The sequence below is a fragment of the Dasypus novemcinctus genome, chromosome 18 (assembly GCF_030445035.2).
Source record: "Dasypus novemcinctus isolate mDasNov1 chromosome 18, mDasNov1.1.hap2, whole genome shotgun sequence".
In the NCBI taxonomy this organism is placed as follows: domain Eukaryota; kingdom Metazoa; phylum Chordata; class Mammalia; order Cingulata; family Dasypodidae; genus Dasypus; species Dasypus novemcinctus.
Window position 1 is genome coordinate 66744202 of NC_080690.1, and position 136505 is coordinate 66880706.

Here is a 136505-nt window from a genome sequence, read left to right on the forward strand (position 1 = left end):
TTCAAACGGGCCTCCTCTTTGACTTCTTTAACATGGGCCCCTGAACTACTCTCATGGCGTGTGCGCGTGTGTTTCCTCGACGGTACCGGGAAAAATGGCTGCATTGCCAGTCTGGCGCACAGTAGGCCCTCATCATATTTGCGCTGAAGGGACAAGGTGGAAGTGGGACAGCCAATGGCCAGTAGGTAGGCTCGGAGGTCTTTACTTCCTCCTGGCAGTTGGGGAGACCCCGCCTCCCGCTTTGGATCCAAGGGTCCCGGGACCGAGGAGGTCGCCAGGGGGCGTGGCAAGACGGGGCGTGACCGAGGGAAAGGGCGGCCAGCTGGGCGAGCGCTGATTGGCCGGCACTTTGGCGCGCGCCGGGAGAGGCAGCCGAGTAGGCGCGAGGCCTGCACACTCTGCGAGAAGACCGCCCAGGCCCCGCCGCGCGTGCGCACCGCCCACTTGCACCCTGCCGTTTCGCCTTTCAGGCTCGCGCCCCTCACTTCTTGGCGGGAACTGCGGGGCGTGGCCTGGGCTTTAGGCGCGCGCCCATTCTCTCCTCAGGCCTCGCGCGCAAAGCGCCTCGCGCCGAAGGGCCTCGCGCAACCCCACGCCGGGGCGGGAACGTGGCGGGCGAGGCGGCCCGGGGCTCACGCGCTCGGCCCTTCCTAGGACCAGCGCGAGACCCTGTCCATCGGGCTCCTGAGTGTGGGACTGGCGAAACCTGAAGGGGGGGCGTTTCGCCATTTGGCATATCCTGAGGCGGGTGCTGGGGGCTGCGGGGCGTGGGGCAGTGGGGGGTAATTTCCAGGCCAAGGCCCCCTCAAGGCCCCGTCAAGGGGAACCTGGGGTTCCCTTGGAACCCCCTCTGGAGGTTTTGGGAGGACAAGAAGGCGGGTGTGACCCGGGTGCAGGGCCCTGTGCGAGGCAGGGCCCTGGCAAGAGACCTGGAATTTGGGTTTGAGGCTGGGCCTGGATTTTGGATCCAGGCTAAAAGTTTGTGATAGTGAAGGCTTTGCTTGGGATCTGGGGTTTCAGGATTTGTGTTTGAAGATAGCTCGTTTTGGAGTGTGAAGGTCTTGGTTTTAGTGACTGGAAGCTTGAGTGTAGGTATCTGGAGTTACTTATTTTGGCATTTGGAAATCTTTGTTTTGAGTTCTGGAATATCGTTTTGGAGATCCGGGATCTGCTTTTGGAATATTGAGGCCTCAGTACAGATTTAGAGTCTAGAATCTCAACATAGAGTGTGGGATATGAGATTTAGGATCTGAGGTCATAGTTTGGGACTTTGAGAGGCTGAAGTCCCCACATTGAGAATGGGGTTTCAGTTTTAGGGCCCAGGGTCTCAATGTGTTGCTCACATGTGCTATCTAAGTTTTAGGGTCAGGATCACAAATGGAGGGTCTGAGAGTTTGGGCATCTAGAGATCTTTATTTTAGGATCTGAGGTCTATTTTGGGACTGAAGTTTGCTTTTGGGGGGCTGGATGTCTGACTAAGGTTTGGATTCTCAATGTAAAGGTTTGTGCTCTGATCTTGAACATGAGATTGGGGTTGTATCTGGAGGTCAGAAGTTGATATTTGGGGGTCTAGGGTGTCTCAGTATTAGAGTTTAGGGTTTTCAGGTTTGGGAAGTCTCCTTTTTCAGTCTTAGCTCCTCACTTTGAGAGTTAAAAGTCATGGAGTTAGTGTCTTACTGTCAGAATTTAGAGATCTAAAGTCACAGTTTTGGGTCTGGTAGCCTCCATTTTGTGGTTTGGCCTCTCACTATTAAGAACTAAGTTCTAAGTTGAAATTTGGTAATGTATTGAATTTAGTTTTAGGTCTGGAACATTATTTGGGGGACCTCATTTACAATTTGGGATTGTGGACTTCAGTTTAGCGTTTTAGGTTTTAATTTGGGTCTCTGAGCCCTATTTGTGGGAGCTGGGTACTCAGGATATCTGAGTGCTCAAATGAGTAACATGGGTAAAATGATGGGTGTCTGCTTTGCTACCCATTCCTCCTGGAATCACAGAGGTCACTGATAATTTTCCCTTTTTCCCTCTTTGCAGATGTGGGGTCCCAGCAGGTGCTTGTGTTCTCCTGAACAGCCCAGAATCAGTTCTTTGGGTCCCAGTAATAGGTAAGTGCTCCCCCATCTACCTTGCAGCTCCACCACTTTGGTGAAAAGATAACAACATTGTTTACTGAGCCTTTACTCCTTGCCTGATTATTTACTAAGCCCTCGTTTGTATAATATCCTTTAATCCTTATAACAACCCCTTGAGGAAGTAAAGCGAACTCTGAGGTATTTGGCAAAGATCATTTATAAGGCCCTGTGGGATTTGATGTTCTGAGTTCCTTAATGCCCTTCCTTTCCTTTCTTTTATTCACTCATTCCTTTATCCATCAAGTACCTATTAAGTGTAGGAGTCTTACAGAGGGGATTCTCAAAGCAATTGAGGATTGGATCTGACCTCCCTCCCTCCAAAATCTGGATAAAAGAAAAATAGCCAGAGTTCATTTTAAGTCCTACCATTTCCCCCCCATAACTTTTTTTTTTGAGATTTATTTTTTATTTATTTCTCTCCCCTTCCCTCCTCACCGCCCCAGTTGTCTGCTCTCTGTGTCTGTTCTCTGCGTGTTCTTCCGTGTCCATTTCCACTGTTGTATTGTTGTCAGTGGCACCAGGAATCTGTGTCTATTCTTTTTTTTTTTTTAGGATTTATTTATTTATTTCCCCCCCATCCCAGTTGTCGGTTCTCTGTGTCTATTTGCTGTGTCTTCTTTGTCTGCTTCTGTTGTTGTCAGCAGCACGGGAATCTGCGTTCCTTTTTGTTGCGTCATCTTGTTGTGTCAGCTCTCAGTATGGGCCGCACCATTCTTAGGCAGGCTGCACTTTCTTTCGTGCTGGGCGGCTCTCCTTACGGGGCGCACTCCTTGCACGTGGTGCTACCCTACACGGGGACACCCCTGCGTGGCGGGGCACTCCTTGCACAACATCAGCACTGTGCGTGGGCCAGCTCCACAGGGGTCGAGGAGGCCGGGGTTTGAACTACGGACCTCCCATGTGGTAGATAGACGCCCTAACCACTGGCCCAAGTCCACCGCCCCTGTGTCTATTCTTGTGTCATCTTGCTACGTCAGCTCTCTGTGTGTGTGGCGCCACTCCTGGGCAGGCTGAACTTTCTTTCACCCTGGGCTCTCCTTACAGGGCACACTCCTTGCGCGTGGCACTCCCCTATGTGGGGGACACCCCTGTGTGGCAGGGCACTCCTTGCACAACATCAGCACTGCGCGTGGGCCAGCTCCACACAGGACGAGGAGGCCCGGGGTTTGAACTGCGGACCTCCCATGTGGTAGGCAGACGCCCTATCCATTGGGCCAAGTCCACTCCCCCCCTCAATAACTTTTCATCTTGTCATTTATTAACTCAAAAAATTAAGCATCTAATTTGTTCAGGTTCTCTTCTTAGGTACTGTGCTCACAAGGAGCATGATGGGGAAACTTGCTGCCCATTCCTCCTGGAATCCCAGAGGTCACCAACAATTCATTCTTTCCTACCCTTCTAGATATGGGACTGTTGTATTCATGAAGAGTCTTCAATGCAATTAACAGAAACCCAGCATAAGCATAAAGGGGAACCTATTTCAGGAGTATCAGGCTTGCCTGTTTCCAGGGTGGGGGGTTACAATGATATAGCCAATAGTCTGTCTTTCCTGGCTCTTCTTTTGTCAGTGTTGCCTTCTGTCTCAAGCAGGCTTTCCTTTTGTGTGGACAAGACATCTCCCAGCAGCTCCAGGTCCATATCCTGTCAGCAAAGAGAGCCCGTTTTGGGGATTGTCTCTGATTGGCCAAACCTGGATTATGACCCACAACCCTGAAGTGATCACTATAACTCTTTCTGGTTGGACCTTGGCTCTCTGTCCTATAGTGGAAGGAAAAGATGGGGGGAGTGTCTCTGAGCCACATGGACTGAGGAGGTGAGGTGGCTCCCCAAAGGAAAATCGAGGTACTATTACCGGAAAAAGGGGAATTCATCCAATATAGTACCTCCACTCTATTCTCTTACCCCTAAATCTCCTACCCCTAAATCATGCTGACAAAAGATGGTCCACACTCTGTCTTCAACTGTCATTTAATGAGCACTCTTTATGTCCCATGTACGATGCTAATGCCTTTCAGACAAGATCAAACTTTCCTGGATACCCGCACAAGTTGCACAGCATGTGGCAGAGCTGGGGTTCAAACCCAGGTCTATCGGCTTCAAAGACTGGAACTTAGAACCATCATGCTGCCTCTTGGGGCTGTTCCCTTCTTCGTCACACTTCAGGATCGTTCTTATTCTTAAATTCTAGTGAATGTTGAAGCACATTTGGGTCAGGGCCTTGGTTTTCCTATCTCTAATGTAAGAAGTTTGAACTACTTCTTGGTTAAGTCTCCTTCCAGCCCCAGTAGAATAAAGGAACTTGGTGGTGGTGGTGGGCGGGGGTGGTGTTGGACTGATTAGCTCAGGGAAGAAGAAACTCAGGAATTAAAGCCATTTGCTGTTTTCAGAGGCTGAGGAGCAGGAGTATCATTAATTCAACAGTTTTGTTTTGATTTTATTGAGCGCCTACTCAATACCAGGCATTATTTTAGAAGGTAGGGATATAGCCAAGGCTGCATTATGACTCGTGGGCCCTGAACATTTTCATCTTCCTCGTCACTACCTTCCTTCATTTAAAAAAAAAACATTAAAGATTATAGTTTATGACTGTGTTGGTATAAAGACAAATATAATCCACGTTGGATTATATTCATTTTTTTCTTCTGATTTAAAAGAAATGAAAACATTTTCAGGAGCCCCTAAAAGTATTGTGGGCCCTAGGCACAGTACCTACTATGCCTAATGATTAGTCAGCCTGGAACATAGCAGTAAATAGAAAAGATAAAAACCCTTGTCCTCATGAAGTTTATATTTATATTAAATAAATGAACAAAGAAATTCATTAGATTTAAATGAATAAATAAATTAGATTTCAGATGCTAATACATAGAATGGAGATGTGACAGAATGATGGTAAGGAATGGTTGGTCAAGAAAGACTTCTCTGAGGAGGTTAATTAGCTAAGAGCTGAATAACATGAAGAAACGGGCGATGTAAAAAATCAAGGTGAAAGAACATTCCTGGCTGAGAATAATAAAGAGCCTGAGGCAGAAAGAAATTTGGCGTTTTAGAGGAACAGGAAAAGGGCCCCTGTGGCTGGAGCTGACTTGTTCCCTGCAAACCTAGAGGGCAGAGCTGGGATTAACAATATTAGAGAATGTAAGGAAAGACCTTTGTTAAAACCAGAGCCGTCCGGCAAGGAAAGGGGCAGCAGCTTTGCCAGGGAGTTCCTGGCTCCTAGAGGCCTCTGAGCAGAGCCTAGGTTGCACCCATACAGGGCTGCTACCTAGGGGGTACAAAGATTTTGTAATTCTTCACCACCTTTTTTGCTCCTTCCAGGTAGGTTTTTCCCCTGGAATGTCTGTGTTTACGTAGAAGGCTTTCTTGTCCTTTGCAAAACCCAGTGTAAAAGCACAGCCACTATAATTGATACTAAATCCTCTATACCTCACACAGGGTCACAAAACATCTTGAACTTAGATAGATCTGGAACTTTTTTATCCTTGTTTTCTATGTTGCTTGCTGGGGGCTTCCAGGCTCCCCTGCCCTACCCTTGGAAGGAAAGTAGTATGCTAAAGATAAATATCAGGGCTGGCTAGGACTTTAGAGGTCAGCCTATCCAACTTTTTCTTTAAGTATAGAACCGTAACACCTCTGCCTCTCAAAATTATGGTTTCTTCCAGGAGGACATTGGAACATTGGAGATGAATGCTGGTTTTTGTTTTTGTTTTTGTTTTTGAGGTACTGGGGGTCTGGAATTGAACCCAGGACCTTGTATGTGGGTAGCTGGTACTTACCCCCTGATCCACATCAGCTTCCCTGAGTTGGTTTTATCATTTGTTTTGCTTGTTGTTTGTTTTTCTGTTTTTAGGAGGCACTGGGAACTGACCCTAGGACCTCCCATGTGGTAGCCGGGCATTCATCTGTTTGAGCCATATCCGCTTCCTGATTTGTTTTTCATTACTTCATTCAATTAACTAATATGTATCCTCTCCTGTGTTTGTAGCTTTTTGAAGAGCTGAGCTAAATATGTCATCCTCTGCCTAAAACCCTTTAATGGCTTCCTGCTAGTCTCAGAATCAAGGCAAAACTCCATACTATGGGCCTACCAGGCCCTGCCTCATTTGACCCCTATCCACTTCTCCAGCCTCCTCTCACCCCATGGGACTCCTTGTTTTCTGTGCTCCAGACACTCTAGTTTGATTTCCTTCCTTTCAGTTCTCCATGTTCCCTCCTGCCACAGGACCTTTGCACATGCTCCTTCTATTTGGAGTATACTGTTTTTCCCTCTTCACATATTCCTTTCCACTCATCCTTCAGATCAGATTCTGACCAGGTTTATTTCTTTAAGGAAGAACCCACTAATAAGGTCAAAGCTCCCTATTATAAGTTTCATAGCACTAAGTATCACCTTGTCTTTGAGTCCTTATCAGGGCCAGCTTCATGGGTTGTCACACAGGGCCCAGTGCTTAGAAGGGCTGTGTGCACGGGTTAATGCTCTCCTGTCGCCACCTTGAAATTCTTAATTTCACATGCATTTTCATTTGCACTGACTCCACAAATTATGTGTTTGGTTCTGTCCTGGGCACAATTTTATATTTGGGTGACAGTCTGAATAATCACTTTATTCCTTACTGTATTGTAGACTCCAGAATAAGGTGCTGGGTTTTTGTGGTAGTTGTTGTCATTGTTTTTATTTTATTTTATTTTTATTGTGGAAACATATATATGACATAACATTTCCTATTTGCTCTGTTTGTTTTTTTTGTTTTTTTTTTTTTTAAGATTTATTTATTTATTTAATTTCCACCCCTCCCCTGGTTGTCTGTTCTTGGTGTCTATTTGTTGCGTCTTGTTTCTTTGTCTGCTTTTGTTTCTTTGTCCGCTTCTGTTGTCAGCGGCACGGGAAGTGTGGGCGGCGCCATTCCTCGGCAGGCTGCTCTTTCCTTTCACGCTGGGCGGCTTTCCTCACGGGCGCACTCCTTGCGCGTGGGGGCTCCCCCACGCGGGGGACACCCTTGCGTGGCAAGGCACTCCTTGCGCGCATCAGCACTGCGGATGGCCAGCTCCACACGGGTCGAGGAGGCCCGGGGCTTGAACCGCGGACCTCCCATATGGTAGACGGACGCCCTAACCACTGGGCCAAAGTCCGTTTCCCTGCTCTGTTTGTTTTTGATCCTTTTATCTCAGCGACCTATCACAGTTCCAAGCACATAGCAGGTGCTTAGTAAGTTACTGCTGAATGAATAGGTGAGAAAGATTGTTTTAGGAGTTTAGAGTTTAGTCAGGGAGATGAGTGTTTACCATACTGCACCTGCATTTCAAGGGTACCACCTGAGTCTTATTCCTTTCTCTTTCTGTGGTATCCAGCATAGGAGCTGGAAGATAAGAAGTGTTAGTTCATGTGTGGAAGCCAGAAGTAAACATAAATCTGTAATCAAGGCAGTACTTTTGGCTTGGCCATGCTGATGGTGACACAAAGTGTTGTGGCAGTTCAGAGTGGGGGAGGAAGGCAAGGAGAGTTGGGGAAGGATTCCTGGAGCAGGTGGCTATTGCCCCTGGGTTGTGAAGGAAGATGAAGTGGAGATTGGTAGAGATGGAGGTGTTTGGGCACTTCCCATTGACTAACATGAGCAGTGGCAGTGCTAATGTGATTTGGGAGTGTCTTTTTTTTTTTTAAAGATTTATTTGTTTATTTCTCTCCCCTTTCCCCCACCCCAGTTTTCTGTTCTCTGTGTCTATTTGCTGCATCTTCTTTGTCCGCTTCTGTTGTCGTCAGCGGCACAGGAATCTGTTTCTTTTTGCTGCATCATCTTGTTGTGTCATTTCTCCGTGTGGGCAGCACCATTCTTGGGCAGGCTGCACTTTCTTTTGTGCTGGGCAGCTCTCCTTGTGTGTGGGGCTCCCCTACACGGTGACAACCCTGCGCGGTGACACCCCTGTGTGGCAGGGCACTCCTTGCGCGCATCAGCACTGCGCATGGGCCAGCTCCACACAGGTCAAGGAGGTCCGGGGTTTGAACCACGGACCTCCCATGTGGTGGACAGGCGCCCTAACCACTGGGCTAAGTCCATTTGGGAGTGTCTTTTGTCTCTCCATCTGTCAGAAGAGAGGGGTGGAGGTGTGTGTGCATGGGTTTATTATAAATTATGAATCCTGGGATTAGGCCCCAGAAGTTCAACTTCTTTCATGCATTTTTTTTTTCTTTTTTTTCATTTAGCAAATATGCAGTGAGCTCCGGCAATGTGCCAGACCCTGCACTAGATGTTAGTGATAGTGTGTCCCTCACTCAGCTGACAGCCCAGTGCAGGGTTCAGACAAGAATGTGAGCCCAGGGGCTGGGGGACCTCAGCAGAGGTACTATATGCATCCTGGGAGTTAAGGTCAATTGATGAGAGACAACCAAAGGAAGTAAGAGATGAGACCAGAAGAGCAGCAGGGCCCGACCATGAAGGTTTTATAAGCCATGTTCAAAGTGTTTTTTTTTTTTTGAGTGTTTTTTTTTTTAATTATTTATTTTTTTTAAAATTACATTATGAAAAATATGAGGTCCCATTCAACCCCACCGCCCCCGCCCCCCATTTCCCCCACAGCAACACTCTCTCCCATCATCATGACACATCCATTGCACCTGGTAAGTTCATCTCTGAGCATCACTGCCCCCCATAGTCAATGGTCCACATCATAGCCCAGACTCTCTCACGTTCCATCCAGTGGGTCCTGGGGGGATCTATAATGTCCCTTAATTGTCCATGAAGCACTATCCAGGACAACTCCACGTCCCGAAAGCGCCTCCACATCTCATCTCTTCCTCCCGTTCCCCACACCCAGCAGCCACCATGGCTACCGTTCCCACACCCATTCCACATTTTCTCTGTGGACATTGGATTGGTTGTGTCCATTCAAAGTGTTTTAAACTTGATCCTTAACAATGGGGTGGCACTGAGAGATTTGAAACACGGAAGTGACATGGTCAGTTTTGTGTTTTGGTGAGATCACCAGACTCTAGTACAAAGAACAGGTTGAAGGAGGCCAGATGGGAGACTGGGAGAACTCTGAGGAGGTCAATACACAGACTAGGGCCAGAGGCTGTGGGAATGGACAAGATTTGGTGACTGATTGGACAGGGGGGTGATGGAAAGTCCAAATGAGGCCTGGGGATTCTGCCTTGGGTGCCTGGAAGACTGTCATTCATGGGGAACACTGAGGCGGTTTGGAGGTCAGATAGCAAATTCCATTTTGGACATCCTAACGAAAACCAGTTCTTGTCCCAAAACAGGAAGCAGAGGAAAAACCATACCAGCAAACTGCAAGAGCTGTCACTGCTGCTACCTGTGGCTCTGAAGACCGGTATTAAAAAGCTCACCAAGGTATGGGGACTAAAGGAGAGCAGGTAGATGTGGGGGCACAGATCTTACATGTCAATGAGCAGGTTAAACTCTCTGACCTGGGAAAATTAGACCCTTTCAATGACAACACTGGAGTAGGTATGTTCCTGCCCTGAATGGGGATTACTGGGAGTCTGGGCTCCCATGACTAGATGCCTAGGAGATTCTTCTTTGCAAAGGAGGCAGGAAAGCTGGGAGAGGGAAATGGGAAGGTGCCTGGTAAGATCACCCAGCCTGGGTACTCTCTCCAGTTCCACAACCACAGAGCTTTGGGCAAGTTGTTCAGCCTTGTGAGCCTCAGGGTTCTCAACTATAGAATGAGGAAAATAACTCCTGCTACCCAGAAATATTATGAAACAGAAATGACATAACTGCTGTGACCAGCCCAGCACATAGCATGTCCTGAAAAAAATGCCAGTTCCTTCTCTGTATACCTTGTTTTGTAATCTGTGGCTACCATCTCCATGATATAGGAATAGATAAGATTTCTCTGTGTGTTCCCAGTGACTGCTCGATAAATGTATATAGTGCTGAGCTAAAACCTTGCTCCCACTGGGAATAACTTAATATGAGACTCAGATTGCCTTAAGGCTTTGTGTCTGCTCAGCCACAGATGTTTTCTTGATATGTTTTCTCTCATTCATTCACTCTTCAGCCATTTATAGAAAGATTGCTAGATGCCAGAAGCTGTTCTGGTTGCAACAAAGGGAAGCAAATTCTCTGAATTTGGTCAGGAAGATAAAGATTTGCATACAGAGATAATGGGTCACAGCCAGAATGTGTTACTTGCCCTTAGAAAGGTTCAGAGGGGTGGGCATTTTGCAGAGATTTCCCTGACCCTAAACTTTACCTTTTCCCTGGCCTCCCACATTCTGTCAATCACCAGGTCATGCTGATTCCCCTTCCTAAATATTTCTCAATAGTAGGTGATTGAATTAGTTTCCTGTGGCTGCTGTAACAAAATACCACAAACTTAGTGGCTTAAAACAGCACAAGTCTATTATCTTACAGTCTGGAGGTCAAGTCCAGATTCATTCTCAAAGTATCATCAGGGTTGGTTCCTCTTGGAGGCTCTAGAGGGGAATCCATTTCCTTGCCTTTGTGAACTTCTAGAGGCCATCCTGCATTGCTTGGTTTGTGACTCCTTCCACCATCTTCAAAGCCAGCAGCATATCCTCTTCAGATCTCTCTCCTCTCCCACTGACAGATCACCTTCTCTGCCTTTGGCGTTCTTGCCTCTTATAAGAACCCCTGTGATGACATTGGGCCTACCCTTATGACCCAGGATGATCTCCCCATCTCAAGAGCCTTAACCCCATCACATCTGCAAGGTCCTCTGTGCCATCTAAGGCAAATATTCACAGGCTCAGGGACTAGGACATAGTCATCTTGCGGGGAGGTGGGGCATTATTCATCCTACAAAAATATCTAAGGAGCTTTTTTCCTCCGACCTGAAACTGAGAATTTGATGTGTATTGGTGATGCGATGGGCTCCTGGGAGAGGCAGAGATGAGTAGGACCCAGTCCTGGCCCTTGACAATGACAGTCTAGTCAGGTGATATGCAACATTTCATGACTAACCAGGTGACCACATCTCTTTTGGAATCCTCCCAGGTCCCAGCACATTTCCTTACCATTTATTCTCTGCTGTCTTGATCCCTCATTCTCCCTTAAGTTGAGTCATCTGCTCTACATGCACCCTGCATCCTGGTTTTCACACTCCCACCTGACCAGTCTCTTCCTGAAGTGTATCATTACCACCCATCCCAGGGTCATGTGACATGCTGACTCCAGTGCTTAATAAGCCACTGGGACCTATAGTTTGTTGTGTCCCCCATATTGAGACCTAGGGTTCAGTTTAGATTTATGGCATCCTTCCTTACCCTGTCAGTTATGTGTCCCCTCTCCCATATGATCCTGGAGCATCTTCTCCCACTGATCTCTTGATTCTGGTGCATGGGATATAGAAATCAATTAGTTACAGTCTTTACCCTCAAGTAGTTCAAGGTCAGTGGAAAAGAATGACACATAAACAGATAAATAAAAAACAGTGTGGCAAGTGCCTTCATGGAAATAGGTACAAGGTGTTACAAGATTACTAGGAGGGACATCTAATCTTGCTGGGCTCAAGAGGCCAGGTAGGTAGGAGAGATTCTGGAAGAGGAGACCACTGTGCTGAGGCTTCAAGCAGGAGAAGCTAGGTGAGGGGTTTTGTGGGAAGAAGAGGTAGACTTTGCAGATTGAGAATGTAGCATGTGCAAAGGACCGGGGGCAAAGCTGAACAGTGCATGCAGGAAAACTGGACCAGGAGGCAAGTAGATCTGGGTTCAGATCCTAGCTCTGCCACTTCCTCTCTGAAGCCTTAGTAAATCCCCTTTGTACTCTCAACCTCAGTGTCCTTAACCGTAACCCTCTCTCACTGAGCCATGGTAAAGATTAAACAGCAAATAGGAAGTGGTTGCGGCTCAAGTGATAGAGCTTCCACCTACCATATTGGAGGACCTGGGTTTGAGGCCTCCTGGTGAAAAAAAAGAAGAGAAAGCTTGCCCATGTGGTGAGCCAGTGCCCACTCAGTGAGCCAGGGCCCGCACAAGTACCTGCGCGAGGGCCTGCGTGGTGAGCCAGTGCCCCGTGCAAGTGAGTCATGCAGCAAGGTGATGGCTCATCAAAAGAGAGACCAGGGAAGAGTCAAAGTGAAGCACAGCAGAAACCAGAAACTGAGGTGGTGCAATTGACAGGGAACCTCTCTCCACATCAGAGATCTCCAGGATTGAATCCCAGTGAATCCTAGGAGAGAAAATGAGAAGAGAAGGCAACACAGACAGGAAAAACAGCAGGGCTGGAGGAGGGGAAGGGGGGAAATACATAATACATAAATCAATCAGTCAATCTTTTTTTAAAAAAAAGATTAAACAGCAAAAACAGAACATCCCTGCCAACTGAGAAATGGTTGGAGGTGATAGGGGGTAGTCCCCAGCAGCCTCATGTTCTCTTGAGCCCTGGCTCTTTTGTTTAATCCTGTCTTTTCTTTTGGCAGAAGGAGATTCTGCTGCATGTTCTGCACTACATTCAATACCTCCAGAGAAGCATTGATGTGGCTAAGGCCTTACTCAAATTCCACATCACTGATGGGGAAGATGGACTTGGGGGTAAGTCCAGCCAACACTTTCTGGTACCTCCTACATGCCTAAGTGTTGTCCTGGCTGTCAGGGTCACTGAGTGACTTAGATGAGTCCAGACCCTCCTGGATCTAAGTCTCAAGGGGGAAACAGAGCCAGAGAGATGGGTGAATTGCTATGGGAACCAGGAGGGCATCTGAGATGACTATGACGGGGAGGGACCTTGGCTGGGCCTTCAAGGACAGTAGGAGAAGAAGGAAACCCTGAAAAGCAGAAGAAGCAATCTTAACAGAAGTGTGCAGACATGAGAAGACGTGTGGAATGTTTGGGGAAAGGCAAGTGGTTCGGGGAAAGGCAAGTGGGAAAGTGAGTGATTGGGGAGACCAAGTAGCATTGGAGCAGGGAGTACAGGCTCTGGAGCCAGGTCCTGACTCCGTGCACAACTCTGTGACCTTAACCTCTCTGTGCTTCGTTTCATCGTCTGCAAAATGGGAATAATAGCAGTACTTCCCTTCTTTGTTTGTTGTGTTAATATACATAGAGAGCATAACCCATAACTCTATATATAGGGTGCTGTTGCTGTTACTGGAGTATAAAATACAGAGGCAGAGTGGAGGAGACATTCAACAGGGACAGAGATGGCAAGGGTGGGATCTAAAGGGCTTTGGGCACCCAGCAAAGGAGCCTGGTTTTTCATGAGGAAGATGAGGACTACTGAGGATTTTAAGCCGGAGAAGGGTCATGGCCAGATTTGTTTTTTCAAAAAGCAGTCCCTGACATCTAGTGTGGAGGATGGGTTATTAAGTGAGAAACTGGAATCAGGAAGATCAGCAAGATGCTTTAGAGACAGTGAGGCCCAATCTAGCACTGAGGCTGAGGATGTGGACAGCACTGGGTAAATTTGGAAGATGGTAATGAGAAAGAATAGAAAAGACCTAGTGAGAGGCTTGAGGAAGGTGGAGAGGAATTGGTATGAGGGGAGGAAGATGGGGAAGCCTTTGGGAAGCATTGGGTCTGTTTTCTCCTGCCCCAGAGTACAGAATAGTACTGAGTTTTAGCCCTATACTCCTGCCACCTGGCTGCACAACCTCAGACAAGTCCTATCTCCTCCCAGGACCACAGTTGCCTTGTTTATAAAGTCAGCCTGGAGATGGTGGCTGGCCTCCAGGACTGGGAAGAATCGTCTGGAAGGCAGGATATATGATAGATGAGGGGATCTGACCTGTCTCCTTCTCCATCTTGTGAAGGGCTGGGTCGGAGCCCAGTTGTGGGCCCGGCAAAGGAGAGACACACCACGCCATCCAGCTCCCCACAGTCTCGGAAGTCACGTCTTCCAGAAGCGTGTTGGAAACCTCAGAAGAAGCAGCAGATCCGGATGTCAGGTACACTCTGTCAGGAGAGGCAGAACAGGAAGCAGGTTGAATCAGAGCTGGGCTCCTTCTCCAGTGATGCCACCCCTGTGGGGAGTCCTGGTCAGCAATCCTGAGCCCCTTTCTAAGCTTTAGAGTCAGGCAGGCCTGCCTTCAACTCCTGACTCCTCAGCTTCCTTGCTTGGAGGCTGTGGTAGGTCACTCTCCTGCTCTGAGCCTCAGCTGCCTTGTGTGGAAATTGTAGCACATACCATAGGGTTGTCTTAAGGATTATATAAAAGCATATATGCTTATGCCAGTTCAACAGTGCTTGGCACATGGTCAGTGCTCAACAAATGGAAGCTGCTATTGTTATTACTTGTTGTCTTTATAGCTGCTTAAGTCTTCTACCCATGGCCTAGGCATCAGGGAGCATGCAGTGGTGGAAAGACCCCAGGGTGGGAATCAGGAGTCCTAGGTCTGGTCCCAGCACTGCTCCCAACTTCCCATATAGCCCTTTACCCTTTATGGGCCTCAGTTTCGAGGTCATTAAAAAGGGGAGTTGGATGTAATCAATGTGTTTTCAGCCCTGGCTGCACATTTGAATCCTCTGGGGAGTTAATATGCCTATGTGGCTAATATATGTATAAGCCTATACCTCACTTTTGGAAATTCTGATCTAATTAGTTTGGGGTAAAATTTGAGCAAGAACTTTTTTATTTTTTTTCAATTTTTAAAAATTTTGTATTGTGTTAACATATATACAATATAAAATTTCCCCTTTAAACCACTTTAAAGTATATAATTCAGTGGTATTAATTACATTCACAAGATTGCGATATCATCACTGACATCTGTTACCAAAACTTTTCCATCAGTATTTTTTAAAAGTATTTTTTAAAAGTAGATGCCAGTTTGCAGAGTCTGAAAGAGAACCTGTCACATTGATCGAGTCTACTGCTACAAAATTCTTCAGAAAGCTGAGTTAAAGAAGTGGGTTTAGACTTGCAGAACTACCTGGCATCAGTAGTTTTTAAAAGCTCTCAAGGTAATTCTCACATGTGATCAGGGGCTGGAAGCATTTGACAAGGTGATCTCTAATTGAGGATTGGGACTTACTGAGTGACCAGGCCAGGCAGAGCATTGAAACAGGTGTTGGGCCCGGAGAAAAGAAGCCCCCAACCTGAGCAGGCATATTCTGGTGACAGTCCCCAGGCTCCTCTGACATCTGTCTCTGCTCTCACAGAACGCCAGACTCGGGCCCAGAAGCCTCGCCGCTCTCTGGTCCTGGACAGGCCTGAGAAGCAGGAGACCCCATCCCCTGACCAGAGAGGAGGAACCATGGGGAGAACCATCACTTCTCCAAGACGCCCTGACTCCTGCAGACACCTCCAGGCCGTGTTGCCCTTGTTTCAAAAAGGAAGAAAAGGAGGAAGATCCAGGCTGACATTGCTGGAAATGGCTGAGAAGAGCATCCACTGTGGCTCCTCAAGTGGGTTTCTATCTTCACCACTGACTTGGTCATTCTTTTCTTTAAATTTTTTTTTTTTAATTTTTAAAGAAGTTTAGATTACATAAATGTTACATCGAAAATATAGGGGATACCCACATACCCGTCCCCCTCCCACCCTTTCCCCTATTAATAACATTTTACACGCGTGTGGTACATTTGTTAAAATTGCTGAACACATATTGAAGCACTGCTACTAACCATGGACTATAGTTTACTTTCCTTTACGCTGTGTACTGCACAATTTTATAGGTTTTGACAAAATGTATAATGACCTGTATCCATCATTGCCATATCATGCAGAACAATTCCAGTGTCCCCAAAATACCCCATGTTACACCTATTCTTCCCTCTCCCTTCCTTCAGAACCTTTGGTGACCACTGTCTTTGTATCAGTCTTACATGTTCTTCCCTTACTAGAATAGTAATGTCTTTTTTAGTCCATAGTTGCATTCCCTCCTTACGTTTGTTCATTCCTCAATCTTGAGGATTTGGGGATGTTGATGCCCACTCTGCTTCCGATTGAGAGGGGCTTAGATCCCATGGGGCAGATGGATGGAACTGTTTTGCTTGCAGCTATTGATACCGTTTTTTGAGATGGGAGTTGTCCTTCATCATCCTTTTGTTAGTTGTCCCTGGGTGTATCAAATGAACTGTGGAGTAGATGTTGGTTGCAACTTTGCTGAGATTCAGGGTTCAAGACTTGGTCATTCTTTTTACATTTTTTATCGGGCATCTGCTGTGTCCCAGGCCCAGTACCAGGGCTGGGGATACAGTACTGAGCAGGAGAGACACTGTTTCTTACTTGTCACATCTTATGGTCTCTCTCCCAACTTACTTTTTCATTTTAGGCTCTTTTGAGGGTGTGAGGATGGGATGAGATCATTGTCAACCTTGTGTGGGCTTCAGGCCACAGAACCGGGGATAAGGTCAGGACCCTTCCCAAGGCTTCACTTAAAACAGACAATCTCTCTCATGACTCCCCTATTATTGGTAAAGGTGTGATGAGGCACCCAGCAGAGAGCTGCCGAGAAAGAGGCCTATTTGAATTCCAGGTCCAGACTGGCCTCAGACCAACGGTGAGGCCTCAAATCATGTAATTCCTCTATTCGGTCATTGAGCAACAACACCCTGAGCATCTCCTCCGTGCCAAGCCACGCATGGGGTGCTGGTGACACAGCAGTGGCCATACTTGCAGTCCAGTACAGGACTGATGTGGTAGTACAGTGTGATCCAGGCTTGCCAGGGGCCTCAAAGGAGGCATCTGACCCAGGCTTGGGGGGCAGGGAGGGCTTCCTAGCTCTTCTGTTAGCAGAATGACCTTGGGCAAGTTACTCAGTATCTCATGCCTCAGTTTACTTATCTGTAAAATTCAGCAAAACGTGACCGAATAATATGTGAAATGCTTAAAACAGTGCTGGCACAATGTAAGCACAAAATAACTTTTTTGTTATCATCCTCATCATCCTTGCTTTTCCATTAAAGGGTATTATCTTCATTACAGCTTCTGACAGTGATGTATGATTCAGGAAACCTGAATCCCTTAGCCTCACACAGAGGCCCTGCAGCCTGAGGTTTAGACTAGGATGGGGGAGTGAGAGACTGTGGCAGAGCCTGGTACCTCTCTGCTCCCTGTATCTGTGAATCCTGGAATTTGGCCCAATCCACAGAAGTGATTATCCTGCTTTGCCCCCTAGGTTGCTGTTGCAGAAACAGCCCCCAGGATGATGGACCTTACCCTGCCATTGGGGTCCAGAAGGGTACTGAGAGGATCCATTTTCTCAGCTTGGCACAGCCCTTTCACAGGTAAGGGAACTCTGAGGTCAGACGGTGGGTGGGACTGAGGTATTGGTCTGGTATGGTTGAGGGGTGGTGAGAAATGAGGTTGATTTACAAGTGGCTTTGTGCCCGGTGTTTGAATTCACAATAAAGCCTCACTTTCTATCTTGTACTGTGGCAGCTACCTCCTCACTGGTCCCACTGCCTCCCATCCCCTGCTCCAGCCTGTCCTCACTAACACATAGACCTTGACCATGTCAGTCCTTTGCTTGGTCCTACAGGACAGAACCCAAATATCTTAACTGGCATTTGAGACCCTTCTCTGACCCCAGCTCATTTCACCAACCCTCTTCCTGCCCTCCACCCATGAATCTGACACTTAACAAAACCAAAGTATTTGCCATTCTCCAAGTAAGTCATGCCCTTGCCCCTTCTGGTCTTTCACACTCTAGTCCTTCCAGGAGTACCTGCTCCCTGCATCCACCTGGAAAGCGCAACAGTTCTTCAGGCCTGAGCTCAGCTATGTCTTCTCTTCTGCCCTGCTCACCCTCATCCTTTTCCTTGAGTTCACATCACTGCACTGCCTCCTGGGCTGTCAGTGTCTGTTTACCTGCTGCCTGTCCTTGTAAGAACTGTTGCTCTGTGATGGCAGGGGCCCCAGCTGATTAAGCATCCGGCCCCCAGTGCTCCACACAGGGGCCAGCACAAAGAGGGTCTATGTCTGACTTAGCTAGCAACACTGAGACTCCACAGGGAAAACTGCTTGCCCGGGTAACATAGCAAGCCTGTGCAGGGCTCTGTCTCTGCCTCTTAAATTCTTTCTCTTGCAGGCAGAAGCTGGTGCACTACGATTCCAGCGAGGAGGTGGATGAGGGTTTTCCAGATGCTGACCCTTGGCTTCCTGCCTGGACCCCAGAGAGCAGCCCACATGGTGAATGAAACGCTGTCTCTCCTCCATGTAGTTTTGTGTGGGGCCTTCTTGGTACCTTCCTTTTAAGGATTTCAGTGGAAGGGGAAGAAGCAGGCTGCTAACAAATGCCTGCTGTCATTTCTCCCACTGGTTCCCATGACAGACATTACTAATCAGTTGCCACACTGTTAAGTCCAGATGTGGCTCAGAATCTTTCTTAACACAGAGCTCCAGGTAGCTACAATCAGTCTGTTGGATCTGGCACGGTATGATATTGATTTTTTTCTTGCCATCCCTGACATCCTGCCAGGTATCATGCCTCTGCATTTCCTTTACTAAGCACTCAAATGACGAATTGACAGTCACCCTTCTCCTGTGTCTGGCACTATCTCTGCAAACAAGCTGCTCTGGTGGGGAGAAGGGAATTTCTGGCCACACCTCTGAGCCAGGTGTTTCCTTTTCAGGGAGCCCACTGGCCTTGGGGCCTCCTCAGATTGGAAACTGGAGTGCAGTAGGCCACCCGAGTGAGATCCTGGAACTCAGCCCTTCCCTCTTCAGCTCCCCAGGGAAACTGCTGCCCGAGCAGATCTTGGAGGATGGCACAGAATATCTGACCCAAAGTGAGCACCAGGGCTGGACCTAACACTGAGTTCATCAGGATAACCCCAGACGAAGCTGACCCAGGCCCTGCCTCAAGTAGCTCACATGCCTAGTGGGGAACAATCCCATCTGGTGTAGTGAGTGTGATGATAAAGGGATAGAAAGAAGGCTCTGGGCACCTGGGGCAGGAAGCCCCTCTCTCTGCCCCAGATGTCGGATAGGTCCAGAGAGACTGGATTTGGATGTTGGGTGGGAGATGCCAAAGCACAGAATCAGAGAAGGGGCATTCCACATTGTGGGGATTGTGGAGATAGAGGCACTTCCGTTCCAGCATCCCCTCTGGTCTCCCTCACAGCTCTCTTTGAAGAAGTGTACTTAGGGCCTGACTCTTCACCTCCTGCCTGCACGTCTGAGGCTCCACAGAAGCAGGTAGGCATCTGTCCACCTGCTTACCACCCAGCCGACCGTGGAGAAGGCCATCCTTATTTCCACACATTACTCACTGCCTGGTTTCAACTCATTCATCCCTTCAACCTCTTCCTACCCCCTCAACCCCCCACCCTCCATCCACTCACATTTTTGCTCACCCTTCCATCCACTTGACTGCCCAGTCTTTGAACATTCATTGCTGGCTACAAGGAACCAGGCTTTGTGCTGGGCACTTGGACTGAAGGAGACAAAAATATGATAAAAGCTAAAAACTGTCCAGTGCCCATAAGAGATTTTACAGCTACTCTATGAAGTAGGCTCTCTTGGGACCCTCATTTTACAGATGAGGAAACTGAAAACTGAAACAAAAGTGATCCCAGGAAATATTATTTGGATTAGGGACCAAACCTAGGACTCCCTCCCAGGCCCCTGACCTAACCCTGTGTACACTGTCTACCCCCAGGAACTCACCCTGATGGAGAGACAGCCCCATCAGAGACTCTAATCCCCAAGTAATTCTTCCAGGGTCAGAATTACCCCTGCTTCAGTGGGTAACTGATTGGCAGTGGAAATAAAAATAGATACCATCAGCAGAGCTCTTACAAAGTGCCAGGCACTACACTAGATGCTTATCAACTCTACAAGGTATATATTGTTATCACTATTTTATAGATTAAAGTGATGCTCAGGAAAGTTAAGTGACCTACCCAAAGGCATAAACCAGCAAATGATATGGTACAATGATGGTTTTAAGAGACATTGCCCCAGAGTAGGGGGCAGAACACCTGAACCCAATTCAGGCCCAATCTGCTTCCCTATGGGGCCTTTAGAACATTTGCTTGAATGTCCAAGGGGGCATTTGCATGAGATTATCTTTCATCAGAGCTGTTTCTGATACTAATATTATGTCTCCAATCGGCTGTGACTGGAGGGTGAAGATCACCTTCTGTGTCTACTCACATCCCTCCCCATCTTTCTCCTATGTCCCAGGACATCCTGCCTGAGGTCCCCAGCACCCCTCCCGACTCCCACAGCCTGCTCCAGTCCTCGGTCTCACTAGACCACTGCTACCTGTCGCTGAGTGAGAACAGCAGGGCACCATCCAGCCCGAGTTCTGGGGAGACCGACACAGAGTTCGTGTGGAAACAGCAAGAGGTGAGAGGAGACAGCCGTCCACGAGGTCAGTCCCGCATCTCCTGCCCTCTCTCATCTCTCTTCCCCCCACCCAGGCTGACCCTGCAGGCTTGCAGTCCTCCAGTGACGAGGATGGAGACTGCACATGGACGCCCACCCGGCGGGCCTCAACTCTGCCCCCAGCTGGGAGAAAGGCCAGGAGGAGCCGGGCAGGCAGGGTCCCTGTGAAGCCCAAGGAGGCCAAGAAAGTCCCCTGTACGACACAGATAAAGAAAAAATGTGTCAACGGCTTCATCATGTTCTGCAGGATGAACCGGAAGCAGTACATTAGGTAGGCAGGGAGCACTCTCTGCCCACAAGTAGGGCCGTCTTGATCATCTGCCTCTCTACCAACTGCCCCCACCCCTTTTGCATCCCTTTGCAGTCTGATACTACACATGTCCAGGAACAACCCACCGATTCTTCTCAGCCTCAGCTCTCCCCCAGAATTTAACCTGGCCCCATTATATCGTCAGGACCTTTCAGTTGTAAGCAATAAAACTCAACTCAGTCTTTAAGGAGAAAAGGAACGGAAATTAGTTTGCTTATAGAACCTTAAAAAAGAAGAAAAGGGGGTATAGATTGCCTTCGGGTATCTCTAGAGGATTGAACAGTGCTGTTTGGAATCTCTGTCCTCCTCTCAACTCCCTTCTCTTCTGGGCTGGCTTCGTTCCCAAGCTCTGCCATGTGGGGGCAGGACTGCCCCAGTAGGTGCAGGCTCAAGTGCTGTCTCCCATCTGAGCAACCCCGGGGGAAAAAGAGCTCTTCATTTCTACTTCTTCAAGCCAGAGTTCTTGGGGCTGACTTGGATTAGATCAGATGCCCAGTCCTGAGCCCATCACTGCCAGACCTGGAGCTGGGGGATGGGGAGCCTCTCAAGCCCCAGGGACCAATATCAAAGAGCTAGTTCCCTTACAGGAAAATCCAGATGCTGGTGCCAGGAGGGTGCAGGCAGGTCCCCTACACTCTCCTGGGACACTGGGTCCCCCACTGAAAACCATTTAATCCACCCTGTTCTTTGATTCCTCACCTTCAAGGAGTACCTAATGGAGACCTTTTGTGCCAATCAGAATAGGAAAGATCTTGTTCTCAGATGGGAAAACAGGCTTCAGGTGGTCAGGGGACCCTCATATGCCTCAGTTCAAGCCAGGGTGCTCTGTAGGCCTTTCCTTACCTCCTCACCTTCCTTCCTGTCCCAGAGCCTGTCCTGGGACTGCGTCCACGGCTGCCACGAAGGAGCTGGCCCAACTCTGGCGGGTGATGACCCAGCAGGAAAGGAAACCCTATTGGTGAGAAGCCCCCTTGCCCAGTAAGGCTTGGATGGTAAAGTGGAGGGGGCTGCCTGAATCTAATCATGCTGGATTTTCAGAGCCTTCATCTTCATGGTAGTAGAAACAGGTTGAAGGTATACTGAGGTGGAGGATTCGTATGTAGCAGACTTATGAAATATTTGGTGACAGAAGTGGAGGGACTTCACGTGTAACTAAGAAGGGCTGATAGCTTGGTCCAGGATTTGGACCTTGCTGCCTTAAATTTCTTTTGCCATCTTTGCCACAGGGAGTTTATAGGAACGTGGTCCTACTTCCTGTCATTTGGCTTCTTCCTTCCCTCCTCCTTTTAGACCCCCCTCAACCCTCTCCTTTTTACCAACTGCCTGGGGCTGCCCTCTGCTCATTGCCAAATGGGTCCCCTGAAACCCAAAACCCAAGTGGATGTGCACTTTTTTTTTTTTTTAGATCCATGGACTTCATAGTTCTTTTTCTTTTTTCTTTTTAAGATTTTTATTTATTTCTCCCGCCACCCCGTTCCCTGCATTGTCTGCTCTCTGTGTCCATTCGCTGTGTGTTCTTCTGTGTCTGCTTGTATTCTTATTAGGCGGCTCCTGGAACCAATCCTGGGACCTTCCAGAGTGGGAGAGAGGCGATTATTCTCTCACGTCACCTCAAGTCCCTGTTCTGCCACATCTTATTTTGTCTTCTCTGTGTCTCTTGTTGTGTCATCTTGCTGCACCAGCTCCCCACAGCATCCGGCACTCCTGCACGGGGCAGCTTTCCTGCACTGAGCGGCATTCCCACACAGGGCAGCACACCTGCGCAGGGTGGCACTTGCGCGTGGGCCAGCTTCCCCTCACCAGGAGGCAACCCTGGGCATCAAACCCTGGACCTCCTGTATGGTAGACGGGAGCCCATTTGGTTGAGCCACATCCGTTTCCCGTACATGCGTACTTTTTAACAGATCCTCAGAGGAGCATGGGAGTCTGGCAAAGTGTCCTTGGCCGAGTCCCACTTTCCAGGCCAGGACCTGGAAGCCAAGGCTCGCTCAACAGGGCCTCGCTAGCAGTGACCTCGCCCGGCCCTCCTCACTGCTGGGGCCAGAGGGTGAGGGTGGAACAGAGATGCCTGGGAGGTGAGTGAGGAACAGCCCTGTCCGTCCTGCCACGTCTCCCTTCAGCATCAAGGCACGCAGGTTCAGCCGCCAGCACAACCGGATCGTGAAGCAGGACAGCTCCAGCAGCGAGAACGAGGACTGGGAGACCCCCAAGCCCTTCTACCAGCTGCTGGCCGAGAAGGCCCGCTGCTCCCCACACCCGGCCTCTCCCCTGCCTCCGCCTCGTTAGTGAGAGCTGGGGGCCCCACCTCTCTTCCCTTGCCTCCTAGCAGTTACTCCAGCTATTGTTTGGAACCTGGAGCAGGTGATGGGGAGATGGGCCCCTTCACTAGTACCTGCAGGGCAGGAGAGGGGGGCATACTTACTGACCCTGGTGCTGTGTGTGTTGTGAGGCTGCCATGGGCAGCCTGACCTCTGCCCACGTGGGACTGCTGTCCTTCTCGCAGCCCCCTTCCTACCCTACAGCTTATCAGAGGAACTTTAGGCTGGAAGGATGAAAACCCTAAATGAATTGCAGGGAAGTGAAATTAATGAGAAAGAGTTCACCTCTGCCTTTCCTTTCCCCACCTCAGAATCAAATAGTTTCAACCTTGTTCATTCTCACCTCACCCTACCCCACCTCCACTGTTTTATTTATAACTATTTATTGTTTTAAACAAAATAAAGCAAAGCAAACGGAACCCTTGATTCCAGCAAGGGAGACAATCCCAAGCTCTCCTGCCTCGCCCTGCTCCCTCAGCACTAGGCTGGTCCTGATATCCGAGAGCTGGAGGCCCCACTGCCCCAGGGTTTGGGGCTTTAAAGAAACCCTACAGCCCACACCTGCCCAAGCCATGGATCTGAACTCATAGCCCTCTTCTCCCTCAGGAAATAGAGATCAGAAAGCCAGAACCCCAGGTTGAACTTTCTGTAGTTCAGTTTTACTTAGGGCAGGTCATTTGGCAGGTAACCCACACCCCTATGGTTCTAGTTGTCTGTTCCTTTATTTTTTATTGATATGGAGGCATAACATGTCCTAGAAAAATAAAGATTTGGGATACAAACTAGACACAGGGAGGCGGGGATCGGGGTGCCTCCAGGGATGAGGGTGTCTTTGGTCTGGGGTTGGACATGAGGAGGGTGTTAGCCCAGGGAGGGTTGAGAGAGAAGGAAGACAGGCACCCCCTGCTCCACTGCCCTCCCCGCACCTGCATCCCTCTTCAGCAGGAAGTGCCAGAGCTGGGGGAGGGTCTATCTGTCCTCCACTGTGGAATTCCAAGCAGTTCTGAGAACACTGGATAACAGTGGCGCTATTAATAGTGTTTTAAGGAGTGACAGGGTGGGGTTCAGGGGAGGCTAGAAATCTAGCCTTTTGGCAGGGTTTTCAGCTCACAGCTAGTACCAGGTCAAGGGGGACAGGCCCTGAGTCAGGACCCCCAAGTCCTCCCATATGTGTGGGGAGACAGGGCAAGGAGAGGGCTGTAACAGAGATGGCCTCCCCATCCAGAGTGAGGTGGCGCTCCTGGACAGGGAGTGGATTGAGTAGTGATTCCCGGGGTCAGAGAGGCTGGCCCAGCTGGAGGGGTGTAGTGTAGAATCTTCGGGCTGTAGCTGTCTCGTTTTTAAGAAGTTCCCTGCTCCTGGGTCTATGAGCACCATTGTCAGAAGGGACGAGGCAGGGCTAAGTCACAGTTCCATGGGCTCTTCCACAGGCACCGACTGTAGCTGCGTTAAGACCTTGGCCTCAACTTCCAGCCCCTCATCAACCTCGCCCTCCGCTGTGGCCCCTAGGAGCAGCCCCTCAGGGTCGGGGTCTGGCAACCTCATCACGGTGGGGGGAGCCTGCGTCCCCAGCCCCTTCTCCACTTCAAGCAGCCCCTCTGTTCCTGTGCTCAGTTCTAGACCCACTGGCCAGATGGGCACAGCTGAGGATGACAGCATCAGCCCCTCGGGCAGGGGTGCTGGGAAACCAGGCAGGAGGCTGGAGGGGTCTGAGGAGAAGGGTAGACCGGTGGCAGTGGTGGTGGCAGCAGTGGGCGGTGGCAGTGGTGGCTGCTGCCCAGGAAGAGTGCCAAGGGCATGGGCCTCTGGGACAGTGGGGCTGGGGGCCACCGGGAGGGCTCCTTCGGGCACTGAGATGGCCGTCTCAGGCTTCAGGGGCAGGGCCAGGCTGGGGGCTGGTGGCAGGACCTGGGAGACCAGCATGCTGGTGGGGAAGGTGGCGGTGAGGATGATCTTGCCCTGCTGCACAGCCACACCCGTCACAATGGGGCTGCCAGACACGGGGTTCGCCAGGAGGAAGTTTCCTGTGGAGAGAGAAGATGGGCCAAGCGTAGAGTTAGAGAAAAGGCAGCTGGCCAGGGACAGACTGGGCTGCTGGCAGGCTGTCATCATGGAGACTGGCCAGAGGCAAAACGGAGCCTCTTGAGGGTGGGACCAAGTCTGCTTGGTGTGAGCCTCAGGGCCATGCACTAGGCCTGGCATGGAAAGGCTCCAGGCTGTGCCAGCAATGAGCCGCCCCCTCCCCCCTCCAGAAGGCACTGACTGAGCCAGGCCAGGGATGAGATACCTCCCTCCGGAAAGCCACTGACACCCCCTCCCTGAGATTACTGTGCTCCCCACCCAGCACTGGCCCAGGCCTGAGGGAGGCCCAAGAGAGTACCTGGGGCAGTGGCCGAAGGCAGCTGCAGGGCAGTCACGCCCACCCCGGAGTTTATCAGGTGCACGTTGGCAGGGCCTGCTGTGGCTGCCACTTTCACGGGGCTGCCTGGCCCAGCTGCCAACAGCTGCAGTGGCCCCACTGCCTGGGGCAGAGTCACCACCTGTGAGGTGGGCACCACCTGGGTCAGGTTCAGCAGTGGGGAGGTAGGGCCCAGTCCTGTAGGATACCCGGACGGTGGGGAAAGTGGCACCACTTGTGGAGCAGCCACAGTAGGTACAGGTCCTGGGGGCAGAGGAAAGGTGGCCGCTGGTGGGGGGCCAGGCACCACTTGGGGCAGGGGCCCTGGGGCCTCCTCTCCGGCTGGCCCTGATGCAGCTGCCTCATTCCCCTTGGCCTCAGGGGCCTCAGGCTGAGCCTCCTCCAGCCGAACCTCCCCCGTCTGGGGGTCCAGGACCAGGGAGGTCTTGGCCTCAGTGGCTCCTTGGAGGCTGGGCTGTGGTGGAAGGGCACCCCCACCAGCTGTGAGCAGCAGGGGGCCCAGGCTGGAGGCTTCTCCCAGGGCCAGGCTGTTGATGATGACCGGGCTCCCGTTGAGCAGCACTGCTGGGGAGCTGCTGGCAGCCAGAAAGCTCCCGTTCACCAGGATGGAGGAGGAGGCAGGGCATGGTGCAGGAGGGGCGGCCCCTGCCAAGAATATGGAGCCCTGGTCAGGGGCCTCTGCAGCCCCTGGGGCCATGCCCCTCTCCAGGTCCTCAGGACTTCCGCTGGACTCATCCTCAGTGGTGGGGTTGCCATCAGACTCGCTGGACAGAGATAGAAGATTATAAATGTGGCTCTGAAGGCTGTTGCCCCCCCATGCCATTCTGACTCTTGCACAGAGACAGCTGCCAGCCTACCCTACCCACAGGAGAATGGCCTGGCCGTGGCCTCCCAGCGTTTCCTGGCCCCATCTTTCTGGTACAGTTCCAGGGAGGTTCTGAAACCTCCCCAAGACACAGCCAGGCCCCAGGGACCCCAGGGCCTCTGCCATTGTTTTACTGATAGGGTTGCCCAATAGCTAAAGGTTGACAAGTGTGGGAGGGAAGAGGAGCTTTTTCCCCACCCCTGGGGCCTCAAGGCTCCAAAGAACCGCCCGGGCTGCTCCTGCGCCTCTCCAGCCAGGCTGAAAGCTGGCCAGTGGCCTAGGAGAGTGAGGAGGCGGCGGCCTGCTCAGTTCCCGGTGCCCTCCCCCGGGGAGGCAGAGAAGGCTGCGAGAGGCCGGCAGAACTGGGTGGGAGGGGAAGGGCTTGGGTTACAGGGAAACCGGAGCTGGGGAAGGTTCACGTTTCACAACAAAGACAGACGACGGGCCACGCTGTTTGGACCCTGAGGTGGGGTGGGGGGAGAGTAGCGGTCAGGGAAGAGCTGGGCTGCCCAGGGGGCCTGAACGAAGTCCGCACTGCGGTGGGGTGGACAAAGCATGCTCCCTCTGTTCCGCAGCCCTCTGGAGCCCTCTGTTTTCTCTATCTCCCCCTACTCTAGCCTGGAATCTGATGGGTTTGGAGCTGGAGCCCAGCGTGGAGTAGAGGAAAAGGTCTCCTCACCTCCGTGTAAGCAGCAGTGATATCAGGGGAGAGGGCGCGGGGCGTGCCCTTGTTGGAGCCTCGCTCACCCCCTGTGCCCCGTGGGCACGCGAGGATAGGAGCCTGAGGGATCCGCAGAGTTCAGCACTGCGAGGAGCTTGGGGGTGGGAAGGTGGGGTGGCTGGTGGATAGGAGACAGGTCTGCCCCGGGAAAGCGGGACTTGCACCTCCCGGGTGCCCTCACCTCTTGCAGGGCGCGCCGCCGCCGCCCCCGGTCCGGTCGCGCTGCCGCCGGTTCTTGAACCAGTTGCTGACCTGCGTGAGCGAGAGGCCGGTGAGCGAGGCCAGGCGGCGCTTCTCGTCGGGCGTGGGGTAGCGGTTGCCGCGGTAGCAGGCCTTGAGCGCCGCGCGGGAGCGCTCCTTGAAGCAGTACACTGTCTCCTCGCCGTCCCAGATGGTCTTGGGCAGCGGGAACTTCTTGCGCAGCCGGTACTTGTCCACCGCGCCCAGCGCGCGGCCGCGGGCCCGCTCGGCCTCGTGGTAGCGCGCGCGCAGGTAGAGGTCCTGCAGGAAGGCGTGGTGGGCGGCGGGGAAGGGGCGGCTCTCGAGGAGCCGGTAGAGCTCGGCGTACTCGCCCCGCTGGAAGGCCACCAGGGCCCGTGCGCGCAGCACCGGGTCGCTGCCACGTAGGCGCTCGGCCGGGGGCAGTGCGCCCAGGAAGCGGCTCAAGCGGCCGGCGTGGCCCGCCTGGAGCAGCGCCTCGCAGACGCACGCCACCTGCTCGGGCGAGAAGCGGAGGCCCGTGGGCGGCTCGGCAGCGGCCTCGGGGGGCGACCCAGGGCCGCCCGGGGCTCCCGGGCCCTCCGCTCCCGCCGCCGCCTCGCCCGCCCCGGCCCCGGCCGCCGCCGCCGCCTCACCCTCGGCCGCCTGCAAAGTCTGCAGGAGCTGGCGCGCTTCCTCCTCCTCCTCTTCGGTCGCCGCCACTGCCACCGCCTCCCCCCCGGCCGCTGGCCCCGCGCTCGGCTCCGCAGGCAAGGTAGCCATGTTTTGCAACTTTGGGAAGTTCCTCCCTCCTTCTCCTCCTCCCTCGGGCTTTCCCCAGCCCCCACCCCGCCAGGCCCCCCTCTCTGCCCCCCGCCCTGCGTGCTTCCCGAGCTTCTCGCCCAGGCGTCCCCGCGCGGCTCCCCCGACCAGGGCCTGGCCCCGCGCTCCCACTCGGGTCTCCGTCCCCGGGTCTGTGTGTGTCCGCCCCCTCCCCGTCTGCCCGTGATTCTCTTTGTTTTCCCTCCGCTTCTGGCCGCGCTTTCTGCCTCCCCCCCGCTTGTGTCTCTGGCTCAGGGCCTCAGTTTCCCCATCGGGACAACGGAGAGGGTAGCGGGCCGTCCGGGAGGGTTAAAGGCGCGAAGCCACCTCCTTCCCGAGACTTGAGCTCCTGCACGCATCGTCTCCAGAGCCCTGGGGAGACCCCCCCACTCCCCTCGCAGCCCTCGCTCCGCCCCTCGGAATTCCCGGCTCCGCGGAGAGGGGGGCGGGCCTGGCTGGGAGGAGGGGTGGGGGAAACGCGAGAGAAAGTTTGCGGCAACTTTGCTCCAGTCTACGTTCTGAGAGCGGATGCGCGTGGCCCGCGCAGGCGCAGTGGCGGGAGACAGCCGCGCGCTGGGCCCAGCCCCCTTCTTCCCCGTGACCGCCGCGGGGGTAGCACAGCTGGGCCACAGCTGGGCGGGGGCGGGGGCCCGGCGCGGCCCACTCGCCCTCCCCTATTGGCGGGAGGCCGGGGCCCCGCCCCTCGGCGTTGCCTACCCGCGGCCCTGATTCGCTAGTTTCTGGTCCGGCCAGCTTCTCACCAGGCCATTGGCCGCTGCCACGGCCCTCCCGACTGGCCCGCGGAGCAGCCTCCCGCCCGCACGCGGGGGACGCCGGAGCCTTGCGCAGATGAGAGGGCCTTTTATTTGCGAGGGTCGGGGGTGGGGCTCTAGGTGGGGAGAGACAATAAATACTGAGGAATGTCGGGGTCTCAGTGCATCCAAAACGTGGATGGGGTGCCGGGGTCCTGGAGCCTGTCAGCGAGTCGCAGGACAAGGTCAATAAATACCCAAACCGCGAGGCGGGCGGAGCCGGCCGTGGCTCCCGAGAGCAGCGCGCGTGAGGAGCGGGCGCGGAAGCCCCGGAAAGGCAAGGTGGGCGCGGCAGAAGGCCCCTGAGGGCGGCGGGGCTTGCGCCGAGCGCTGGACGTGTGCCGCGGGCACAGGACGTCCCGGGAACACAGGGGTTCGGGCACCAGGGGCATCTGCGGGCTGGGGGCGCAAGGAGCGGGGAGAGCGGCCGGGGGGCGCCCGTGGCCCGCCCCTCCCCACCGCGGCAGCTGCACGCCCGGCTCCCGGCCGCCCACGAGCCCTGGCTGCGGCCGCGGCCCCGGCTCCTCCCTCCCCAGCCGCCAGGAGGCGGGCCCGGATCCCAGGGAGGGCGCGCTCGGCGGCCGCGGATGGAGGCGGTGGGAGTGGACTCGGGGCCGGGTCCGCATCACCCGCGCCTCCCGCAGGGCCCGAGAGGAGGACAAGCTGTGGTTCTAGGGTTCAGGGGGCGAAGGTGGCTGCGGTGCGACGCCAGGCTGGAGAGGGATGGCCGGCGCGGGCCACCAGCCCAGGGCCGCCCAAGGGGGTGGCAGGAGCCAGAGCAGCGGCGAACAGGAGCAGGGAACGCGCCTCCGATAGGTCAGACCTAGGGACCTGCGGGCGAGAGGGAGGGATCAGGAATCGGGCGGTGCGCGCTTCTGATTGGCTCCTGGGGCTCGCCCCGCCTACATCCGTAGGTGGGTCCACAATCCTCCCCGCCGCGGCCCCGCCCCCGACAGCGAGGGCAGCTGTGGTTGGCCTGCTCGCAAGCCGCAAGCCCCTTCAGAACTCCTAATTGGCTGCTTAGCGGCCTGTGTTGATTGGCTGCCCGAGTATCCACCCTCCGTGCAGCAGGCTGAGCCGGACCCAGGCGAAGCCAAAGCTAAGACCCTGTGGGGGTGCGGGAGCGAGGCGCGGGCTGCGCGGCGGGCGTGCGTGGGCAGCCGGACGTACCCTGGCAGGGAGCAGCAGGTGGCGGCGGTGCATGGGGCCTGGCCCCACCAGCGGGCACTGGCCCAGAGCCACGGCCGGGGGGCCATCTAGCTGGAGAGAGAAGGGACAGGTGACCCGATCGGAGCCCAGGCCAGCCCGGCCGCCCTCGGCGGGGGCGAGAGACAGCAAGGAAAATGGAGGATCGAGGATCGAGGTTGCGGGGTGGGGGGGGGGGGGAGATCCAGGGAATTGGGTAAGCGGTGTGGACCGAAGTTGGTCCGGTACGTGGGGAACTGAATGGAGGGCGTCCCTCGTTTGGAGCCCCTCAGCGGTGGGCTGGGCCCTACATGTGGACGGGGAGAGGGATCTGTACAGGGAGGCAGTAGGCTTGAGGCAGGGAAAAGAGAGGGGTCTTACATGGGAAGGTGGATCCGTGGCCCGGGGACTGGGGACCCCCGTGACGGCTGGAAGGAGAAGAGAGAGGCGTAGGGCGAGTGGAAGGGCGGCGGAGGGCGGTGGCGCGGCGTGCCCCAGCCTGGGCCCTGCGCCCGCCCCCGGGTACCCACGCACGACCCCGTCGGGCCGCGGGCCCACCTCCCCCCTGGCGCCCTCAGGGAAGGGAGCCTCGCCTGCAGCTCCGTCTGCCTGCAGCTCCTCCATCCGCTCCTGCAGTTGCCGGACGTGCGCCTCCAGGTCTCGGTTCCTGGCCTCGGCCTCACGGAGTTGACTGCGGGGAGGTAAGGAGCGTGAGCCCGTTGGGCCCCGGCGACAGGGGCTGCCCGGGGTTGCGCTGGCCTCCGTGCCCTGGCCCTGACCTGGCAAAGTTCTTGTTGTCCGTGCGGATCGCCTCCAGCTCCCGGCCCAGGCTCTGCCGAGTCAGCACCTCCTCCTCCAGCGCCTCCTGGAGCTCCCGCAGCGTCACCTCGGCCTCGGCGGGAACTGCCGCTTCCGCCTGCAGATGGGGATCGGCTTTAGGGCTGCGGGAGGCACCCAGGACCCCCACTCTTCCTTCACTCCTCTGCTCCCCTAGTATCTCTGTGGGATGCCCACAGTCACTGCAAAAGCCTGAGCCTCTCTTGGTCTCCAGCCTTTGGTCTGGTCTCCCACCATGCACCTTCCACACAGCAACCAAAAGATTGTTCCTAAAACTCCAGCTTAAGTTGACCATGTCCCTCCCTTGCTCATAAAATCTCCAGCTCCCTCGTGTTCTCAGGAGCAGGCCTGGGTACCAAAAAGCCCTGCTTGGGGGTTCCCAGTGGACCCTCCAACCTCTGTTGGCCCTCAGCCATACTTCCCTCTTCTCAGGGTCAAGAACAGATTTGTTGATTCTCAGTTCAGGCCCTTTGCCCTCCGGGTTCTCTCTGGCAACCACTTGGCCCTTTTCTTCTTGGGCCTGCTAAAGCCTGCTGCACCCCCATTAACACCTTCCTGTGCCAACATTAGTTTTTTCTGAGGGATCATCTCAGGCTGCTTGTCTCCTTATTTTGTTTTCTGCCTTCCTTTGTCCCTGACCGACCCTCTCCTCCCGCTTACCGTTTTCTCTGGTGGCGGCACAGTGGGCTCCAGGCTGGAAGCTTGCACGTGTGGCTCAGGCATCGGCTCAGCCTCCAGTTCCATGGGTGTGGGGCCTGGGACCTCCTCGTCCCTGGCACGAGAGAGGAGGAGAGGGCAGGGAGAGCCAGCCCCACCCATCCCCTGGGTTTAGGACCAGGGCTCCCCAGCATGTGGCAGTTGGGGTCTGGAGCTCAAAGCAGCCAAACCCCAAAACCCCATGGTTTGAGGTTGATTTGCCAGGTCTTCCTGGTTGGAAAAGGCCTGTGCCTCGCCTGACCTTGAGCCCCTGGGAGCTGCCATTGAGGGTCTGTCCATTTCATCACTGAGTGACCTTTGCCAGCCCCTCTCAGAGCCTCAGGACTGTGGGGGTAGAGGGGGTGGTCCAGTGATTCCTGCCAGTCCCCCAGCTCTGGCCACCTCCCAGGGTCTGGTCTAAGAGTGGGTTAAGTTCCAAGACAGTGGTTCTCAACATCAGCACTCCCCCCGCATACTCTGGGAGGGGTACAGTCCCGCCCTGAGAATAGAAAGTCACACTAAAAGTGGATGTCCCCTCCAACCCAGCAACCCCACTTGTAGAAATATGTCCCAAGAACCTACTTATCCTGGACACACACCAAGACTGACCTGCTGGCTGCTCACCCCAGGGAGGATGGGCTAAATAAATAGGATGCTACCTAGCAGCTCACTAATGATAAACAGTGGGGTTTGCAATACATTATCCAGTATTAAAAGCCAGTTAGAAACAACACATTCACAGGGGGGTTAAGTGTGTGGGGCCAGGGTCCTCCCTGGAGAGTGGGCTTCATTTTGCTTAGCATGTTTCCTCATTTATCTGCAAAAAGCAATCAATATATTTGTGTGATATTTCTTAAAGGTCTTATGCTTATGTCAGTGACTCAATGGGTTTGTGACTTTTAAGGTTGATATAAGATTCTAAAATTCTCATTTTCTACGAGTCTAAGGTTCCATGACTCCAAACTGGAAAACGAGGTGAAGATTAAAAGAATTGGGACAGGCCTGAGGTTTTACAACTGAATGTAGAATTGTAAAGGACGCAGCACTGGTTCTGCACTCCTGTGGGCCGGCGAACGCCAAGGTGATCCCAGAACCCCCAGCGTCGTCCGGGCACCCCCTCCTCACGGGGCAGGGAGGGCTAGTGCTCACCTGAGGGCCGTGCAGGAGTAGGAATAGCCCACGAATGGCAGGTGGACGCCGAGCGGCACGCCCTCCCGCATGTCTGACAGGGTCTCCTGCGCAAGGGAAGCACACACGTGGCCCTGGTGGTCAGGGCCCGTCCCTCACCCCCGTCTGGTTTGGGCTTAAATGCTCCCCTCAAGCCACCCCAACTAAAGTGGCCCCTCCCACCATTTCCTTTTCTTGCAGCCTGTTGCCTTCCCTCAGGGCACTTGCCACAGTATAAATCCTGCTTCTCTAGATGGTGAGGGACTGGGGCTGACCTGGTCATTGCTGGGTTCCCAGCACTGCCAAGCACAAGGGCACCCAGTCCCAGTTTGTTGAGGGGGAGTTGAGAGAGATGGTCTAAGGAAGGAGGGTCGCTGCTCAGATAGCCCCCTCCTCCAGGAAGCCTTCCAGGACCTTCCATGCTTGGTCAGGAACCCCCTTGGACTCTCTGTCCCAGCCCTGATCACGCTAGGGAAGGACCTGTCCCCCCACCGGACTGAGCCTTGGTCACTGCTGGGTCCCCAGCACTGGGCAGGCACACAAGCAGGCGCTCAGGGCAGTGAATGGTCTCAGGGCCCCCACTTTACGGAGGAAGAGCGAGGGTCCCCTCAGCCGCAAAGGGGCGCAGGTACCCACCCCGCCGCCGTTCACCATGGCAGTGAGCCCGTCCTCTACCACATCGAAGTTGCACGTGTCCGTGGCACCCTCAAAGTCTGGGGTAAAGGGTGGGGTGCTGTTGCGGAGTCCATCCCAGTCGAGGCCAAAGAAGAAAGGATGCTTCCTGAAGTCACCGGCCCCGTCCCGGCCCAGTCGCATCTCCGGGGGACACAGCAGCCGTTGGATGAGGTCTCGGGCCTCCTCGGGGACCGCAGCATCTGCCAGCGGCAGAGACAGGTGCTCCTGCCCGGAAGCGGGAATATTAGCCTGGGAGCAGCGGTGGGGGCGGGTTCCAGGCTCCCCGAGCCACGCTCACCTTGTAGTGGACAATCTTGCCGTAGGTCTCGGCCGTGGAGTCGGCGTAGAAGGGCGTCTGCCCGTAGAACATTTCATAGGCGAACACGCCCAGCGCCCACCAGTCACACTCAGGCCCGTAGGTGCGCGTCCCGGGCCCGCCGCTCACGGCCTGCAGGATCTCAGGGGACAGGTAGTCCGGGGTGCCCACGGCCACAAGCGACTGCACCTGTGCCAAGCGGACCAGAGCTAGGCCCCTCCCCGCGCCGGCCGCGGGCCCCACCCCTGCCCTGGGGCCCCCACCCCCGGTCACGCCCCGAGCGCTTAGTCCCACCCTCTGCCGGCTCCAAACGCGCACCCAGGCCGGGTGGCCGCGCTCTGCACCCCTCGGTCCCCGCTCCTGACCCGCTCACCGTTCCGTCCTCCTGCAGCTTGAGGCAGGAGCCGAAGTCCGCCAAGCGGATGTGGCCGCAGCGGTCCAGCAAGATGTTGTCGGGTTTTATGTCCCTGCGCCGTGGGGGCGGGGGAGGGTGTGCAGATGGGGAGGGACGATAAGTGCACCTCCCTCCCACCCGGTCTCGCCCCGCTGGGCCGCGCTGCCCGGCGCCCCTCCCTCTCGAGGGCTGTCCCCTCCAGAGGCCCCTCCTGGCCAGGCGCAGGTCCTCGGCCCGGCCGCGCCCACCTGTGCACGTAGCCCAGCCGGTGCACCGAGTCAATGGCCATGACGATCTCCGCCAGGTAGAAGCGCGCCATCTCGGCCGGGATCCGCTCCCCAAACTTGCTCAGCAGCGTTAGCAGGTCTCCGCCCACGTAGTACTCCATGACCAGGTACTGGCAAAGGGCACGGGGCTTGGTGGTCTCAGCGCCGTTCGCTGAGGTCCCCGAGACGCAGGATTTCAGGCAGGAGACTCCACAACCTCAGCCCCGTGAGAGCCCAAGAGGTCTTCCAGGCCCAGTCACAGACGCCCCCCAAAATGTTCTCCCCAGATGTCACTGGACTGAGGTCACTCCCCCAGAGAGAACCGGAGAAAAAGCGATCCCAGAGACCTCCCAAGGCCCAGAGTACAGAGCGTCGCTGCCTCCTGCCCGGTGGCAGGAGCCAGCCCATTCCAGGAAGGAGGCTCCCCCAAGAGGGTCCTCGCGGGGTTCTCCAAGCCCACCCCGGAGAGCGCGTGACAGCGCGCCCAGCCCAGCGAAGGCCGCCCGCTCGTCGCCCTGAGGCGCCTGCGTACCACACCCGGAGCCCCAGAGACCCCCCTCCAGCGGCGCCAGCCTTTCCCGGGACAGCTCCCTCCACCCTAGCGCCCCTGCCCGCTCCGCGCGCTCACTAGGTAGTTCTCGTCCTGGAAGGCGAAGTGCAGCTGCGTGATCCAGCGCCGGTCCCCGTTCACCAGCACATCCCTCTCTTCTCGAAAGCACGACACCTGCGGGGCAGCCGGGGCGCTGAAGCGGCGGGTGCGGGGCCAGGTCCTCGGCGCCCCCCCACCAGCGCCCGCCCTCACCTCGCCCCTCTTCAGCATGTCCCACTTGTTCATGATCTTCATGGCGTACACCTGGCCCGTCTGCTTCATCTTCACCACCGCCACCTAAGGGCCAAGGCAGGGTGACACGGGCGCGGCCGGCAGCCGGGCGCTGAGCGGCCTGCACGCGCCCCTGGCCCCGCCCCCTGGCTCCAGGCCCGCCCCCACCGCCCGCCTCGGCCATTCATCAATTTCCAAGGCCCCGCCCACCGGCCGTCAAGCCCGTCCCCCTCCCCGAGCTCCCGCCGCGCTCAGGGCTCACCTCGCTGAACGCCCCGCGTCCGATCACTTTCAGAATCTCGAAGTCATCCCTCTGCAGTCGGACCTGCTTAAGCCTCGCTGCGATGGGCTCCGCTGAGGAAGGGTGGAGAACCGGGGATCACTGGGGCCGACACTGGAGAGGCGGGGGCAAGTCCCTCTTTCTGCCCCCGTCTCCCTCTCTCTCGGCCTCTGCATTTCCCCTAACCACGAGATTTCCCACAAAGCCACTGCGTGAGGTTCAGGGGACCCCAGACTTCCCTCCCCTGGAGGTGAGAGGCCTGGGAAACCCTTTTGGGGTCAGGCATGGGCCCCGCGGGCTGTGGTGGGTGCCGGCTCGAGAGGACGGTCAACTAACGTCAGCAGAAGGGAAGGCCACTGGCCTTGGACCTCAGGACCTTCCCCCAGCCCCCAGGTGAGGCTTAAGATACTGCGTCCCCTCCCTGGGCCCCACCCCCGGCTCCTTATTTAGTCAAGTCTTGGGTTACAGCGGGGACATCCATCCCTACCCAGCACCTCCGGATTCAGAGGCAGGTGCTGTGGCTCCACACTGTGGGAGACACGGGATTCGGGGATGAGGGCCGGGAGGACGCCAGGGAAGGGCGGGGCCAGCCCTCCCGCGGGCAGGAAGGGCTGTATTACCCCTTAGTTACAGATGGGGAAACCAAGGTCACGCAGCTTGGAATGTTCAACTGGGCGGTAGGGAGGGGGACCGGCCCGGGCAGAGGCCTGAGCCTCAGGGACTCTGGGCTCCTGGAAGGGAAGCAGCACCCGCTGGCGAGGCGGGAGGGACCGAGGGCCGGGTATGGGTGGGAGAGCGGAGGCTGGGGTGGGCCCTGGAGGGGAGCACTGGCCCGCGGGGTCGGGGGAGAGTGGGCCCGGGAAGCAGCAGCCAGGGCGCAGGGCTGGGGAGGAGGCGAGAGCCAAGACACTGAGCCCTTTTAAGGCAGCGGGAACCCAGGCCCCCTCCCCCGCGCCGCCGGCCTGGCGGGGAGGGGCCGCAGGATTCGGGCTCGGGCCACAAAAGGAGCGCTCCTTACCGGCGAGCCAGCCCCCCTGCCCCCACCCTCACGCCAGGCCTCAGTTTACCCTGCCAGCTGAGCACAGCCCTCTGCAAAGAGGAGCCTGGGAGAGTAACCAGGGCCCTGGGCGGGGGGAGGTTCTTCCAGAGGCTGGAAGGCTGAGCCCTTGGCCTCCACCTTCTCATCTGTGGAAGGGGCAGAGGGAGAGGAGGGGGCCTGGGACGGAATGGGAGAGACACCGGTGAGGGGAGAGCCACAGAGGGTGGAGTGACCGGAAACAGACCGGGGCCCACCGAGACCAAGAGCGAGCCAGTGCATGGCAAACAAGTGGAGGGGCAGAGTGGCAGCGTGAGAGAGGGACAGCGACCGCAGCGGCCTGCGCCTGGGCTGATGGAAGGGCAGGGCTGGGGCCGCAGTTGAAGCCTCTTCTCTCCTGCAAGAGTCGGCTTTGGGGGTCCTGAACTCTGAGGACCAAAGGGCGTGGGAATCAGTGGAGGGCCCGGATGGCTCAGGCAGGCTTGGAGGGACCAGAGGATTGGGGCCGTGAAACCAACAGAAGTGGCCTCCTCAGTGGGGGTCGGAAGGCACGCGGGGTGGCGCCTGTCCACAGCGCTGGTTCTTCCCCAGGCCAGCCTGAGTCACCGCGCCCTCCCCGGGCTTGGGCACCTGTTGGGGCAGCTGGGGAGGCTGGCGCCAAACACCTGCCTGCTGGCCGCGCCCCTGGCAGCTGCCCCATGCTGTCCCTCCCTGCCTGCCTGTCCCCAGGCTCTGGGAAACCACAGTGGAGGGCCATGAGCCATTGGGTCCCGTTGGGGGGCTCCTAGGGGTGGGGCTCCCAGTGTGCCCCTGGGCCTGGACACAGGCAAGGGCCAGAGGCACCACGGGGGGGCTGTGCCCAGTCCAGCCCGCCACAGCTCCTGCCGCCCCCTGGGCTGTGGTTGTGGTCTCGAGTCATGGCTGCCCTGGCCTCTGCTGACCCTGTCCTGCCGGGATGGGGAAGACCATGGCACCCAGGGCCAAGCTCTGGGGCCCTGGCATGGACAATCTGCCCGTGTCCCTGCTGCCTGCCCCCCTACAGCTAGGCCTCCCGCCCCCAACCCACTTCCTGCCTCTGCCCTGGCTCCCACCCATTCGCCCCTGGTGGGGCCCAAGCAAGCAGACACTCACCCCACTGCAAAAAGTCGGCCACGTACTTGTCCTGGGCCAGGTCGGAGGCGCCCAGCTCCTGGTGGACGCCCAGGAGAAGGTCGAGCAGGGGCTCCAGCCCCAGGAAGCCGGGGTCCAGCACCAGCTGCTGGAGCCGCCGCAGCCGCACCTCGGCTGACATGTCGGACAGGCAGCACCATGTCCCCCTTCCCGGGCCGGGGCTCGGGCTCCTCCTGACACTGGGACGTCAGCCCCCGTCCAGGCCCCGCGGCCCTGGCCGCATGTCTGCCCGTCCCCGGCTGTCCCCTGGGCCTCTCTGGCCACTTCTCTCTGCTGCTGAGGCCTCCTCCTCTTCTCCCCACCCCCTCGGTCCAGCCCCCCTCCCGCCTCCCAGCCTTAACCCCTCACAAGCCGGCCCCCCCTCAACTCCTTCCTTCCAGGGCCCCTCTGGACCATTCAGCGTTTAATGGGGGGGGGGGAACCTCAAATCTTAGCCCCCCCTCCTTTAAAAGGTGGATAGAGGAAAACTACAGGTGTGACAGATGTCAAAGATGAGCCCGCCCATTCCCTAGAGGGGGCCAATTGAGGTTCAGCAAGATCCAGGCAACACCCCCAAACCCCAAGCAGGGGTGGAGAGAGGGGGGCTGAGGCCAGGGCAGCTTCTCGGGTGACTCAACCATGGATTCCAACTTTGGGACAGTTAAATTTAGCCCTCGGGCCCCCTGCTTCACACTGCCTTTCTGGCAGGAGGTGAGGAAGGGGTGGTGAGGTGAGAAGCAGGAGGCGAGGCTCAGGAGCGGGACCAGGGGTGACCCGCTGGCCAAAGCCTGGGGGAGGCGGGTGGTACAGCAAAGTCCTCCTCAGGCCAAGGAGACCCCAAAATAGCTTCTTGGACCCTGGCCGGATAGCCACATTCCTGCCCGGGCTGGGATTAGAAACAGAAACATTTCGGGGGTGGAAGGCGGGGCGGGAGCCACCACTCCCGGCGCTGGGTGGGCGGGATGGCCCCGCGGCAGGGGTCTTCCCGGGGCGGCTGTGCTGGAGAGGAAGTCCTGGCCTCTAGCAGCGCCCGGCAGCGGGCTCAGGGGAAAGACTTGTCCTCGGAGCAGCCGAGACCCTTAGTCCAGGGGACCACCAAGAACCGCCAGGGGGAAGCATCCGGACAGGCCCTTCTTAAAAACTCTGGATATTTCATGTGGACAGCTTGGGCACTTGAAGCCTTTTGAAATCTCCCGCTGAAGACTCTGGAGGGGGTCCTGGCTATCCCCCTCTCTCAAGAGGCCGGGGGTGCCCCTCTTTGGCCCAAGGGCCCTGCTGCGCCAGCCATGGTTCCCCCCCCCAACCCCTCCACCCGCTGGAAGGTTCTTCCGGCGACTCCCAGGGGGCGGGGCTGAAGTTCTCCCCGGCTGGAGTGGGGGACTCTAAGAGGGGGCAGCACCCCCACTCCTGCCACACCGCCAGGAACGGAACAGAGAGGCCGGGCCCAGGGCTATGAAAACTGGGGACTTTAGTATAAATAAGAGGTCCTGAGGGCGGGGAGGGCCCCTGAGGGGCTTCCATAATTTAACACTCTGAGAGAAGCACAGACCGTAGCCACGGAGGGGCGGGCTGGGGAGGGCAGGAGCCCCGCCCCAGGAGGGGTGCGCTGAGAAGGTGGGCTCTGGCGGGCGGGGGGCTCCCCCCCAGGAGTGACCAGTCACATGCTGGGGACAGGGATGAGGGTAACACTGACGTCTGGGGGGGCGGGTCATTGTACTTGGCAGTGGGTGGGGACAAGGCTGCGGCCACACATTCCCCCTCCTGTCTGGCCGGTCAGGGAGACCCTCTGTCCCCCAAGTTTGTGCAGGCGGGGGAGGGGCGCAGTCCGTCGCCATGGTTAGTCCTGTTAATCCGCCGTGGAGTGAGCTCAGCAGGGAGGGGGCAGGCTGGGCCGCCCAGGGCTTCACACCACCGTGCCACTCGGGGAGCTGCCGGGCTGGGAGGAGACGCCCTGCGGGGAGAGGGGAGGGAGGGTCAGGGGCCACCGGGGGCTGTGACCAGACCCCCAGAGGCTGCTGCTCTAGGCTCCCTGGCTGATCCTGACCAGAGGGTGGGGGAGGGAGAGGGGGAAACTGGGGTCTCCTCTGACTTGGGGGTCCTGAAATTCTGGAGAAAACCCTCCGGGACAGTCCTACCTCTACCACTGACTTGCTGGGTGACCTGGGCCAACCTCCTTCCCCTGTCTGGGCCTCGGTCTCCTCATCTGGGAACTAGGGAGACAGAAGGGGCTCTGTCAGGGCTCACCAGGGCCCCCATGCTCCAGTGCCCTCAACTGACACTCTGAGACCGCGACCCAGGACTCTAGATTCCAAAACCATCCAGGAGCAGAGCTGCGGCCTACACCTGCCAGCTGAGAACCCGCACCCGGCCCTGAGCTACTGACAGAGCCGGGTCCACTGCTCCCAAATTCACCAGGCCCACGGCCCCCCAGGAGGGGGAAGCACCCGGTCGCCCAGCCATCTCAAAGGCTTTCTGCTCTAAGAGGTGACAGGACAGGTCAGGGCGGGGCTGCGGTGACCGGCCCAAGGTCACAGTGAACAGGCCTGGAGGCAGGGACCCAGGGCCCCCCGCCTCCAGCACGGAGCTGGGATCCCTCGCTCAGCCGCTCAGCCTTGCCTGGGGATGCTTAGCTTGGCCCACAGCGTTTCTGAAAGTTTCACCATTTAAAAACTTAACTTGCCACAGAAGTGCAGCTTCTGCTTCAGCTCACCAGCGGCTGGACCAGGCCATGCCGCTCTCAGACGAGCCTTGGGCCATGGTCCCCACCACCCGCAGCTACCCACCCCGACAGCCTAAGCCCGTCTGCCGACTCAAGGCCCGGGGTTCTAGAAGTGCATCCTCTAGGGCTGCAGTGGCTCTGTGCTTGGACTCTTAAGCTTTCATCCCACTGTGAGGATGGTGACAAGGGCCTGGGCCAAGAGTCCTGCCGGGTCCGGGGGCCCCTGGGAGCCACTCACCGCCTTGCCGGGCCGGGCCCAGGTGCAGATGAGGCCCTCCTGGCAGGCGGTGATGATGCAGTCCTCCAGGAAGAGGAGGACGGTCAGGCGCTCCTGGGCGATCTTCTTGCACACCAGGGGCTCGAGCAGCGGCACCTCGTGGATGCGCGGGCACAGCGCAGTGCCCAGTACCTTGGCCGGGTCCAGCCGGCTGCGGGGGGCTGGGCCGCTAGGCTTGTCCCCGCCGCCCCCGCCCCCGCCCCGGCTGATGTTGCCAAGGCTGTGGTAGCGCTTGTGCTCCTTCTCGGCGCCCCGGTCCCGCCGCTCCTGCAGCGTGAGGGTGGCGAAGCGGCCGATGCTGAACGGGGTGCCGGGCTCTGCCGCCGCCCCGGGGCCCCCCGCCTTGCTGCCGCCTGCCGGGTGCGGGAGGCTGTTGGAGCGGGACAGGGAACGGGGCAGGGCGCCGGGACCTGGCTCCCCGCCCCGTGAGCTGCTGGTGGCCGGTGGCGTGGTGCTGGGGGTGCCGGGGAGGGTGCGGGTGCGGGCCAGGGGCGGGTGCGGGTAAAGCACATCTTCCGTGAGGTCCCACAGGCAGAACTGCGTGTCCTGGCCGGCTGAGCCGAAGCGGTAGGTGATGGAGCCGGCCTTGGGCAGCGGGGAGAGTGGGGCGCCCCCCGCCTCAGGCTCTTCCTCCTCCTCGCCACTTCGCTCCCCATCACCACCTGCTGCTGACGCCTCCTCAGCCCGCGTGGTGTAGGGGTCGAAGGCCACAGCATTGACCCAGGACTTGTGGCCGTGGCCGCGGGCCACCACCCGCCCCTCAGTGAAGGACCACACGGTGACCAGGTCATCCTCGCCACCGGTCACCACGTAGCGTCCGTCAGGGCTCCAGCACACACAGAGCAGGCCCCCAAAGTAGCTCTTCATGAGCCCGCGCAGCAGCATGGAGTCGAAGTGGAAGACGCGCAGGCAGCCATCTTGGCTGACGCAGGCCAGGTGCCGGCCATCGGGCGAGAAGGCAAACTCGTTGAGCGGCCCCTCCCCGACCGCCCACTTGGCCAGGGGGTTGCGGGGCGCCTTGCTCTTGGCCGCGTAGACGGCGAAGCCCTCGCCCTGCTTCAGCAGGCTGTACTGGGGTGGGGCTGAGACACACGGGTGGCCGACGTTGTACAGGTACAGGTGGCCGCTGGCATGGGACGCCAGGAACAGGCTCTCCGACTCCGGTAGCCACTTCAGATAGGTCACCTTGGTCTTGTCGATCAGCCGCTGCCGGGAAGACAGGCCAGGGCTGGGAGGCAGCCACAGGCCCCGCAGCCCTCCTCCCCAGCCAGGCCCTCAGACCCACCCAGTTCCCCCAAGTGGGGTCGGGTGGGGTCCAGGGCTGAGGGCACCCACTCTCCTCACGGAGAAGCCCCCAAACTGAGGCAGGGAGACAGATCCTGGGTCATGGGAAGGCAGGGAAACAAAGGACTACCTGTGAGGTGGCTGCAGGGGCTCCGAGGAGCCTTGATGCACCATCTTTGGAAAGGGGACAGTTCTGTCCTTCCAGGAATTGCCCTCTCTCTGTCTAACCCTTTCCACCATCTTCACCATGTCAGACTTAAGGCAAGACATTTATTCACAGAATGCCAGCTTCACAAAGGAGGGGATCTCTGGAGCTCATGGTTCCATCCCCAGCACACAAAACAGTGCACCCAAGAGGTGGCTTGGAAATCTTGGCTGGCTGGGTGAGCCTTCAAAACATACCTAGAATCTGACCTCTTCTCCACCCCGACTCCTGGCACCCCGGTTCCAGCGCCATCCAGCCTGCAGTGGCCTCCTAACCGGCCTTCAGGTCTCCAGGCCGTGGACTGCTCTCTGCACAGCGGCCTGAGAGCTCTGTTAAAGTAAGAGTGGGCACAGGCCACTGTCCCACTTGGCACACTCCTGAAACCTTTGGCCAACAGGTTCCAGAGTGAATTAAGCCCTGATGCCCTCAGGTAGCCATTGGATGCACTGAATTAACTTCCTGCCCAGAGTCTACCGGTTGTCTCCCATCCTTGGAAGAATGGAGAAAACAGTAACTCAACTCATTTCTGGGCTCTAGGGTTCAGTTGAGGAAGCCCAGTTGACAAGAGCTGCTCCAGAGGCTTCTATCTAAGAGTAAATGCCAAAGTCCTTTCCATGGCCTTCCAGATCCTACACAATTTGGTCCCTCCGCATTATTTCTCAGAGCTCACCTATCCTGTCCCCCTCAAAAACTGCTCCAGCCGTGCAGCCTTTGTGTTGTCCTCCTATGGGGGCTTTTGCACCAGCAGTTGCCTTTACATAGAGTGCCCTACCCCCAGAGAACTTTCCTCACCTCCTCAGGTCTTTATTTCAACTTCAACTCCTAGTGAGGCCTTGCCTACCACCCTATTTAAAAGCCACCAAGCATTCCCATGCCCCTTCCCAGCTGGATTTTTCTCCGTGGCACTGATCCCCTTCTGCCATACAGGATACCAAACTGATTTGATAAGCGCCTCGCACATGCACACGCGCGCACACACACACCTGCTAGACTGAAAGCTCCATGCAGGCAGGGGCTTTTGTCTGTTCTGTTCAGGGTGGTGTGATATCCCAAGTACCAAGTGCTCAGAGCAGTAACCCAGTGTCTAGCACAGAGTGAGGGCTCAATAAATATTTCCTGGATGGATGAGCCAATTCATTTTTAACCCGTTCAATGTCCCACTCACTCCCTTCGGTCATTCCTCATTCTGAGAATCTCTGTGGAGCACCTCCTTTGGAGTAGCAAGAAAGATACAGGCCGGGGGGAGTCCCTACCTGTGGACATGTCCTCTTGTGCCAAGTTAGCCAGGACTGAGCAATCTCCATGTCTGATTTTTACAACAGTCCTATGAAGTAGGGATGAGGATCCCCATTTGTAGAGGAGGAAAACTGAGGCTCGGAGAGGAACGGTCACTTTCCCAAAGTCAGGTAGTGTATAAATAGTGCAGCAGGAGGATTTGAATCCAAAGCCCACAGAGGAGAGAAGTTGAAGAGCAAAGGCTCTGGAATCAGACCAATCCCAGCTTCTGACTAGCCTCGCTTTGTTCACCTGCAAACTGGGCCTCACGACTCCTTTCCTATCAGTTGATGAGAACTCAGGGAACAACACACTTAGCACAGGGCTCATGAACAGCTAGTGCAGCTGTGATTATTAGCAGCTGCCATTGCATTAGCTGCTGCCTGTCGTCCTGTTCTTATCACCTCTCCCTCATCTTGCCCAGAGAAGCACTGTATATTGCTTCCCAGGTGATACAGTCCCCTGGCAAACACTGTGTGTGGGGGGCACGGTTCTGGGCCCTGGGGCCCACAATCACCTCTTCGTTGAATAGCTTGCTGGTGTCCTTCTTGATGAGGTCCAGGTACTGCACCTGGCCAGCCGAGAACCCCACCAGCAGGGAGATGGTCTCCGTGGCAGCAGTAAACTGGTTGAAGTCATGGCAGGTAGGCTGGGTGCCCTTATAGATCCTCTTGTCAATTGGCTTGTTGAGGTCAATGGACTTGAGTGATGGGAGAAAAGGGGTTAATGGTTTAAGCCACTGAGAGGAAGGAAGAGGTTGTTGAGGTTGGGAAAACCACGAAGAGGAAGCAGGGTTATATCCCTGAGGGAAGTGGGTAGGTCGATGGGTAAGTGGGGAGGGAGGGCACGACCACAGACAGGAAGGGGCCCCCAAATCAGAGAGAGAAGAGGGGAAATCAGAGAGGAAGGAGTCCCTTCCCCCTCCTGCCCCAGCATGACTGCAGTGCCTCCTCAAAGGTGGGGCCCCGCACAACTTCAGGGACACCAGGCCCAGAGCATGAGGGTTCAGGGTCCCCATTGTCCCTGAACTTCCATTCCCTTTCAGCCCTGCCCTGCGACCTCAGCAACTCCCTTGGGCCTTAGTACAATACTCCAGATCCCCCAAATCTCAGATCACCCTAATTCCCAATATTCCAGGAAACCCTTCACCCTGCAGTCCCTAAGCCTCAAGCCACCCCCAGCACAGTCCAGTGACCTAGTAAACCTCATGATCCTCCAAATGTTAGGAACCTTCATCACCTCCAGGCTCTCCATCGCCATAAACTCCAGGGGCCTCATCCCCTCTGGGACCTACACTTCACAGACATCCATCATGGTGCAGGTGGAGGATTCTGCCTGCTAGGGCCCTCTCATCACCTCCACATCTTCCATCAGCTCAGAGATTCTCCTTTCTTCTAGCCAGAGTCCCAATTTCCTCTAGCTGATTCCGATTACCGCTAACCTCCCCATAATTTCCAGAATCCCCTTCACCTCTGGACTTTCCAAGTCTCAAGACCACCTCCCCACCCCCACCCCCCATCACCTCCAGGTTGCAACCTCAGTGTTCTCAATGGCTTCTGAGCACGCAACACCTCAGTATTCCTCTCCAGAACTCCTCCCACCTCGCGACCCCCATGCCAAACCTGGCGGAATCCCACACCAACTCAAGATTCACTATCATCAAGATACCCAGCATCCTCCTTTCGGAATCCTGCATCACCTCAAGAATCCTCTGCCCCCGGAAGGTCCAGCTCATCTAGAATGCCCATCCCTCGTCCATTCGGGGACGCTCTTGGCACCTCTGGACCACCTCAGGGACCACCATCCTCTCCGCACCCATGGCCCCATAACCGCGGGCCGCTCACCCGTTGGCTCCCGCGGCGGCAGCAGCCGGGGTAGAAATAGAGCTCGCGGCCCAAGTTGAAGCAGACGCGGTCTCCTCCCGCGCCGAGCCCGGCGGGTGTGACGGGCGGCTCCCCGGACCCGGCGCCGTTGGGCTCCCCGAGGCGCACGAGGCTCAGGCGCACGGCGGGCAGCGCGGGCCCGGGGCCTGCGGGCGGTGGGGACGGCGCGGGGCCGGCGGCCCCAGGGCCGGAGGCGGAGGCAGGGCCGGGCGGGGGCTGCGGCGGCTGCGGCTGCGGCTGCGCCGGGGTCTGGGCGGAAGCCGGACCAGACCTACGAGCGGTGCCGTCCCCGGGGAGCAGTTTGTAGAAGCCCTCGCGGGTGCGGAACTGCGACTTGATCTCGGCGCAGTCCCCCATGGCGGCGCCGGGGCCCGAGCCGCCCTCCGCGCCGCCCGCCGCCATCTTGGGCGCCCCCCGGGCCCCGCCGCTGCCCCACCGCCGCCCGCCGCCGGGCCCCTGCCGGAAGCCGCGGTCCCCTGCCGGAAGCCGCGGTCCCGCGCCGGAAGAGGTGTGGCCGTTGCCCGGGCGACGCCTCTTCGATTGGCAACAGGGTCGGAAGGTGGGACAAGCTCCGGCGGTGGTTCGCGTGAGGGTTCTGGGACTGTAGGCGGGGCTAAAAGGTAGGCGGGGCCCTCCAGCGGGAGACCGCCAGGGGTTGGCTGCGGGGGCGTGGCCAGGAGGAAAACATAACGCCCTAGCAACAACTCCTGGGGAACTGTTTGCCTAGCAACGGAGAGAGCCGCAGGCTTTGTTCCTCTCCCGGCCCTTCCAGGACATCATAGATGACCCCAGGTAATAGGGTAGTGTCTCCTTAGAATCCCAATATACACCTTTCTGACCGCCAGTGACCTAGAGTGTCACACTGACATCCTGAAGTCTCCGACAGACTACATCTCCAACCAACTCACCCCCACCCTCATCACCTCTGAAATTCCCGCTGTCCACCCCCAAGATATCCCAGGATTTCATTTGACCCTCTGATGATTAATGCTAACCCCAAACCTCCTATTTTCCACCAACCTCCAATTTTTCCTGCCTTCGCTATCTGCAACAATCTCCCTTGGCCCTCCAACACCACCTCTGATTCCAAAATTTCACTGATTCCAACGCACTCATTGTCCTAATGATGCACATGTAACCCAAAGTCTCCCACTGTAACTCAATATCTCTCACCTGCCAAAGTCGCCCAAATACCTGACCCATTGCAAATTCCCCAGACTTGTTTATTCAGTGGCCTACTGGATTTCTCACTGGAATCACCCAGAGGCATCTCACACTCAGGTCCTACATTGAACTTGACATATTTCTCCAAATCCTGCTCCTCTTCCATGCCCCCATCTTAGGGCCAGCCCTGCCAGCCACCCAGTTCCAACAAGGCCACAGGCCTAGGTGTCTTTCTAGATCTATACCATTTCCTTTAATCCCTAAGTTTTTGTTTTGTTTTTCTAAGACTTTATTTCTCTCTCCTTCCCCCCCCCCCCGCCCCACCCTGTTGTCTGCTCTCTGTGTCCATTTGCTGTGTGTTCTTCTGTGTCCGCTTGTATTCTTGTCAGTGGCACTGGGAATCTGTGTCTCTTTTTGTTGCGTCATCTTGCTGTGTCAGCTCTCCGTGTGTGCAGCACCATCCCTGGGCAGGCTGCGCTTTTTTTTTGCACAGGGCAGCTTTCCTTGCGGGGGCGCACTCCTTGCACGTGGGGCTTCCCTATGCAGGGGACACCCTTGCGTGGCATGGCACTCCTTGTGCACATCAGCACTGTGCGTGGGCGCGTAAGCCAGCTCACCACACAGTCAGGAGGCCCTGGGTTCGAACCCTGGACCTCCCATGTGGTAGGCAGATGCTCTATCAGTTGAGCCAAATCCGCTTCCCCATCCCCAAGTTTTTACATGCTACCACCTGAATTCCTCCTCCTACTCCTTTCCTCTCCACAGCTCTGGCCCAGGCTCCTCTCCTGCCTGGTCCCCCTGAATTGGCCTTGACCCTGGTGCCCAAATTTCCAGTATCACCCCTCCTATCTACCCTCCACTCGGCAGCTAGAGGTGTCTTTATAAAGCACACATATGATTAGGACCCTCCCCTGCTCAAAGCCCTTCTGTGGCTCCCTAATACCCTGGGGGCAAAGTTAAGCCTTGGACAATCGCCACAGCCCCTGCCAATCTCATCTCAGCCCCTCACATTCTGCCCCACCTAAAATGAGGTTTGAGCAACTGCCCCAACACATCCCGCTCTCCTAGCCTCGAGGTCTTTGCACATGCTGCGCCCTGGGTTTGGGATACCTCTTCTCACTCAGTCCTGACCCTTTTTTTTTTATTTTTATTTTTTAAAGATTTATTTATTTATTTAATTTCCCCCCCTCCCCTGGTTGTCTGTTCTTGGTGTCTATTTGCTGCGTCTTGTTTCTTTGTCCGCTTCTGTTGTCGTCAGCGGCACGGGAAGTGTGGGCGGCGCCATTCCTGGGCAGGCTGCTCTTTCTTTTCACGCTGGGCGGCTTTCCTCATGGGCGCACTCCTTGCGCGTGGGGCTCCCCCACGCGGGGGACACCCTTGCGTGGCACGGCACTCCTTGCGCGCATCAGCGCTGCGCATGGCCAGCTCCACACGGGTCAAGGAGGCCCGGGGTTTGAACCGCGGACCTCCCATGTGGTAGACGGACGCCCTAACCACTGGGCCAAAGTCCGTTTCCCAGTCCTGACCCTTTAAGACCCAGGAGCTCGGTCAGTTCTCGGGCTGTTGTCACTGTCTGGCGTCGGGTCTGCCTCCCTGTGGACAGCCCTGGGAAGGCAGGGCTGGGGCAGCTTTGTCACCTTTGCAAAAGGAGCCATTTAAATCGCCGTTTGGTGGCTGCATGAAGGAGTAAAGGAAACAGATGGAAGTAGACTCTGTCTGAGTAATGTCTGCCTCCCCAGCCAAGCCCAGCACGGCCCTGGCCTGACGTCCATGGTCAACAAAAGTGGTGAACCAATGAATGAATGACTCAGCCTTAATGCCAGGGGGAAATTTTATTGGGAGCAGCTGTATTCCTCTTCACCCCCTGACCACCAGGAGCAGAAAGAAAATCACCAGTGAAAAAAGAAAATCCAAAACTATGTATAAGGGGGAAACGGCTGTCTACCTGCGTGGGGAAGGGGCTCTCGGCCTCAGTCATCCAAATCCTCATCTTCGTCCTCGTCCTCGTCCTCCTCTTCCTCCTCCGCGGCAGCCAGAGCCTGCTCCTGGGCGGCCTTGAGAGCCTGCTCCTCCTCGACCGTGGGATCGCTCATCTCCATGATCTCCAGGCCGCTGGGATACTCCTGCTGAATGGTGGCTGGCAGGGCCGGGTTGAAGTTCTCGGGGCTGTACTTGTGGCCCCAACCGATGTAGATGTTCTCAAACTTCCTGGAAGGGCAGAGAGATACCTCCCTTAGACGTGGGTCCCTGCGGGGGCCCAGCATGACGCAGGGTGGTAGGTGGCAGGGTGAAATGTGCCCTCTGGGTTTCTCTGCTCATTTGACAAATATTTATTGGGCACTTATTGTGCGCCAGTGGCAAGTGGATACTTGAAACCCAGCTACTGCAACCGAGGCACTGGATTAAAAATAAATAAATTCTAGGAGGTACTGGGATTGAATTTAAGACCTCATATGTGGGAAGCAGGCACTCAACCACTGAGCTTCACCCGCTCCCCAGAATTTTTAAAATTTTATGGATTTTCTAATTTCCCTTGTGATTTCTTCTTTGGCCCATGGGTCATGTAAGGGTGTGTGGTTTAATTTCCACATATATATATACATATTTTTTTAAAGATGTATTTATTTATTTCTCTCCCCTTCCCCCCGCCCCACCCCAGTAGTCTGTTCTCTGTGTCTATTTGCTGCGTGTTCTTCTTTGTCCACTTCTGTTGTTGTCAGCGGCACGGGAATCTGTGTTTCTTTTTGTTGCGTCATCTTGTTGTGTCAGCTCTCCATGTGTGCGGTGCCATTCCTGGGCAGGCTGCACTTTCTTTCGCGTTGGGCGGCTCTCCTTACGGGGCGCGCTCCTTGCGTGTGGGGCTCCCCTACGCGGGGACACCCCTGCGTGGCAGGGCACTCCTTGCGCGCATCAGCACTGCGCATGGCCAGCTCCCCACGGGTCAAGGAGGAGGCCCGGGGTTTGAACCGTGGACCTCCCATGTGGTAGCCCTAACCACTAACCACACGGATGCCCTAACCACTAACCACACACGGATGCCCTAACCACTAACCACACACGGATGCCCTAACCACTGGGCCAAGTCTGCTTCCCTAATTTCCACATATTTGTGAATTTTACAATTTCTGTCTGTTATTGATTTCTAATTTCATCCCATTGTGGTCAGAAAACATATTTTCTGTGATTTTGATCCTTTTAAATTTATTGAGACTTTTTTATGGCCTAACATGGAGATCTATCCTGGAGAATGTTCCATGTGTATTCTTCTGTCATTGGGTGTCATTTTAATTAATTTTAAGTTAAATTTAAAAGGCGGATATTCAGCCCAGTTATTAGAAAACTTTTAAGGATGTTTGGAACACTTGGGCACATGAATCTCCTTTTTCAACTGGAAACTTTATGAACCCTGAAAACAGTCAAGTGTTTGTGATGAAAATTTAGCATCCAAATCAAGATATTCTGCAAGAGGTACCATATACCACATTGTAAAACAGGTCTTAATAATTTTCATATCATTGATTTCATGTTGTCATGATAATTTGGATGTTCGGGTTAAATTATATGTATCATTAAAATGAATTTCACCTGTTTATTTTGATCTTTTGTATGTGGCCCCTAGAAAATGTAAACTTAGGCATATGGCTCTTGTTTTATTCATATTGAGCCACATTGGGCTAGACTCTGGGGACACAGAAGTAAATAAATTAGACAAAAATCCCTGCTGTGGTGCCTACACTTTAGAGGGAGAAGATAATTTGAGGTCTGAGCCCTGCCAATTTACTTCTTTGCAGAATATTAACAAGTGAAGTGAAGAGATGTAAATGTGGGCAAGAGAGGGAACTGAGAGACAAAGAGACAGGAGTGGGGCTAGTTGGGGAAGGAAAAGTTTGCTTGAAGAAGCAGCATTGTTTTGGCCTTATTTTCACATCCTTGCTATTCGGAGAGAACTGTTTTCCTCCAGGTCTTTCTCAGAACTGTCAAATTCCCGCCCTGCCTCTCTTCACTCAGAAGCTTGTTAGAAATGCAGACTCTCAGGCTCTGTCTCAGATCACCAAGTTGGAACCTGCGTTTTAACCACATCCCCAAGAGAGTCTTTCTCGTGCTCAACAGTTTGGGAAGCTCTGGTCTGGAATGTCCCTTTGCCTGCTTTTCCCGTTAGCTCTTTTTTTCCCCCTGAAAACTCCAAATCAAACTCCTTTCCCAGGAAAGGAGTCTCCCTAAGACTCAATCATACAATTAGGAGCTCTCGAGCAGTACTCATGGCAGTTTGCAACATGATATTGGGGGGTGGGGGGTGGGGTAGGTAATTAATGCTTGTGTTCCCTCTCTCCGCTTCCAGGAGCAAGATCCATATCGGCCTTTTTTCAACCTGGTTATTTCCAGGGGTCCAGCAGACAGCTGGCACATAGTGGCACTCAAGAATCTTTAATGAAGAAAAAGATGGATGGATGGATGGATGGGTGGATGGACGGATAGATGGTCTTTAGCTTTCAAAGGGATGTTGGCAAATTAGGGTGTGAACAGAAAAGGGGGTTGGCAGAAGCAAGCCTGTCTCTTCCCAGCTTCTGGAAAGTCTAAGAATGCAGTTAGAGTATCAAGATTACATGAAATTCCACCCCAGTTCAGAATTCTGTAGCAACGAACATAGTGCAGGTTCATCCCTGGGATGGAAAGCATCACGCCATCTGGTGGGCCGAGCTCGTAATTGCACCTGGCCCGGTGGCTCCAGGGGGCGCCACCTGCTGAGCTGAAGGGCTGAGAAGTGCCTGCAGAAGGAGGCTGAGGGACTTGTGAGTGCGCAGCTACTGATGGGGTGGGTGCAGGTCTGACCCTGGCCTGCCAATCCTTTGGGAGCAACTGGTGGGGGGTTGCTGTCCCAGAGAGAAAAGACGCGAAATTGGAAGAACTGTCCAGGCCCCCGGAAGGAGATAGCTACCCTAGAGATGAGACACTGTCCTGTCAGAGCCGCCCCCCAGAAGACTCCTGAGTCCTGTCCAGCTCCGTAACCCATTCATAGGAAAGTTCTGGGTCAGGGGGCTGGAGACCCAGGTTTGAGCCCTGCAGGTGCTGTGTGACCCTGGGACAATGGCTCCCCCTCCCTGATCCTCCATTTCCCGATCCAACAGGCTCACAGTCTTGGTTTGGGATTTCTCATTTTCACCCCAGTGGAGCGTCTGGGGGCTGGATGAGGGCGTCAAGCCGGGGGGCTTCCTGAAAGAGGCTCTCCGAATCCCTACCTCCCCGGGGTTGCTGCCCGGCTCCATTCAGGCCCCGAAGGGGGTAGTCCTTGGGGGTTTCCCCTGCTGCTGGGGGCGGGGAGGAGACCTACTTGCCACTGGCGTAAGCGTAAGCCCCTGGCCAGAGATTGGAGCGTACGATGGCCACCGAGTACTGCGGGCAGAGGCTGCAGGACAGGCGGGCCGTCCAGGGCGACAGGTGCATGATTTCTGCAGGGTGGAGGGGGCAGCGAGGTCAGCGCCCCAGCAGGCCTGCCTCCCCCCTGCCCCCAGAGGGAGCAGGGAGGAGGCTGGGAGGGAGCAGAGAGGCCTGAGGGGGCTGCCGGACTTAGGGCACGGGCTTCGATGTTCACCCCCAGCTGCTGTGTGGCCTCAGCTGTCTCACCCATGAAATGGGGCTACTTAACTCGCCTTCCCTGTAGGGAGAGAGCGAGGCTTGGTGACAGGCCTGGCACCCAGTGGAGCCCCAAGCAGAGGAGCAGCTGTGGTCATGGGTCCAGAGGGCAGAGCACGGGCTACAGGTTCTAGGAATTCTGGGTTCAGACCCCAGCTCTGCACATTGCCCCCTCGCAGCCTCTCCTTCCCCTTCCCTCCAGGTGCCTGTCGTCCCTTCCCTCCAGGAGCCTGTCGCCCCAGCCCCGGGAACCAGCTGTCCGTTCCTCAGAAGCTCAGCTCAAGTCCCGCCGCTTCACCGCAAGCCCACCTGGGTGGGGCTCTTGAGACCACAGCCCAACTGGGTCACGGCCAAGTGCCAGGCAGGACTCAACGCAGCAGGAATGGCTGCACTCCCTCCCCTCGTGAGGGAGGCGTTGTTATGGCGCCCACGCCACGGAGGAGGAAACCACGGAGGCTCAGGGAGAGGGAGCTGAGCGGGTCCCGGCAGCCTTGCCCCTCCCCCTGGCTGGCGGTGGGTGGCGTGAAGGGGACAGTCACCTGCGTCCTCAGAGAGTGGGGTCAGCAGTGGGGGGCCGACTTCCTGCTCCACCTCTTCCATCCCCTCATCCGCCTTTTCTTCCTCCTCTCCCAGCTCCTCTTCCTCCTCTGACTTCTGCAGAGGATTCACCCAGGTGCAGCGGCCCTGGAGGGGGGAGAAAGATCAGGCGGGCACTGGGGCACTGGCCCCGTACCTGGGGACCTAGGTGTGGGCAGGAGGGACGGGGCGAGTCACACAGCAAGGGGGTGCTATAGTGAGGTGGGGACTCCTGCCGCTCGCTGTGACCCCTCTACGCATTCACCCACTGAGCCATCTGTTGTGGAGCTGTCATTAGGGAGCCCGGAGGGTTCTCAGTTTGCACATCTGAAATGAGGGCCGTCATAGATGCCTTGTTCGCTGGATTGTTGTTGGGTTAAATATGATGCCAGTGAGTCAGTACATGTTTGTTGGGTGGATGGGGAATGAACGAATGAATGGACAAGTGAACAAATGAACCGAAGTGCCTAGCATATACAGACCTCGGTTTCCTTGACTATGAAATGGAAATATCTGTACTTATCCCAAAGTCGTTATTTGGGATCAATAAGACATAGTAAAGTCAATAAATATTTACTGACTGAATAACTGAATAAAAGGTTTTTAGCATATAGTATGTGCTCTGTTGAATGAATAACTCAATGAACATAAAGTGTGGTAAATGCAAGCCCACAATCTCTCGTCCACAGTTCCATAATGCACAAAGTCTGCAAATCAGAAGTTTCTTGGTAACTCATTTGGCAGCATCCCTTGGCAGAATGCGAATCAGGGCTGCGGCCCTCGCCCGTGCTTGGGGTGTTGTATAATAGCATGCGCTCCGTGTCACCTTTGAACAACTGAAAAATTCTGAATTCCAAAGTGCCCCAAAGGTTGCCAACGGGACTGTCAACCAGTATCTGTTGAATGAATGAACGAAGGATGAATGAATGACTATTTAGCACGGGGCCTAGCAGAAAGTAAACCCTGCTAGCATTACTAGGGAGCCACACCTGAGCCACCTGATTCTATGCCGGGTGGGGAAACCGAGGCACAGAGCGCCCGGGGCCCCCCAGCAGGCCCGCGGCGGAGGCAGGCGCGCCCAGTCCTCCTCACCTGCGGCAGGATGTGCTGCGTGTGGTGCACCCAGTTGGCCATGGAGTCGACCAGCTCCAGCACCGGGATGCCCTCAAAGTCGGGGTTCTCCTCGAACGTGTCGCGCCCGGCGCCCCCCTCCTCCTCCTCGTCGCCCTCCTCCTCGCTGAACTGGTAGAAGCCGAGCGGGCTGATGTGCGTGGCGGCCGAGATGCGGGCGATCTGGGCCCGCAGGTAGTTGGCCTCGTTGCCCGGGAAGGGCGGGTAGCTGACGACGGGCGCGTCCAGGTGGCCGGTGAAGAACTTCTTGATCTTGCGGGCCTGCACGATCTGCAGCGGCGTGACGTGGGGCAGCCGCGTCCACGGCCGGCCCGGCTCGTTGCACACGAAGTACAGGTATTTGTTGGTGCCTGTGCGGCTGTCCTCCTTGGGGACGACGGGCGGCGGCTTCCACAGGGGCTTGGGGAGGAGGTCCACGGCCTTCTCCTCGTCCTCCTCTCCCTCTTCCTCGCCGTGGGCCTCGGCGACCTCGCCGCCCTCCAGCATCTCCTCCCCTGCCTCCTCCTCCTCCCCCTCCTCCTCGCCTTCCCGGAATTCCACCTCGGCCACCAGGTAGCTGCGGCTCAGCCCCAGGATCTTGCCCCAGAAGCGGCAGGTGTGGATGGGCTGCTGCTCCACCAGTTGCTTCAGGGCCAGGAAGATGCGGAAACTCTCGTCCGAGCTCAGGCCCACGCCGCCCTGCTCGAAGTAAAAGGCCGTCTCCATGATGTTGGGCACGGCTGAATCCGTCTGGGGGGCAGAGGGAAGAAGGCTGAGGCCCTGCTCTCTAGCCTGACTCTCCTAGAGTCAAGGGAGCCAAAGCCCTGTGTAAACCAGCTGCCCAGCGACCAGCTCTGGCCTATGAGTTGTAGGGGAAGTCTCTGGAAAGGACATCCCTTGTTGGAAAAAAAACAACACAAAAACCATCCTAGGAGGAAATCCTTTGCCCTGGCATCCTTCCCTTTCTTTCCAACCTGGAATGGGGATGTGAGATCTGGAGGCAGAGGACCTATCTTGGGATGAGGCAATATGCAGGGGACAAATTCCTATGTGTTTATGGTGGTGGAGCAGAAAGGTGGAAAATACCAGGCCCCTGATGACATTGTTGAGCTGCTTTACCTTCCCCCACTTTCTTGTTCCACGAGACAACTAACCAAACGTTAGGCATGTTGTTTTTGTTACTTGCAGCCAAATGCATTCCTAACAGATCTATCCCGAGTCACACAGCAAATGAAGATCTTGAACCCAGGCATCAGTGCTGTTGGAGGACGGTGATGAGAAGTCCTGCCCTCACTGCTCCCTCCCCATCTGCTTGGTTCATGAAGCCAGAGAAGGGGAGAAGAGGGTGCAGAAAGAGAGTGAGAGCAAGTTGAGGGCTGAGACTATAATCCAGTGAGGTACAGACCCAGAAGGGAAAAGAGGGAAAGGTATATCTGGGAGTGCACTTCCCTCTCTCAGGGCAATTGCCCACTGCCCACATCCTCATGGTCACAAGGTTATCCCTGACACTTTCATTCTTTCAGTCTGACTGCAGAGGCCACATTCTTAGCCCCTCCCCCATAATATACCCTCCTACCTCCTGTGACCAGAATCTTTCTTCCTCATTCTCTCTCCCAGTTACCAGAAAAATCTTATCTATGATATGGGAGAAAAGATTTCTTGTTGTAACTGGATTGGATTTTTAAAAAGTAAATCCAGGGAATGGATGTGGCTCAAGCGGCCGAGTGCCTGATTCCCTCGTAGGAGTTCCTGGGTTCAGTTCCCAGTGCATCCTAAAACAACAAGCAAAACAAATGAAAAACCCAAAAGTAAATCCAGGGAGCTGTTGTGGCTCAGTGGTTGAGTGCCAGCTTCCCACATTTGAGGTGGGAATGGGGTTCGATCCCCATTACCTCAAAAAAAAAAGAAAAAAAAAAAGTAAATCCAGGAGCTGTGGGGTGGCCAGACCCTGTCACATGGAAAGACAAGCTGGTCTGAAGAGAAGGAGGAGGTAGTGGGTGGGGAGAGAGGAATAGAGGTGAAAGACGGGCACAGGGATTCCTGGTTCCAAGTTCTGCCTCGGCTCAGCCATGTCCCTGCTGTTGGGTTCAGTGGGATCAATCGCTGTCAGCCACTGAGCCGGCACCATTCCCAACCCCCCTTCTCCGTTGCCCTCTTTCCACTGGAGAGGCTGGAGAAGTTCAACGGTCACTTTCCCAGCTTCTCTTGCAGCTAAAGACAGTCCTGCGACCTGATTCTGGCCAAGAAGATGCAAGTAGAAGTTTTCTGAGGGGCTTCTGGGAAACTCTGTTCTCCTGATAAAAAAAAAAAGAGACACACACACACACAAGGAGAAGTCTCCTCCCTCCTTCCCCCCTCCTTACTTCGTGGGGCTCTAGTGTGAGGATATGATGTATGATGCTGCAACAGTCATTTTTGAACACAAAATGACAAGCTCAGAGACCAAAACTGGATGTGATGAAGAAGGGAGGAAAGAGAAGGGATTCTTCATGACCTCACAGAGAGCCTACACCAACTCTGGACCGTCCAGTTCCAGACTCTTGGCTAAGTGGGATAATTAAGTGTCTTTCTGAACTGCTTGGGCCATTTAAAAAAAAAATTCTTTATTTATTCTTTATTTTTAAAAATTTGTTTTATATATACATAATTTTTTTGCTTGGACCATTTTAATCAAACATTCTGTTGCCTGCAGCCAAAAGCAAGCCTTGCTGACTGCACTGGACAGAGATGGGATTTATACCCAGGCTACTATGATGCTGAAAACTGCTCTCTCAGTTTAGAAAGAGGGAGGAAGGCTGGGGTTGGGAGTAACGGTGAGGGGAGAAGAGTCTCTCAGAGCCCTTTAATGGGGAGCCACCTTGCCAGGCCTAGATTGAAGGCTAGTGACTCTTACGTGCAAGAAAAACAAACTTATCTTGTCTGAGCCATTGTCTCTTATTTCAGTGACATCATCCTAACTTTAAAGTGACCTATGTTCTCTAACTTTGATATAGTAAGGTTTTAGTTTTTGGAATGTGAAAAATAATACTACCCTTTGTCTAAAACTGTAAATGTGAGAATAGTCAGGGACTTTTCAAAACAGAAGTGTGGGGATAGGGGGCGGGAGAGAGAGATTTTTTGCTACCAAACAGCAAAACCTATTAGAAGTGGCTGTCGGTGAAAAAGTAGGAGCAGAGGCTCAGAGAAGACAATCAGAAACAGACTCAAGTACATATAAGTGTTAATAAATGATAGAGGTGCATTTCAAAGCAGTGAGGGAATGGGGAGAATGGATTATTCCATAAATAGTGTTGGGATCACGCCAACTGGAAGAAATTTAAAATGAGAAATGAGAGGCATGTCTCACGCCACACCGAAACATAAATAAGAAACGCTGAATCACAGGTTTCTTTATAAATCTCTTTCTGGATACACGCACAGGCCACAAACGCCTACAATTTTGCCCTTCTGCAGACTCCTGATTAAGAACCCCAGCTCCAAGTCCTGGGAGGGTGGGGCCTCCAGGGACAAAGCGTTCTAAGGGGGCGGAGTCTCCCACGGGGCGGGGCCTCAGGGGGGAAGGCGTTCTAAGAAGGTGGAGCCTCCTGGGGCAAGGCTTCTAGGGGGCGGAGCCTCGGGGGCCCCGGAGGTTTGAAGGGGCGGGCCTCTAGGTACGAAGCTTCTAGGGAGGCGGGGCCTTCAGGGAGGTGCAGGAGACACGCGTGGGGCGCGATGCAGTTCTAGGGGGGCGGACCACCCTGGGAGAGAGAGGCGTTCTGAAATTCAAAATCATATGCTCTGGTAAAAACCATCTTTGTGTCTAAGACTTGAAAACTCATCCACGCTCTACTCATCCAAGGGTTCATTCATTAGTTAGATCGTTTCCGCGTCCCCGCATCCCACCGTCACCAGAATCCTAGACTCTCAGAAGCGGGCACAGACCAACAGTATCTGTACATAGGGCAGAGGCTAGAGCACCGCCTTGGGAGGCCATGGTCCTGGCTTCTCAGACCTGGCTCAGGCACTTCCTGGCTTTGCGCCCTCTAAGCCTCAGTTCCTTCCTCCACAAAATGGGTATAATAAATAGCACTTGCCTCGCAGGGTTGATTTACGGAATAAGCGAGACAATGCTCTTAAAGCGCTCAGCAAAGAGACTGGGAGGTGCCGGGATTATTTACAAACAGTCCTCAATAAAAGGTTTTCTAATAAGTAAAAGAACACGTCATCAAATTTTAAGAGTTCGCCCAATGCTGGAAACGCGTGGAATGATGTATTCTGAGGGTGGGAGAATGCTAGCAGGTCATGGATGGGAGTGCCGTTAGCGAGCCTTAATTTGCAAACGGGGAAACTGAGGCCGAGGGAGAGGGAGCAGTTGATTCAGAGCTGAGATAGACACCAGGAAGCAGTAAGTTTTAACAGGAAAACCTCTGCAGGGCAGTTTTTTGTTGTTTGTTTTGCTCCGTTCTGGAAAGAAGGCAAGGGAAGGAAGGCAAGTGCAGCCTCCACCTCCACGTGGCGGCCCGGGCCGGCCTTCCCCAAAGCGCGGCTGTCCAGGCCTTTCCGCGCGTCCAGCCCTTACATGGCGCCCCCGCGCCCTCAAAAAGAGTCCGAGGCCCTCGGCCGGCGTGCGAGGCCCCCTGTGACCGGGCCCCGCCCGCCTCCGTCCGGGCACACGCTGGACTAGACTGGAACCGTTTCCCTCCCCGGCGGCCTAAGCCCGGGCCCCGCTCTGCCGCCGTGGCGCCCCCCCCCGGGCGCACTCACCACCTCCTCCTCCATTTCCTGCTCGCCCTCGCCGCCGCCGCCGCGGGTGAACAGCGCCTTCTGCTTCTCCGCCATCTCGTAGGTGGGCTGCGTCTCCGGGTCGTCGCGCAGCGTGTCCAGCTTGGGGTGGAACCACTCCCACTGCGTGGTGCGGTTCAGCGACTCCAGGATGGACAGGGGATCCTCGGGCCGCTGGTTCAGGAGCTTGGTCAGCAGGTTCACTAGGTGTTCATACCTGCCTCGGGTGGGTGGGGGTATCACTCAGCAGACGGGTAGGGAAGGGTCAGGGTCCCTGCTCTGGTGGAGCTGACATTCTGATGGGGCAGACAGAAATGACTCAAATAAGTGAAGTATAGAGTGTGTCAAGGGGTGGTAATCGGTATGGAGGCTACACAGCAGGGGCTGGGGACTGGAAGACGGGTTTACGATTTTAAATAGGGAGGCCCAGGAAGGTCTCCCCCAGGTGACATTTAAGCTGAGATTTTAAGGAAGTGAGATACTGAGGGACAGAGTGTTCCAGGCAGAGGAAACATCAGGTGCAGGCCCTGAAACATATCCTGAGATCAGCATAATCTTGATACCAAAACTCAAGAGCACTAGGAGAGAGGGAACTACCATCTGCATCTCTTAGGAAGATAGATGCAGAATCCTAAGCAAAAATGAGCAAGTGGCTTTCATTAATTTCCTAAAAAGGATAACACATCATGAGTAAACTGGACTCATTCAAGGCATGCAAGACCAGGCTGACATTAGAAAAACAGAAAAATGTAATTCATCACAATAACATGTTAAAAGACAATGGTAAGATCACCTCAATAGATGCAGATAAATTGTTTGAAAACATTCAATACCCATTCATGATTTAAAAACAAAATGTATAGCAAACTAGAAACAGAAGGTAATTTATGCAATCTCATAAAGGGTAGCCACAAGTAACCTGTAGTACACACTAAACATAAGGGTGACAGACTGAATATCTTCCCCTATGAAACTGAGAACGAGGATGCCCGCTTTCACTACTTCTATTTAATTCTGTACTGGAGGGCCCAGCCAATGCAATATTATATGAAAAAGAAAGAAAATGTAGAAGCTTTGGAAGGGAAGAATCAAAACCTCACGGATCGCAGATATAATTGGGAGCATGTGCAGGCCTTGAGATGGGAGTATGCCTGGCTTATCAGAGAAACAGCAAGGAGGTCAGTGTGGCTGGGATGGAAGGAGCGAGGGGGTGGGGGAAGTTGAGGACACAGGAGTGATCATAGCATTTTAATGCCTTCAATTTTCCTGAGCCTGGCACCACACTGGGCATTTGAGAACAATGCTGTATCCTCACCACATCCAAACATCAAAGGAAAAATTATGATCCCTGCTCTTCAGCAAAGCAAACTAAAGCTGAGAAATTGGAGGTCAGGAGGTCACACGTTGGTGGCACAGCCAGGATTTGAGACCAGGTTGGTCCAGTTTCCAAGTATGTGTATGTTGCCCTCTGCTGTGTGTGGAAACCTTTTTGTCAGGAGTTTTGGATGTGGTGGAGGGCCACCATAGACGTTGGGAAGGGTAAGAAGCGGTGAGCCAGGGTTGACATTGGCCAGGGCTTTTTAGGAAGGGAACTTGAAATTCCTGAGAGCTGGGACCTGTTGGGGAACAGCAAGAGGCTAATTTTTTACTGGACTCTGGGGTCTGAGGTAGGAGCAGCTACTGACTGGAGATGAAGTTTGGAGAGGTGGGGCAGGGACTGAACCACTTAGGGCCTTGAAGGCGGCAGTAAGGAGCTCGAGCTTCCTCCAGAGGGCACTGGGGAGCCACAGCAGGTTCTGAGCATGGGAAGGATGGGGTCAGTTTTGTGCTTTAGCATGACCCCTTCCTTCTGCCTCATCTTCTCTTCCTCTTCCTTCCTTGGTTCCAGCCACACCAGTTTCCCTGCTGTTCCTCAAACAACAAGATTCAGAGCCTTTGTACTTATATCCTCTACCTGGACCACTCTTTCTCCCAGTACCTGCAAGGTACTCTCCTTCCGCCCTTCAGGTCCCTGATCAAATGTCATCTCTTCAGAGGCTTTCCCTGACCTCAACGTATTTAACCTGCACTCTCCCTCTTAGCTTGCCTCCCTCCCTCCCCCCACCCTTACCAGGACCTTAGGTTTAAATCCATTCTTCTCACTGGATTGTGAGCTTCAGGAGGAGATAATGAGGGTGGAGAGGTGGAGAGTAATTGCTAAGTGGCCTTGGCAAGTCCTTTCCTCAGGCAGGGAAGCGCAGTGAATAAGAATCTCAGGAGCCCCAGCTCTGTCCTAGCCTAGCTGTATGATCTTGGATAAGTTGCCTAGCCTCTCTGGGTCTGTTTCCTCCTCTCTAAAATAAGGACAGTAGGTGCGCTTAACTGAGAGCTGTGAGAAGATGTTAATGTGGGACGTGCTTAGCCCAAGACCTGGTGAGTATATGCTAGCCATTGTTAGTATTTATTCCCCCAGTCCTGGTCTAGATTAGATGCTTCCAGAGCCAGTGCTGCTTCACCATGAGGGGTGATCCCTTGCCTGAGGTCCAGCCTTGACTGGCAGCCCCCCCTACCTGGGACCCGAGCCCTCCCCACCCCCTCTCACAGGCTTAGGTCGCATTTGACACTGGTCTGCAGCAGGTAGGCCTTGGCATTCTGCACCGCCAGCTCCCGAGGTTCAGGTTCTGGCACCTCCACAGCTGGCCCAAAGCCCAGCTTGGAGGGTGAGAACTGGAGGGCAGGGTCATCCCTCACATAGGGCCCGTGCGGCCTGCTCTCATCGAACTGCAGGTCTCTCTGGTAGAACGGGCCCGAGAGGTCTGGCTGGGGTTCCTGGTAGGCTGCATCTAGGTGCTGGAAGAAGCTGTCTGGGCTCTGGTCTAGCTGCTGCAGCAGCAGGCTGGCTCTGTACTCCGAGCCCGGGCTCCTGCTTTCATCCAGGTAAGAATGGGGCTGGAGCTCCAAGGGAAAGCCCAGAGTCGGGACCCGGTACCCCCCGCCGCCCATCTGGGCTTCCTCAGCCTGGAAGGCCCCCGCCATGGGCAAGTCCTCCTCTGGGGGCAGGCTGGACCCAGGCGGCCAGCCCTGGAGGCTGCTCTGGGACGTCTGGGGTAGGCTGGTCTGGTTCATCCAGAGCTCCTGACTCTGCTGCTCCAACAGGCTCTGGGCGCCGAGTGGCATCTGCTGCATGTACCCGAGGGCTGTGGACTGTGGCTGAGATTGGTCCTGACTGCGCCGCTGGTCGGAGTCCCTCTGGGAACTCTTCCGCCTCCAGGACTGCTCAGGGTCAGGCGGGGAGTCCCCCATGTTTCGGAAAGAGGCGCAGACTTCTAGAAAGACAAGCCAGTCGAGTCACCCGCCGGCACACTCCGGGCAGCCGCTAGCTATACCGGTTTCTAAGGACGAGGGAGGGGGCGGGCCGTTACCAGGGGAGGGCGCGCGGGGTCCCCCGGCCGGGGAGCTGGTTTGCGCAGGCGCGGGCCGCGCACCAGGGGTGGCCAGTGTCCCCTGGGGCTCCCGGGCGCACCCGGCTGCAGACGCTGCGCAGCCGACGGGGCTGTAGAAAGAGACCGATACCCGCGATCTTTTTAAATTTTATTTTTTCAAAAGTAAAGCACCCGCTGGCCAAGCCCCGCCTCGCCCGCCCTGAGCCCCTGCCCCCACCGGCCAAGCCCCGTCAGCTGGTTCCCTTGGTCTCGGGTTCCCCCGCTTCCTCGGCGGCCGGGCTGGGGGTCTTCACGGCGTCTTCTCCGGTAGAGGCGAGGGTCTGGGGGCTCCGCTCCTCCTTTGCGGTCGGCCCGCTCGCTGCTGCCTCCTGGTGACAGGACAGGAGATGGGGGTGCCGGTCAAAGTAGAGCGGCCTCAGCGGCAAGCTGGGCCCAGGCGTCACCACCTCCCCACCTGGGCAGCGCGGCCCCGATCGTTTCCTCCGTTGTCGCTCTGCGGCTGTCATCCTACCTTAGGGAGCGACCCCTCAAGACTCGAGTCCAGGAGCGCGGCCTCGGTCAGCCCCGAGTCGTCGTCCATGCTGATGAAGATGGCCGGGGTCTCGCACTCAGGCCCCTCCTCCCGGAAATCGATGGCTTCCTCCGCTGGGGGAGGGCCTGGCCGCGCCGAGGCCGAGGAGCCCGCGCCCCCAGGCTTCAGCTTCTGCTCCTCCTCCAGCTGCCGTTTTAGGGCCTTCTCCTGCGCCAGCCGCAGGCCAATGAGGTCCTGAGGGGGACGGGGTGCTGGGGCGGGCGCCAGGGCCAGGGGCTCCAAGTCATCCTGGGGGTGAGGAGGGGCACACAGAAGCTCAGGGATGGGTGGGCTGGGCCCGCCCCGGGCAGCTCTCAGAGGACAGGGGATAGGAAAGATGAGCCAGTGGGAAAGCAGCGACAAGAAACCAGACTTAGATAAAGGGAGGGTGGGGTGGGTGCCCAAAGCAGCAGCAGCTTCTGGGTGGCACCGGCAGTGGGAGGCATCTGCCCCCATCCCGTCCCCAGCCTGCAGGCGCACCCTCTGAGGTGGCTTCCTTATCCCAGAGCCCCTCAGGTGAGCAGGAGGAAGCGGGCGGGTGGGAAGAAGCCACGGCTCGGTTGCTCTTACCTCTTCCAGGGGCCCCGCGGGTGCCTCCTTGGCCTCTGGCTCCTGTTTGCTGCTGGCCTCCAGAATAGCCATGATGGAGTTGGGGATGTGTGCTTGCTAGGTGAAGAGCAGGGTGGCTGTGCTGTGGAGAGCTCTGGCCGGGGGACCCTGCTTGTACACCCCAGACCCCAGGATCCTGACCCTCCAGAGTCCCCGGCCTTCTCCAACAACGCAAGGTTCCCCTCTGCCCATCCCATCCAGACCCCTGAGGCGGACCCTGGGGTACCTGGTGGGGGGTGAAGGAGCGGACATGGGCCAGCAGGGGCTCCCGGAGTTCGGGGCACTTGTCAAAGACGGCACCCAGCTGCTGGGGTGGCAGCTGCAGGATGACCTGGAAGCTCTGGGGCTTGGTGCGCTGGCAGCATTTGATGAAGCCCTCCCACACCTTGGGATACTTCCACACCTGGACCGGGCGGGAGGAGGCAGTCAGGAGGGGCCGGCAGGCGGCCAGTGGAGCCCCAGAAACTGGGAGACTGCCAAGATGGGGCCCTGCCGGTGCCCAAATCCTACAATCCATCAGATTTCTCTGGGGCCCCCGAAGCAGCTGGAACATGAAAGCAACTTGGAAAATGGGGAGAAGAAAAGTGAGAGGAGCCATTTCTTGGTGCTCCCGTGCCAGGTCCAGGGCTCAGTCTTGGTAAGGCCCTTCTAATCTCCTCGCAGCAGCCAGGAGGGCAAGAGCAGCAAGGGTGCAGAGACGTCTGGGGTCACAAGGGACCAAGGACAGAACCCAGGCCTGACTGAATCCACAGTTAACCTTTATGCTGGTTGCAGAGTGGCACCTGTGGACTGCATGCATGTGGGGTTTGTCTTTCGTCTCATCATGGTATTCCTAAAAACCAAGACTTTCAGCTTCTCTTGAAAAACTTTACTGTCTTTGGGCTCTGGGATGTATCCGGCCAGGTGCACAGTGTGTGGGGAGTTAGGTGTGGCTGTGCCTTTCCTGCATGTGTCCCCTGACGTCTCCCATTGCTTCTACCACCTAGCAGCCATCTCAGTTACAGACTCCTGGACCACCACATTATCTGGCAGGAGGGAAGCAAAGGGGAGGCTGGTTTCTGTAGAGTCTGCCCTCTGCATCCTGGGCAGGGAAGTGATGAGACAGGCTGGGAAAACCTGGGGAACCTGGTCTGTTTTTGGTGAGCTCTGCTGCAGTCCACTGCCTGGGAGCCTGGGGCTCAGGGGTGGTTACCTGCTTCATGATGAGGCGGGACAGGATGTTCATGACGAAGCCCCCCAGGCGGGGGTACATGGTCAGGGACTGGATGACGGTCCTCATGAGCAGCATGGGCAGGGGGCTCTGCTCCATCAGCTGCTGCATCACCACGGCCAGCACTTCCGATGTGTACACGTTCCGCTCCGCAAAGCACAGGTTGGTGGCTGCGAGGAGGCGGAGAGTGGGCCTATCCTCTTTAGCTGGCCCCTGGGAGGTGGGGACCCCCACCCTTTGAAAGCTGCAGCCCTGCCTGTGTGTGGGGAGGCCCAGTCCTGATTTCCTGAAGCTCCTGGTAGGGCAGGAAGGCTCCCTGTACCCAGCAGGCCACTTCCTGAGGGGACATCATGCCAGTCCTTAGAAAAGTGGGGGCTTGGGCCAAGGGAAACCTCAGTTCCCCCTTTGGTAGACAACTGTCCCAAAAGCTAAGGGGAAAGGCACGGTGCCAACCCTGTCCTTATCAGAGGGAAGGCAGCTATTAACTGGTTAGGTCCCCAGCCCAGAGGACAGGAGAGCTATCCTTACACCATCAGGCTGGTCAGGGGACTGCCCACTGCCCAACCCCACGCTAGAGCTGGAATGATGGGGAGGACATAAGTCAAGGGTCATGTGGGGACCACAGGGACATGCTGGTGGAGTGATTAGGAAGGGTGGGAGGAGCAGGAGGCCTGAGCACAGGATGGCCCCCCAGCTCAGCCCCAGTGGCAGGGAGGGCCCTGGAGGGCAGGCAGACCAGCACGGACTTTGGGATCTATGTGTGGGTGGGACCCCAATCCATTGTGCCAATGGGGAGATCCCAGGAACTACCTCTGAACCCCTTCTACTCCAAACACCACTTGCCATGTAAGTGTAAATCAGGAAGTCTTTATTGAGCTAGAAGAGAGGCCCCCCAGTCCTTGACAGGCTAATGGGACACAGAGAGAGAGAAGCTGGAGAGGTTGGAGGCATTCCAGGTAGACGAGGGAGAAGGCTGGAGGGGGAGTGTTCAGGGAGGGGAGAGGACAACTGGGTGCAGATGAGGGGTGTGCCCGAGAGGACCTGCCAGAAATCAGGGAAGCAGCTGCTCCTCACACCCCTCAGTCACTCCAGCCCACATGTGGTACCATCTAAATGCCTCCAGATTCAACCCCTTCCCCTCAGCTCCTGCCCCAGCTTCCTCCTGGGCCTCCCAACCTCCACACAGCAACCTGAGGGGTCTTTTCAAAAGCTCAGACCTGACCCTGTCTTTTCCCAGGCCAGGAGAGATCAAGCCTAATCCTGACACGCCTGGCCCAAGGCATGGCTTTCCAGGGGTTTTAGCAGGGCCTCACTGCCTGAGCACATCTTCTCCCCGAAACTGTAAGATCCAGCCCAGTTCTATTCTGCAGTTCCAGAGTCTGACCATGCTAGTGAGGCCCTTGGCCTCCGCTAATGTTCTTCCTTTTTCCCGGATTGTCTTCTCCCTGCCCATCCTTTCACGGTCTCAGTTCAGGTGTCCCCTCTACCAGGAAGCCCTCTCTAATGTACCACACCCAAGACAAGGCAGGTACCTCCTCTGGACTCCCGTCCCAGCCCCGCGCAGCCCAGGTCATCACTGCCTGGAGATCTTCCCCCAGTTTACCAGGAGCCCAGAAGGGCAGGCCAGTGCTGCCTCAGTCACTACTGTGTTCTCAGCACCGCCAGCAGAGGCGTGAGCAGAGGGCTCAATGAGGTTTTTTCACATTGGTGGACCAGATCACTGGGAGTGGACCTAATTATAGAAGAGCTCTGAAAAGAGGGGCTAAGGGAAGGTGGGAGTCCTGGGAATCATCTTGCTGTCAGGCTCTGGGGCTCCAATGCTGCACAAAATGGGACTAGACTTGCCATTTGGAGCTAACAGTCGAGTGGGGTTGCTCGTGCAACCAGGAACTGCCATGGTGCCTGAGCAGGAGGAAAATCACACGTGCTCTTCTTGGACCAGGCTGAACTGGGTGCTGAGGACATCGTAATTTCCCTGACTGAGCGCTCAAGAGGAACAGAGGTTGTGTGGGCCCCAAGAGGATGGACAGATGCCTGTGAAAGCAGGTGGAAAGCCTGGTGGAAGCAGATGGGGTGCTGAAGGGCAGGTCGTACTGCTGCCCCAGGGCCCAGCTTCTTGCTGCCAGGGAACTTCTAGCCGAGACCCTTCCCCCTGCGGGCCGTGGCTCCTCTGCCACATCAGGGCAAAGGGCTAGACTGGGGGCTGGGCCTCTGGAGGTGTGGGGGGGGTTGTTGGCATACTCTGCTTGGGACTGGGCCCACAACTTTCTTTAGACCATCAAAGGGGTGTGGGAGCCTAGAAGAGACCACACGCCTGGACTGTAGCCTCCATCGATTCTTTCCACTTACTGTTTTTCCAGTAGAGGTCTCATTTCCTCCTCAGTTTTAACAAGGATTTAAAAATTTTCCAAGTCTCTCTCTTGACCTTAAAAGAGCTTCTGAAAGCACTTACTGAGGAAGGCTGCAGGAAAGGACAGCTCCTGGGTCAGGAGCTTCTGTCAGAGGGAGAAAAGGGGAGCTCTGGGGAGCTGAGGAGGAAGAGGCCGTCTCGGGTCTTAGACCCAGGCCGTCTCATGCAGGCAGAATCGGGAGAGCTGGGATTCCAACTCAGGTCTGCTGGACTGTAGATTTTGTGTTTTTCCCACTATACCACTTAGTTGCTGTGTGGCCCTGGGCAAGTTACTTAACCTTTCTAAAACCTCCATTTCCTTGTCTACAAAATGGAAGATGTCATCCTTACCAAATGATGTGTGGGGAGGACCCAGCAGAGCAGGCTTGTAAGGTACTTAGGGAGAGCCAGGCTCAAAGTAAGTGCTTGGTAAGCTGTGATGGCAGCTACGGGGAAACTGACCATCGCAAGCTGGCCAGGGCTGCAAAAGCCCCACCATGGCGGCACACTCTCCTGCCTCAGCTCAGGCCCGGATGGAACCTATACTTGGCAGAAACTGCCCTGGTTCATACCTCCTTGGGCACAACCAAGCCTGCCCTGCCGCTGTGCCTCTGACCAGCAATTCAGCTGGGAGCTTTGCTTCCTTCTGCTTCTTGGGCCCGGGGGCAGGAGAGTACTCGCACATCTCTTTTGGACTAGTCTGCACCAGGGCACAGGGCAGTAGGTGCAGCAGTTCTTTAGGCAGAGGGCAGAGGAAGGAAGGGAAGGAACAGGAGTGGGGAGGTCGTCTGGAACCCTGCAGGGGCTGCAGGCAGCGTTATCTCCACGCTGGTAGATGCCGGCCGTTTCCTCCCAGGGCCTGCCCAGGCCAGGCCACTTGCGGGGGGTGGGGGGAGCGCCTCACCTTTGATGATAGATTTCATGTCGCACTTCACTGTGTCAATGTTGTGTAATGCGATCAGAAGCTCTCCGGGATTCAGGGGGGACAAGGCAGAGTTCCCTTCACCTGCAGCAGGGGTTGGGGGGCAGAGACAGCACAGAGACTAAGTGAAGAGATGGGCCCGAGGTACCCAGACTGGGGAGGTGGTGAATGAAGATAAGGCTCCTTCTGCTTAGAGGGAGACAAAGGGTGTAGAGGAAGAGAGCCTGAGAGCCCAGAAAGGGGGTGCTCAGTGAGGTACCCGCCTGGAAGCCCAGCCCCTCTGGGAAACCTCACGCCAGCAGCCTAAGGTCTTCATGCCACTCTCCTTCCCCACACCAGGCTCCTGTCCTCGTTATAGCAACAAGTGTCAGAGCTGATCCTTTGTCCCTCTGCACTGGACTGTGAGCCCACGAGGGCAGGACCGGGCGGCAGCGAGCGCACAGGCTTGACAGGGGCCAAGCAAAGCAAAGCAGTGCCTGGGACCTTCCACACCACAGGCCCCAGGGGAGTGGGAAGGCCTCAACGCTGCAGTGGAGGAAGGGGGAGGAGACGGCTCTCTGAGGTTGGTATTCTGAAATTCCCAGCCACTTGCTTTTTTCCCAATCACCAGGCTGTAAGTGCACAGCTCCACTCCCACCCTAGTTCTGGCCAGAGGGGTGAGGAGCAAGGAATCCATTTTATATTACTTGGTCATTATTCTAAGTTGAAAGTTTGGCCTCCGTGTCAAGGAAATGCCCCTCACCCACACATTTGGGATTCAGGCAAGACCCGAGGAATGGCAGGAGTGGAACAGGTGACTGAGGGAGACTGGAAGGGAAGACACCCAAGGAGGAAACACTGTGGTAACTGGCCGGGCCGGTCAGACCCAGAGCCACAGATGAAACCATTACCCAAACAGCACAGGAGGGTTGCACGGGACTGGGATAGACAGTCAGACACTGGGTCTGATGGCAGCCCTGGGGAGCGTCACAAGTGCTCCTCTTCCCAAAAGCAGTGCACAGCATCACCTTCCGGAAGGCTGAGGCCCCCTTCTCCCTGGCCAGGGGTGGGGTGAGGGCGGCTCCTGGAGGAGTTGGGCACAGGGAACCAGGGGAAGGGGAGGAAAGGGCAGGGGCACATCACCTACCATGCTGGGTGCCCAGCAGGCGGTTGAAGACCTCTTTCACCACGATGGGGTTGAGTTTGATGAGTTTGGGCAGGGCCTGGATCACCTCTTTCTACAGGGAGAAGAGCAGGGCAGGCAGGTCAGATGCTCCCCCTCCCCACCTACCTGCCTGCCTGGGGACATGAGGGACAAGGTCTGGCCCCGCAGTCCCTCTGTGCGTTCTTTCCCTCCTCACTTCCTCAAGGAAGCTCAGGGCTGAGCTCTCCCAGCCCACTGGCCCTGATACTTTCACAACCACCTGGTTCCCCACCTGAGTCCTCTTGGTGCCCAGTGGTCCTTGGGCGGCCACAGCGGTCACACACACGGGCTCACAACCACAACCCCTTCACAGATGAGGAGCTGGAGGCTTCAGCTTCTTAGGGGCAAGGCCTCTCAGGGGTTGCATGTGCTGGGAATAGTGTCATGCCTGTGTCACTTAGGCTTGGGACAGTATTGTGTGGTGGATGGAGGAGGTCACAGCGACCCTCATTTTAGAGATGAGGAGACAGAGGCTCAGAGACAGGAAGGGATCTGCTAAGGTCACAAAGAAGAATGAAGTGGCGCTGGGGTTAGAGCCCTGTTCTGACGGACCCAGGAGCATGCCCCTAACTCTTTCCCATGGGCGCCTAGGGGATCAGGGGCTCCTAGGATTTCTGACCAAAGGCAAAATGTGATCCCACCTCCTCTCTTTTCTGGCTTGGCCTCCTCCCCTCTGCGCCCTCCAAGCCCTGGCAGTACCTTCTCCAGACCATTGAGCACAGGGATGAGGAAGCGGACATCTGGCAGGCGCTTATGGTAGAGGTCCCGGACCCGCTTGACCAGCTCCGGGGAGGGCGGCACTGTGGGTAGAATGAGCAGGAAGCCCCAGTGTTGGGGTGGCGCGGAGGGTGGGATGGGGTAAGGGCAGAGAGGGCAGAGAAACGGGGGTGTGTGTATGTGGGTGGGGAGGGACAACTCCATTTCAGAGAAGAAACTCTTGGCCCTTGATTTCTCATCTGTGGTCAGTAACACACTATTCCAGATGGAGAATCTGAGGCTCAAGGACGGGGCAAGACCCAAAGAGGTCCAACCATCTGGGGACCCTGCAATTCGGACTCCTGGGTCCTGGAAGCAGAGGCAGCGACTAGTGTAGGAAGTAGGGGAAGCCCAGGAGATGAAGGAAAGGATGAAAGGCGGGTCTCAGGAGAGGTACCCTTGTCTGTGAGGCTGTGCAGGCATCGGGTGACCAGTGTCTCCGCCCCCTTGGGACAGTTTTCCACCAGCAAGAGCAGCTCTGGTGAGTTCATGCCCATTCCTCGGATCTAGAGGGGGGAGAGAGGGATTACTGACTGAGTGTGAAGGCCTGGGGAAGGGCCAGGCAAACTGAGGAGGTTGAGCGGCCCCAGGGATAGGGGCCAGGGTGCTGGCAGTCTAGGGTGTGGGGACTGCTGGACTTTGGGGTAAGAACTGTCGACAGGACTGCCAGACTTGGGGGAATCTGGGAAAGGTGGGGGAGGTATAAGCCAGAAGTACCTTGGTCTCCTCCTACTGACCCAGAGTTCCTCCAGCTCCTTAGCCTCTGCCAGTACTAACCCTTCTACCTAGTGGGCCCTTTCTTCCCTGCTGTCCCACACCTGATCTCCTCTTCAAAGCCCAACATGTTTCCATTTCTGGGTGAAGACTTTCCCAGCTTCCCTGGGCATCAGGCGAGCCCTGCCTGCCCCCTTCCATGATGCCATCACCGGTCTGGCTGCGTACTCAGGCCAGGGCTCACACCTGCTGCCGCTTCTGCAGCGTGTCCTGCTCTGAGCCTTAAACACAGGAAGTGGGGACCAGGCTTCTGGAGTCCACCCTTCCTTCACGGAATAAACATTTACAATTATGAAGGAAACAACAGTCTTTACCCTCAAAGAGCTCCTGTCCAGTGAGCTCACTTTTCTGCAAGTTGTAAATGGCTCACCTTAAAAACGGGGATGATCTGTCCATCCCCACAACAATCCTACTATTCCCCATTTTATAAGTAAGGACACCGTGGAATCTGGGTGGCAGCTATGTGGGGAGTAACATACTGTTCTTTCTCCTTTTGTTTATGTTTGAGAATTTTCATAATTAAAAACTGTCAGGGAGAGGATGTGGCCTTGGTTACTCAAAGAAAAAGTAAAAGAAAAAAAAAAAGAGCAGAGTTAAAAAAAGCAGTTTCCAATTCAGCTGGAAATGGGAAGGGCAGATGCCCCAAATTCCAGGTGCCAGTTTGCAAATGAAGTCCTTTCTTCTGTGGGTGACTTGCAGCTCCAGGAGGGAGCAGGAGGGACTTATTTAACGACAGCAAAGATCCCCTGTAGCAATTCAGGGAGAAGGCCAACTCACAAATCATATCGATGACCAAAATGCTCATGACTGGAAGCTCACTGAATCCTCGCAATAGCCGGGGGGGAGGGGATGGCTTTGCTCCCGCCTACCAAGGGGTCCTCAGGCCGCACCGTGAGGTGAGACGAGGCGCACCCGGTCTTCCTGACTCCAGGCTCTTAACTGCTGGGCTGTCCTGCTCTCTTCCCACAAGCTGAGAGATGTGAGGATCACCTCTAAGCCACACAGCCACTGAGCCCGGAGGTGGTGGCCCTTTGTGCTAAGCATACGTATAATGAGGTGGGGGTGCTGGGGAAAGCATGAGTTGGGATCCAGCCCTGCCCATGGTGCCTCACTGGTTGTTCGATGACCCTTAGCACCGTCCGCTTGATGTCAGCGATGGCCTCAGTGTACACGGCTGCCAGCTCATGGATCAGCTTGTGGTTCTGAGGCAGGAGGGCCAAGTAGAGGTACAGACACTGCTTCACCGTCTCCTCAGTCCAGGGTGCTGCCACCTCTGTTAGAGCATGGGGCAGAGATCAGTCTGGCCCCATACTCTCCTCCCAACCCCCTCCTATCCAGTTCTCAGGTAGCAGCAGGTCAGTGGGGAGGGGAGGGTGAGCACAGGAAGGACGGGACTGGGAAGTCACCCCCACCGGACAACCAGCAGGGAAATGGGGAAGGGGGGCAGGGCCACTCCCTTCCGGAGCCCCTGCTCTGAGCTCCCACCGCTAGTCTCTGACCTCCAGGTCACACTAGAGGGGTCTTTGTAAAGGGCAATACTGACCCTGCCCTCTTCTGCTCAATATCCTTCATGGCACCCTGGGCCCTTTGGTAAAGATCACGATCCTCACCTTGATGACTTCCAAGGCCCTGTGGCGTCCACCCCGTCCACCCCATACTCTTCCATTCCCTGCCCTGCTGCATGCTGTGCTCCACTCCCAGGGGCCCATGCTCAAGCCTCCCAGAACACTGCTTCCCAACTCCTCCTACTTTGTACCTACTCATCCTTTGGGTCTCCTGCTGACGATACTCCTGGGAAGCATCCCCTGCATGTGCCTGTCACAGTTTGGAACTCACCAACTTAATGGTCTCTTTTCTTGGAGTCTAGGTTTGCCCACCTGTAACTCCAGGAGTCCTGAGTTTGGCGGAAAGACCTGACGCAAGAGGATCCTGCTGACATTTCCTGGAGTCCTGTCCCTGGCTAGCTCTCCTTGTCCCCAGCCTTAGCTCAAATGGCTCCTCCTCCTGGCAGCCCACCCTGACCCCTTAGGCTGGGCTCGCTCAGCCTTCTGGTTTCCCCATTCCAGCCCAGACTTCCTGGTTGGGACTACAGGGAGGTCCTCCCCAGCAGCCTGGGCAAGGCTCAGCAAGGACCTCTGTTCCCAGGGCCCAGAGCCTGTGTCACAGCAGGTATTCAATATGCATCTGAGGAACCTGCACCAAACCTGTGTCCTTGTCAGCTCCAAACAGCACAGACGGTGGGTTGGGGTGGACCAAGAGCTGCAGGTAGTTGAGGGCAAATTTCTCCACATACTCGCGCAGCTGCTCCTTCTCATACATGCGCTTGATGAAGAGCAGAGCCTGGGAACGTACCTGGAGATGGGAGGTAAAATGGGGAAGTGTGAGGGTGGGGGGGAAGGCTGCTGCTCTTCTCAGCTTGGTGGTACTTGTGTGAAAACAAGCCCACTTGAGAAAGGCCCCAGCCTATGGCTGGTCAGCACCTCGGGAACAGTGGGCCAAACTCAAGGCCCTGCACAAGCTCACTGCCTACTCTTCAACCGCATCCCTCACTTGCTACTCTCCAACCAGACTTAGCTCTGTTCAGTTACTCAAGAGAGACAGACTCTCCTTAGCTTTGAATCTTGGCACGGAAGGCGTCCTGTCCCTAGAATGTCAGCCTGCCACCCCTTCCTTTTAGTGCTGGCTAGATTCCATTTCACAACTTCAACCACTGGGATCCACAAGGGCAGGGGCTGGTTGTGGGCACTGCTGAGTCCCCAACAGCCAACACCAGCCCAGGGCCAGAGAAGGAGCAGAGTGAAGGTCTGCAGAATGGACAGGCACACCAGGTGGCCTCAGGAGCCACCAAAAGACTGGAGCAGGGATGGCTCAGGGCTCCCCCTCTACTCTGTGTGTGCTGTTCCCTCTGCCTGCAACACCCCCACCTACTCACACTTCAGGTTTTGGCTCACGTGTTCCCTCCTCCAGGAAACATTCCTGGGAACATTTCCCCTGCCCATGCTCCAGGCAAAGGGTCAGAGCCCTCTGTGCCAGTATGTCTCACAGGACTCCACCTGCTTGGCACCCCCAGTTCCCAGCACAGGGCCAGGCCCCAAGAAGACCTCCCCAACCCTGGTGGAGCGAGGGTGAGAATAGCCCTGCCCTTCCAGGAGGACACGGGGGCGTGTGCATGTGTGTGTATGCACAGCAGGGACAGTCAAACGCATTCACCTCTAGTTTCTGGGCAGCTTTCATCACTGAAAATAAGAAAGGAAAGGAAAGACAGAAAAAGAAAGAAAAGAAAAGAAAAGAAAAAGAAACCAGAAAAAGCAGTTGCAAGTACGGCATTAGGCCCAGAGAGAACCTTTCAGAAGGATGTGGGAGGGGGGGTGGTTTTCTCAGGACAAAGGAAGGTCTTTGCAAATGGCTGGTGGGGTATAGCCCGGCACAGCTGGCAAGGAATCACCTTGTCCTTCTCGTGGGAACTGAGGTCAAGCAGGACATGCAGGTACTGGAACTGGCGGGAGGGGCGTTTGAAGATCAGGTCTCGAAGCGTGGACATGCCCAGGTAGGTGCGACTCTGCGGCAGGAGGGAGGGGCCATGAGGTCGGGCCAGGCCTCGCCATGTCTCCACCACACAGTCTGCCCTACCCCACTGTACCCTCAGCCTCACAGAGGCCCCTGCCACAAGGTCTAGGTGTGTCCCTTAGCCCCCTTGCCCCCTGCTGTGGGCTTCAGCAAGCAGGACTCCTGCCTGTATCACGATGCTAAGGACCCCTCCTCACCTCGTCCTCGCAGTACTTGCGAATCACCTCCAGGGCATTCTCAGTGATGAGTGGCGCCTCCAACACAACTTTGGTGAAGATCCTGCAGAGAGGGGAGACAGGGAAAGGCTGCAGAGAGGAGGACCACCTCGTTTCAGCCTGATGTCCCCTCCTCCTGAAAGAGTCCCGCTGGATTGCAGGAGCTCAGAGCTGGCAGGATCCTATGAACGTCAACCCCTAGTCACGGCTTTGGAGGTGAACAGACAGGTTCACAAACTGGCAGGTGAGTGACCTCAGATAGAAACATTACCTCTCTAAACTCCGTGTCTCCCCTTTGTAAAATGAGGAGTCATGATTCAATTTATCTAGCACACATTTCTGAGTGCCAGGATACAGAAGTGAAGGAGAAAGACAGGATCTTTGTTCTACAGGAGCTTACATTCTAGTGGCAAAAAAAATCAATGTAAAAGTTCAGGCTGTCACAAGTATTTTGTATAAAGAAGTAATAGGAGGGAAGCAGAGATGGCCCAGCGGTTAGGGCGTCCGTCTACCACATGGGAGGTCCGTGGTTCAAACCCTGGGCCTCCTTGACCCGTGTGGAGCTGGCCCATGCGCAGTGCTGATGCGTGCAAGGAGTGCCATGCCATGCAGGGGTGTCCCCTGCGTAGGGGATACCCACGCGCAAGGAGTGCGCCCCGTAAAGAGAGCCGCCCAGCGTGAAAAGAAAGTGCAGCCTGCCCAGAAATGGTGCCACACACGGAGAGCAAAAAGAAACACAGATTCCTGGTGCCGCTTATAAGGGTAGAAGCGGTCACAGAAGAATACACAGCGAATGGACACAGAGAGCAGACAACTGGGGAGGGGTGGAAGGGAGAGAAATAAATAAAAAATAAATCTTAAAAAAAAAAAAAGTAATGGGAAAGAATGATGGGGTGGAGAGGGTATGGCTATTTTGGACACAGGGGCCATGGAAGGTGGCTTGAGGTAACATGTGCGTAGATGTGGTTGAGAATGAGCCAGCCATGCCAAGGGTGGGGGACAGCATCCCAGACAGAGAGTGGACTGTGTCAAGGCCCTGACTCGGCATGTCTTTGAAGCAGGTGGAGGCCAGAGTGGCTGAAGTTCGGGTGGTAGGGGACAGAACAAGAAACTGAAAAGGGTGATCGGGCTGGGTCACTCAGGGCCTCGTAGACCCTAATGAGGAAGCTGTATTTTATCCCCAGAGCAAAGGACAGCCATGGAAGGTTTTTAGCAGGGAAGCAACAAAACAGAATTTACATCATGAAATATCCCCAGGCTGTATGTGGAGAATGGCCAAGCGACCTGGAGGCTGAGGACAGTGAGGAGGTCACAGAACGATCTGGGCAAGGGATGGGAAAGGAGAGAAGTCAGTCTTCAAAACAAGCCTGTCAGCTGGGGACTGTCATTTACGGATGGCAGAGGTCACAGAGAGCAGGAGGCCAGCTGTGGAACAAGGTCAGGGAGGGCAACCCAGAGCCCACACTCAATTCCACTCTTGCCCAGGCCTCCCGAGGTGGATGGGCACATGGAGGACAGCCGGGGGAAGAGGGAGGTAGGCCAAGACTGGAAAAGAAGGTGGGGCAAAGGAGAGACTCTGCGGGTCAGGAAGGGGAGTGCAGGCCTGGCCCCCCAGGGAGGGGCAGGGTGTCCCACTCACCCATCCTTCTGGTCTGGCTTCTCTTGCAGGCCGGAGAGCAGGCGGATGAGGCAGTCCTCATACTTGTCCAGGGCGCCCGAGGCCCTGGCTGCCAGGTAGGCGTTGTACTCCTGGTAGAGCCAGGCAAAGGCCAGGTCTAGGCGGGCCCGCACGTCCTCCAGGATGAAGGACAGGACCTCGGCCTTTAGGCCTGAGTCGAACTGCGTCGCCAGGCTGGCCAGGATCTTTACGCGAACCTGGGGGAAGAGCAAACATGAGTCTGCATGGGGGTGGGCCTCCCTCAACACCTCCCACCCAGGCTCAGGGACTGCCAACCCACCACCTAGCCCAGTCCAGACACAGTGGTAAGTGAGGAAGGAAACTGCCCACTAGGGCCCTGCTGGTGTGAAAAAATGAAAGAGAGAGAAAAAAAAGCCATCATCACCAAAGAAAGCTTTTAGTTTCCCAGAAGAGTATCGGCCTACTCAAGTGCACAGAAAGATGCTGATGGCTTCAAACAGTTTGCGCACTCGTCCCCCCTGGGGAGGGGAATGATATGCAGGCAGTGGCCAAGGGAAACTACCTATTGCCTGAAAATATTTTTTGACTGAGTGGATATCCACGTACTACTTTGCTAATTATCAATAGATTAAAAAGAATGGAAAATAAAGTCAAAGTTTACAAAAGCAGCTAGTGACAAAATCTAGGTATGTGTGACTCTAAATCATGACAACAACGATGATATTAACCACAAAGTAAGAGAAGAGCAGCAGTCCTCACTTGCAGAGTTCCTCACACAGCCCTGCGCTAACTCAGAGCTCAGGTGTATTCACCGTATCCTCCTCCCCATCACGTGTGAGGACTGCGACTGTCTTCATTTTAGAGAGGACAGTGAGGGAAGCAGACTTGACCCAGTGGTTAGGGCATCTGCCTACACATGGGAGGTCCTCCTTTACCCGTGTGGAGCTGACCCATGCGCAGTGCTGATGCGCGCAAGGAGTGCTGTGCCACGCGGGGGTGTCCCCTGCGTAGGGGAGCCCCATGCGCAAGGAGTGCGCCCCGTAAGGAGAGCCGCCCACTGCGAAAGAAAGTGCAGCCTGCCCAGGAATGGTGCCGCACACACAGAGAGTTGATGCAGCAAGGTGACACAACAAAAAGAAACATAGATTCCCGGTGCCGCTGATAAGGGTAGAAGCAGTCACAGAAGAACACACAGTAAATGGACAGAGAGAGCAGACAACTGAGGGGGGGGGCAGGGAGAGAAATAAATAAAAAATAAATCTTAAAAAAAGAGAGAGGACAGTGAGGCCTGGAGGCTCCCATGTTCTGAGGTGGGCTTGGGAGCCAGGGAGGTGTGACTCCAGGGCCCACCTCTTCACTGGGACATGAGGTAGGCTCTTGAGGGGGGGAATGGGGGCTTGGGGTGGGGGTAGGGGCAAACCTGGGCCGCCCCGCTGCAGGCCACAGCTTTCTCTGCCCGCAGGATCCGCTTCACAGCACCTAACTTCATGGCCTCGACCTGGGCGTCAGTCAAGGGCTTCAGCACGTCACTCAGACGGAAGATTTTCTTGCGCCCACCAGCGCCTGTCAGCCTATGTGAGAAAGTAGGGACAGGAACAGTGACTTGGAGCTGAGCCCCACCCAGGGACAGGGCAGGCCACCCAGAGACACTGCTTTCCTCCTTCATGCTGCCTGTCAAATTCCCTGTGATGCTGAGCACAGCAGGGTGCAGGGTAAGGAGCAAGGAGGAAGCTGCTTTATGCAAAGAGTCTTTCAGGGAAGGTGTCTGTGAGGAGGTAACGTGTGAGTAGTGATCTGAGCAAAGCAAGAGAAGAGGACCCATGGACACCTGGCAGTGAGAATGGAAAGTGCACAAGCCTGGAAGCAGGGACCTGCATGGCTGTTCAAGGAATTCCAAGGTGGCTGGTGTGATGGGGGGACAGAGTGAGGAGAAGGGAGCAAAGCTTGGAGAGGAAGCAGGGAATCACTCAAGGCCCTATTAGCAAGACTCGGTTGGGGACAGGGAGGGTCTGGCTGGATTTTGTAGCCTGTAAGGGAGATAACAAGGAGGAGGGCGACAACCAGGAGCAACTACTATACATTAAAAATACGTTAAGATGCTTTATAATGGCGATGGCTTTTAATCCCAAGAGTTAGCCAATTTAATTATCTATTCATCACCATGAACTGATTTAATTCTCCCATGATCCTTATGAGACAGATATTATCATTCTCCCAACTTTGGACATAAGAAAGCTAACATTTTAAATAGAAGAAAACAATAACTAAGCCTCAGTGGTTATGGCATCATCTCTGAGGCCAGACAGGTCCCTGTGAACCTTCTCTCTCTCACACACACCCACGCTGCCCCACCCCAACACCTGGAAGGAGGCCGACCTGGGCTGTGTGACGGGGATGATGGGCTCCGGCCTCCTCTTGGCCTGGGGCACCTCCTCCTCCAGAGGGGACATGGAACCCAGAGAGCCCACCACCGAGATGGCCTGGCCCTGGAACGACAGGCGCCGCTTGATCAGGACACTCTCCGGCTTTGCCACCTTCTCCTCCTTGGGCTCCTCCTTGCACTGTTTGGTCTGCTCCACACCTGACAGGCAGAGAAAGCTGGCACTGGGCACAATGGACCCACCTGCTCCCCATCCTGTAGCACCCTCCACCCACCTCAGCCCTGTCTTCCAGGAAAAAACTTTAATAATGATAATAACAACTGCTGACATCTGGGAACTTCCCATGTGCCAGGCCCTATTCTAAGCCTTGTACATGCAAACCTCATGTAAATCTCCACATCTTTCTGGGGTGGGTCCTCTTTTTGTCTCCATTTTGCAATACAACAACTGAGGCTCAACAAGATAAGACCTTCATTGATGGTGGGAGTATAAAATGGTACAATCCCTTTGGAAACTCGATTGGCAGTTGTTGTTTTTTAAGGAAGTACTGGAGATTAAAACTGGGACCTTGCACATGGGAAGCAGGCGCTCAACCACTGAGCTGCACTGGCTCCCATGATGGGCAGATTTTAATAGCAGTGAACATACCCTGACCAATGACCACCAATTCCACTTCTTGGTAGATACTCAACATAAATGAGGGCATGTGTGCATCAAAAGACTTGTTCATAGGTGCCTTATTCACAATAGCACCACTCTGGAAACAACCCACAGGTCCATCAACAGGAGTATGAACAAACGAATGGTAGCATAGTCACATAATGATATGCTACTGAATAATAAAAATTAAACTACTAGTTCACACATGGACAAATCTAAAAAAATTCATGCTAAGCAAAAGAAGCCAGGCTCTCTCCATTTATATGACATTCAAGAATAGGCAAAAATAATCTAGGGAGCTAAAAATGAGGGAAGCAGATTTGGCTCAATGGATGGAGCATCTGCCTACCACATGGGAGGCCCAGGGCTCAAACCCAGGGCCTCCTGACCTGTGTGATAAGCTGGCCCACACGCAGTGCTGAAGCACACAAGGAGTGCCCTACCAAGCAGGGGTGTCCCCCACGTAGGGAAGCCCCATGCGCAAGGAGTGCGCCCCGTAAGGAGAGCCGCCTGGCGCAAAAAAGTGCAGCTTGCCTAGGAGTGGCGCTGCACACACGGAGAGCTGACACAGCAAGATGACACAACAAAAAGAGATACAGGGAAACAGACTTTGGCCCAGTGGTTAGGGCGTCTGTCTACCATATGGGAGGTCCGCGGTTCAAACCCCGGGCCTCCTTGACCCGTGTGGAGCTGGCCATGCGCAGCGCTGATGTGCGCAGGGAGTGCCGTGCCACGCAAGGGTGTCCCCCGCGTGGGGGAGCCCCACGCGCAAGAAGTGCGCCCCGTAGGGAGAGCCGCCCAGCGTGAAAAGAGAGAGCAGCCTGCCCAGGAATGGCGCCGCCCACACTTCCCGTGCCGCTGACGACAACAGAAGCGGACAAAGAAACAAGACGCAGCAAATAGACACCAAGAACAGACAACCGGGGGGGGGGGGGGGGGGGAATTAAATAAATAAATAAATCTTTAAAAAAAAAAAAAAAAAAGAGATACAGATTCCCAGTGCTGCTGATAAGAATACAAGTGGACACAGAAGAACATACACCAAATGGACACAGAGAGCAGACAACTGGGGGGGAGGGGGTGGAAGGGGAAAGAAAAAAATAAAAACTAAATCTTTAAAAAAGAAATAAATAAATAAAAATCAGAACTGTGGTTGTTAACTCTGGAGGTGGTTTGGTGACTACTGACTGGAAAGAAGAACGTTCTGGATGGTGAAAATGTTCTGTCTTGATCTGGGTGGTGGTTACAATAGGGTGTTTACTTTGTGAAATTCACTCAGTTGTACACTTATGAGCTGTGCCTATCACTGTGTACCTCAACAGTACTGTAACATGGGGAAAAAGTTGAGGCTCAGAGAAGATAAGTAACTTGACCAGAGTTACAGTGCTACCTAGTGACTGAGGCAGTCAGGTTTAAAAGACTGTTTCCTCATCCACTGTACTACAGGGACGCATCACCAAACCCAATCAGCTCCTCCACAGCCCCTGCACCAGCCCCACCTCCTTGCTATTCATAATGAAAATACACTTGCCAGCGACCACACATGGAACATTTACTGTAGGCCAGACCCCAGTAGTGCTGCAGTATTAAGAGCTTGGGCTTTGAAAATCCAACAGAACTGGACTGGAGCCTGGTTCAGCCACTCATTCTCTGGCAACCCTTGGATGAGGTTGTTGAGCTCTTGAGGCCTCTATTTTCTCCAGTATATTGGGGCTCAGTATCCCCTCCATGACCCAAAGACATGTTGATACCCAGGACACTCTTTATTAAAGATCATCAAGGACAATAGTGAAGACTGACTCTGGAGTCACCGAACTGTGTTCAAACCCCAGCCACACTCAATGGATTGTCCATGTGGCCTTGGCCTACTACCACTGAGCCTTGGTCTTCTCATCTATAGAATGGGGATTATCACAGAATGCCCCCCTGAACTCCACCTGAATGAGACCGGGTGTCAAAAGGTTGTCCAAGGGGAGTGGATGTAGCCCGATGGTTGAGTGCCTGCCTCCCACACCAGGTCCTGGGTCCAACCCCTGATAAGTACCTCCTAAAAATTAATAAAACTAATGGGACCTGTTTTTTGGAAGCAGATGTGGCTCAAGTGGTTGAGCACATGCTTCCCACATACAAGGTCCTGGGTTTGATTCCTGGTACCTCCAAAAAACAAAACAAATAATGAAATAACCAACTCTCATTGGGTGGCAGATGTAGCTCAGTGGTTAAGCGCCTGCTTCCCATGTATGAGGTCCTGGGCTAAAATCCCTGGTACTTCCTAAAAACAAAGAAAAAAAACCCAAAAAACACGGTCTAAGGGACTGGAATCTGAGCACGCCCCATCTCTATGGGACCTTCAATTATTTACATGTGAGGACTCATGCAATCTTCATGTCAGAACTATGAGGAAGTAAGAACATGTTTCCAAACCCATGCTGCCAACCCTGGCCTGGGTCTGCACCACCCGGCCCTCACCTGGACCCAGTCCCGCCGCCGTCATCTGCGTGGCCATGAGCCGAGCCAGGTGCTTGATCTGGGCTTCGGTGCCGGCTGACTCCACCGGGGTGTAGATGGCTTGGAAGGAGGCAGGCATGGCCTCAGGCAGGTAGACCATGCTGATGAGGACCTGTGGGATGTCCAGGGAAGAGGGGCCTTGGTTTAATCAGTAGCTCAGCAAACATGGTCCATGTCTAGGCAATGCTGAGGAAACGACAGTGACTAAGACAGACCCGGGCCTGCTCTTGTGGCACTCAGACTGCTGGGGAGTCAGAGAGAAAAAGAGCAACGATCACAGGTGGTCCCTGAGAGCAAGTAAAGGTGCCATGAGATGCATCAGGGGGCCAAGGGTGGCTCTAACTCCCTGAAGAAGTGGCACCCAAGTTGAAATGAAGGGGACAGAGTACAGCGAAGGCAGGGGAAAGGACTGGAAGATCCCTCCTCCCGGCCCTGGTGGTAAATGGCTCCCACCCATCCTCACCAGATTGGCCACGTTGTCGGGTGTCAGCAGAGGCTGCAGGAATTCAGCGGTGATGTCTGTGTCTGACTGGCCCGACATCTGCGCTGAGGCCTTCGAGGTCCCTGATGGGCCTGGCTCCAGGTCCTTGTCCTCATCATCCTCCCCCAGGTTGGGCTCTGCGATGGGGGAGAGGAACAAGATGCCAGCTCCAGACAGAGCAGCGGGTCCCCCTCCTCCCAGGGGAGCCAGGCGGTTGCTGCCTCCAGCCAGTCCCATCAGACAAGAGCAGCACAGGGGATGAAGATCAGGGCCACAGTCAGCTCTGTCTTCCAATTGCCACATGCCCTGAGCAAGTCCCTGCCTCTCTGGTCTCTGGGCCTTAGCTCTCCTCATCTGGGAAATGGGAATAAGCCACATGTGCTCTGCTGATCACAATAAACTTTAAGAAAACAGTATCACTAATGAATAGATCATCTAATACAATCCATAGAACTTTACTGCTTCAAGACTTCTGTCTCTGAAATAGTGCTCAAGTTCACTAGGCATCAGGGAAATGCAAAATAAATTAATCAGATAGCATTTTTTGCTTACATGACTGAGAAAAGACAACTTGATAACAGCTGTTAGTAAGACAGTGAAATAATGAGTACATGAATGAGTCCCTCATGGAAATGTAAACTTGTACAGCATTTTGGAAAGATAATTTTACAGTGTATTGAAATTTAAAACATGTATACCCCTTTCAAACAGTAATTCCACTTCTAGGTATCTACTCTAAAAACTTACTCACATATGCATGTAAGGAAAAATGTACAGAGAATTCACAGCAGCACAGACTGTACAGAGAAATGGCACCGAATGTTTGTCAGTAGTGGGCTGGTGAATGCAGTATAGCTGTTGCAGCCTGTGGCAGAAGGATACAGTTTATGAATTCCAAAAACAGATATTGGATTACGTTTGTAAAGTGGTCTGTCCCTCTGGGCATATTAGATTATATAGGATTCAGACGTTTTACTTTTACTTGACTGAATAACGATTAAGGCTTTGATTGGGCCACATCAGGAGGATGTTGCATCTCCACCCTCTTGGTGGGCGGGGACTCAGAGAAAACGACAAGGCACAGGAGTTAGTTGGAGTTTTGAACTGGAGCCTGGGAGGTACACACACAAAGGGGCTTGGTCATGAGAAAGAGGCCCTGGGAAGAGAGACAAGCTATTTGCCTGATTGTCTACAGCTGACCTTGTAGAAAAAACAGAGCAGCTGAGCCCAGAAAAAAACAAGCCCCGGGGAAGAGAGACAAAGCTTATCCCAGCCTGCAGCTAATACTGGAAGAAGCTAGAATCACGGAGCCTTAAGAGGAAGAGGAAGGCTGAATGGTGGGAGCCATGTTGATCCAACACATGATAAAAGACTTTGGTGAGGGAAGTAACTGATGCTTATGGCCTGGTAAACGTAAGCTTCTATCCCAAATAAAATACCCTTTATAAAAGCCAACAGATTTCTGGTACTTCGCATCAGCATCCCTTTGGCTGACTAGTACACAGCCCAAGAAAAAAAAAACTAATAATTTGAGCATTAGGAAAAAAGCTTTCAGTAAAAGATATTCCTTGAAGCAGTATTTACAAAAATGGAGAGACTGTAATGTTCAACAGGGTGATTATCTAAGAAAATCATGGCAAAGACAGGATGAAATGTTATCCAGCTATTGGTGGGTAGAGACTGTAAATAAAAATTTTTAAATTATTTTTTAAAGTTTGCCACCATGTGTAACAAAGAGCTGATACCCAGCATTAACCAAGGGCATATATAATTCAGTTTAAAAAGGTTGAACAATCCAATAGAAAAATGAGCAAAGGCAACTATGAATGGGCACTTCAAGGAAATGCAAATGGCCAATACATGAAAAAGATATTCCACCTAAGAGCCTCCTTGTTGCTCAAATGTGGCCTCTAAGCCAAACTCAGCATATAAATGCATTACCTTCCCCCCCCACCCCCTGGCATGGGACATGTCTCCTGGGGATGAGTCTCCTTGGCACCAAGGTATTACAACCAAGCACCAACTAGCAATGCAATTGGAAAAAGACCTTGACCAAAAGGGGGAAAGAGTAAAGACAAATGAGTTTATATGGCTACAAGACTTCAGAGTGAGTGAGGAGGTCATTCCAGAGGTTATACTTATGCATATCTTACCAGGATCTCAATGACTACCACGGTAAATACTGCCTCAAATAGAGGGGCTCCTGAGGGGTCTGGAGACATCCAGACACTAGAGGCAGGGCTGACAGCTCAAGAGATCGGCGCCCTACCAGTGGACCCTACTTTGGAATTTATGCTTCCCAGTGTGACAGAAATGGACTCAGTTGTGGTTTCCCTACACATGGCTCTTCTGCCCCTCCTATTTGAACCTATAGTTAGTACTAGAGTTGACCAGTTTATGTCCAAGAGACTTAAATCTTTGGGCTTCCCATGGGCCAGTCGGGCCCTGAATGTCAACAGAGTTGCGACACCTACTCTCCAGTTCATCAGACTCACCCAAGACAACTAACAAGAAGATGATGATGGGCAGGGCCATCCCAAGGAACAGAGAAAGTCTGCGAATGCAAGCAAGATAGTCCCATCCATCTGCCCCATGGGGTCTAAGCCCCTCTCAATTAGAGGCAGTGTGGGCATTACCATGCCAGAATACTCAGGATTGGGGAATCAATGATGGACTAGAATAGACTTACTCTACTATAAGTTATTCTACTATAGACTTATTGTTATTCTAGCAATGGAAGAACTTTTATCATTGATGTGGAGATAGTAGCCAGCGGAGGTTCTGAGAGGAGGGAGAAGGAAAAACAGTTGTAATATAGGGGCATTTTCGGGACATTGAAATTGTCCTGAATGACGATGCAATGACAGGTACAGGCCATTATATATCTTGTCAGAACTTACAAAATTGTGTGGGAGAGAGTTTCAACTATAATATAAACTATAATATATACTTAGTGGTAATGCTGCAATATGTTTTCATCAATTGTAATAAATGTACTACACTAATGAAGGATGTTGTTAATATGGCGAAGTGTGGGAGGGGTAGGGAGTGGGGCAAACGGGAATCCCCTATGTTTTTAATGTAACATTTACGTAATTTAAGTATCTTTAAAAGTAAAAATTTTTTAAGTTTACTGATTAGAAAACAAAAGCAAGTTGCACAGCTCAACTCCAACCCCTGCAAAAATGCAAGTCCAAGCAAGGATCCCTATGTACACCCAGCAGGTTTACAGGACATCTAGGGCTGTGGGGTGGGGGTGGGGTGTGTGTAACCAGTGCTCACACACTGCAGCCGGGGTATAAGTTTACGGAAAGGAGATTAGCTATGACTGTCAATAATGTAAGCACAGCTAGCAGCAATAAGCACATCTACTGGCCAGATCTTTATTTCTGAAACTCTTCCCTTCTTAAAGAGACCAAGGCTCCTGAGAGAAATGGCTGTTCCAGGGCTGGAGCAAGGAAAGTACAAGATGAGTCTAGAACATCTGTTACATGCCGTGAAGTAAGAGAATGCTAAAAAAGAACTGACAGAACATTTTAAAAAGACAGGAGGGAATCAGATGTAGCTCAGTGGTTAAATCCCTGCTTCCCACATACTAGATCCTGGGTCTGTAACTCCTTAAAAAAAAGGGAGCAGCACAAAGGCTCCCACTGGTTAAATACAGGGTGATTTGAGCATCAAAATAAATAACAAAAGTAATGGATTATAACCCAGGGAATAAAGTAAAAATTCATGAGTCCACACTGATAATAAATAAAGTACAGAGAAAAAAGCTCTTCCTTATAGAAGAGTGCCAACTAATAAATGTAGAAGGAACAAGAGAAAATCACCTTTTTGTAACTGTTATAGTAATAACAGGTTCAGACGACAAGCATCAATGGATTTGAGAGCCACTGGGTACAAGTCTGAAGGGCAAGAGGTTATTTACATGGGCTCAAAATATCTCCCACCACTTATTTGCAAAGGGGAAAATGGCACTTTACAATACAGAAAATTGGTGGATGTTACCTTATTCAAAGTTACCATCACCGATAGGGGGACAAACCAACGTAACATACCACCTGATATCATGTACTGAGAAGGATAGGGCAACACTTGTGTAGCATCTTGCCCAAAGCACATACCCTGAATCCAATCAGGAGGAAAGAGGAGACAAACCCAACTGGAGGACAGCAGATGTGGCTCAAGCAGTTATGCACCTGCCTACCAAAGGGAGGTCCTGGGTTCAGGTCCCAGTGCCTCCTAAAGATGAGCAAGACAGTGAGCTGATATGATTGGCTGGCAGGGAAAGCTGACGTAACAAGATAACACAATGAGATGATGCAATGAGGAGATGCAATGAGGAAGCAGAATGAGACACAACAAGCAGAGAACTGAAGGGGCTCAAGCAGTTGGGTGCCTTGCTACCACATGTGAGGTCCTGGCTTCGGTTCCTGGTGACTCCTAAAAAGAAGATGAGCAAAGACAACATACAATAACAGACACAGACAGCAGACAGCAAGTGCAAACAATGGGGTTGGGGGGGAATAAAATAAATCTTTAATAAACAAACAAACAAAAAAAACCAAAACAAACCCAAGTAGAGGGATGTGCTACAAAACATCTGTCCTATTGTCTTCACAGGATCAAGGCCACGAGACACAAGAAAAGGCTGAGGAACTGATCCAGGAGACTAAAGGGAGGAATAACTAAGTGCAATGTGGGATCTACGCCTCGTGAAGGGCAAGTACAGAACCTTTCTGTACTATTCTTGTAATTCACCTGTAAATTCAAAATTATTTCAAGACAAAGAATCTCAAGCAATAAATAAAAACTGGTGGACAAAAAGAAAAAAAAAATTAAACATGCATGCCTTTGGCCCCAGTAATTCTACTAGGATTGTGTCCTATGACTAGACATGCACACAAAATTGTCCCACTACACAACCTTCATAATCTAAAAAATGGACACAACTTAAAAGTCCATCAAACAGAGGACTGGTTAAAAAGGCCCATGCACACTAGAGGCTGTTATGCAACATTAAAAAGGATGCAGCAGGGAAGCGGATGTGGCTCAAGCAATTCATCTCCTGCCTACCACATGGGAGGTCTGGGATTCGGTTCCTGGTGCCTCCTAAAGAAGACAATCAAGACAGGGAGCTGAGACAATGGGCTGGGACAGCGAATTCATGCAACAAGATGATGCAACAAGAGGTACAAGGAGGAAAACATAATGAGAGAAAAAACAAAGCAGGGAGCAGAGAGTAGGCACTTCCCTCTCACACAGGGTTCAATTCCTACTGCCTCCTAAAAAAAAAAAAAGGAAGACGAGCACACAACGAACAGACACAGCGAGTGCAAACAACAAAGGGATGGGGGAAATAAATAAATAAATCCTTAAAAAAAAAAAGGTTGCAGCAGACTTCCCTGTGCAGATATGGGAGGAGCTCCAAGATGACTAGTAAATGAAAGCAAATCAGGGTACAGAAAAGGCTGCTTACTATGCGCAATTATGGAAAGACAGATCCCTACATCTCACTACTTGCACCAAAGTAAGTGCCACCATAAAAAAAAAAAAGATTCTTTTATAGATGTTACCTAAGCAAGCATGATGTTGAAAAAAACTGTCATTTTTAATGGCTGTATAATCTATTTATACTATCAGTAAACAACTATACAACCATTAAAAAATTACTTCACGGCAAAAAACACCCACCCATAAAGGAAACAAAGGGAAGGCATCTCTGAAAGGAAACAAAAGGAAGTGTTAAAAAACACAGAGTGGTTACTTCGTAGAGAGGGACAAAAGAGGGACTATTTTCATTTTCTTATTTTCTGCATAATTTAAACAACTTAATTGTTAATAAAATATATATATTAATATGTTGATACATTCCGTAACATTATACATTTATTATATATTACATAAGGTAATTTATAGTGTCAACTAGTATAAATTAAGCTTATAGTTTAAGCCTTTGTAAATAATTAAACACTTAAACACGGTGAGTCCCATCCCCACCTCCTTCCAGGCCCAAACTCGTCCTCTCAGCTTACCTAGCTTCATCTTCTTGAGTGTAGAGTCTGAGTCATCCCGGGGCCGCTTGCGGGCATCCTTGCTGCTGGGCATGTTGCGGGCAATCTCCGCCTGAGGCGTGCCCAGGTCCACCAGCAGGGTGGTGATCTGCGCCTGGAACTCCAAGGAGGCTGGGTGCTTTAGCACACTCAGCAGGTGCAGCTTGAGGTTCTTGCGGACGCTGCTCACCTGAGATTTGCCCAGCGTAGGGGGTAGGTTGGCTGTGAGGAAAGAAGCAAGAGCATTGTGCCATGGATTAATCTCACAGGGTCCTGCTAGTCTCACTCCCCAACCTCAAACTTGGGCACAGGTCTTCCAGGCAGGCTCCTGGAAAAGCTTCTCTGCCCTGAGATCTAATGGGTGGCCTTTCCCTGTCCAAGCCAATGGCTAAAACACTTGAGAGGTTTCCATCAGTATTAGTGAACCTTAAAACAAAAAGGGAGCAGATGTGGCTCAGGCGGTTGAGCGCCCACCTCCCACATGGGAGGTCCCAGGTTCAGTTCCAGGTGCCTCCTGGAAAAGAACAAACACACAAACAAAACAAAACAAAAAGAAAAACTCCCTTTTATTAAACACGAAGTCTCATCTCCCTCTATCTCTGTTGGGAAATGGAAATTTTGATAAGCCGCCCTCGAGGGCCATCATCACCATACTTTACCTCTAAAATTTCTTAACTGAACTATTACAAAAGTTTCATCATTGGTCTCCCTGCCACCAAAATGCCTCTTATTATTTATTTTTATTAAGAACTTTACTTCAAATTCACAAAAATAAAAGAACAGAAAAAGGCAGCTCTAAGGTGAGTCTCTTATAGGTAGCATCCAGATGGTTCATGTTTTTTTATCCATTCTATCAGCCTATATCTGTTTTTTAATTTTGTTTTTAAGGGGATTGAACCTGGGAACTCGCACATAGGAAGTAGGTGCTCAACCACTGAGCTACATTCCCTCCCCAATGAGAGTCAATGAGAGTTGGTTTTTCCTTTGTTTCCAGGAGGTACCAGGGATTGAACCTGGAACCTCATACATGGGAAGCAGGTGCTCAACCAATTGAGCTACATCCACTCCCTGTGTCTTTTTTTTGAGGTACCAGGGTCAGGCATTGAACCTGGGAATCTGTAAGTGGGAAGTTAGCACTCAACCACAGAGTCACATTGGTTCCTCTGAGTTGGTTTTTTTGTTTACTTGATTTTAGGAGACACTGGGGACCGAACCTGGGACCTCCCATGTGGGAAGCAGGCACTCAACCACTTGAGACACATCTGCTTCCACTTTTTTTTATTCTGAGGTTCTGGGGCCAGAACCCAGGACCTCATAAGTGAAAAGAAGCCAGCACTCAACCACTGAGACACATCAGCTCCCCTAAGATGGCTCTTTCATTTGTTCCCTGTATCTTTTGATTCTGGAGTTTATAAATATCTCTACAATAATAGTTGGAGACTTCAGCACACCACTCACATCATTAGATAGAACTAGACAGAAAATCAACAAAGAAACGATAAATGAGCTACCTAACAGACATATAAAGAAGGTTTGCATCCCAAATTAGCGAGTTATACATTCTTCTCAATTTCTGCATGGATCTTTCTCCAGGATAGACCATATGTTGGGTCATAAAGCAGGTCTCAACAAATATAAAAAGAATGAAATTATACAAAACACATTCTCAGATCAAATGGAATGAAGATAGAAATCAATAATAGAAGGGAAAGGGGAAAATTTACAAATGTGTGAAGGCTAAACAACATACTCCTAAACAATAAGTGTGTCAAACAAGAAACTATAAATATCTTGAGATGAAGGAAAATGAAAATACAACTTATCAAAACATGGGATACAGCAAAGGTAGGGCTGAGAGGAAAATTTATAGTCCTAAACTCATGTATTATGAGCTCCTTCTACACAGATTCTTACCTTTCCACGGCGGGAAGTGCTTTCTCTACAGGCACTCTTACAAATATCAAATTTTAAAATAGGAAAGAGAAGAGAAATGTGAGCTGAAGATTTTCTGGAAGTAACCTGACAGACATCAATGCAAGCCTGAGTAAAAAAAAGTTTCTTCTTCCAAAGCCATGACATATCAATTATATAGAAACACTACTTTGACAATCAGTCTTCAGGAGAGCCTAGATGAGCTTATACAGTCTCAACATATCACCCCAACTTGCCCTTCAAGTTCTCCTTCAGTTTGATAAGGCTGTAAATTCAGCACTGGCTCAGAAGGTCAGCAACAGAGTCAAATTCAGGGCTCTCTAAATACATAGATTCTGCAATCATGTGTAGGCTTTTGTATTGAATGATGTTGAATTCAGAGAGGTGACAAAGTTTATTAAAGTGGATAAAATGAAAATTGTAGTGGTCTATATATCTTCAAAAAATACAATAAAAAATGCTTAAAAAAAAAGTTAAAATTGTAGCCTGTGATGGTAAAATTACTGGCTCCAATAGTACAGAATGAATAGGAAAAAAAAAAAGGGCTTTTTTATGCATCTTCTGTTATTATTCACTGCTTTTTGAAGAGAAGCATAGAAGAGACTTTTTAATTTATTCTAGCAATGCAGAAATAACTGCACTGCGCTCTACTATCAGAGAATTCCAAGAGAAAGAAGCTTATAACTCTGTAGCCTATTACTTTTATTATACAGCGTGAAGAAATAAATTTTTTTAAACTTTGTTTTGTACACTTAATAATTGAAAATATAAACAATAAAAAGAAAATACAGTGAATAAAAACACATTTCTCAAATAAATGTATACTGGATACATATAAAATTTTTTTTGAATCGTACAATATGTTACACAATATATTTGGTTTATAGTAACACAATCATACAGTATTTGTCCTTTTGTGTCTAGCTTTCTTCGCTCAACATAATGTCCTCCAGGTTCATCCATGTTGTCATATGCTTTACAACTTCATTTTTTCTTACAGCTGCATAATATTTCATCGTGTGAATACACCACAGTTTGTTTATCCATTCATTGATTGATGGACACCTGGCTTGTTTCCATCTTTCAGCAATCATGAATAATGCCACTATAAACATCAGTGTGCAGATGTCTGTTTTTGTCACTGTTCTCAGTTCTTCTGGGGATATACCCAGTAGTGGTATTGCGGGGTCACGTGGCAAGTCTATATTCAACTTCTTTAGGAACTGCCAAACAGTCCTCCACAGTGGCTGTACCATTCTGCATTCCCACCAACAGTGAATAAGTGTTCCTATCTCTCCACATCCTCTCCAACACTTATAGCTCTCTGTCTTTTTAACAGAGGCCATTCTAATAGATGTGAAATGGTATCTTTTTAATACAGTGGCCATTCTGATAGGTGTGAAATGATATCTCATCGAAGCTTTGCATTTCCCTAATCATTAGTGATATTGAGTATTTTTTCATGTGTTTTTTTTTTTTTTTTTTTTTTGCCATTTGTAATTCTTCTTTGAGACAAATGTCCATTCAAGTCTTTTGTGCATTTTTAAATTGTGTTTTGTTGTATTAGTCAGGGTTCTCTAGGGAAACAGAATCAACACAGGATATCCATCGATAGCAAGAGATTTATCAGAGTCTCTCACACAGCTGTGGGGATGCACAAGTCTAAGTTCCACAGGTAGGCTGCAACCAGGAGCTCCAAAGATTCTTGATGAGTTCTGGAGATATTGGCTGTCCAAAGATGAGCTGGGAAATTCTCTCTCAATGCTGGAATCACTTCCCCTTTTAAGGGATTCAACTGACTAGGTTAAGCACCACTCTCCCTGACTGATGTAATTATAACCAGCTATCTATGATTTACCACTGCAGTAAAGTCAATGGTGACTAAAGTCCATAAATGCCCTGCATTACAGTTAGCCCAGTGCTTGCTTGACCAAACAAGTGGGCACAATTACGTGGTCAAGTTGACACAATAACCTAACCATCACATTTGTCTTTCTGAGTTGTAACATCTCATTATATATGTTATTATGTGCTTCCCCAATTGATTTATTCTTATAGCTGAATAATATTCCATCATATGAATATGCCACATTGTGTTCATCCATTCATCAGTTGATGGACAACATCTTTATGCAACTGTTACTAACACCATTATAGGGAAGCAGACTTGGCCCAGTGGTTAGGGCGTCCATCTACCACATGCGAGGTCCGTGGTTCAAACCCCGGGCCTCCTTGACCCGTGTGGAGCTGGCCCATGCACAGTGCTGATGCGTGCAAGGCATGCCCTGCCACACTGGGGTGTCCCCGCGCTGGGGAGCCCTATGCACAAGGAGTACACCCCGTAAGGAGAGACGCCCAATGCGAATGAAAGTGCAGCATGCCCAGGAATGGCATGGCACACATGGAGAGCTGACACAAGATGACATAACCAAAAGAAACACAGATTTCCATTCCGCTGACAACAACAGAAGCGGACAATGAACACACAGCAAATAGACATAGAGAACAGACAACTGGGGTGGGGGGAAGAAGGGGAGAGAAATAAATAAAATAAATCTTTCAAAACAAAACAAAACACCACTATAAACATCAATGTGTAAATATCTGTTCACGTCCTTGCTTTCAGTTTTTGTGAATATAATCTTAATAGCGGGATTGCTAGAACATATGTCAGTTTTATAGTTTCCTGAGGAACTGCCAGATTGTCTTCCACAAAGGTTGCACCATTTTACAGTCCCACCACTAGTGAAGGAGTGTTCCTATTTCTCCACATCTTCCCTAGCAGTTGAATATTTCTGTTTTTAATAATGGTCATTCTATATGGTAAGAGATATCTCATTGTCATTTTGATCTGCATTTCCCTAATAGCAAGAGAATGTCAAACATCTTTTCAAATGTCTTTTGGCCATTTTTATTTGTACTTTGGAAAAAATGTCTGTTCATTTCTTTTGCCCATTTTTAATGGGGTTGCTTGTCATTTGTGATTAAATTGGGTGATCTCTTTATATAACATGGAGATCAATCCCCTATCAGATATATGGTTTCTGAAGATTTTTTCCCTTTGAGTAGGCTGCCTTTTTACTTTCTTGAAAAATTCTTTTGAAAAACAAAAAGTATTTAATTTTGAGGCAGACCCATTTTCCTATTTTTTCTTTTGTTGCTCATGCTTTAGGTGTAAGGTTGAAGAAACCATAAGGGTTTAATATCTAATAAGGGTTTAATATCCATGATATATAACACGATATACAAAGAGATGCTACAACTCAACAACAAAAAGACAAATGACCTGATTTAAAAATGGGGAAAAGACATGAATAGACATTTGTCCAAAGAAGAAATAACAAATGGTAAAAAAAAAAACATGAAAAAATGTTCAACAACACCGGCAGTTAGGGAAATGCAGATCAAAGCTACAATGAAATATTATTTCACATCTATTAGAGTGGCCACTATTAAAAAGACAGAAAACCACGTGTTGGAAAAGATCTGGAGAGATAGGAACATTTACTGGTGGTAGGAATGTAGAATGATACAGCCACTGGGAGGACTGTTTGGCAGTTCCTAAGGAATTTGAATAACTATTTGCCACATGATCCAGCAATACCACTACTGGGGTACCCAGGAAATCTTGAAGCTGTTTCCCTACATTTTCTTTTCCCGTTTTGTTTTTTTTTTTAAGATTTTATTTATTTCTCCTCACCCCCTCATTATGCACTTGCTGTCTGTTCATCTTCCTTGTTTCTTTAAGAGGCACTGGAACCGAACCTGGGACCATCATTATGGGAGGCAGGTGCCTAACTGTTTGAGTGACCTCAAGCATGAGTAGCCAGTGAGTGCAAACAATGGTAGGTGGGGAGAAATAAATAAATATATATTAAAAAAAAAAAGGAAGAAAGGATTTTGTATTTTGTCAAATGCCTTTTTTGCCTCTACTGAAATGATCATGCACGCCGCCTCCACTTTATATCACTGGAAGAGTTTGAGCAAGATTGGTTTTAGATCTTCTTTAAATAATCGGTAGAATTCACCCATGAAGCCATCTGGTCCTGGACTTTCCATTTTAAGGAGGTTTTTGATGACTGTTTCAATCTCTTTACATGTGACTGGTTTGTTGAGGTCTTCCATTTCTTCTAGGGTCAGTGTAGTTTATGAGTTCTGCGAAACTTGTCCATTTCATCCAGATTGTCTAGTTTCTTGGTATACAGTTTTATCTCTTATGATCTTTTATTTCTACTAAGTGATAATATCACCCTTCTCAATTCTGATTTTATTTATTTGCAGCTTCTTTTTTTCTTTCTTAATCTAGATAAGGATTCATCAATTTTATCTTCTCAAAACACCAACTTTTACTTCTGTTGATTTCCTCTATTGTTTTTTCCCCTCAATTTAATTTGTTTTTGCTGTAATCTTTATTATTTCTTTGTTTGCTTTGGGGTTGGTTTGCTGTTTATTTCTTTTCTTTTTAAAAAATATTTATTTTCGCCTCCCCGTCCCCCCACCCTGTTGTTTTTGCTGTGTCCATTCGCTGTGTGATCTTCTGTATATATTTCTCTTTTTGTCTTCTCATTTCTTCTCCTCTAGGACTCACCAGTATTTGATCCTGGGGACCTCTGATGTTGCAAGAAGTTCCCCGTCACCTGTGCCACCTCAGTTCCTGGTTTCTGCTGTGCTTCACCTTGAGTCTTCCTTTCGTCTCTCTTTTGTTGGGTCATCATCTTGCGGCATAACTCACTTGGGCAGGTGCTGGCTCATGGCATGGTCACTCAACTCACCATGTGGGGACATGGCTTACCACACGGGTACTGACTCACCACGCAGGCAGGCTTTCGCTTTTTCTTTTTTACCAGGAGGGCCCAGGGATCGAACCCGGGTCCTCCCATTTGGAAGGCAGAAGCCCTATTACTTAAGCCACATCCATTTTCCTGTTCATTTTCTAATTCTTCTATGTGTGTGGTTAGGTCTGTGATTTTACCTCTTTCTTCTTTATTGTGAGCATTGAGGGCTATTTAAATTTCCTGCTCAGCACTGCATTGGCTGTATTGCTTAAGTTTTGGTAAGTTGTGTTCTCATTTTCATTTGTCTTGAGGTATTTACTAATCTCTCTTGTAATTTCTACTTTAACCCACTGATTATTTAAAAGTGTATCGTTTAAACATCATGTATTTGTGGGTTTTCCCTTTTTCTGCCTGTTATTAATTTCCAACTACTGCATTATCATTAGAGAAAATGTTTTGTATAATTTCAAAATTTTAAATATATTCAGATCTGACTTATGTACCAACATAAGGTCTATCTTAGAGAAAGATCCATGAGCACTTGACAAGAATGTATATCCTGCTGTTTTTGGGTGTAATGTATAAACGTCTATTACATCTACTTCATTTACGACATTACTCAAGCTCTCAATTTTCTTATTTTTTCCTCTGTCCAGACATATCTAATGCTGAGAGTGGAATGTTGAACTTTCCAACTATTATTATAGAGATGTTTCTTTCTTTCTTCAGTTTTGCCAATGTGTGTCTCATGAATTTTGGGGCACCTATGTTAGGTGCACAAATATTTATTATTCTTTTTTGTGAATTGGCCCTTTTATTAATATATAAAACCTACTTCACCTTTTATAACAGTTTTGCATTTACAATCTATTCTATCCAGTATTGGTATCATTCCACCTGCTCTTTTTTTTTTCCTGGATCAAAATATGACATTTATTATTTTTTTATACTTTTTCCTGCTCTTTTTTGATTACTTGGCATGGAATATCTTTTTCCAACCTTTCACTTTTAGCCCAAGTGTGTCCTTATGTCTAAGATGAGTCTCCTGTAGACAATAAATAGATAGCTCATTTAAAAAAATCTATTTTGTCAGTCTATGTCTTTTAATTGGGGAGTTCAACCCATTAACATTCAGTGTTACTGCTAGAAAAGTGTTACGTAATTCCTCTATTTTATCCCTTGGCTTTCTGTTGTCATATCTTCCTAGTGTCTGCCTTTTAACCCTGTCAATTTCTCTTCTTTATGTTCTTCATATCTACATTCTTCTCCAGGGGCTCACTCCCTTGTCTTTTCCTATTAGGCTATAACATACCCTTTAACATCTCTTGTAGATTTGGTCTATTGGTAACATATTCTCAGTTGTTGTTTTTTAAAGATTTATTTATTTCTCCCCACCTCCTTGCAGTGTGCACTTGCTTGTGTCTGTCTTCCTTGTTTCTTTAGAAGGCACCAGAAACTTAACCCAGGACCTCTGACTTGGGAGGGAGGGTCTAATCGCTTGAGCCACCTGTTCCCTGCTTTTGTTGTGTCTCTCATTATGTTTTTCTTCTTGTGTCTCCTGTATCATCTTCTATCAGCTTGCCATGCCTGCTTCCTGTGCCAGCTCGCTGTCTTCTTTAGGAGGCATGGGGAACTGAACCATGGACCTCCCACGTGGTAGGCAGGAGTGCAACTGCTTGAGCAACATCTGCTTCCCCTCTCAGTTTTTGCCTGTAAAGAGTTAAACTTGACTACACTTCTCAAGAATAGTTTTGCTGGATAAAGAATTCTTGGTTGGCAGTTTTCCCTTCAGTACCTTAGACATATGCACCACTGTGTTCTTGGTTTCTGAAAAGAGATCAACACTTAGTCTTATTGAGGCTCCCCTGTAAGTAATACATGGCTTTTTCTCTTGCTGCTCTCAAAATCATCCCTTTATCTTTGGCCTTTGACAATCTGAATAGTAGATGTCTTGGAACAGGTCTATCAGGATTTATTCTCTTTGGGGTATATTGTTCTTCTTGAATATTAATATTCATGTCTTTCAGTAGTGTATTGGCAGCAGACTTGGCCCAGTGGTTAGGGCATCCGTCTACCACAAGGGAGGTCCACGATTCAAATCCCGGGCCTCTCTGACCCGTGTGGAGCTGGCCCATGCACAGTGCTGATGTGCGCAAGGAGTGCCGGGTCACACAGGGGTGTCCCCCGCATAGGGGAGCCCCATGCGCAAGGAGTGTGCCCCATAAGGAGAGCCACCCAGTGCGAAAGAAAGTTCAGCCTGCCCAGAAATGGTGCCGCACACACAGAGAGCTGACACAAGATGATGCAACAAAAAGAAACACAGATTCCCGTGCCACTGAGAACAACAGAAGCAGACAAAGAAGACGCAGCAAATAGACACAGAGAACAGACAACCGGGGTGGGGGGGAAGGGGAGAGAAACAAATAAATAAATCTTAAAAAAAAAAAAGTGTATTAAGCAGCCAAAGTGGTGCTGATGCAAAATACCAGAAGCCTGTTTTACTCTTTTATAAAGGGTATTTATTTGGGGTAGGAGCTTACAGATACCAGGCCATAAAGCATAAGTTAATTCCCTCACCAAAGTCTATTTTGAAGTGTTGGCGCAAGATGGCTGCCAATGTTTGCGAGGGTTCAGGCTTCCTGGTTTCCGCCCTTCCAGGGTCTTGCTTCTCTCTGGGTTCAGGGTTCCTCTTTTCCAGGGGTTTGCTTCTGCTTCCTCTGTGAGTTTACTTTCTGGGGCTCCGCTTAAGGCTTCAGCATCAAACTCCAACATCCAAAAACCTTCAACCCTTTGCCATGTCTTTTAACTGAGTCCCCACCCACCAAGGGGTGGAGATTCAATGCCATAATGACGTGGCCCAATCAAAGTCCTAATCATAACTTAATCATGCCCAGGTACAGACCAGATTACAAACATAATCCAGTATCTATTTTTGGAATCCATAACCATATCAAACTGCTACAATAAGGATTGGAAAATTTTCAGTTTTTCCTTAAGTATTTTTTTTAAATTAATTTATTGAAGTATAGCACTCATACATAAACAAAAAGTGTATAATAATAGTTGTGAACCTCAAGTATTCTCTCTAGTCCTTTTCTACTTCTTCTGGGACACCTATAACATGTATGTTTGTGAGTTTTGCATTGTCATTCAGGTCCCTGAGACTTCAATTTTTTGCTGACTTTTCTGTCTCTTCTCCTACCTTTTCAATTTCAAATGTCCTATCTTCGAATTCATTTATTAGTTCTTTTTTTTTTTTTTAAAGATTTATTTTTTTATTTATTTAATTCCCCTCCCCTCCCTCGGTTGTCTCTTTTCTGTGTCTTTTTGCTGCGTCTTGTTTCTTTGTCCGCTTCTGTTGTCGTCAGCGGCAGGGGAAGTGTGGGCGGCGCCATTCCTCGGCAGGCTGCTCCCTCTTTCGCGCTGGGCGGCTCTCCTTATGGGTGCACCTCTTGCGCGTAGGGGAACGCGGGGGACACCCCTGTGTAGCACGGCACTCCTTGCGCGCATCAGCACTGCGCACGGGCCAGCTCCACACGGGTCAAGGAGGCCCGGGGCTTGAACCGCGGACCTCCCATGTGGTAGACGGACGCCCTAACCACTGGGCCAAAGTCCGTTTCCCTATTAGTTCTTCTAACATTTCAAATCTGCTATTATATGCTTCTAATGTGGTTTTTTAAAATTTATTTATTCATTTTTTTAAAAAGTATTACATTCAAAAACTAACGTAGTTTTAATCTCATCCACTGTGTCTTTAATTCCCATAAGCTCTGGTACTTTTTTTATGCAGGCTTTCAAATTGTTCCTTATACTCATACAGTGTTATCTTTTTTTTTTTTTTTCAACATTTATTATTTATTTCCCCTTTCCCCCACCCCCTTCCGTGTCTGCTCTCTGTGTCCATTCACTGTGTGTTCTTCTGTGTCTGCTCACATTCTTGTCAGCGGCACTGGGAATCAGTCTCTTTTTGTTGCGTCATCTTGCTGCGTCAGCTCTCCATGTGTGTGGCACCACTCCTGGGCAGGCTGTGCTTTCTTCCTGCGGGGTAGCTCTCCTTGTGGGGCACACTCCTTGTGCGTGGGGCTCCCTGACACCCCCGCATGGCACAGCAGTCCTTGCACACATCAGCACTGTATGTGGGCCAGCTTGCCACATGGGTTAGGAAGCCCTGGGTTTGAACCCTGGTAGGCAGACGCTCTATCCATTGAGGCAAATCCGCTTCACGGTGTCACCTTAATATCCTTTATCACTTTAGTCATATTTTCCCTCATCTCCTTAAATTGACTAACAGGATTTATTTTTTATTAAAGATTTGTTCACTTTCCCTCTCCCCCAGATGGTTTTCTTGTCTGTCTGCTCACTGGCACCAGGAATCAAACCTGAGACCTCCCATGTGAGAGGCAAGTGCCCAATGACCTGAACCACATCTGCTCCCCACGGGTTGCCGGCTGGTGGCATCTGCTCATTGTGGCGGGGACGGCATCTAGCTTGTTTTCTTTTAGGAAGCACTAGGACCCAAACCCGTGATCTCCCATGTGGTAGGCAGGTGCCCAACTGGTCGAGTCACATCCTCTTCCCAAGGTTTATTTGAATATAATTTATAAGCTTCCTTAAATCCTGAGTCTCATCTAGATTCTTGGCTTGTTACTTTGAGTGGGCCTTATCTTTATGTTTCTTAGTGTGGGTTGTTATTTCTGTTGATATCTAGGGATCTGTTTATGTTGATGATTTTGTTCTGTTGATCCATTTCTCTCTCTTGCCTAGTGGTTTTATTTCACAGCTCTTCCCTAGTTTTACTTTAAGTTTTTCTGAAGCTTTAATATTACCCTGTTTAAGTAGTCAAAACTGCAGAGAACCACTAATGGGGCCTGACCAGGTCTAGTCTGCCTGGGAAAAAATCAGGAGAGGCCAGTGTGTCTTCCTTCACTTTCCCAGCTGGCCATCAAATGGTACTCCTTGGCAAACCCTTCCGTGGAAGTGAATCCTTTAATTTCCACTATCTCTTCTGAGCTAGCAAGTTATAGAAGTTACATTTGCTAAAGAGAAACCATAGTGAGCTATCCACCACACCCTCCCTTGTCCCTGGGAGCAATATGTCCTTTCTCCTCTCCACTGGCCACTCAGTTGCAAGTTTTACCACAGCTGTTTGTCGTGGGGGTGGGGGGTGAATGGCATTCCCAGTCACAGGGGTATCGACTCACAGTTTTCTCTTTGGCCTCTCCGTCTGTGTCCTCTTCCTCCTGGACAATGTGTATGGCACTTTCCTGGCCTGCAGGGTCCCTAAAATGGCTCCTTCAGACTACTACTACTTCTCCTGTATTTTGTAAGAGAGTTACCCTCTGCCTAAGCTACTCTGACACCATCTTGGATTGTCTCCCAGGGATATCCACCAGAATGACTTTCTAATGTCTAACAGTTATCTTAAGAAGCAAGCTTCCCCTGTTTCAAGGAGGTGAAAGAGGATGCCTATAATTTTGCCTGCCCAACATCCATTCCCCCTTCCTTGGCCAACAACACTCCCCTTCTCCTTTGAAAGAACCACCCTGTCTCCATTCTTAGGCCAAGGGGACATGAGATCCAGGAACCAATAAGAACACCACATTCCCTTGGCCACTATGATTGGTTCAGAGATAGGCTGGTAATCTGGTTGGCCAATCAGAAACAATGAGTATCAGTCCTTGGATTTCTGCTGGAATGACTGGGAAGGAGACACTCTCCTTCTCCTGGGGCTGACAGCCTCATGGTGGTGGATGGGGGACTGTCTTTGCTACACCAAAGAGAAAGCCAGAGAATAAAGTCAACGTGGAAAAAGAGCCAAGAGATGGAGAGGTTTCCATCACCCACACACAATCGTGACTCAAGATGATCTACCCCAAACTTCTCGGTTTTTCTTACATACCCAAAAATAGAGAAAATATAATGAATCTCCATATAGCCACCACTGTGTTGCTAGTCTTTAATCTGAGTATATCTATCCTGTGTTGCCCCCCTTCTTTTGGAGGGGGGGCAGTGACAGAGGGCTAGGATAGTTTAAACCATTTCACAGGCATCGTGTTGTTTCACCTGTATGTACCTCTTATTATAGAAGATTTGAACCAGGTGTCTGTCAAACATGACCATAAGAATCCCGTCCGATAGAACTGGAATTCCTTGGCTTAGCTTACACTTCTTCAGGAAAGCTCAGGCTGGTTAGTAGAGAGGGAAAGGGGAGCGACCAACTTACCATGCAGGGTCTCGTAGGCCTGGATCACCTCTGACATGAACATGGGCCTCTGGCGGGCGATGTTGGCAAGGGACCCCAGAGCCGTGGTCAGATTGATAGAGGAGATGGCAGGGTGCACCATGAACTTGAGCAACTGCTCCAGGGCAGCCTTGCCCTCTTCCCATAGCACATCTGATGAGGGAGAAGAAAAGAAAACCTGTCAGGAGGGTCTTTTCTTCCAGGCCTCTAGAGTGACTAGTCTTTAAGGCCGAAAGGAAGGAAAAGCCCCCTGGAAGGAGGAGCCCTGGTACATGGATGTCTGTGAACGGCTGAAAAAAACAGAAAAAAAATTCAGTTAGTGGTTGGAGAGTCCCATGAGGCTAAGTATCAATGAGAATTAAGATTCATTTCTGAAAATGACCAAAGCATGGGTTTGCAACGGGGAAAGACTAAAAATAATGCAGTTTGTCCTTTTAGATACTCTATGCAAAACTACTGAATGCAACATTACCTGAAATAGTGAAGAAAAAACAACCTAATGTCTATCACTTGGGAATGGGCTAATAGAGTGTGACGTGACCATACTATGGGAACATTTTGCAGCAACTAGGTATGACTTTGATATGGAAGGATGTCACCAAGATCTTACCATTGAGTTAAAAAGGTTGTCAACCAAAATATAAGAATAGTAATATTTATGGAATGCTCGTTATGCCAAAACTGTATTAACTCACTAAATGCTCACACCTGGACCTTAAAGCGGATGCCATAATGATGATCCCTAATTTATCAATAAGGAAAACAGACTCAGAGAGAACAGGTCACTTGCCCAGTGGTAGAGCTGGGATCCAAACCCAGGCCACTACACTCCAATGCCCTTCAGCTGAAAATATTTTCACAGAAGCTATGAAAATATCCATGCAAGTATCTAAATTTGCACAAGCAAAGAAAGGTCTGGAAGGAAACCCCAATACTCTGAACAGGTTTACCTTTGGAAAGTTGGGGGTAGATTTCCCCCTTTTTTTAGTTATACCTCTCTCCATTTATTAATGCTTTTATAAAATGAACTACTTTTATCAATTGCAGTTAAAGGAAAAATAAAACTAGCTAGCATTTATTGAATGCTCACACTCTCGTGGAACCTCACTACAAATCTGTGAAGGGGTACTATTATCATCTCTACTTTACAAAAAAAGAAAATAAAGTTTAAAGAGAAGTAACTTGCCCAAGTTCAAATAATGAGTAAGTGGTGAAGCTGGAATCTGAGCCAGCAAGGGCTGTTAATCACTGCACCCAGATTGTCTCCAGAAATTAAGAAACAAGGAAGAAAGGGGGTAGAGAAGAGAGTCAGGGAAGGACAAGGAAGTGGGCCAGTGCAATGACTGACAAATGGCACTAACCAAGGGGTGGCACTCACTGTACTGAACATAGGGGTGATCACGAGGGATGCGGTCCAGGCTGATGTCATGCTCCTGGTTCCGGGGCACGTCAGAGTCAGGCACACGGGGTGACAGGGTGACGATGAGGCCCTCCACAAATTTGATGGCATGGGTGCGGATGCCATCATTGTCAGAGTCCAACAACCGGATGATGTCGCCAGCCATGGCAGACACCATGTCCCAGCAGGCCTCCTGGAGCTCGCTGATGACCCGTGACTTGACCATCCACTGCCAGCGGCCCAGAGGGAGGAGCAGAGAGAGATAGGGACAAGTCATGAATCAGCATCACCACCCAGAGATCCATAAATGACGAACACATTCATTCGGGAAACATTTACTGAGTTCCGACTGTGTCTCCAGTCCTATCCACTGGAGAAACACATCACTGCACAGTGATGACCCAGACCAATGGAGGCTGAAATCTTAGGGAAGACAAAAGAATAACAATGCTGAGTTCACAAGGTAGTCGTGATTAAATGGATTTAGTCATTTCATTAACATCACTGAACCCCAGTCGATTGTTCTTTTCTTTCCTTCTCTCACCACAGCCCATAATTAATAGTTATGTGATTCTCTGATTAAGGTCTCTTTCCTCACTGGACTTTGAAGGCAGGACCCAGACTGTCTTGGTCACTGCTGTGTCCCAACGTCACTCAGTACAGGGCTGGGCACAGAGGAGGTATTCAGGGAATGTTTAACGGATGGATGGATGGAAGCTGGGTTAACGGCATTCTCCAGCCCAGCAGACATCAGATCACCTTCTTTATGCTCCCATAGACCAAGGGAACATCTTGCCCATAGGGAAAAGGATTTGACCCTGGTTTTGAACTCAAAAAGATATTACCCTGTAAATGAGATCTGCCAGGACAATGGGACGTCCCCAGGTGGGGAGTGCTCACCTGCAGGGCCACCTTGTAGAGTTGCGTCATTGTGAGGATGGCCTTCTTTACCACGTTCACATTCTCATCCCTCAAGAGCATGTTGAGGTTCGCAATCAATTTCAGCAATAACTCAATGTCTCGCTTGCTGAGGAATAGAAGAAAAGGTGCAAGGTCAAGGTGATTTGAGGGCAGGTGGTAGGAGCCTGAGGTCCAGGAGGAAAAGGAAATCAGGGTCAGTGTGCTGGGGATTTGCAACGGAGTTGGGAAGAGGGAATGGTAGGAAATGCACCTGTCTTTGTCTGCCAGCACATCCAGGTGAGAATGATGCCTGGCCCTGCTGACTGAGGCTGCCTCTGAACTGTCTAGATTGGTCCCAAAGGCCCCACTACTTTACTGCTGTTCACGTAAAGGGCAGGAGAGCCAGACAACCTGGGTTTAAATTCTGGTTTTGGTTTGCTATTTGCCAGCTGTGTGAATATAGGCAAGCAACCGTCCTTATTCAGAATAATATCTGCATCATAGGTTGTAGTGGGAATTGTAGCAATCCCTGTAAAGTGCTCGGAACAGCACTTGGCACATAGAAAACACTCAATAAATATGAGCCATCATAATAATCTTTAAAGCACTTTGCTTTACGTAGACACTATTGTTTACTGATTTGTTTACCTACATCTGAGGGGTCTTAAGGTGGAGATGCTTTCCACACCAGTATAGACCCAGGGCTCATATTATCAGGGTTCATCTAGTTATCAGTTGAAGGAAAGAATAAGTGAAAGGCCTTCAATAAATGCTTGTTTAATGAATAAACTCAAGAAGCCCATACCTAGAGAGTTCAGCACATGAAAATAATTTTTTAAGATTTATTTTTATTTTCCCTTCTCCTTTGCCTTCTCTTCTTGTCTTCTCTTTAGGAGGCAATCAGGAAGTGATCCTGGGACCTTCCGACATGAGAGAGAGGCACTCAATCATTTGAGCCACCTCAGTTCCCTGGTTTGTTGTGTCTCTCATGGTCTTTTCCTTTGGGTCTCTTTTTCGTTACGTAATCCTATTGTGTCAGCTCGCCTTTACCAGGAAGCCCTGGGAACCAAACGTGGGACCTCCCATATGGTAGAAGGGAGCCCAATCGCTTCAGCCACAACCACTTCCCCATGAATACAGTTTTCACAACATATATTACAATCTGCAATGACACACTAGTCAAAATAAGTCAAAAAAGGGAAGTGGATGTGGGTCAAGCAGTTGGGCACCTGCCTACCACACGGGAGGTCCTGGGCTTGGTTCCTGGTGCCTCCTACAGAGATAAGTTAAGACAGTGAGGGCGGTAGACTTGGCCCAGTGGCTAGGGCGTCCATCTACCACATGGGAGGTCTGTGGTTCAAACCCCGGGCCTCCTTGACCCGTGTGGAGCTGGCCTATGCGCAGTGCTGATGCACGGGGACCACGCGCAAGGAGTGTGCCCCGTAAGGAGAGCCGCCCAGAGCGAAAGGAAGTGCAGCCTGCCCAGGAATGGCACCACACACACGGAGAGCTGACACAACAAGATGATGCAACCAAAAGAAACACAGATTCCCATGCCGCTGATGACAACAGAAGCAGACGAAGAAGACGATGCAGCAAATAGACACAGAGAACAGACAACGGGGGGGATAAATAAATAAATAAATCTTAAAAAAAAAAAACAAAACAGTGACCTGACACAATGGGCTGGTGCGGGGAGATGACACAATGAGGAAATACAAAGATAGACACAGCAAGCAGAGAGCAAGGGTGGCTCAAGTGATTATGTGCCTCCCTCCCACATGGGAAGTTCTGGGTTTGGTTCCCAGTGCCTCTTAAAAATATGAGCTGACAGACAGCACACAACAAACAGACACCAAGAGGAGACAGTGAACACAAACAACAAGAAGTGGTTGGGGAGGGGTTTGAAATAAATAAAATAAATCTGTAAAAAGCAAAAAAAGTAAAAAAATAAGAAACTCAACTTAAGTCACATGAGGCTGGAACAATACCTGTCTTTGGCCAGTGCTATATTCCTGCAGCCTGACACAAATGCCAGGCACACAGCAGGCATCTGATACATATTTGTTGAATAAATAGATTTTCTTTTTCAAACTGTTATATCACAAATTCTCCCAGTAAAAGTCATTGAGGATTTGAGCTCTTGAGGGACTGACATGGTTTACAACCGGAGCCCTGACACATAATGGTGGTGTGATCATAAACCCACTTCACCTCTCTGAGACTCAGTTTTCTCTCCAGTAAAATGGGTCACAACAGCTGATTCAATGTTAATTCTGACGACCAAACAACAAAGAATGAAAAGCATTCGGTGTGATGCCTGGGAAATAGACAATAATCAATCAATCAGGATATTTTATGTCCTCCCAGTTACAAGGCATTAGTAAATCTTTAATAAATGAATGAGAAAATGACCTAGTTTGGTCACTCTGGCATTCTAAGCCTCGGTTTCTCTCTGTAAAAGGAGGACGGCAACAGTACTCCTTTCCTCCCCAAAGGCTGTTGTGAAGATCACAGGCAATAAAAAAGAAAAGGACCTAACAATGCACAGCCGAGTACGCACCCCACATGGCTGCTATCATTATGAAATTCATTCATTTGTTCAATAAACACCTACTCAACCCCTACTGTGTATTCTATACTCTGGGCATAGAATGGTCAACAGTATAGAAAAGTCCTACCTCATGGAGCTTACATTTTTGTAGAGAAAAGAAAAATCAAGTCCATTTCCATCACTGAGGAATGCCATAAAGGACTATGTCAAAGGAATGGCAGAGACCCACGGCAAGCAAGGGAGCAAGCCAGGCGACTACTGGGGGATGAGGAAGCTGAAGGAACACAAGTGTAGAGGCTGTGAAGAATAGCATTGTTTCCTGAGGAACAGCAAGGAGGCCGGGGAACTGGTGTGCAGTAAAGGGACAAGAGTGAAGGTCAGAGTGGCTGCCAGGAGTGAGATGGGGCAAGAGGGAGGAGGGTGACAGCAGTGTGGTGCTAAGCTCAGATTTACATATTAGCAGGATCACTGTAGCTGCCAAGTGCCAGAGTGGAAGCAGGGAGAGCAGTGATGCCGCTGCAGCCATCCAGGCAGCATCGTAGCTGGGAAAGTAGTTAAAAAACAGTCAGATTCTGTGTATATTTTGAAGGCAGAGCCAACAGTCCTTATTGATGATGTAGATGTGGGGCGTGGGAGGAGTAGAGGAAGCATAGGAGACGATGCCAAGATTACATCTTTGCTGGGGAGTCAGTGTGCATGGGAAGGAGAATGGGCCTAGGAAGTGGAGGGTAAGACTTTCAGGGCCAGAGCAGGCCAGGACTGGAGCTGAAGAGGCTGCCGCCACCAGGAGGGCTCCCGGGGGCTCCCCACGCTCCCATACCATGCCTCCTCGATGAAGCCGATGACAAATTTGCGCACTTCGATCAACTTGTCTGCTTGGAAAGCAATGATCTCCTGCCAATGTCAGGAAGAAGGTGGTTAGGGCTGCACCTGGATCCAGCCCTTCCCCCACACCCAGACCCCCTTTCCTCCCGTCCGTCACTCACATCCAGGAAGTTGTCCAGTAGTGTGGGGTCTTTGTTGATGATTAGCTCTTGGACCTACAAGGAGATTGGGGGTGGGAAAGAGGAACACATAAAACCAGGGTCCAGTCGATGCAGACAGGGAAACATAGGGGCAGGCTGCTGAAAACATCAAACTTCAACTCCTGGCTCTGCCAGTCCCTATCACGGCCCCGGGTCCCCTCTCTGAGGCTGTGTGCTCTTCTGTAAAATGGGGATTTTAAACACCAACTGAAGGGCTGTGCGCGGCTTCAGGGACAGCCTTCAAGGTACAGGTCCTGGTGCCTTGGTAGTCTCCTACCTTCCAGAGGTTTGGACTCCTTTTATCTGTCCATTCATTCTCTCTTCTTTCCGGCTATATGCCACCCCCCGTGTGATACTGCCATGACTTGGTATGGATTATAACAGTGAGAACCTATTTGTTCAGGCTCTTGTATCTGCCAGAAATAAGCTCTTTCTATAGATATCCTCATTTATGCCCAGTGCTTGCAGAGCAACTCCTATGACTCAAGAGAGTAGCTACTGAACGGCCCTCACGACCACCACTGCATCTCACACTTCCGCTGAGGCGCACTCTCCTGCCTAAGCCCACACTAAAGGAGGAGGAGCAATGGGGCTCTCACACAGGTAGTCTGACTGCACAGCCTCTGAGCTCTAACTGCCTCCTGTTCCAAACCAGTCCCAGCCCCCAAACCCTTCATGTCTTCTTTGCCTTTGCACATGCCTGGGAAGCTCTCCCACTCCCCTTATTCTCAGCTCCTGGCTCAGGTGTCCCCTCCTCCAGGAAGCCCTCCCTCGTCAGGCACCCACTCTGGGCTCTCATAGGTTTTTAATTCATCCGCCCCAGGTCTGCCCACTTTGGATCATCACTGTCTGGGAACACGGATGTCTTCTTCACTGGACTGGACCCTGGCAGAAAGTAAAGGCAATAACGGACAGCACAGGATTGGAGAAGGAATCCAGAACATAAGTCCTAGTAGAGTGACCTCGGGCTAATTATTTAAGTTCTGAAACTCTTCATTCTTCTGTTCAAAATGGGGGGTGAAATTACCCTGCCTTGTGGAACTTTTGTGGAAATGAAATGACATCACGCCTGCACAGCACTGAGCACTGAAGCTGACCTATGCTAAGAGCTCCGTATGTGGACACCAGTGTGGCGACCAGTGTCTTCTCCTGCACAGCTTTCCACTCCCCCAGCGTCGCGGTCATCCCCACCTCCTCACCTGCTTGAGCACTGTGATCTTTGAGTCGTTGGTGATCAGTGCTGCCTGGTTCAGGAGATCTACCACCTGGAAGGAGGAGAGGCAGGTGATAGTGCCAGTCTGGCCCCCTTGGCAATCCCACAGTGCCACGACCTAGAGATGGATCGTCCCAAGACAGGCTGTGCAACCAGCCCTTGGCAAGCCGTGTTCTCTACTCACCCTCTCTGAAGTGGTCATGCCATCGATGCCTGTTCCCTCCTCCTGTGTGAAAAACTGAGATGCCACACTCCGACGGGTGACACTGTCCCCACTGCTGTTTGCCATGGTTGTAGTCAGGTGTATCCTGGGGAAAAAGGGGCTGGATCAAGTTCTGGGTCTCAGTGGCTGGGCTGACCTTCACCCTGCCACCCTCAAGGCCTGTCCTCTCCCCATCAGGCCTTCCTAACCTCCCTCCAAGGTCTGTCTCAGGCTCAGTGTGCACGGGGGCTGCAGTCTGGGGGAGACTGATATCTGTTTCCCTGATGAAATCAGAGCCAGGTCTCCAAGCGCCACGTCCAGCACTTTAAAGCCAGTGAGCACACCGCATGCGTGTGCTGAGTGAGTCAACAAATGAACAATGGCAGCCCCCTCGCCAGTCTCCTAGTCTCCTGTCCCCCTCCATCTGGGCTGTGCTCTGGACCTGGGACCGGAGGAAGCATCCTAAACCTCAGCTCTGAGAGACACCAGTCATAGAGCCTTCCAGGTGGCAGAAAAGGTCCGGTTAAATAAATTGTACTCTGGAATACAGAACTATTTAAAAAGGGGGGAAAGATGGACTTTGGGGCATCTTTCTGAAAGTTACACTGGCAAAATGACAAAATGATTAATGCAGAAGGACATTAATTACAGTGCTGTTTATAACAGCAAAAGACCAGAAACAACCCCAAATTCTCAAATAGGGGAACTGGCTGAGAAAACCATGGAATGAAAAAATACTATTCAACTGTAAAAAGAATGAGGGAGGGGGGAAAAAAATGGGGAAAATCTCTATACACTCACTGAGAAAGTGGGCTCCAGCATATAGTAATTGACAGTAAAATGGAGAATGGTGCTTATTGTATGCTCTCTTTTTACATAAGACAGGAAAGGAAATATGTGTATGCACTAAAAAAAAAACCTGAAAGGATAAAGAAAAAGCAGAAGAGAGTAAACTAGGTAAAGAAATTTTGAAGGATCTCAATATATTAATTTTATCAGTAAGAAAAGCTGTCCAAGATGGCCTGTAGTATCACAGAATATATAGAATTCAACCCATTTTTTTTCAAGTTTCTGTGTGTGTATACATAGAAAGACTTGAACAAGAAACTTAACTGCTCTGCCTCTCAGTTCCTTCCTCTGTAAAATGAGATAGCAAGAGTGCCTATGTCCCAGGGCAATCCTAAAGAGCAAATGAATCAGTGTATGTAGTGAACATTCGTAAGTATGGCTATTCCTTTCAGATCTGAAGGATGTTCCATAAATTGTTAACAATAAATACCTCGGGGAAACAGAATTTGAGGTAGGTGAAGGATATTCCATAAACTGTTAACAATAAATACCCCAGGGAAACAGAATTTGAGGTGGGTGAAAATATGCATTTTTAAAAAGAAACTTTATATACTATACACATAAACTTTACATACCATACACATAAACTACTCAACCCGTATTTGCTGAATGACTAGCTGAACAGCCTCCCCCTACCATCCTTGCTGCCTGTCACCCCCACATCTTCATCAGAGTCAAAGCCAAAATCCCCATCAAGGCCTAGAAGACTGTATGAGCTGATCCCTCCAACCTCTGCCCTCGTCTCCCACTCTGTCCTCCTGGGTGTCTCAGCCACGGCCATTCTGCTTCCCTCCCATTACCTGAACATGCCAAGCACAACCGTTCCCCAAAGCCTCTGAGCTTTTCTTCCTTATGCCAGGAACACTCCTCCCCCCAGGTACCGGCCCAGCCCCCTCCATCAGTTCCTTCAGGCCTCCAGGGAAAGGTCTTCCCTGACCACCTATTTCAAATTTCAACTCCCTCTTCCTACTCCCCTGTTTGCTTTATTTTTCTCCATGGGATTTATTATCAACACGCTATATATTTATAAGTTCCATGAGGGCAAAAAATTTTCTATTAAAAATTTTTTTTCCTTAATTTAAAATTTTACTTTCTATTTTACAGTTTCCAAAATTCACAAATACCAACTCCTCCCTCTCCCATTCCCTGTAACCTCTAATCTACTTCCTGTCTCTACAAAGTTGCTATTTCTAGATATTTCATATAAATGAAATCACACAGTATTTGTCTTTATGGACCTTGCTTATTTCACCTAGCATAACGTTTTCAAGGTTCGCCCACATTGTAGCACATCTCAGAATTTTATTCCTTTTAATGGCTGGATAATATTCCATTGTAGGGATAGACCACATTTTTTTTAATCCATTCATCCACTGATGGACACTTACGTTGGTTCCACCTTTTGGCTATTGTGAATAATGCTGGAGTGATGAATGCTGGTATACAAGTATCTGTTCAAATCCCTGCTTTAAATTCTTCAGGATATATACCTAAGAGTGGAATTGCCAGGTCATATGGTAATTTTATACTTAAGTTTTTGAGGAACTGCTATAACACTTTCCACAATCCCACCAATAAAACATTAGGGTTCCAAATTCTCAACACTTGTTATTTTGTTTTTTGTTTGTTTGAAATAATAGCCATCCTTGTGGGCACTGTGATTTACATTTCCTCTTTTTTCCTTTAAAGATTTATTTTTTATTTCTCTCCCTTTCCTTCCCCCACCCTTGTCTGCTCTATATCTATTTGCTGTGTTCTTCTGTATCTGCTTGCATTCTTTTTTAATACATTCTATAAATTTACCATTTCTTTTTCTTTCTTTTTTTAAAGATTTATTTATTTATTTCTCTCCCCTTACCCCCCTACCCCAGTTGTCTGTTCTCTGTGTCTATTTGCTGCGTCTTCTTTGTCCACTTCTGATCTCCCATACGGTAGGCCGATGCTCTATCAGTTGAGCCAAATCCGCTTCCCTGCATTTCCTGAAATAGCTAATGATACTCAGCATCTTTTCATATGCTTACTGGCCATTTTTATGTCCTCTTTGGTAAAACATCTAAGCCCACTTTTAAATTGGGCTGTCTTTTGTGTAGCGGGGTTTTAAGAGCTGTTTTTTTTTTTTTTTAAGATTTATTTATTTATTTATTTCTCTCCCCTAACCCCTCCACCCCGGTTGTCTGTTCTTTGTGTCTATTTGCTGCGTCTTCTTTGTCCGCCTCTGTTGTTGTCAGCGGCATGGGAATCTGTGTTTCTTTTAGTTGCGTCACCTTGCTGCATCAACTCTCCCTGTGTGTGGCACTATTCCTGGGCAGGCTGCACTTTCTTTCGCGCTGGGCGGCTCTCCTTACGGGGTGCAGTCCTTGCGCATGGGGCTTCGCTAAGCGAGGGACACCCCTGCGTGGCACGGCACTCCTTGCGTGCATCAGCACTGCGCATGGGCCAGCTCCACACAGGTCAAGGAAGCCGGGGGTTTGGACTACCAACCTCCCATGTGGTAGACGGAAGCCCCAACCACTAGGCCAAGTCCGCTGCCAAGACCTCTTTATATATTCTGGGTATTTAGACCTTATCGGACATACGATTCGTAGAGCCAAGCATGGCGGCAGAATCCATTATCAGCTGTCTCTCTGAAAGGAGCTGATTCTTCACTCCTTTGTCTGCTCACATTAGCCTTGGGTCATGGCCACCCACCAATCCAGCAGAACACAATGAACCTCCTCCACCGACCTCATTGCTTCCCCCTCCCTTCCAGAGCATTCTTTAGGGAGTACTTTGCCCGGCTCCCACTTGGGAGTCTGATGACTTCCTTGTACACGCCAGAATTGCCCATGGTGTATCTCTCATTCATTCAACAAACATTAACTGGGCATCTCTAGTGTGACCCGCTGGGAACACAACGGCGACCCAACTACTCCCAGCCTCTGCCCTCGTGGAGCTCACGGTCACAGACATAATCAAATAGTCACTTAAATAAAAGTCTAATAACAAAACAGACCACACGTGACATAAAGGACAGGAACAGGGACCTATGAGAGCGTTCAGCAGGAGTGTGGGGGGGTAGGGACGGGAAAAGAAGGCTTCGCAGAGGAAGTGACGTCTGTGCAGACCTTAAGGATGAATGGGAGTTAGCCGGAATAGGTAAAGGGATGTTGCAGGCAGAAGGGACAGCATATGCAAAAAACCCTGACACGGGAAGGCGCAAGGCGAATTTGAGGAACCGATAAGCCAGTGCAGCTGTGAGAGGTGGGAAGTGAACAAAGAGGCAGAGACTAGGACGGTGCGGTCGGCGTGGGGGGACGCGCCTTCGGGGCCACGTTGGAACTTTGCTCTAAGGGCACTAGGGAGCCACGGAAGGGTCCTGAGCAGGGGAAGATCCGGAGGTCCCGAACCCCACTGCTCACTTCTCTTCTCTACATGTTCCACAGCGCCCCTGTCTCCTAAGGATCCCCCCACCCTTAGTCCCCGGATCCCCAAGCAGTTCCCCACTCACCGCGGTTCTGGCCTCTGTCCCTCTCGCGCCCCCTCAGCAGCACCTCAACTCAGACGCCGCTGCCGCCATCTTCCGTTCGCCTCCATGACACTGCGCAAGCGCCGCGCACGCGAGGCCGCCGGGAAATGGAGTCCAGATCGCAGCCCACCCCCACCCCCCGGCCTCACGCCGCGCCCTCGGCCTCCCGCCCTCCCCCAGAGTTCGCCGGGACGGTCCCTCACTTCCGGCCTCGGGGCGCCATGCCTTCTGGGAAATGTAGTCCCTTAGCGGACGCGTGGTTCGGAAAGGGAGCTTAGAGCCTTCTGGGAAATCGAGTTCCCGGTGGTTTTGAGTCCTTGGACGGCTGGGGTTGGAGACAGCGGGGAGCCCGAGCGGCGAAGCTCCTAGATTTTGGAGGTAGTCTCTTGCCCTAGGGGGTCTGACCAGAGACCCCGATTCCCTCCAACTTTGGCCCGGACCCTTTACACAGCCCGGAGCATTTCCAGCCGTCGGAAGCCTCAGTCTTCCCGCTGGTCCAATGGGGGTGTGGTTTCGAGGATCTCTTAAGGGTCCTTGCAAGCCTGGCCGCTGCGCCCCCTTTCCTCCGAGACTGCCACGCAGGATTCTGGCTACTCGCCTCTCAGGTCGACATAATGAAAGCCCTTGGCGTAGTTGGTCCCCAGAGTTCTGCCTTCGGGGCCCTTGCTCTCAGCAACGTCCCTCGCCCACAGCTCGCTTTTCAGCTTTCTGCCCTCGCGCCCCTGGGCTGCGGCTCCCGGCGCCTGAGGTCTGTCTTCACGCGATCCCGCAGGGGGCGCCCCAGGCCGAGCGCGCCGCCCTCGGGGAGGCGGGAGGGAAGCCTGGGGCGGGCGAGGCGGGGGTGGCGGGGGGGTTGTCCCGGCTATAAAGCGTGGCCACCTCCTGCGGCGTCCGGGACGGCGGGGACCCCGGGCGGTCGGACGGGCGGGCGCCGGTCGGAACTCCGGCCGGATCCGCGGGGAGATCCGAAGTTCTCCGTTCCCCGGGGCCGGAGCGGGGGCGGGTCGGGGCGCCAGCCCCGGGGATGCTGGGCTCGGTGAAGATGGAAGCCCACGACCTGGCGGAATGGAGCTACTACCCCGAGGCGGGCGAGGTGTGTCCTCGGGGATGGCGGAGCGGGAAGTGAGGGTCAGAGACCGGGGTGCGGGGCATACGGGGGCCGAGGCATCTAGTGGGGGAACCGCAGAACTAGGGACTTGGAGACCAGGTGTGGGAGGCAGGGTTAGAGCTTGGGCGCGCGGTCTAGGCAGGCGAGTTTGGGGGGTGAGGGCTTAAAAGGGATTCGGGGGAAAGTTAGGCAAGTATCAAGTCGGAGTTTAAACGTGAGCGCCGAAAGTTCGGGACACCAAATCCAAGGGAGTAAATCAACAGCCTTAAAGTAGGAATCCGAGCCCTAGGAAAGGGGACAGAGCTGGGGATTAGGAAATGGGGATCAAAGTTGGGTGGAAAGATAGGGACTAAGAGAAGGTAGGGGTCACCATTGAGGAACCCAGGGGCCAGTGCAGCTGGAGAGGGGGAGTGAGCTGGGGTGGGAGCTCAGGATTCGACTATGGTGTTAAAGATGGGGGTTCTGGACCACCTAAAACGGTCAGAATAGAAGTGGGCATTCAGGGGTAAGAGACGAGGGTGCTCAGAGATGAAGCTTCAGTTTGGGGGTCTGAGCTAATAGGCAGGTTAGAAATGGGACTCAGATCAGGACCCAGATGGGGTCAGAGTTGAGGGCCCAAGACCAGGAGATGTGGCCATCAGCATTGGCAGGGGTGGTGGGACGTGCGGGTCATTTTCCACCCCCTATTCCTCTCAGGACCCCTACTTCCTCTGAGCTGAATTCCAGTGGTTTAAATTTTATTAGACCTCAGCAGGGACTCCCCTCTTTTGGGGGCTTCAGATTGAACTTCCACCCCCAGCAATCTCCAGTAACTGCTAAGGTTTTCATCCAGTCCCATCTCAGAGAAGATCTCCCTGGATTTGGGGGCGGGGGCATATCCTAACTCCCTTACTTACTCCAGCAGACCAGAAGACCTTCCCCAAGTCTAACTCCCGTTCCTCATGCTGCACTCTACAGTCAATATTGTTTGTTCTGGAGAAGAGGGATCCCAGTCTGAGAGTTATGGGAGTCTGGAGTCTTGGGCTCCTAACCTGGACAGGGACTGTGGGGCTGGAAAGGCTGGGTTCTGAAAGGAAAGAACTGAGACCTGGGGCAACAGGAGGACCCCAGCGTGCCTAAGTCCCGGGTCTGGATTTTGAAGCTGTAGGGTGGGATTTCTGGATCCCCAGGCCTTCAGGGGCCCAGGAGGGGCCAATCCTGGGGCTGTAGAGGTGTGAGGTACACGCGGAGTGGGGCAGGGCCAGCTGGGGAAGGGATTGGGAGAGCTGCGAAGTGGAGGCAGGGTAGCTGGAGGTGCCAGTTGTAAGATGGCAAAGGGGAGACCAGGGTGGGAGGGGGAGGCTTCTGGAAAGTGGGGGCTGGGGAGATCCCATCTGGACCTCTGGAGAGCTGGGTTTGGGGACATGGTTTAAGGGAACCATCTATAAATAGATGACTTAGGGGCATAGCTTAAGAAATTTGAATGGATTCAAATTTAGGGGACAGTTTGTATGGACAGTCTAGATAATTCAGAAATCGAAGAGCAACCTGGAGTGATCAGCACCTGGGGGCATATTTTAGAAGAGTTGACATATGCAGGGGCTAGAAATTGGAGGAGAGAGTCCAGGGGTCTCCCAGCCCTCCCCTCGGGGGAGCCCACCTCTCCCCTTCTGGGTCAGAACCAGGTGGGGAGAAACAGATGCACACACCCAGCCCCTGAGAACTGAGAGGGTCCCCAGCTGCCACATAGCCACTGAACCCCCTGCAGTAACCTTCACACCCCTGACTGCTGTTCATCAGGAGGCAGCTTGGACAGTTGTCACCTTGGGGCGACCCTGTTGGCCTCAAGTTCTTACCAATCAGCTGGTCCAACTGCTCCCCCATTTTAGAGATGGAAAAACGGAAGCCCCGAGGAGTCGGGGGGCGCCTGCCGGCGGGGCTGGCCCTGGGGCTGGGGCTGAAAGCTAGGCTTCTCTCGGGCTGCACACTGCCTCCCTCTGTTCCCTGTCACACCCTCCCCCAGAGACAATAAGGAAATGAAAGGGGAGAAATTCCAGCCTCCTAGAGTGGGGGTGCAGGTCCCCTGAGGGCTTCCCCCCATTCTCAGCCCCGCCCTGGTGGCAGGGAGATCCGGCTCAGACCCGGACACTGGGGGTTCATCCCTGCCCCGGGGTGTGGGAAAGCCTAGGGTGGATTTGAGCAGCAGGAGTGCTTGAGGTCAGACCTCCAGAAGGACTTCCGGGTGGGTGGGGAGCCCGGAAAGGAGCACCTGGGGTCCCAGTCTGTCTTAATCTGCAGTACAAGAGCCCCACTGAGTTGGGAGAAGTAAGGGGTGGAGGGCAGAGGGATTGAGGAATCCTTTCCGAAATTCCTGATCCCACTGACTTCATCACCTTCTCCCTTCATCCCTTTTCTTAATCGGGGGAGGGGCAGCACTAGCCCCTCAGTGCAGGGGTGAATTTCTGGCTCCAGTCGCAATGTTGGACTTCTGGGGAGAATTGATGCTGAGGGATGGAAACTGATACAGAGGGAAGATAGAGATGGGGGTGGGAGGCGAGTGGGGAGATGGGGAGGGAAAGACAGAGAGGGGACCGAGCTAGACATGAGGAGGGGGGAGGGAAGGAAAACACACACACACACAGCGAACCAGGAGATCCAAAGAGCTGAGAGCCACCTGGAGAGAGGGACCTGCGAAGTAGGCGGGATTCCTCTCGGCTGGTTGCCACCTGTCCCTGGCTCCCTGAGTAGCCTTGGGCAGGTCCCATTTCTCTTTGGACCTGCAGATGGTTCCAGCCTTGGGGGAGGATGAGAGGGGACCCGCTGACCCACAGCAAAGGTGGCCCCAGCCAGAGCTATCGCAGCACCCCAATGCCATGGGACCCCAGCCAGGGGTGGGGCCCCCTCCCTCCCAGGGCAGACAGGGATGGCTGGTGAAGGAGGAGGGAGAATGGGCGGAAGGGAGCAGGTGAGAGGGGAGGAGAGGCACAGAAGGAGAGACACCACCACCTCTGATGCTTTGTCTCCTCCGGCTTTACTTGTTCAGTGTGAGCCTTTCTCGCTAGACTGCCAACTCCCCGAAAGCAGACGATTCTGTCTGTCTTGGTTACTGCTTTCATAGCATGACACAGCTCACAGGTTCTGGAGCCAGTCTACCTGGGTTCAGAATCCCAGTTCTGCCCGTCAATTGCTGTGTGGCATGGGACAACCTCTCTGGGCTTCAGCTTCCTCAACTGTAAAATGGGGGTCGTCAGGGCAGCCTACCCCGCAGTGGAAGGAGGGTGACAGGAGACAGTTCCTGCAAAGTAGCTGGCACAGAATAGGTGGCCAATATCTACTTGCTGAGTGGAAGAAGGAATATAGAGAGACATAGAGACAGCTATCATATTTCGTTGTGCTAAGATGAACCTTTTTCCCCATTTGAACATTTCTGAAAATGGGATGTATTGTACAGCCAATAGTGCCTAATGATTGTAATTGACAACCGATGGTGTCTAGTGATTGTAGTTTTTCTGTTCTTATTGCTATATAATGATACAGGTGACCAACTCTGATGTCTTAGATGTGATGATGTGTAGTAAATAGATGTGAATTCTAATATTCAAACGTTTCTGACCTATGGCGATAGGAGCTTTATACGGTTAGCCTAGAAGATCAATAGTGTACACATACAGGCAAGATTATTAGATACATCAGTAGTTCTCCATGCTTTTGGTCTCAGGATCTCATTACATGCTTAAAAGTTATTGAGGACCCCAAAGAGTTTTTGTTGATGTGAGTTGTGTCTATGGATATTTACTACATTAGAAATAAAAACTGAGAAAAGTTAAATGCATATTAATTCATTTTTAAATAATGTTAGTAGAAATAATCTTATTAAAATAACTCCTTCAAAAAAAATTTAGTGAGAAGGCTGACATCATTTTATAATTTTGCAAGCCTCTTTGATGTCTGGCTCAGTAGAAGATAGATTCTCATAGCCACTTCTGCGTTCTGTCGTGATTTCACACCATGCAGCCTCTGAAAACCCCACCATCCACTCGTGAGGGAATGAGAGCGAAAAAAACAATATCCTGGTACTACTGGGTAAATAGTTCTGACCTGTGGAACCTCTCCCCGGGTTCCCTGGACCACACTTTGAGAACCATTTTAAGAATATGTGTTAAGAGAGATGGGGTGGGGGAGACAGCTACCTACAAAGAGAGGTAAGGATGGAGGGGATTTGTAGAGTGAGACAAGACAGACAGACACACAGGGGGTCCAGTGACCCTCCGCCCACAGCAGAGACCCACTGACCCCTCCCCATCTCTCTTTCCCTCCCTGCAGGTCTATTCCCCGGTGACCCCAGTGCCCACTATGGCCCCCCTCAACTCCTACATGACTCTGAACCCTCTGAGCTCTCCCTACCCCCCAGGGGGGCTCCCTGCCTCCCCTCTGCCCACAGCACCCTTGGCACCCCCAGCTCCCGCCACCCCCCTGGGGCCCACCTTCCCAGGCCTGGGTGCCAGCGGCGGCGGAGGCAGCAGCTCGGGGTACGGGGGCCCGGGCCCGGGGCTGGTGCCCGGGAAGGAGCTGCCCAAAGGGTACCGGCGGCCCCTGGCCCACGCCAAGCCGCCCTATTCCTACATCTCGCTCATCACCATGGCCATCCAGCAGGCACCGGGCAAGATGCTGACGCTGAGCGAGATCTACCAGTGGATCATGGACCTCTTCCCCTACTACCGGGAGAACCAGCAGCGCTGGCAGAACTCCATCCGCCACTCGCTCTCCTTCAACGACTGCTTCGTCAAGGTGGCGCGCTCGCCCGACAAGCCGGGCAAGGGCTCTTACTGGGCCTTGCACCCCAGCTCAGGCAACATGTTTGAGAACGGCTGCTACCTGCGCCGCCAGAAGCGCTTCAAGCTGGAGGAGAAGGTGAAGAAGGGTGCGGGCACCTCCACCACCAGGAGCGCGGCAGGCTCGGCCTCCTCGACGACCAGCACCGCCTCCGCAGCAGTGGCGTCCCCCACGCCTGAGCCCCAGGCCCCGCCCCCCGAGCCTGAGGCCCGGGGTGGGGAAGCTGTGGGGGCTCTGGACTGCGGCTCACCCCCTTCCTCCACACCCTATTTCACTGGCCTGGAGCTTCCAGGGGAGCTGAAGTTGGACGCGCCTTACAACTTCAACCACCCTTTCTCCATCAACAACCTGATGTCGGAACAGACACCAGCGCCTCCCAAACTGGACGTGGGGTTTGGAGGCTATGGGGCTGAGAGTGGGGAGCCTGGGGTCTATTACCAGGGCCTCTACTCCCGCTCCCTGCTTAATGCATCCTAGCAGGGGGGTGGGAGCACAGTGGGTGGAGGATGGCCGTAGCTCACACCATCAGGCTCTTGGGGCCTGACTCTCTTGGTGGACACTTTGCTTGTCCCATCAGTTGACGCCTTGGTTGGCTTCTTGCTTACTCTGATGACTGCCATCTCTGTGGGCATTGTGGCAGTCCTTGGGTATTGTGGTCACCACCACTGACATCTTGGTTGGCCCGTTGGGTCCCGTGAAGACTGCCAGGTTGAGAAATATTATTAGTTGATCCATAAGGTGCTTCGATGGCTGCCATCTGGGGTAACATCTTGGTTGGCCCTTTGGGTGTGATGTCTGTCTTCTTGGTGCGATGGTGATATTATTTTTAAGACATCTTCTTTGGCCTGGTGGGTGCTGTGATCATGGTTTTTCTGGTGGACTTCTCACCACAGTAGGTGCCACGTTGACCACCATCTTGCATAACACCTTTATTGGCCATCGGGTGCTATGATGGCCACCATATTGATTGGCCAACATCAGTGGTGTACTGTCGTGCACCACGATAGCCACCATGGCTGCTGTATTGCATGGCCAAATCCTTATTGTCTCCTTGGTGTGGGCTGGGGGGGGATGGGGATGGGAATGCTCCTTGGTGTTCTCTGGAACCCACCCCCTCCTCTGGCTGGAGGACTCAGAAAGGGCTCAGGTATGGGGAATTTCTACTGAAGTCTGGTTCTTGCCCGGGAAGCAGGATACTGGCTGTATTTGACCATTAAAGGCACCATTTCCGCCTCTTTCCGCATGTCTCTTTTCCTTGGTGGGTGGGTCTCCAAGGGGCCTGAACACCTGAATTTCTGTTCCCCTTCTCCTCTTTCTTTCCTGCCCCCAAGAGCTGGCTGCCTCTGGGTGAGGGGAGGGGCTGGGGGAGGCATCGACCTGACCTTTGGCTCTTTGCTGTCCCTGACCCCAAGGACAGTTTGTTCACAGATAGCAGCCCCCGCAGCAGTGGGGCCAAGGCAGCAGGGGGAGGTGGCTCTGGTGACCAAGGCCATCTCCCCACCCCCATGTCCAGACACACACCTCTAGCTGGCCCCTCTCAGGATTTCCAATCCTGAAATGAGCTTGGGGGCTGCTCAGTTTGGGGTTCAGATGGGGAGGGGAAAAAGGGACAGACGAGGTGTTCACTGAAGGCTGTAGACTGTGTGTGCTGGAGTGTGTGTGTGTGTGTCTGAGTGTCTAAGTGTGTGTTTGTGTGCTGTGAGGGCCCCTGCAGGTCACAGGATAGCGCTATGCCTGCTGGGGTCCCTGTGGTCTGCCATGGTTGCTTGTGCCCCTCGAATGTGTGGGGAAGACCCCGGGGCTCTGGGTTTGTGTGGCTGTTCACGCTCTGGGTGTGTGTTCCCTGCGGTTGTCTCATTGCGTATGTATCTTCCTTGGTTTTTGTGGCTCTCTTTGTACACCTATCTTTGGGTGCCTCTTGGGTCTCGTTCAGTTAGTTTCCCTGTCCGTGGTCGTGTGCATGCATCCTTGTCATCGTGTGTTTTTGTGCATCTCTGCAAATCATATGTTTGAAAGAAAACGCACGGGTCTGCATGCCGCTGCCTCCAGCACTGGTGGGCCTGCTGAGCAGGGGGCGTGCCTCTGGGCCTCCTGTGGGGAGCGAGCTGGGCCCTCCTTGGGCCGCTGTGGGCCTCAGCCCAAGGTCCTGGTGTCTGTCCCTCCAGGTCCCCCTCTGGGTCCTGCGTGTCTGCCTCGGATGGACTGTGGGCACGGCTCTCGAGGAAACCCGTGCCCTTTGCACCCCTCAATTCGCAGAGTGGAAACTGAGGCCCGGGCTGGGAAGGGACCAGGCCAAGGTGGTCAGTCGGGAGGGCTGGAGCACTCTGCCTCTGACCCCCTGTGACCTGTGCTGTGGGCGTGTGTGGCGTTTCTCCCAGTTTCTGTGTGTCTTTCTCCTTGACCCTCACCGCCATGCCTCTCTGTGTCCCCGACCCCCTCTCTGTCCCTCGGTTTCTTTGACTATGTGGCCTGCACGGTCTCCACATCCCTCTCACCCGGCAGCTGTGCGGCCCCTCCGGGTCTTGTCCCGCCCTGTCTCCGGTCCTTTCTCTCTATTGCTTTCACCGTCTCTTCTTTCCCTTCCTTGGGGTCTCTGTCACTCCCTCCTCTTGGGGACCCTGACTCGTGCTCTCTAGGGTCTGTCTCCCTCTTCCTTTGGAGCCTGCCCTCCGCCCCTCTACTGCTCCCCCTTCCTCTCCCAACTCCCTGAGTTTCCTCCTCTACCTGCCACCTCGCAGGCTGGGTCCTCTATTTCTGTCGCCGTGCCCGCCTTGCCCCGCTGCGTGTCACCCCCCCCCCGCCCCCTGCCGTGCTGGCTCCCTGTCAGCCGTCCCACCAGCCTCGCTGTCCTGGGCAGGCTGGGGAATTCCTCCTGGTTCCTGGAAAAAACAACTGGGGCCGAGAGAAAGGCCCTCAGTCTCCCCGGGCGCCGCCCCCCTCCCTCAGGCCTGGGGGTCTCTCCCGGAGTCGGGCGGCCCGAGGCAGGAAGCCCTGCGGTTTCTGGCTTCTCCCAGGCGGCCTCCGGATCTGGCCCCCGCCCCCCGGCCAACAGCCCAAATATTATTCCGCGGGAGGAGCCGGTGGCGGCGGGAGGAGGCCCAGGCTGAAAGAGGCTTTCAGGGCGGCCAGGCCTGGGGCTTCCTGTCCCCAGGCTCGGGCCTCAGGCCGCCCCAGTGGGGACCTCAGGTGGCCGGAGGGGCGGGGTGTTGTTGTAGGGTCCTGGGGGGGGAGGGTGGGGCCGTCCGTGGGGCGTCTGGTGGCCACCGGCTCAGCTGGCGTGGGCAGGTGTGACCCCCACCCAGGGACAGCCGGCTGATGTCCAGCGTGGAAAAGTACCACGGTCAGACGTGGGACGCATGGACAGACATGAGGACGCCAGGGATCAGAGATGGAGGGGCAGCTGCGGGGACACAGGGAGGCCCGGGCTGGGACAGAGGGACCTGGACTCAGCCTGTGGGCCTGATGTGACATGGCCCCAGGGAGGGGAACAGGAGAGGGGGTGGGAGACAGGACAGGTTGGGGTCCCAGCCGTGAGCAGGGGGCTGCCTGCCTTGGAAGACCAAGATGATAGCGACAATGACAATGACAATAATGACTAGCTGGTAGTGCTTACCCGTGGCGGAGCTTGGGAAGCAATCCTGTCTCCCCCAGCCCCCCTGTTTTACTGTTGGTGAAAACTGAGGCACAAAGAAGTGAGGCAACTGGTCGGAGGCCCCGGGTGGGGAGCGGGGGCTGGGGTTTGGACCCCGCTGTCCTGGGGATGGAGGGCAGGGCAGCACAACAGGGGCCTGGGCCCCCGGCCCTCCCTCGCAGCCACCCCGTTCCCCACGACTGCCGTGTGCCCCCAGAGGCCCGCCCAGGGGGCGTTTGTGGGCGGGCGTGTCCCCATGCCAGTGTGTCCTCCCTGGGTCTCTCGTCCGAGTGTCTTGGTGTCTTGGTGTCTGCGGGCTGACGCGTTATTACCCTTCAGTGTGTCTGTTCAGCGTGTTAGGCTGTGTGCTCGTGTGTCTCTGGCCAGGCATGTCACTGCTGTCATTATCTTCTGTGTGTCCACCACTGTCTGTGTCATTGTCATCGGGTTTGTGTTTCGTCCTGTGCCTCTGGGCCTAACAATTCGTTTGCCTACCGTGTGTCTGTCACCACGTCTGTTGCTCTGGGTCTGGGTCTGTCACTGTGTGTCACCATCTACCCAGATGTCGCCGAGTGTGTGTTACTCACCGCCCAGGCCACAGGTGGGCGTGCCGGGCCCGCTGGTGCCAGGCCTGGGGCCCAGCCCGTCCCACCCTCGCCTGCCGTGGGCCAGGCTGGGCGCCTGTTTGCAGTGCCTGCCCCAGGTAAACACCGAGACCCGGAACTCCCTCACCTCCGCTCCCTGCCCCTCAGCCGGTGCCCCCAAGCTGGAGACAGCCCTGCCCCTCCTCCCACTGTGGCCACCAGCCTCCCCACCTTGGCCCTGGCCCTGTCTGTCTGTCTGTCTGCTTCTCTCTGTGTAGCACCTGGCCTTCTCTGTGGCTGGAAAAGCCACAGAGCGTCTCGGGAACGACCCTCCTCGTCATTAGCCACTGTCGCCCTCCCTCTGGCTTTTTCTGGCTCTCTTCAATGAAGTTCAATTTCTCTGTTTTTCGGATCCGTCTCCATTTGAGCCTGCCTCTCCCTGCCACCTGGTTTCTGTGTCTGCCTGCCTGTCTCCCTCACTTTGTTTTCCTCTTTCCTTCCCTTTGTCTCCCTGTGTCCCTGTCAGCCTGTTTCTCGGCCTGGGCTGCTCTGTGGCTCTCTGAGCCTCGGCCCTGTGGAAGCAGGCCTCTGCCACGCTCGGGCTCTATCTAGAAAGGTATATGCACATCTTATTTATATCTGTACCCGGGGGCAGGAGGAGCAGACACTGGGGCCTTTGTGTAGCCGCTGCCCGCCCGCCAGCCGCTCCTCTCGTCCCTGCCGCCCGCCTGCCTCCACTCCCCCTGCACAGAAAGGTTCCTGTGGGGCCTGCCAGCTTCCTGCGCCTGAGGTGTGAGTGGGCACGCCACGGGTGAGGCAGGCAGGGGGGCCCGGGGGTTTTTCCAGCTCCAGGGAAGCTTTCCGGGTGGGGAGGGCTCTGGAAGGAATGGGACTTCTCAGCTGGGCTGCCTTCTGTCTTGTGCCTGCTGTCCCTGGACATCCTGGGGGCCTTAGCTGGCCTCTCCCTGAGGGTCCATCCATCCAGATGTGACCATGTGTCGGTGTGGGTCGGTTTCCTTCATCAGCTCGTGCCCACTGTTGGGCCTCTGGGATAGGCCCTCTGTTGGTGGGCCCTGGACACAGAGATAAGGGACACGCTGTCCATCCCTGTGGATTCTCTGCCATTTCTGCGTTTGCTCTGTCCCTCCACCCACTGCTTGAAACCCTTCACCCCCCTTTTCTGTTAGAACAAAATCCAAAGTCCTTATCGTGACCCCTAACTCCACTACCTCTCTGACCTAATTTCCAGTGACTCTCCCCCTTGCTGTGGCCACGCTGGCCACTCTGCTATTTCCAGACCAAACCAAGGGCTGCTGCCTCAGGGCCTTTGCACTTGCTGTCCCCAGATGTCCCTGGTTCGCCCCTCACTTCCTTTGGTTCTCAGCTCAAATGTCACCACTTGGGTGAACCCTTCCCTACCTCCCTCTCTAAAACAGCAACCTCCGTCCCTCTCTTTCTTCTTTCTCTGGCTTATTTTTTCTTCTTAGGACTTACTGCTCCATGACATTGGATTTTAGGGGTCTGTCTCAGCTGAGTAGGGGCTCCCTTAAAGTAGGGGTTATATTCTGTTCCCTCCGATCCACAGCATCTACCCCGTAGCTTGTCACGTGGTAGGTATGGGATAGACATTTGTTGAGGGAGAGAAGGAACTTATTAATCTATGCAGCCATTAAAACTGGTCCTGTGCTGGAACACAGCAGAGCCTGACACAGCCCTGGCCCTGCCCTCAAGGGGAGACAGACCCCTTCCAGGAAGGACAGTGTTGGCCCAGACTGGGTGGAGCTGGGACAGCGGAGCCCAGAGAGGGCTTCCAGAAGGAGAGGACACAGAAGCCGAGACTCAGAGGGGGAGAAGCAGGCCGACGCTGGGGACCGGGCGGCCCACACGCCCATCCTTGCCCTTCTTCCCAGAGCTCCCCAGCGCTCTCCACCTGCCTCACAGAGCTGCTGAGTTTGAAGACCTCTCGACTCTCTGCTCTAAAGCCATACCTCTCCCTGACTTCACGGAGCCCCTCCCTGTCTCCCCCTTTGCATCTCAGCCTCTTTCCTTCCATCTGTTTCTCTCGTGCCAGTGTCTCAGCGGGCTAGCTCTGTCTCAGCGGGCTAGCTCCATCTCAGGGGGCTAGCTCCATCTCAGCCCATGTGCACAGCACTCCATTTAGTTCTTTCTTCTGAGTGTCTGCCTGTCTCATCTCCCTCACCCCAGGATGTCTCTCTTTCCTGGTCCCTCTTGGTCTCTGCCTCCTCCGGTGTCTCCTTTTCTCTTTCAGTGAGCTGAGCCTGACGTCCTTCTGTCCCTACCCGTTGACCCCTTGTCTTTCCCTGCATCTCCTTCTGCTTCTCCACCTTCCTGAAGGCTCCTCACCCATTCTCTGATGCCCCAATAAAACCAAAAGCCCCTCCACCCTGGCCCCACCCTGGCCCCGGGGGAAAGGGGACTGCTCCGGCCCCCGCACACCCACACGGGTCAGGCCTTCTGCTCTGTTAATGGTTAACCCAACTTCTATCTAGAATACACACCAGCCAGGCTGGGGGTGACTCCCCTGCCCACCCCCACTGCCACCCACCAGCTGTTCTTAAAGGACCATGTGTCCTCCCCAGCTCTGCCTCCCCCCACCTTGGGCACGGGGACCTGGGGTCTGCAGGCCTCTAGCCCTGAGGATTTGGGGGGACAGGGAGATCCTCAGCCCTGGGGCCTGCAGAGCTGGCTCAGGAGGCCGCTGCCTGCCCTGGAGGGGAGCCTGGGAGCCCAGGCCTGAGCCCAGCGCCTCTCTTGCCCCAGGCTTATCACTTGCATGTATTTAATCACAGGTGGTTTTCCCAGCCCTGCCCAGCGCCCAGGCTGGCAGTGCCAGGGTTGACAGAACACCCAAAACCTGATGGCTGGGGGATGGGGTCCCTCAGCCCAAGAACTAGGGGTTCAGGGTGCCTGAAGAGGGCGAAGCTTCAGGGTCGCTAACGTTTGGGAAGCTGGGACATGTGGGCCGGCAGGCTGCAGGGGTGGGACACCGAGGACATGAGGATGGGACAGGGCGCTGCAGCCCTTCCCGATTTAGGTGATGAACTGCTTGGGTTCCTGCGCGCTGGGGGCGACCTGGTGTCTCCGCGCCCAGGGAGCGCGGTGGGGCGGAAGGACACAGTGTCGCCCCTCGCTGCGCCCATCAGTTGGCCTTTGCGCCCAGGCAGTCCCCTTCCCGGAAGCTCCACCTCAGGGTCGCTGCGGGGGTGGGGGCTGGACTCCCGGGCACCTCCTCCCGTTAACCCCTGCTTTGCCAGGCGGCTCTGGCCCCGCCCCGTGACGCCTGCTAGCAGGAAGTCCTGGTTAATAATCAGCCCACTGGACAGGTGCGGGACAAGGCCACGCACATCAGAGGCGGTCGCCGGAGGGGTCTCTTGTCCCCCGCCCGTCACTGTGTTCTAGGGTGGCTGTCAATGGGGCATGCCTCTCGAGATGTGGGGAGCCCTCCTCCCCCACCAAGTGTCGGCCTCTTGGGCTGCCTGGCACCACCAGAGGTGAAAAGCAGCAACCTGGTTTCTAGGGAACCTGTTGGCGTTTCCCGTAGAGACAAATTTCCTCTTTCCGCAGGCAGTCCCTCTAGCAGTCTAGCCTCGGCTCTTCTGCCCCGCAGGAACCCACTGCCTCTTCCGTCTCCCCATGGGCACCAAGTGTCTCACATTCTGGGTAGACACAGGATGAACCAGCTACAGAAGGGCAACCTATGCAAGCGCTATCCCCTCTCTGAGCCTCAGTTCTGTCATCAGGAAAACGGGCCCAAGGCTAGAAAGTTTGACCCCTGGCGGCATTTATAGAAACAGCCAGCGGGCCCCATCTGGGGGAAGGGCGCCACCTGGAGGTGACAATGCAACATCCTGTCCCCTGCAGGATTAGTTCAGTCCCTAAAGGGGGCGCAGCATCTCAGACGCTAAGGGACCAAGAAGAAAAAAAAAACCCATCTTTCGGTTTATTGAAGGAGGAAAGGGGTGGGAAGGGAGGCAATAAAATGCTTTTGCTTCGTTTATAAAGAGCAAGATTTCAGGAGACCCCTTCTCAAGGAGGGCACCTCTCCCCCAACTACAAGCAGCAGAAAAGCCAAGCCAAGGAGGGGAGAGGATATTGGAGGGGCCAAGGGGCCCCAAACACCCCCTTGGATAGGAGCCACAAGCTTTCTCCCCCCACCCTCAATGCATCTACCCCAGGGAATCCATCTGGGCTAGGGAAAGGGGTATGTACACAGGTGGGGGTGGCACTGGGCTGGGTGGGGAGGGAATAATTTATCCGCAGCAGCGGTGGGTGGCCAGAGGGCAGGGGGCAGTAGCCTGGTGGCAGTGGTGGCCTAGGGGTCCCGTTCTTTCTTAACCTTGATGTCTCCAGCGAGAATGGTGGCGATCTCACCCTGCATGAAGGCCCAGGGGACAGAGGAGCCCACCAGCGGGCACTTGTCTCCACTGGGGCAGTACACCTCGCCCGCTGGGCCTTGCGCCTTGATGAATTCCCGGGAGCAGGGAAAGCAGAATTTGTGTCCGGGCACCGAGGGGCACTGGACAAAGTGGGTGTCTTCTAGCCGCTCCCGGCACAGGGTGCAACACAGAGGGGCCCCTGGGGTTGCCCCTGTGCTGCTACCACCCCCGCTGACGGCTTCGGCCCCCGCCGTGGGGCTAACTTCAGCTTCACCGTTGCGTGCCACCAGCCGATGCTGGGCTGGAGGCTGGGCCGTGGAGGAGGCGGCAGGGCTGGCACCGCCTGCCCGTACAGAGGCCCCACCCCCACCAGGATCCTTAGGTGAGTGGCCCAGGGCCTCAGCCACGTTCTTCAGGGCAGCTATGGGTGATGGCACACCAGGGGTCTCGGCCGAGTATGGGCCGCCAGGTGCCACCCAGTGCCGCTGCTGCTGCTCCTCTGCGGTCAGCTTCCCAGCCGACTCACCCTCCGGCTCAGGGGATGCCTTGCGACGGCGTGGGGTGGGTGCCAGGTTCCGGGATGGGGCTCGAGGGGGTGGCCCACACAGAGCTGCCGGGCCCTGCTCCGGGTACTGTTGTTGGGGCAGGGCCTCGGCGGGTGCGGGCTCCCGGAAGCTGCGAACACCGTCAGTGAGCAGCTCGCCCAGCTGGCGCCACTCCCCTGATCCATGCCGGCGCTCATATTCCAGATACTTGAAGCCTGATGAGGCCAGTGCCTTGCCGGGCTCCCGCAGGGCATCATGGAACATCTGGCGAGCCACTGCCAGGACGCCCGCATACACGTTGCCTGACCCGCACGGGTACTCAGTGAAAAGCTTCAGCTCGAACTCATAGCCTGGTGGGCGGGCAGTAGCATCAAAGGCGAACACCCGCCCCACCAGCCCGTGATCCTTCTTGAAGCGGACATTGAAGGGCGCGCAGGCGGACAGCGCCAGCAGTTGTTCGCGCACGGCTTTTGGGCGCCCATGCCACTCCTCCGCCCGGCCCCGCATGGCCTCGTTCAGTTCTGCCAGACAGTCGGCATTTCTCTGCTGCTTCTCCTTCTCGAAATCCGAACCGAAAGCTGGACGGGCAGGACTCAAGCCGGGTGCCAGGGTCAGGCCCCGGCTTCCCAGGCCTGACACCGCGGCCGCTAGTAGCCCTGGGGGCACCAAGCTGGGCATAGAACCAAGCAGGGCCCTTCGCGCCCCTTCAGCCACAGCATCCTCGCGGCTTAGTCCATTGGCCAGGCGGGACCCCAGGGTGTACTCCAGGGCGGGCGAGGGCAAAGGAAGACGACCCGACGAGGTGGCTCTGTCATAGCGGTCCTGGCCCGAGAGGCTGCCGCTGGTCCCCGACGGCTGGGGTTGGGCCTGCGGGGGCGGCAGCTGGGACCCCTGCGCGGTGGCCGCAGCCAAGTCCTTAGTGGCGGGGTGCTTGAGGGCCGGGGGGCCCGGCGAGCGGCCCTCGGGGAGCACGTGGCTGCGCTTGAGCTGGCGGGCAGCGTCGATGAGCAGCTCGATGCGGTCCGCGCCCTCGAAGTTCACGCAGCCGCGGCACACGGCCTCGCTGAAGTCCCATACCATGGCCCACGGCATCTTGGGCAAATCGCACAAGTAGCACCACTGGCGGCGGGACGCCTGCACCGACGCCATGGCCCCCGCGCGCGCGCCGCCAGGGCCCCGCGTTCCACCCGCCGCCGAGGTTCGCTCCGCGTCGCCTAGGTTCGATTCGCGTCCCCGGGACCGCGCGAGCCACGGCCCGGCCTCCCCGCCGGATCCAGGCCCGGCCCCCCTTCCCCGCCCCCTGGGCCCTAAGCCTTTTTCCTCACTCCCGCCTCCCTCGGAAAGGCAGGCAGCGGCACGTCGGCGCCCCCGCCCGCTCCGGGCTCCGGGCCCAGGCGCGCAGCTCGGGACCAGCGATGGGCCGCGGCGCCTCCGCCTCGGGCTCCCGCCGCTCCCGCCGCCGCCGCCGCTGCAACGGCCGCCGCCGCCTCCACCTCCTTCCTCTGCCCCAGAGGCCGCTTCGCAGGGAAAGTTACATAACGCGCCGGCAAAGCCTTCTGGGAAACGTAGTCCCGCCGGGGCCGGCTCTTAAAGGGGCCGGCGGGCAGCCGGGGCTCGCCGTCTCCCCGCGCGCGCCCTTGACATCCTTCGCCACCCGGCAGGGAGTTCGGCGCTCCGCGAGGAACTCGGCTCAAGGATCGGGGGTGTAATACTTAGGGTCGGAATTACGGATTTAGAAATGGTGGGGGCTGGGTAGGCTACCGGGCGTCCCCGACTGCTCCGACTTGCTGTGCAGCTTTAAGCAAAAGTCTTGCCCTTGCTGAACCTCAGTTTCCCCGCCCATTAAAGGAAGAGATGGGCCAGTGACGAGATAGGAAGGCAGCAGCTCCTGGGGCGGGGCGGAGGGGCCGTGATTGGATGGTTTTGGGGCGGCCTGGGCGCTTCGTCCTTCCCCAGCATCCTAGGCACTGGCCTCTGGTTAAAGCAGGCAGAAGTAGGAGAGGACGGAGGGTCTCCCGGCCTGGCCGCTGCTTCGATTTCCCTCATCTGCTAAAGGAGCGGAACGGCCAGTGCCGTCTAACTCTGTTTCAACTCTGCCGGCGAGCTCTGGCGTCTAAAGAGTTACACCGCGTGGGTTTCTCCGCCCTCCCCCCAGCTAACTACAATTCCCAAAATGCCTTGCGGAGCCGACGAACTGACGTACTTCCGCTGTGTGGGAGGTGGAGGGAGGCCTTCTAGGTTCCCACTGTGTCGGCTCCCTTACCCCACCCCCCCCACCACCCATTTCTGGGGTCTTTTTCAGTGTTCTCGGTGCACGGGGTTTGGGGAGGGTTCCTCATCCGCCTGCTGCTTCCCGATACAGGGGAAGGGCGAAGGGCGAGAGATGGCGAGCAGGAGGCGGGGTGCACTGGGAAGGGCCCGCACCAGGTCGCCTCCCCCCAGGCCCATTAAAGCCTTGGGACCCCCATGCCTTCTCTCCGGTGCGAGCAGGCTTTGAGCCGAGCGGGCGTCTAGGTTTTAACCTACGTGAGCTTCTTCAGCTCTTTAGGCCTGGATCCCTGCGATGCACTCAAAAACAGTTAAATGACTTGCTGGAGTTGCATTCATTAATGGTTTCAAACTAGTCAGGGGCTGACTGCAACTGCAAAGACGGCAGCTCTGCTTTTATGTTGCCTAATTTCAGTCTAATCTTGCCAGCTTTACTTACCACCTGTGTATTTTCTTAGAATTTTTCTTGAAATTGACCCCCTTAAAAAAAAAGATACCTATTTTTGTCTCACCTAAGCAATATTATCTGCACAATCATGGGTTTGGGAAGGAGATAACTTTCTTTTTATAAAGAATGTACCAGGGACTGAACCTCGTACATGGGAAGCCAGTGTTCAACCACAGAGCTACATCTGCTCCCCAATGAGAGTGGGTTGGTTTTTTTTTTTGGTTGTTGTTTTTAAGGCGGTACCAGGGATCGAACCTGGGACTTGGTACAAAGAAGTCCATCCAAGTAGCACCTAAAATTGCTTTTGCACCACTCTTTAGGAAACACTAGTGGGAGTTCCGAATTGTGGCCAATGGCAGGCTACAAGCAGATTGGATTGGCCTCTGACCAGCTGGGGACTGGGGCAAATTCCTAATCTGCGAATCTCAGGTTTTTTTCCCTTCTAGAAAAATGGAGCTCCCTAGAGTCCACTCCTCATTAGATACCTTGAGGCTGAAATGCAAACAGGTATAGGTATATCAATGCTTAACGTGGTGCCTGGCCCAGAAAAGGGGCACCATAAATGGAAGAGGATTTGTTTCTTTTTAAAAACCTATCCATGAATTGAACAAATATTCAACCCCTTTTCTGTGCTGGCCCATGGTGGGGACACAACAGTGACTAAGCCAGCCAGGCCTTGCCCCGGAAGTGTCTCAGCCTGGTAATGGAGGTGGAGATTAAATTTACATTTACTCAAGTGATTATTGAACTGAATTTTACCGTAACTGCCACTGGTGAGAGGGGGATTAGGAAATGCTTCCCTGGGGAAGTGATATTTGAGCTGAGACCTGAAGATGAATAGATTTTAACTGTAAGAAGGTAAAGATTCCTTTATCTTTATGCCCATTTTACAGATGAGGAAAACGGAGGCCCAGAGAGGTGAGGTTGTTTGCCCACTATTACCCAGCTGGCCAAGGGCAGCACTGGGAGACCGGCGAGGCTGACTGAATCCAGGGTAGCAGTTATGGTCTGCTTTGCTCCCAGGCTCTGAAGCAGGTGTGGGAGTAAAAGGGTCAACCAGCTGCAGCCTTCATGAAACTATACAGGAAACATTCCTTAAACAGGAAAAGGCATACTCACTCATGGGTGCCATGGAAAAGAATCACAGGACAGTGGGAGAGAACCCAAGGCAGACCTGCCCTATCTGGGGGAGGGAATCCAGGAAGTCCTCCTGGAGGAATTGGCATTTGGGCTGATCAACAGAAGAAGATTTCATTCAAATGGAGAACTTGATGGCTTTATGAAAAACACCAAAGGCTGGGAATCTGCTTGGAGGGGAGACTGCCCGCCCATGGAGGGGGTGGGGCCAGTGTAGATGCTGGTCCCAAGGCCTGTCTCAGACAGAGCCCCAAATTATTGTATTAAAAATAGGTTTATTGATATCTTGTCACCACTGGGAAGAAAGGAGGAAGCTGAGCTCTGGAGGTCAGAGGCCACAGTGGGGGTCAGAGGGCCCAGCCTATCGTCCCTCCATCAGAACTCCACCCACTCTCCCTAGTGGTCCCGACACTGGTGTACCCTCTTTGTCATCCATATTCTGAGTTGTCTTGCAACTCCCAACCCCCTCCAAAGTCTGGGATGGGGAGGTGGGAGGCCCCATGGGTCAATTCTCTTCAAGTCAAGAACAGGAGTTGTTAGGTAAGGGGGTATGTGCAGAGCCGAGAGGTTCCCTCACCCGCACGTGGGGCAGTAATAAATAACATAAAATCGATGGCTTAGAAGTCAGGGTGAAGGAGGCAGCCAGGCAGACAGCACTGTACCGGAGAAAGGGGCTGGGGAGCCCATCCGTGAGGCTCTCCCAGAGAATCAGGCACTAACTAGCACAGGGAGTGGGGTGCTCACGGCCCTGGAGCAGGAAGCCAGGGTGCAGCTGGGATGGGGAAGGAGCATCGACCCCTCGACTGCGCCAAGCTGGGGGGACAGGGTGCAGGCAGAAGGAGCGGAGACAAGCTGGAACCCTAGAGCAGACTTCACGGAGATTTCCAGCGACCCCGCCTCTTCCGTGTAGGGAAACCTTTTCTCCTCTTGTGTGGGGGTGAGTCATGGGGTGGGAGCGGGGCTGGAGGGGCCCGGGGGGGCCCCTCCTCACTCCTCGGGGCGATGATCACCCCCCTGGCCGCCACCACAGCCCCGTCCACGACCGCAGCCACCACGGAGACGGGCTCTGGGGTGATCTCCACCTTGGGGGCTGGAGGGGGCAGGGCGGGCCTGGGAGGTGGGGGTGGGGGCGGGGGCGGGGGCAGGGGCGGGGGCAGTGGGTCGGCTGGGGCTCCCGGCAGAAGAGGCAGCAGGGCGCTGAGGGCCTCGCTCAGTTTGGCCAGTCCCTGCCGTAGGGTGCCGGCCAGCTCCCGGATGGCGTTGGCAGTCTCCTGCTGGGCCCGCAGGAAGTCCAGGGAAGGTTCTGGGGTAGAGGGCGTGGGCGGAGGCAGCGGAGGAGGTGGGGGGCTGGGGGGCGAGGGTGCCACCCGGGTCGGCTGCGGCGGAGGTGGTGGCGGCAGTGGAGGGGCCGGGGGCGGCGGAGACAAGGCCAGGCGGGGCAGCTGGACCCCCTGCAGGGCTGGAGGGGGCGGGGACTCACGCTCCTTGGGCCGCGGGCAGCCCCCTTCCTGGGGGTAGCCGGAGGGCCGGGCCCAGGGCTCCGGGCTGCTGGAGCCCCCCTTGCTGTGGGCTGGTGTATCTGTGGAGAGAGCGTCGGATAAGGTGAGCACCACCTGGCAGTTTGATTTCCCCTTTCCATCTCCCTCCCCCACATCCTGCTCACCCTGGCCCCAGAGCGATCCTTTTAAAACCTAAGACAGATCATGCTTTGGAAACGGAAGCCACAGGACAGGTCAGTCTCGGTACCCAGGGGCTATGGATCATACATTTAACAATGTATTTAGCCTGGTGACTCATCTAAGGGGCACAGAGGTGCAGGGTTTCTTTCTGGGGCAATGAAAATGTTCTCAGATTGATTGTGGTGATGGTTGCACAGCTGTGAAAATACAAGCCACTGGATTGTACACTCTACATGGTGTGGGAATTATAGCTCAAGAAAGCTGTTTTTAAAAATTACAGGTCAGGGGGGTGGGGGGTATATGGGGAGACCTCATATTTTTTTAATGTAACATTAAAAAAATAAAGACAAAAAAAAATTACAGGTCAGATGTTGTCCCTCCTCTGCTCAATAATCCTCCTGTGGCCCCCATTGTCCTCAGCTCAGTGCTTGAGCTCCCAGAGGCCCTGTCATCTGCCCTCATCACCTCCCTGGCCTCATCTCCCACCTCCCTCCTTCATTTGGCTCCAGCCACACTGGCCTCCTGGCCTCAGCTGTTCCTCAAGGAGATCAGCCCCGCTCCAGCCTCAGGGCCTTTGCACATGCTGTTCCCTCTGCCCAGAATGGTTGTTCCCCAGATACCTACCTGCCTGGCCCCCTCCCTCACCTCCTTCAGGCCTCTGCTCAAATGCACCTCCTCAGGAAGGCCCTCTAGTCCCCGCCTTCTGCTGTCCCCTAACCCTACTCGATTTCTCTTATAGCACTTATGTCAGCCTAACACGGTATCGCTCTGTTTACTGTCTGGCTCCTCCTCCTGATGTCAGTTCCATCAGGCAGGGCTTTGTTTTCTTCACCGCAGTTTACGCAGCACCTACAACAATGTCTAACATGCAGTTTTCTTTAATGAGAAGATAACTGTGGCGTAGAGAGGCAGCCGGGACTGGGATCGAGACCCCAGGTCCTGGCAGCCGGTCTTCCAAGAGCCCACAGGGGAAATTCCAGCCTCTCCCCAAGGCTCCAGGGTCTTGGCTCGTCCCTCCTCCTCCCCCCTCACTGCTTTTACGTTCAGTGCTACCGCCAGGCTGCACCACCACCCCTTCCTCTTCTCTGGGCCCGAGCCGTGCTGGCCTCCCCTGCAGCACCACCCCTTGGCCAGCTCAGGTATTCCTCCCTCAGGGAAGCCTGCCTCCTCTCCTAGCCAAATCAGATGAGCCTCTTCTCTCTCCAAACCCAGCCAGCCACCTCCTGCCTTTAATGCTGGGGTCCCGCCTCCTTCGGTCAACTAGCCAGGGGAGGTGGGGCGGGGGCCATTGGGAGCAAGAGGATAACCACGGCTGACATTTACTGGACAGGCCCCGCGAGGCCCTGGGCTCGGCTCTCCTCTTCCACGATCTCACCAAGTTCCCTGGCAACAATGCTCTGGGGTAGGCGTTATCCCCATCATCTCCCCCATCTGACGGAGGAAGTGACCTGAGGTCCACAGAGAAGGGTTATAGAGCTGGTAAGAGGTAGAAGAGGGATTTGACCCCAGGCTGGCTCCAGAGCCTGTGCTTTTACCCACTCCTTGGGCAGGGCCTGTGGGCTGGGGGCTGGCTGGTTTTCCCCTATAAGAGGCACGGGAATTGCAGTCACCCTGAGCTGTGGCTTTTCTTGTCTGTTAAGTAAAAGGAACAAAAAGTGGTCCAGCCTTAGCACCCACAGGGCTGAGAAGTCACAGAAGGGCCACCACGAGAGTTACGTATTTTATTTGCAACCATTGGGCCTCAGTTTCCTACGGGCGAACGGGATGTACGTGTGTGGGTGGGATGGAGCTTGGGGGGGGGGCAGAGCTGGACGACAGAACCTTTCCCTGAGGCCATCTCAGGTACAAGGCTTAGGACAGTCCCAGGCACGTGGTAAATTCTCAATAATGTTTTTGTTATTGTTGCTTCAGGTATCAGGTCAGGGATAGATGGTCCTTAGCTCTCCCCTCAGCGGTCAGCAGTGATGCTTCAGGCTGCAGAGGGAAGTCAGGGTAAACTCCAAGACCCATTCTTATTCTTTCATCAGAGCAGTTCCTCTTTTATGGGTCTTAACAGTGATCCTCTGCCTGTCACACTGTAAGCACATTCCTGCCTCAGGACCTTTGCACCTGCTATCCCAAGTGCTCTTCCCCCCAGATAGCTACGAACAGTCCCTTTCCCATCGCTCACTATCCGCTTTATATGCCTTTATTTTTCTTCTTAGTTCTTATCGCCTCCTGGTATATACTCTCTTTTGAGGGTTACCTGTTTGTGGTCTATCTCCCACAACCATGAGGCTAGGGGAGGATGTGTCTTTTTCTCCCTGTACTCCCAGCTTCTACCCCTCAGTCCCTCCTCAGAATAAGTGCTCAATAAATATATGCGGAATGAATGAATGAAAAAAGAGTTGCATAGCTTTTGAAAAAAGAAAGTCTGAGGTTACCAGGGGCCAGGGAGTGGGTAGGGAATGGGGAGTGAATGCTTACTGGGTACACAATTCTATTTGGGGTGATGAAAAAGTCTTGGTAATGGATGGTGGTAGCGGCAGCACAACATTGTGAATGTAATTAATGCCACTAAATTATACACCTGTATATAACGTGGTTAAAAGGGAACATTTTAGGTTACAGATATGTTAGTACAATAAAATTATTTTCTTTTAAAATGAGTTAAAATCCTCACTTGAGTTCAATGGGGCCATTTCACAGACAGAAACACTGAGGTTTGATTCAAATTGGAAACACGGGTCCTAAGTGATTTTGTCTCTCTCCTGCTTAACATACTTTCACGTCTCCCAAAAAGCCTCAAGATAAAGTCCAAAGTCCTGACCGTGATTTACAAACCATGTATGATCTAATTCTGGCATACCTATGAACTCTCAATCTATATTAATCGTTGTTGTTGTTATTGTCAGGCAATCTAGTTTAGTGGTTAAGTGCATGGACTGTGACTTGGACACATACATCTGTGTTTCTGTCCCAGTTTTACTACTTACTTGCTATGTGGCCTTGGGCAGGTGAATGAACCTCTCTGAGTTACATGATCCTGAACGGCTTTGTCTAATCATATCCATATTCCTCCCTTGCTCAAAATCCTTCAGTGGCTCCCCACAACACTTAGGATAAAACCCAAACTCCTCATCTCGGGCCTAATGGCCCTATATGGTCTGGCCTTTGCTGACCTCTCTGGCCTCATCTCAAGACCTTCCTTTCTTCAGTCTTTCCACTCTACCCTGTGGGATTTTCTGTTAGCTTCTCAAACTGGCCACGTTCTCTTGCCTCTAAGCCCTTGCACATGCTGTTCCTTCTATAGGGAATACTTTCGCAGCTCTTCATTTGGCTCACACCTCTTCACCTTTGGGTTTCAGTTCTGAAGTCCTCTCCTCCAGGAAGCCCTCCTTGACTCCCCAGGCTGGGTCAGG

The 136505-nt window shown here is 53.2% G+C and overlaps 9 protein-coding genes and 1 long non-coding RNA gene across 14 annotated transcripts in view; 3 read left to right on the top strand and 7 right to left on the bottom strand.

Annotated features, from left to right (window-relative positions):
• Positions 1–2034: 2034 nt before the first annotated feature.
• Positions 2035–23427, top strand: MEIOSIN (meiosis initiator). Its single transcript, XM_058280456.1, has 13 exons — positions 2035–2105; positions 9391–9481; positions 12537–12648; positions 13866–14000; positions 15214–15459; positions 17175–17283; positions 18087–18187; positions 18631–18786; positions 19122–19195; positions 20186–20350; positions 20425–20660; positions 21568–21657; positions 22820–23427. Exons 1-13 carry the CDS (start codon positions 2035–2037, stop codon positions 22983–22985), a joined length of 1752 nt encoding a protein of 583 aa, XP_058136439.1. The 3' UTR covers positions 22986–23427.
• A 227-nt stretch (positions 23428–23654) lies between these two features.
• Positions 23655–28101, bottom strand: SIX5 (SIX homeobox 5). Its single transcript, XM_004481540.5, has 3 exons — positions 27204–28101; positions 25398–26200; positions 23655–25041 (listed from the first exon to the last, which is right to left on the bottom strand). The coding sequence occupies exons 1-3, from the start codon at positions 28001–28003 to the stop codon at positions 24422–24424; spliced, it is 2223 nt and encodes a 740-aa protein (XP_004481597.1). The 5' UTR covers positions 28004–28101; the 3' UTR covers positions 23655–24421.
• Positions 28102–28888: 787 nt separating this feature from the next.
• On the bottom strand, positions 28889–37972 carry DMPK (DM1 protein kinase). 3 transcript variants are annotated; one of them, XM_058280454.2, is made up of 15 exons: positions 37658–37972; positions 35473–35564; positions 35193–35276; positions 35019–35114; positions 34373–34521; positions 34104–34197; positions 33713–33919; positions 33376–33639; positions 32722–32807; positions 31537–31648; positions 30819–30955; positions 30633–30730; positions 30421–30467; positions 30025–30110; positions 28889–29685 (listed from the first exon to the last, which is right to left on the bottom strand). In XM_058280454.2, the coding sequence occupies exons 1-15, from the start codon at positions 37815–37817 to the stop codon at positions 29526–29528; spliced, it is 1872 nt and encodes a 623-aa protein (XP_058136437.1). In that variant the 5' UTR covers positions 37818–37972; the 3' UTR covers positions 28889–29525. The 3 variants fall into 3 exon arrangements, with proteins under 3 accessions (XP_058136437.1, XP_023441261.2, XP_058136438.1); XM_023585493.3 differs by having other exon boundaries at positions 30025–30114; XM_058280455.2 differs by lacking the exons at positions 30025–30110; positions 30421–30467 and having other exon boundaries at positions 29600–29685.
• On the top strand, positions 30641–32506 carry LOC105744996 (uncharacterized). Its single transcript, XR_009181628.2, has 2 exons — positions 30641–30740; positions 30857–32506. It is a non-coding gene; the product is annotated as an uncharacterized lncRNA (long non-coding RNA).
• Positions 37973–39126: 1154 nt separating the features above from the next.
• Positions 39127–45770, bottom strand: DMWD (DM1 locus, WD repeat containing). The gene is made up of 4 exons (XM_058280453.2): positions 45280–45770; positions 43953–44135; positions 40633–41877; positions 39127–39626 (listed from the first exon to the last, which is right to left on the bottom strand). Exons 1-4 carry the CDS (start codon positions 45718–45720, stop codon positions 39579–39581), a joined length of 1917 nt encoding a protein of 638 aa, XP_058136436.1. The 5' UTR covers positions 45721–45770; the 3' UTR covers positions 39127–39578.
• Positions 45771–48295: 2525 nt separating this feature from the next.
• Positions 48296–62086, bottom strand: RSPH6A (radial spoke head 6 homolog A). Of its 2 annotated transcripts, XM_004481539.4 has the most exons (7): positions 61962–62086; positions 61142–61865; positions 58543–58777; positions 53782–54549; positions 52653–52797; positions 51812–51929; positions 48296–48690 (listed from the first exon to the last, which is right to left on the bottom strand). In XM_004481539.4, the coding sequence occupies exons 2-7, from the start codon at positions 61840–61842 to the stop codon at positions 48453–48455; spliced, it is 2205 nt and encodes a 734-aa protein (XP_004481596.1). In that variant the 5' UTR covers positions 61843–61865; positions 61962–62086; the 3' UTR covers positions 48296–48452. The 2 variants fall into 2 exon arrangements, with proteins under 2 accessions (XP_004481596.1, XP_058136440.1); XM_058280457.2 differs by lacking the exons at positions 51812–51929; positions 61962–62086 and having other exon boundaries at positions 61142–61936.
• A 31-nt stretch (positions 62087–62117) lies between these two features.
• On the bottom strand, positions 62118–112696 carry SYMPK (symplekin scaffold protein). The gene is made up of 27 exons (XM_012520840.3): positions 112478–112696; positions 108124–108247; positions 107926–107991; positions 106688–106741; positions 106522–106595; positions 103148–103274; positions 102227–102476; positions 100831–101001; positions 87883–88122; positions 81830–81984; positions 81328–81478; positions 78194–78398; positions 77238–77388; positions 75818–76053; positions 74161–74242; positions 73842–73955; positions 72601–72748; positions 71509–71669; positions 70020–70128; positions 69566–69666; positions 68810–68900; positions 67666–67767; positions 64355–64542; positions 63389–63565; positions 63124–63219; positions 62494–62802; positions 62118–62350 (listed from the first exon to the last, which is right to left on the bottom strand). The coding sequence occupies exons 2-27, from the start codon at positions 108226–108228 to the stop codon at positions 62213–62215; spliced, it is 3801 nt and encodes a 1266-aa protein (XP_012376294.2). The 5' UTR covers positions 108229–108247; positions 112478–112696; the 3' UTR covers positions 62118–62212.
• Positions 112697–112782: 86 nt separating this feature from the next.
• FOXA3 (forkhead box A3) lies at positions 112783–119039 on the top strand. 2 transcript variants are annotated; one of them, XM_071209345.1, is made up of 2 exons: positions 112783–112873; positions 117906–119039. In XM_071209345.1, exon 2 carries the CDS (start codon positions 117936–117938, stop codon positions 118890–118892), a length of 957 nt encoding a protein of 318 aa, XP_071065446.1. In that variant the 5' UTR covers positions 112783–112873; positions 117906–117935; the 3' UTR covers positions 118893–119039. The 2 variants fall into 2 exon arrangements, with proteins under 2 accessions (XP_071065446.1, XP_004481594.1); XM_004481537.3 differs by lacking the exon at positions 112783–112873 and adding an exon at positions 113375–113588.
• A 7529-nt stretch (positions 119040–126568) lies between these two features.
• Positions 126569–129069, bottom strand: IRF2BP1 (interferon regulatory factor 2 binding protein 1). Its single transcript, XM_004481536.5, has one exon. It carries the CDS (start codon positions 128719–128721, stop codon positions 126964–126966), a length of 1758 nt encoding a protein of 585 aa, XP_004481593.1. The 5' UTR covers positions 128722–129069; the 3' UTR covers positions 126569–126963.
• Positions 129070–131142: 2073 nt separating this feature from the next.
• The window catches only part of MYPOP (Myb related transcription factor, partner of profilin), a 7522-nt gene continuing 2159 nt past the window's right edge, over positions 131143–136505 (bottom strand). The window contains exon 3 of the mRNA XM_058280459.2: positions 131143–133004. Coding sequence (XP_058136442.1) covers positions 132298–133004 — 707 coding nt within the window. The 3' untranslated portion in view covers positions 131143–132297. The remainder of the gene's footprint in view (positions 133005–136505) is intronic.

Coding starts and splice junctions, on each gene's coding strand:
- MEIOSIN (XM_058280456.1), top strand. CDS start 2,035: ATGTGGGGTCCCAGCAGGTGCTTGTGTTCTCCTGAACAGCCCAGAATC. Junction 12,649..13,865: donor TGGGGAAGATGGACTTGGGG/GTAAGTCCAGCC, acceptor CATCTTGTGAAG/GGCTGGGTCGGAGCCCAGTT. Junction 20,351..20,424: donor TCGTGTGGAAACAGCAAGAG/GTGAGAGGAGAC, acceptor CCCCCCACCCAG/GCTGACCCTGCAGGCTTGCA.
- IRF2BP1 (XM_004481536.5), bottom strand. CDS start 128,721: ATGGCGTCGGTGCAGGCGTCCCGCCGCCAGTGGTGCTACTTGTGCGAT.
- FOXA3 (XM_004481537.3), top strand. CDS start 113,520: ATGCTGGGCTCGGTGAAGATGGAAGCCCACGACCTGGCGGAATGGAGC. Junction 113,589..117,905: donor ACTACCCCGAGGCGGGCGAG/GTGTGTCCTCGG, acceptor CCCTCCCTGCAG/GTCTATTCCCCGGTGACCCC.
- RSPH6A (XM_004481539.4), bottom strand. CDS start 61,842: ATGGGGGACTCCCCGCCTGACCCTGAGCAGTCCTGGAGGCGGAAGAGT. Junction 54,550..58,542: donor AGGAAATGGAGGAGGAGGTG/GTGAGTGCGCCC, acceptor TCTGCCCCCCAG/ACGGATTCAGCCGTGCCCAA. Junction 52,798..53,781: donor CGCAGCACATCCTGCCGCAG/GTGAGGAGGACT, acceptor TCCCCCCTCCAG/GGCCGCTGCACCTGGGTGAA.
- SYMPK (XM_012520840.3), bottom strand. CDS start 108,228: ATGGCAAACAGCAGTGGGGACAGTGTCACCCGTCGGAGTGTGGCATCT. Junction 107,992..108,123: donor GCATGACCACTTCAGAGAGG/GTGAGTAGAGAA, acceptor TCCTCCTTCCAG/GTGGTAGATCTCCTGAACCA. Junction 68,901..69,565: donor TGCTCAATGGTCTGGAGAAG/GTACTGCCAGGG, acceptor TTCTCCCTGTAG/AAAGAGGTGATCCAGGCCCT.
- SIX5 (XM_004481540.5), bottom strand. CDS start 28,003: ATGGCTACCTTGCCTGCGGAGCCGAGCGCGGGGCCAGCGGCCGGGGGG. Junction 26,201..27,203: donor GGCGGCGCGCCCTGCAAGAG/GTGAGGGCACCC, acceptor ATCTCTGTCCAG/CGAGTCTGATGGCAACCCCA. Junction 25,042..25,397: donor GCCTTCGGCCACTGCCCCAG/GTACTCTCTTGG, acceptor CTCTCTCCACAG/GAAACTTCCTCCTGGCGAAC.
- DMPK (XM_058280454.2), bottom strand. CDS start 37,817: ATGTCAGCCGAGGTGCGGCTGCGGCGGCTCCAGCAGCTGGTGCTGGAC. Junction 33,920..34,103: donor AGCTGCAGGAGGACGGAACG/GTGAGCGGGTCA, acceptor CGCTTGGCACAG/GTGCAGTCGCTTGTGGCCGT. Junction 30,956..31,536: donor TGCCGCCACCAGAGAAAACG/GTAAGCGGGAGG, acceptor CCCCATCTGCAG/GCGGAAGCGGCAGTTCCCGC.
- DMWD (XM_058280453.2), bottom strand. CDS start 45,720: ATGGCGGCGGGCGGCGCGGAGGGCGGCTCGGGCCCCGGCGCCGCCATG. Junction 41,878..43,952: donor GCAAGCTATTCAACGAAGAG/GTGATTGTGGGC, acceptor TCTTCCCGGCAG/CGGCTGATCGACAAGACCAA. Junction 39,627..40,632: donor GGGCCCGGCCCGGCAAGGCG/GTGAGTGGCTCC, acceptor CTCTCCCCGCAG/GGCGTCTCCTCCCAGCCCGG.